General features: G+C 35.9%; 4 protein-coding genes across 15 annotated transcripts; 2 read left to right on the plus strand and 2 right to left on the minus strand.

Annotated features, from left to right (window-relative positions):
* Nucleotides 1–9807: 9807 nt before the first annotated feature.
* LOC129724496 (transcription factor BTF3 homolog 4-like) lies at nucleotides 9808–10977 on the plus strand. 2 transcript variants are annotated; one of them, XM_055679448.1, is made up of 3 exons: nucleotides 9808–9889; nucleotides 9964–10457; nucleotides 10614–10977. In XM_055679448.1, the coding sequence occupies exon 2, from the start codon at nucleotides 9986–9988 to the stop codon at nucleotides 10454–10456; it is 471 nt and encodes a 156-aa protein (XP_055535423.1). In that variant the 5' UTR covers nucleotides 9808–9889; nucleotides 9964–9985; the 3' UTR covers nucleotide 10457; nucleotides 10614–10977. The 2 variants fall into 2 exon arrangements, with proteins under 2 accessions (XP_055535423.1, XP_055535421.1); XM_055679446.1 differs by having other exon boundaries at nucleotides 9964–10977.
* A 7841-nt stretch (nucleotides 10978–18818) lies between these two features.
* On the plus strand, nucleotides 18819–20649 carry LOC129722761 (uncharacterized). 2 transcript variants are annotated; one of them, XR_008727635.1, is made up of 6 exons: nucleotides 18819–18942; nucleotides 18996–19111; nucleotides 19183–19370; nucleotides 19426–20075; nucleotides 20138–20524; nucleotides 20580–20649. XR_008727635.1 is itself a non-coding variant. In XM_055676474.1 (5 exons), exons 1-5 carry the CDS (start codon nucleotides 18890–18892, stop codon nucleotides 20358–20360), a joined length of 1230 nt encoding a protein of 409 aa, XP_055532449.1. In that variant the 5' UTR covers nucleotides 18819–18889; the 3' UTR covers nucleotides 20361–20539. The 2 variants fall into 2 exon arrangements, 1 of the variants encoding a protein (XP_055532449.1); XM_055676474.1 differs by lacking the exon at nucleotides 20580–20649 and having other exon boundaries at nucleotides 20138–20539.
* A 5366-nt stretch (nucleotides 20650–26015) lies between these two features.
* On the minus strand, nucleotides 26016–27664 carry LOC129721252 (uncharacterized). Its single transcript, XM_055673593.1, has one exon. It carries the CDS (start codon nucleotides 27662–27664, stop codon nucleotides 26915–26917), a length of 750 nt encoding a protein of 249 aa, XP_055529568.1. The 3' UTR covers nucleotides 26016–26914.
* A 190-nt stretch (nucleotides 27665–27854) lies between these two features.
* LOC129721250 (NAD(+) hydrolase sarm1) lies at nucleotides 27855–119398 on the minus strand. 10 transcript variants are annotated; one of them, XM_055673587.1, is made up of 10 exons: nucleotides 69371–69994; nucleotides 68675–68829; nucleotides 68440–68603; nucleotides 48783–48947; nucleotides 46041–46399; nucleotides 42158–42521; nucleotides 32410–32501; nucleotides 30335–32306; nucleotides 30101–30267; nucleotides 27855–28028 (listed from the first exon to the last, which is right to left on the minus strand). In XM_055673587.1, the coding sequence occupies exons 3-10, from the start codon at nucleotides 68485–68487 to the stop codon at nucleotides 27860–27862; spliced, it is 3336 nt and encodes a 1111-aa protein (XP_055529562.1). In that variant the 5' UTR covers nucleotides 68488–68603; nucleotides 68675–68829; nucleotides 69371–69994; the 3' UTR covers nucleotides 27855–27859. The 10 variants fall into 10 exon arrangements, with proteins under 10 accessions (XP_055529562.1, XP_055529558.1, XP_055529561.1 ...); XM_055673583.1 differs by lacking the exons at nucleotides 68440–68603; nucleotides 68675–68829; nucleotides 69371–69994 and adding exons at nucleotides 100344–100510; nucleotides 118969–119398; XM_055673586.1 differs by lacking the exons at nucleotides 68440–68603; nucleotides 68675–68829; nucleotides 69371–69994 and adding exons at nucleotides 76974–77274; nucleotides 78204–78760.
* Nucleotides 119399–121896: the final 2498 nt, after the last annotated feature.

The raw sequence follows: 121896 nt of genomic DNA on the forward strand, positions 1-121896 counted from the left end.
GTAAGTAAGGGTATCGACTCTATTATCGTCAGGTTTTACCTATTATCGTCCGGGGGGTTAATGCAGTCATAGAGAACTGTTATTTTGCAGAGAGGTACTCTGCATTATGAAGAACCATCCTGCAAGAAATTAACGATCTTGGACATCATTTACCCCCCTGGCGATAATTGGTAAGACCTGACGATAATAGAGCCGATACCCTAATTGATGTTTTATAAAGAAATACTTGTCTCTGGTGTAAAGATGCTTTACACCTGGGAGGGAGAAACGGATACGAAGCTGTGTGAGTGTCAAAATGAACGAGAATGAGCTGTCATTGACTGTCAACTTGAACCAAAAAACAAAAAGCATTTTTTGCGATGAGTATTGTTATAACTGAAAGGTATCGCGTTGCTCGAAAAAATATTCATCGCAAACAGTTTTTGTATTAATTGTCGTTTTAAAAAATATTTTGGTTTGTTTTTACGTAAAAAAATAAATTTCATAAGCTTTAAGTAATAATTATGCTACCGTACTTCGCTTATTAAACTTGCGCTTCCCATGATTTAAGTTTTGGTTACAATTTCGAACACACTCCATCACGGTCGAACTCAAAACTCTGATAAAAATTGCATACAACTAGAGGTGGGAAAAATGGTTCACTATAGTGAGCGGATCAGAGCGGTTCCGCTCACTAAGATGAACTTGTTCTTTTTAAGAGCTCACTCGCTCTTTTCGTTCCTACATAATTTTTGGTTTGTATCAGTGTAGCTAATTATCAGACACCGCAAGCGAGAGGCAGGTGAAAGCTTTACACCCGATTTGCCAAGCGCAAGGTCGCGCGCAAAATTTCAATAGAACTCCCAGAAACAAGCTGCCACCAAACGTCTGCCCTGATATGCATGACTTGCATTTCTCATCACCCAGCCACCAGCCAGCCGCAAGAGCATGCAAAAAAAACAACTTGCAACAGTCCATACACAGATACACGGGTTGACTAACCCCGAGTACGCACTAGTGATGGGAAACTTATCGATACTTATCGACAATATCGATAAATGCTGGTCATCGATATTATCGTTAATTTTTTGACGTTAACGATAATTATCGATATTATAAGGGTGAGCACAAGTCAGTGCGGCTGGTTACTGGAGGAGACCCAAAAGAAGGAGACCTCACCTACCCTACCACAGGAGTTGCTTTTGCCGCTAGGTATTTGTTGGGTGCTGCTATTCGACAAGATTTAGCATTGTTGGGGGTGGTGTAGCGGTTCGCCCCGGGTGTCACTGAGTTTCTGAGAAATATAGGTAACTAAAAAGGTATTGATAGTTTTTAGTTTCCTAAGAACAGTTGAATTCAACTACTTAGTACTGGAGAACTTTGAAAAAATATCCAAACTATTTGCACTATCTCATAAAAAGCAATGATACGAAATTGTAAGAAAATGCATTTTCTTTGGCTCGCCAACTCTTATAATATGATGGACATGCATAGCGGCAGTCTATTGGTAATTGTTTAGTTTAACTTGGAACTGTTTAAGTTTAAAGTATCTGTTACCCAACAAACAATTTTTAGTTCCACTAAAAGTCCAAATCAACGAAATTGTTGCGCCAAAAAAGTATCCTGATTTATACAGGAGGTAGACAAAATAATTGAGATAAATAGAATTCTCTCGGATTTTAAATGGCCAGAACTTTACGAAAAAGGAATCAATTTTGATAATTGGTTTCATTTCACTGAAAAACAGTATTACATTAGTATTACTTGGGAACTTGGTGTGACCAACCTACACCGAAAATGTTTCGGATTTCAAGAGTGTGTGTCAAAGTGTACATTTTTGCAACGCATAGAACGTTTTAGGCAACTAAATTGTCTATCTAAAACACTTTATTCAAAAAAATCTGAGATCACCGATATTTTCTAAAATCCTTTTTTGTTCTTAAAATTATATTTTTTTCAGAGTAGGATCTTAAACTCATTTTTTTATATTTTTGAAGGAAAGTTCAGATAATTTTTACTAAGATATATTGATTCATAAGAAAAAGGTTCAAATACAGTTAGGTTTTCTTACGCGGGGGATACATGCCTCGTGAAAAAACCATGTTAATTCAAAAATCCGCTTGATAAACCGCTTTAATTTAAAAATTCGCGTAAAAACCACGTTAATTTGAAAATCTGCATAAATAACCTTTTAGAGAAAATCCGTGTGAAAATAATCTGATCTATTTAAATGTTAATCCAGATAAATTGCTCTATGACCTACACACCCACAATGTTCGATTGAATTCTGCTAGAGTGCTGCAAGCTCAAAGAAAATTAGTACCCAACAGGGAAAAAACCGCCAAAATCAACACCCATACTTAATAACTTCATACCTCGATGATTCCTTGGCGAATTTCCAATCTTTGGCTACCAATGAACCCGAAATAAATTCTTATTTATTGACAACATATAAACCTAAGTGAAACAGAATATCATAAAAAGTTCTACGCGTTGCAAAAATGTACACTTTGGCACACACTCCGGAAATCCGAAACATTTCCAATGAACCTTGGTCATGTCCAGTTCTCAAGTAACACTAGGAAACTAGGACAGTTTTCCAGTAAAATAAAACCTGTTTTGTCAGAATTGATTCATTTTTCGTGAAGTTTTGGCCATTTAAAAATTGACAGAATTTTGCCTGCTTAAATTATTTCCCTTATTATACAACCTTCAAAATAAACTTCGGCTTGAAACTACTCCGTAGAAAGCCCTCTCGGCGTAAAACTCGAAGACTTTCCAAAACAAACTGTTTAACTCGTCCGGTTGTTTGAATTTTCATTTGCAGTATCGTAAGATTTGTCATTCAAGGCCTTAACACAATGGATACGTTGCGGCTGCGTTTGCGGCAATTTGACAGTTAGCCCATACATTCACTGTCACATTGACGTCAACGCAACGCAACGTATCCATTCTGTTTGGGCCATCACTGTCTCTGTTTTTAACAAATTTATATAGCAAAATTGCATTTGTCGAATAACGTTTGCGGTAAAAAAAAAATGGACAAAAATTGCCGATTTTTCATGGGTTTACCTTCGATCGCACTGACGAAACTACTCATGCATCATCAATCATAGTAACCCATGAGTTAGCAAAAAAAAATTGACAGCCCTATCAGTCAAACTCTAACTGTGATGGCGAAAAAAGTGAAGCTACTCCGTTCAGAAATGTGCGCGTTCAAAGAACGGTACTCCGCCGCGTCAAAAACGGACATCGTGCGGCACTTTGTGGACCCCGGGTATGTCGGTTTTGGCATCTACAACATCTTGACACTATTGGACAACGATCAGAGCATCGAAAGAAAGCCCGATTCCGGACGGCCAACGACCCTGAGCGACAAGAAGCTTTCAAGGAATGCTGAAGAGGAAGACCGAGGGAAAAGTGGCTAAATCGCTGCGTGCACTTGGCAGAGAGATTGGTGCGTGCTCTAAAACAGTGAAAAAGCATCTGGAGAACATGGACATACATGCAGGAAGCGGCAGTCCCGTCCACTGGTCTTGGAGCTGCAGGCAATGACGCAGCGACAGCGGTTGAAGATGGTCAAGTCAATTTTCCCGGCGAATCGCGACGTGGCAGTGGTATTGGACGACTAGACCTATCTCACCCTGGATGGCAACGACTAGCAGGGCTCTCCGTATTTTACACTCTAACTCTTTTACACTTACCTCCCCCACGAAGGAAGTGAGCATCGAGGTAAGGTTTATTTCACAGACCAAGTTCCCCAGGAAGGTGCGGCTGTTGCTGTCAATCAGCGAGAAAGGGATGTCAAAATTGCTCTTCTTTCGCTCCGGGCTGGCCGTGAACGGGGAAATTTATAGTACGAACAGGGTTGCCACATTTAAATCTGTGTTTTCCCTTGAAAAAATCTGAACATCTGTATCTGGAACAAAGATATCTGTAAAAAAAAATTTGTGTTGTTTAAACACAAAGAACTTTGTATTTTTTGAGTTTTACATAAACGTACATAAACGAAATTTTTAGCTTAAAACGTGTGAGGAGTTGAAAATATGTTCAATTTGCTCAATACTTAATGAAATAAAATTTGGATTGTTTTTAAAAATTAATGTCAATTTCGAAAAATCTGTAAATCTGTACTTTTCGACGAAAATCTGTATATCTGTATATACAGATTCTGTACCGTTACTTCGGCCAAAAATCTGTAAAATACAGATTAATCTGTACATGTGGCATCCCTGAGTACGAAGTGCCTGACAGAAGTTGCCATAAGCGCGAAGACACGGTGTTCTGGCCAGATTTGACGTCGGCCAACTATTCGAAGCGATCGTTGGAGAAGATGGAGCGGCTGAATATTGATGTGGTACCGAAGTCGGCGAATCCGCTCAATGTCCCTCAGCTGCTTCCCATCGAGAATTTCTGGGCAAATTTGAAGCGCAAGATCTATTCCAACAATTTTGTCTCGAAAACGGAGGAGGAATTAAAAAAACGAAGAAAGAGCTTAAAAACATGGCTACACGCATGTTTTCGTCCGCCATGGCGAATGTTCCGGTTAACTGCACGCAAGGACGTAATATTTTTTGTGAGGAAGCTAACATGACAACCTTTCGCTCTCAGAAGAACTGGTTCTTCCGATGGCTCTTTATTTGTTCAGCTCGCAGGCAATTCGCTCGCGATCAGAAGATTTCGATCTTTTAAAGAACTGATTTTCTGATCAGCTCGGGAGCGGGTTGTTTGCATAGATTCAAAAGATCAGTGAACCAGTTCTTTCGCTCTTTTCGTTCCACTTCTCGTTTGCGTCCCGGCGTTAGCCAGCCCGTGTGCTGTGTGTGAACTGTGGCAAGTAGATTTTATTTTTTATTCCCGCGGCGGGTGGATGGTTATGCATAGGAGAGCAGGCAGACGGCGGCAGCTATTTTCTGGGAGTTCTATTGCAGTGTCGCACGCCGCTTTGCGCTTGGCGTGTAAAACATTCATATGGCTCTCGCTTGCGGTGTCTGATCAACAAAATCGGCTTCAGCTTTTTGCTTGAAGTAAGGGGTGAGTTACCGCTCTTTAAAAAAGAGCGATAGATCACTCACTCACTTTGAAGAACCAGCTCTTTAGATCAGTTCGTGAGCGGATTGCCCACCTCTACATACAACGGTAAATTGAAAAAACACAGACTCGAAAAATTAGTCTGTAATATTTGCACATTCAGTATTCCTTCGTTTGAATCATGAATGCGTTACAGCAAGAAGATAGTTACACGCTATCAGAAAACGACGCATGTACGTTTTCTCTGTTTTGAGTGTAGTATTCGTAACACTCATCCGTATCATTTTATCAACCGTACTCATTCGTTGTTCCCGGGCCAGATAATGAAACTGCTGCTTAAAAGCTTTTTCGTTGTCCAATTCCAATTCCTCCAAATCATCACAATCGAGGCGCATGTGTTGTTAAGTTAAACGACCAGGCGTCCCTCATTTTGCGAGACAGTCCCGCTGCCTAACAAAATACAGGCATGTCTAAACCCACCACACCACCCGCGTGTGTGTTTCAAGCGATGCCACGGAGGGTATTTAGATTGCCCTTCAGTGCGTTGCGTATACAAAACGAAAAACCCGCAGTGTTCTAGATAAAACAGCCCTTCGATAGATTCGGCAAACACAAACCCGAGTGTACTCAACTTCGTGAGCCCGCATGCCTACACGTGTTTTCTCAAACGCTTCATTTTTTCAAAAGTACATATGAAAAAAATATTGCAGGTGGTTGTATGCGATGGCTAACATCCAACTATCCAATATTATTCCATTGTCAATCTCTCCGTGGCGACTAATGCTTGTGTGTTCCCCGAAACTGCAAGCCCTCGGTTGCCTCATGTGTCGAAGTTAAAAATCCTCGGTTGGCGTGTTTACGAATGGCTCTCCAGTGTTTTGTCTTGAGCTCGCGACGAAGGGTAATACGAAATGCCCTGCGTGGTGTGTTTGTTAGCAGATGGGCCACATGCGCTTTGGAGGGCTGTGGTTTTCCCATGCCTGACAAAATGTCCATTTATCAAAAGAATCACGCACGCCTTTGAAATGTCCCATGGTTTACAAATGTAACATTTTTTCAATGAAACATCGTGCCTTTCTGTTAAATAACATTTCACTTACTAATAAACTTCTTTACGTCAATAATAGCCAAATTGAACAAACGTAAGGGCGTAGAAAACTATTCAGTGAAAAAACGAACTTCTGAAATAATGTTCACCGTTAAATGCATCCGCCTCACTGTTTTCTCCGGTTGCATAAGCATTCACAGCTCTTGCTTCGAACCTTTGGAACGAGCCTGATCTTGGAATTCCAGCCTTTTTAGCCACTATCGAGTAATTATGGATGACCGATACAATATCTAATTAGAGTATGTACATGCAGAGGAAGTATATCGGTACTGGACACGAACAAGTATGGAAGGCTCAAAATCATCACTAACATTCGTGCCAGTTATATTGACCGCTACGATATGCTAAGCTATTTTGCCGTAGCCGAAAACGAATCGAGTTTGATATTATAGAGAAAAACATGTAAACCACTACTCGAAAAGCCAGAGGATAAAATTTAATGAAATAAACTATTCGTTAAAAAATTTATTTAAGTCTTCGTAATCACCGAAGCTGGCTGATTTATTGCAGCAGAACACTATAACTAATTCCACTATTTCCGAAAGTGCCATAACGTACGTAGCGATTCTTTGAGTCCGCCACCGTTGTTACGGTTGGAATCGCTTCCAAAAGCGACCAGCGGAAATATTTCCATTGCGAAAACACTGATTCCCTCTAATGTACCAATTCCCGTAGTTAAGTTGTTAGATACTGCTGCTGCTGCTCCTATTACTTGGTTAGCTGAAATCACAACATCTACATTTTACTAACTTGAGAGTTTTAGATAATCGTAAAATACTTACAATGTTTTCGAATTTCTTTATCCTTGCGGCTGCATTTCCTGCCGCGGGTGGGATCGAGGTTTATCCCACAGCTTTTCAAGGTATTTGTTTATTTTACCTGAATGAGATTATTTACATCGGCAAACAGCTGCCAGAAAATCGATGTCAACATTATCCAATGAGATATACATGAAGGTGCGGAAAAAAGGTAGTCAATCAAAGACAGTAAATCCTGAACAATGTCATGGTTGAAAAACAACGTGAATCGAGTTTATTATTGTCTTCATAAACACTATAATGGTATACTTGTAGCATCAGCATTCTTCTCCCGCTATCTCATCACCTTTATTTGTCTCATTGAATGAAATTTACCACTAACCTAACTAACCTAAAAAGTGTGTTCGACAGAATGGGGTAAAATGAGCATTTTTCGATTTTTTTTTCAATAGTTACAAGCCCCAAAGAAAAAAAATTTAAATAAGGATCGGTTTCAAAAATAGAAAGACATCGTTTGAGCGAATAAAAATTTATGACGGGAAACCTCTATTCACTCGAAAGGGATGTGGGAATCATACGTAAATGAAGTGCGGCTCATAGATGTAAGTTGATGTGTGCGACAACTTGAAACGAAAGTGAAAGTGAAAAATGATTGAATTTGATAAAAAAAATCCTTCAAATAGCAATGCAGAGTCATTTCCATATCCATTTGATGAAACACTTGAATGCAGCGTGTGCAGTTTTTTCAGTGGAAGCATATTCTGCTCTACGAGTAAGAAAAGATGACTATCTGTTATTTGCGAAATAGGCATCAGCGAACGCAGAATAAAGCTTCTAGTACATTGATTGCAAAATTTCAAAATATTTGTCGTTGGCAGACAGACGAACTAACCCAGACACTAGCAGCCCAGCCATCGCAGAACGAATCACAAGTAGATACTGAATTCACGACACTGAAACTTAAAGAACTGGATCAATTACTAGAAAACATTTATTAATGATCATGTGCAAACTTACATACATAACGGTATCAATAAAACACCGAGTAAAACACCACTATCTGGCATTTCACTTCGAGATGCACGCTCGTGAAAAGTAACACGGCGAATGAATTAGTTTTAATTCAATTTCATAAGTTGCATGGAAACGTCAAAAAATGAATACCGCATTTGGTGATTCTGTGTAATTTTTACACTGATTTTAGATTAATCTTGAATAACTCATTTTTGAATTTACCACTATAACTCAATTTTGAGTAGCAAGCATGAAAAAACGACACCATTATTTGACACGAGTGAAAAGGCGGCACCATGATTCAACATTTGTGCGCCATTATTTAGCTTTTGCGGCCGTGTTATCTATTCTTGTGGCTGTTTGAGTGATTCCAAAAAATGAGAAAATCGCTGGGAAGGTGGCCACGGACATTTTAAAAAGCTTTAAGGTACACATATAAACTTTTTTCATTATTCATTCTAAAGAACCAAAAGTTTTCAGGTTGTTCGTGTCATCAGGAAAATTGTGGGAGAGTAAAATATCAAGTGATTATGCATCACAAAAAAAGAGCAAAATATACTTAAAAAATAAATATAATTAGACACCGTTCAGATTTTGTTTGTTTTGTTCTGACTGTTACCGGCACAAACCTCCCTCTCTACGCTAACATCGCATTTCAAACTGAGTGGTTTTCAATTCTTAAACTGAGTACTTTTAAATTCTGAAAATGGTTAGTTTTAAATTCAAAAATGAATATTTTTCTATTCAAAAATTTGATAGTTTCAAAATCTAAATCTGTGTAGGTTTCAATTTTAAAACTGAGTAGTTTTAAATTCAATAAATGGATAATTTTGTACACATAAACTGATATTTTTTAAGAACTTAATGAGTTTTATTAAACACAAAAAATGAGTTCAATTGTATACATCATTCTGAATAATAAATACACAGTATTTGCCCATACTATGGTTACACAATTTTGAATAACAACAGAGTTACTCAATTTTCGTGTTGTTCCACTTTTTATGAAAATGAATTGTTTTCTAATCATTTTTGAATTCATTTTAGGGAGCGTGGATCGATGGAGGTTGACATTGACAGAATAGAACTGCTTAGATAGTGCACGCTAAAGACTGATTAGCAGAAAAAATAAAATTGGTATAATTGTTTCGATAAAAAACACGATGGAAAAAAACAAACAATTTTAATTAAAACAAATGTAGCGTTTCGAAATTATTTCAAACCATGTTGGTTTGTTTTTAAAAAAAAAAGAGTAAAAAAATCGTTCTTTCGATTGAAACAAACCAAATCGTTGAATTGATTAACAATAAAACATTTCTTGCGTATTTTTTCAAATCGGCCAATCTAACATTTGCGAAACAAATTCTTTACTTGTTTATTTATTTAAATGGGTACTTCTAAACAATACTCCTAGCTAATGTTTTTCATTACTGTGTTGAAGATTCTAATTATGTTTAAGAAAAAAAAAATGAGTTTTTAGCAAATAACGATAGAAAATTTTTGAAAATAACGTTTTTCTACGAAAATGTAACTCTTTCAGATGATATAAAAAACTGATATAGCTAAACAGCCCAAGTTAAGTAACCAACACAAATCGATTGGGATAAGGCGGGCCTGATCAAAAACATTAACATTGGTCTCATCAACGCCTGGGAATCAATGTATATTGCGACTTCCAAAATAACATTGGTAAACGACGACAACGCGCCTATCAACTCATCTCTAATACTTGAGAACGGGGAGGAACTAATATAAAAATATACAATACAATATCGCTCGTGGTTTCAACACTTTTCTATCAGATTTGAAGAACGGAAAAGTGAAATGTGTGATGTCAGTTTTTGATAGACCCCGGTGACTTAACTTTGCCATGTGGGTATTTTTGTAGCATCGACTTCAAACTTGTCTTATCGAGAACTCGTCTAATAAAGATCAGTGCTTGCAGCGCACTCTACATAAACTTGCTCTCTTTGACTAAAATTTGTCAGATTTTTCACATGTGCGTTTTCTTTGTAAAAGACGAGAAGTGCAAATTTTTTGATTATAATTCGCGTTTTCTTATCGTTTTTACAGCGGAAACATCAAACCAGTTACAATGAACGCGGAAAAGTTGAAGAAATTACAGGCTGAGGTGCGTATTGGTGGAAAAGGAATGCCCCGTCGCAAGAAGAAGATTGTGCATACAAATTCCGCAGTAGACGACAAGAAATTGCAGCTGTCGCTCAAAAAGCTCGGTGTGAATACCATTCCGGGAATCGAAGAAGTCAACATGATCAAAAACGATGGCACTGTTATCCACTTCAACAATCCCAAGACACAAGCCTCGCTAGCCACCAATACATTCGCCATCACCGGACACAGCGAAACGAAGCAGATTACAGACATGTTGCCAAGTATCATCTCGCAGTTGGGACCGGAAGGGCTTACCCAACTGAAGAAATTGGCCAGTGCTGCTGTTGCCGAAGACGATGATGATGTGCCCGAATTAACAGAAAACTTCGAAGAAGCGTCTAAGAAGGAGGTCGAAAACCTTACGCAGAAGGTGCAGGAGATTCCGGTTTCATAAGGTGACTGCATACTTCTGTCTATATACATTACTGTGCGTATTTCGATCCTTCGTTTGAATAAGAATAGTCGTTTCCTTCCCCAAACCGAACGTACGAAAATTGCGATTTTCTGTACTCGGCACTGGTTCAGCATTTCAATAAAAAGCCTATTTCTAGGTACATTTTTTCCGATCAATTCAATCATCGACAAGGAAGTGGAAGGTTAGTTTCGAGATCAATTCGATCGGTCGAAACATTGATTTTTGTGACTTGTTCACACACAGTTCTTTCGTGCCTCACATTTCCACTAGCTGTTTGGTAAACAATTTGTCAGCCAAGTGTAGTTCTCACAAATCGATGAATGCTGTTGAAAAATCAATAACTGCAAACTGTACTTGCCGATGACTTGTAAATAACAGTAAGAAGAAAAATCACCTAAGAAATTGATCTAACAACAGCAGAAAGCAAAGAATTCTTCGTTATAAAACACATTTTAATAATCAATAAAAGGAAAGAAGAATAGATTTAAGTGAACAGAAAATCCCGGACAAATCAAATGTTGTTTTGAATGTTCGAAATCCTTAGCTCTCTAAATAATAATTGTACCTATGAAGGTCGTCTTCATGTTTGTGAACATTAGTTACAGCTACTAAGTAACTAATTTATCAACATAGATTATCGTAGAGGTTAACAAGCTGAAGTCATTCAACGGTTCAAGAATATGCGTATTACGTCATTAATAAGGATAGGTTTGTGTGAAAGTATTAGCTGAATTATTCACGCAAACCCTGTTGATATTCTTGTTAAATTAGACATTTTAATTTGTGAACAGAGATGCCAGATGTTTTTGAAAAATGTCTGCAACTGCTCGAATAACCAGAAAAATGTGCTCGAAATCTGAAAAAAGTCTCCGTGATCCGAAAAAATTCTCTCGCGCAGGCAAAAGTCTGTAAAAATCTGCACACATTTCAAGAAAATCTGCGCAAATATAAGGAGATTCTGACAAAAATCTGCAGAAACGTGGAAAAACTGCAAATATCTGCAAATCAATAAATATCTGCACACGGACTCCAAAAATCTGCGTATTGCAGACAAATCTGCACATTTGGTATCACTGTTTGTGAATCACGAGAGTGGCTGCGAAATTGAAATATTTCGGATCCTGCTCACGCTCGCATAAAGTTTCGTAAAGAATTGTCAAAATATGCTAAAGCTGAGGAGCAAAAGAAAAAACGTTGCATTCTTTCTTGTACACAAGCTATACAAATCACAGGGTTGTTCAAAATATTTTTTCATGCCAAAGTAAGGTGAAAACCAGAGTCTATGTGTATATAGAGTCGCGCAAAGAGAAAATCTATCGTTTCGGCAACACAGTTTTTGTGCCGTTTGTTGCTAAGAACTATACAGTTCTGTCTTTCACCATGCATAAACGAATATCATTTTTAGAAATTTTTCACAAGGTACACAGTTTTGAAAGATTACACCGGTGATGTTTTGTTAAATTTAAGTGAACCAGTGTACAGGTTTAATGTTGGATTAAAATGTGTAAGTAAAACTTCGGAAAAACACATATTCTTTATTACGCTCAATTACAACACTTTTCATCCACTTCTAACATTATCACCTTGTTTATTTACAGTGCTCGATTGGTACCCTCGTTTGACACCACAATGCCAGTGGTACCGCTATAAAATTTGGTAACGCGACTTTTATATCGGATTTGACGTTTATAGCATACACGCTCCTTCAATTTTACCCTAAACTGAGTAACATCTACTTTGTTTTATATTTCAATGCTAAACGTCAAAAACTGAGTAACATTGATTGTTTGAACTGAGAAATATTTACTCAGATTCTCTCCATAGCCGTATTTACTCATTTTTGCGTAATATGTGCGAATGTCAAAACTTTTCAAGTAGTAAAAGCAGTTTATATTCTGATGCTAATATTCGACGTTTTATCAGTTATTTCTAAAGTGTTAACAAAAGTTTTGAATTGGTTCGAGCCCAGCAACGGCGTCGAAGATTTTATTATGTACCTGGCATCTCTCGAGAAAGAGCAACCTCACATTGCTTGTATTGGAAGGCCTTTCGCTTGTTAAGCTGTAAAACAACAAAACTGTTTGCTGGGCGTTGTCGTTACCAGGTAGATTTCCTTAAATGTACCAGATTCAAATCAATGTTAGGAATTAAAATTACAACAGAATTGCACATGATTACGGATTTCATGTCAAGTACCTTATATTGAAGATTAAACAACAGTTCCCGAGCAGCTGTTAACCGTATCGCTGCTGTTATAAAAGAAGCCGCTAGGGCAGGAGATGTTGAAGTTGTTTGAACTTTGTTCATTGGACTACTTTTTATCATTTATGAATAAACAGTTGGTGATTTGCGTTTAATTGGTGGTTTTTCATTTCAATTGATAACTGAAATAATTCCTTTAAAAATATTTGAATTACAAAAGTGGGTAACTTTCACTCAGTTTCGTTGATTTGTGATTAATGACAACAGAGTAAAATTTGCTCAGTTTCTGACAGATAGATATGTTACCCAAAATTGAGTAATAGTACAAGTCCAGCTTTTTACGCACCATAATTGCGGGTGCTATAATGCGCGTTCGTAATTTGTGAACCTCTTTTCTTACGTCAGATTCGTGATTTCTGCAGTTTTAGCAGCATTGATGTTGCCAGATTTATTGTTTTTCGTGTGAAATACATGGAGAGTCAATAAGGCAATCCATGAGACAGTTGCGATCAGCTGATTTCAGTCTGTTTTCAAATTATGACAGCTTTATGTATGTTCGATCGGTCTCAACTTGGATGCAATCCGGATCCAGAAGCGTGAAAAACAAATGTTATCCGATCGGTAGCTAGTATCGCGAGTGCCAATCCTAAATACAACAATAAAAAATCATTTTCGATATTATTGTCAAAAGATTTCTGTTTTGGTCATGTTTTGGTTTTGCAGCTTGAAAAACAGCAACAATAACAAACGTACAAGCAAAGAAACGTCACCCGTGGATTGCCCTATCTGACGTAAGCAGAATTGTCAAAAGGGTAGGTAACATATTACGAATTTTTCATTATAGCGTCCGCCATTATGGCGCGTAAAAAGCTGGATACTCTATTTAGAGTACGTCCACTTTTAACGAAACAGAGTGGTATTTAACTCAGTTTAGAGTAAAATTACATGAGCGTGTAGCCCTGTATTCTTCAGTGCACTAAAGCCTGTAGTACACTCTTTGTCTAATGGTCAAATATTTGACCTTCTGACATAATGGTCAAATTTATTTGGCATCATGGTTGTTGTTTGCCCGTGTTTGTCCCATGTTAAAACTCGAGAGTGACAAACAATTATCTTTGACCAAATTTTTATCTGTCAAAAAGAGCCAAATATTTGAATCTTGGTCAAAGAGTGTAATACAGGCCGTGACAAGTGGCTTCTAGTTATTCTTCTTTTCGTTCAAAATTGCCCTCATGAAACATTGTGATTTTTCGGCTCGGCGCTTGCCAGTGTTTCCAAAAAGTTTAATTAGCAAAATATAAATATCAAGGATTTTCCAAGTTCTGGATTTCAATTTTAATTAATTCATTTGATTATGCTAGCTCAATTCATTAGAAGATATATGTTAAATTCATGGGCGCAACTAAGGAAAATTTCTAGGGGGGGCTAGTTTTCATGTATGTCATTTTAAAAAAGAGAAAAAAGAGTTTGAATATGCTTATTTAATGACGCCTAAAATAGTATCGTAAAAGCAGAAAAAATCACTTCGGGATAGAATCTCCGAAGATGTACTGAATATCTTGAACACATCGTCAACGCCAAGCTCTTTCAGCAACAATGATTCGATATTGAGGAGAGCTAGATTTGGTAAACGGCTGGGCAGTGCTTTTAAACAGTTCACCCGTACTAGTTAGAATAAAATAGACCCCAGTGTGGTTCAAAGCATAATGCCCTATTCCTACCTCCACGTGGTACCGACTCAATAAGGTATATTACAAAGGAGTGGCAGATACGATTTCAATATACGATCAGAGGTGGCGAGTAAAAAGTTGTGACGTCACAACAATCGTTACGTTTGGCATTCAGTGCGAATATTCGCCAAATTGTTCTTTTTTCGAGTTTTTAACGTTCTACGGTTACCAAAAAACACGAATGCCATCGTGTTCAGTTAAACTTGGTGGTGTTTCGGTTTCGGGAGCCAAAAAGTTAGGCATAAGCATACATGCTTCTCCCAAAAATCCCGATGATGAGAAACACTGGCGTTTGTTCTGTCGGGTACCGGGTCTTCCCGCAAACTTTCATGTTTGCTCACAACATTTCCGCGCGATTCCCGGTGCATTTTAGCATCGGAAGGTAAAGTATCAATCTGTGCAAAAGTAATTGTTTACGTTTCAGCCGTTCCAACAATTTTTACACTTCCACCGGTGAATCTATCATCACGGAAGGTGCGAGCCAGATCCGCGCTGGTAGCAGAGCTACCACACGAGGCAGAGGCACGAGGGAGACACGAAGCAACACGAGGCAAATGCACCAGCTGTAGAATGCGCTCCTTCGGTCGAGCAGGTCAAAGCACCGGCGAGAACGTTTTTTCGACTGGGGCCGGCGGTGGCTTGTTGGATGAAGCGAGTCAACCAATGACTGAGCGCTCTACTTACGACGATATTCATCCACAGATCAATTGTCAAAAAGAAACTAAAAAACTCAAAGAACTACGATCCATCGTTGATCGCAAGAGGTTGAAAATACGAAATATTCAGGCATAAGCATTTAAAGTAATTTACAAGAGAATCAGTGGTGGGCACCGCTAACCGAAAATTTAGCGACGCTAATCGCTAAGTCGCTAACCGGAAAATTTAGCTCGATAATCGCTAAACGCTAAACGCTAAACCCACATTAGCGGAACTTTCGCTAATCGCTAATCGCTAACTTATTAATATGTAAATAGTCATATCGCTATATTTATGCTCATGTTTTGTAAGATTTGGACCAATTTGATCTGTTTTGGTTAAATAAACGAAAACAATTACTTTTTCACGAAACGGTATTCTATTTGATTTTGTAAAAACAAGAATAACAAAAGTTATTTAGCTTGCATTGAAAATAGATACTCTTAGGAATGTTTTCATGAAAATTCAATTATTATCTGAATCGAAAAAATAGAACCAAAGTTGTCATAACTTCAAGCGCATTGCAATTCATCAAAGTTCTTGGTGTGCCAAAAATTCAATCTAGACCTTGTGCTTGTTTTTCAAAATGCTCCTGTGGCTTGTACGATAACTGGAACTCCATTCTAGGGTAAAAAAACTGATAAGAGCCATCAGCAATTCACAGTTTTTCTAAATATTTCTATTGTCGCTTCTCCACAAAATTAAGCGAATTAGCGATTAGCGTTTCGAAGGCCAAAATTTTAGCGACGCTAACAGTTTCGCTAACCAGGTCAAAAATTAGCGAAATCGCTAAATCGCTAACTGAATTTAAGCGTCGCTAATTAGCGAATTAGCGAATTAGCGGAATGGTGCCCACCACTGAAGAAAATACGTTATCGTTTTCGTCAGTTAATTTTAAAAGATTTCGAAATCTATGGCAATATCTGGGAGACACATGTAGTTTCTAATATTATCATAGTACAAAAATATAATGCATTCCATACGATTTACGATCCATATTTCAAACAAAATTCATACATGTTCTTTCGCCCAACTGTGTATAATTGGTTGTTGTGACGTCACGATCTCAGCACGCGAAAAATGTTGCTATCTAACACTTGCAACCACGCTCATCTGCCGCTCCTTCGTATATACCTTATTGGTACCGACTGGGATAGCAACCAAGGAAAAACCGGCGAACCGGTGGTGTCGTTGTTCTCCTTAGAGAGCAGCTTGTCTGCGCGTCTACCCCACAGGCTAGGGGCGGCTCAAACAGCGACTGATCCGAACCGGACGGTTGAACTATGAAATGCGGTGACTCGCCAGCTACATCCATGGCGGCAGCTCCGACGCGAGACTAGGCATCGCAGCCCTAGTAAGGCAGCATACTAAAATAAACATACTACGGAGAATCAAGAATTCAAAACGAACCGGAACAATCGGCAATGACCCAGCCGACGAAATAAGGACGACGATTAGAAGCTCAGTACATGTAACAGTAGATCGCTTAACGACCCGGATGTCAACCGGATTCTGCTGGATCAGCTAGAACCCCGCCACTTCGACATCGTTGCGCTCCAGGAGCTTTGCCTGAAAGGAGAGAAGGTACGGTGGATTTGTGGCCGCAAGGCACAGTACCACCAAAGCGGCAGGCAATCAGCGACAGGTTGTGTTTGTTGAGAATAAAAGGCCGGTTCCACAACTACACTATTCCCAATGTGCACTGCCCTCAAGAAGGAAGACCTGATGCAGGGAAAGAAGCGTTCTACGCACAGCTGGAGAAACTCTACGATAGCTGCTCGCGTAGAGATATCAAAATCGTCGTTGGGGACATGAACGGAACAATAGACTTATATAAGCCGGTTATCGGCCCGCACAGCCTGCTATGCACCAACTTCGCAGCTTCCCGCGGATTAGCAGTCCAAAGTCCCTTCTTACCTCGACCAACGTACAGCAAAACAAATTGACCACGTTCTCAACGACGGCCCGTTCTTCTCAGACATTACAAACGTACGCACCAATCACGGTGATGATCGGACATGACCACTTCGATACAAAAAACTACAAAACCTCGATAACCGGTAGTCCTCTACGGAAGTCTTTTTGATATTTTCGAACAGAAGGAGCCTATTGGCGAACAGAAGGTGACTATCTACGGTGGAGCACAAACGGACGACGGATAATGGCTACAGCGCATGAACCATGAGCTACAAGCGCTGCTTGGAAAGAACCCCTGGCGAAAGACAATAGGTTGCGTTGGGCCGGTCACATCGTAAGAATGCCGGACGACAACCATGTGAAATCGCTTCTCTTCAGCAACCCTACCGGCACAAGAAATTAAGGGGCGCAGCATGCATGATGGCTCGACTAGATCGAAAGAGACTTGCGAGTGATGAGACGTCTGGGGAACTGGTGAAACACAGCCCAAAACCGAGTAAACTGGCGACTTCTTGATACAGCACGAGTTACTACAGCTCTCGTCTGACTGGTAAGGTGAGTAAGAGAGCAAGGGTTGAGAATCGATCCTGGGTGCAGAACTAGTTCTTAGCCAATGAATGACGACATCTCAATTTGTGTTGATTTTGATGCTCTGATAAGTAGTATGGAATGTATATATATTGAATACAATCATTCTCTGGGAAATTCTAGGGGGGGCTAAACACGTTCTAGGGGGGGCTTCAGTTTCAAAAAATTGTTGAACCAAAAGCTGTTCATTCACTTGGTAAGCAAAAACAGTGTGAACAAAAAATACCGATAGTTTTCGCAGCACGGCCAACCGTACCGACTAATAATAAAATTTAACAGTGCGCTAAGTGAAATCGACCAATCAGAGAGGGCTTTCGCTTTGACAGAACTTTGGGTGATTTTTGGTTTCACTTGTCACGTCCTGTCCTAGCTAATTGGCCCTGACACAAGTAAAAGAGATTTTTAGGGCTGTTCGCACCTACGCGAATTCTCATATACAATTGTCAATTTATGTGTGAAAAAAAAAAGCAAAAATATTTCCCTTCTTCACTTTCGCAAGTAAAAACCAAACCAATATCAACAGAGTCGTCAGGGCCAATTACTAGCAACCCCAAGTATGATGACAGTTCTACAAGGTATGCTACATTTTTGTCAATCCACGCACACAAACAAATCTCATTATGAAAAATTTCGCGTTTTGTATGGAACTCGGAACATTTTTGGAAATTTCTCGTTTTATGTTGTTTTATATTTGATTTTTTTGGTTGGAGAGTGAATCTTCAGTTGAAACACACTAGAAATTGATATTAATTTAGATTTAGTGTGAAAAATTGCGACAATATGTCGAAATAAAATATATAAAAATGCTATATTTCTAATAGTTGGAGCATAATCTTGGTCATTGTCATAGCTCATGACTTTTGTTACTGTATGAAACATAAGCGACTCTATTTAGAAGCGCTATTAGAGTACAAGAAAATAACGAAAAGTGCAAAAAGATTACCGGCAAATTGATGAAAAACAGCATATTTTACCTAAACCGCAGCATGTTTATGTATTCCCCACAAATAAAACATGTTTCAACATCATTTCTATAACTTTTCAGGAAAGTATGTTTTATAAGTTTAGTTTAAAATGCAAAATCATTTCAAATTACATACAAAATTGGAAAAAGTTCATAACGATCACTAATACTAATGCATCGACGTGAATAGCATACCTTGTAGAACTGTCATCATACTTGGCTAGCAACCTTAGAAACATTTATAGGTTTCCCAGACTCATGTTGTTTATACAAACATAAAATATGTAATTTGAATTGCCTCGTACGATTCGGATTATGGACAGTGAAAATAATCCAGAAACTCTTCAAAGCTGTAGATCATTACTCAGGTAAACATTTACAAATATTTTGTCGTCGCAGTAATCAAAACTTCATTATTTAGTGGGAACGATTTGCTGGCTCATTATGTTGCCACTTATGAACTGAACAGCTGTTTCGAACGGCTTGTCCTACCAGAAGAGGAATTGGCCCATCAGGATCAAATCATTCGGCTAAAAGGTAAACCACCCAGCTCTACGGTTCAATTCATTGTGATTGTGATCTGTCTGTTTGTGGGTTGGGATTTTCAGAGGAATTTCGCCAAATACTTGCACAACAACGAGTTGATAGAGAAGAAGCATTCTCAAAAGGAGAATGGGAGGCGGACAGGAAACGTGTAAGAGTCGTAAAGGCTTTTGGTAAATATAACGTTTTTGGCTATCAACAAGACAAACAGTTATATTTGCAAGGGTATGAAGCACTGCATCTCATGGAAATGGTAAATTGATGGTTTTGCTTTAAAAAACTTCAGTAAATATTCGAATCATTTACAGAAAAGGCTGATTGTTTACTGGGATACGGTGATCGTGTCAATGGAACAAGCATATGTGTTGTTTTTGGGATATCCAGATTCACTAGACTTAGAAGAGTACCTTGTCTACAGTATGTTAATGAGAACTGGATTTTATTTATTGAAATTCGACGCCAATAGAATCTATCAATCGCATGATGACTCTAGTAAAACGTTAGATGAATATTCGAAATGTGTCTGGCGGAATTTGTATGACATGTTGAACCAGCCTAATCCACTGCTAGAAGAAACTGAGAATTCGCTGGATCTAGAACAATACAATGATATAAGACGTTCTATGTTAAGTTTTGGAAACAAAATCATGTCACCTACAAAACCCGAAGTTTTTGAGCAGAGTAAATCAAAACGAAAACGTGTTAATTCTGATCACGAAACAAACGTTAGTCATGATATAAAGGACACAACAGAACAGAGTTATGAATGCAAACTTAAGCAATTCAGTGATCTTTTTGAAAGTTTTGATGTTATAAAAAGTTCACTAGTCAATTTACCGACTGATGAAAATGAAGAGAGTAGCCAGTTGAAACTTTCGTTCGACATGTTTACCGCTGATGGATCTGTTTTTCGCAAAAGTTTTCCACCGGCCCCTGAGCATAGGATATTGGTCAGCAGGTAGTGTTTTCAAAACAATTAAAAAAAATGTGAATCCAATTGACAACAATTATTTCCAATAGGTCGAACCAACCGTTGCCGACTGCTGGCGAAATTGGGCGTCTTTTTCAAGGCCAGCCTGAGCCACTGGTGCCTATTTTAATGTTTCGCGTATCTGACACGCTGTCCTTAAGCTGTTTTTTGTACTGTTTTACCAAGTTACCTTCAAATCTCGTGGCTGTACGCTACCCAGGGTGCTCCATACAACGGAAAAGTGTCGAGACAGAAGATGTGCATTTAAACTAAGCAGAATTGAGTTTGTTCAGCAAAAACAAATAGACAGCAAGCAAAAACATGTTTTGAATAATGAAGAGTGAACCTAAAATATATCATGCAAGAAAACTTATTGCTTCACCGACGAATCGCATCAACAGGATCAAAATTGTTTGAGTTAAAATAGTAATATAGAGGTAATTTCACCCATATTTGGTTCACTGTTGATTTCATAGTGTTTCGTTTGTCTAGATTTTATATGAATAACTCAATAAGACAAGAATGAGTAAAAATTGATCCGAATTCCGCTGCAATTTCTAAATGGAAAAATTCAGGTATTTTTTTAGATTTTTTTTTATTCAGGAGATTTTTAATACTGATTTAAGAAAAATTAAATGGAACTCAATCAAATGAATCAGTAGAATGAAAACAAAAATTAGAGCGCAATTTGCCAAACATTGATTATGATGACGATGATGAAATATTGGTGTAATTTTTTCCATTATCAGTCTATGCAAAGTAGTCTATTCAAATGAATTTTATCGAATCTAGAGCGTATATATATTACCTACTTGATAACCTGATTGTCGAAGTTTTATTTTTGTTTTAAATTTTGTTTCAGTTGTGCTAAATTTTATATCAGAGTGCTTGAATTCAAATTGATTTCCTTGAGTCCGATGATTAGCCTAATGGCAGGTGAATCAGAACGGATTCGAAATTTCTTTACAAATCGGCCATCTCGATTATGGTTAAAGGAATTAGCAATTATTGTCATTCCATCCTTTTGAGAATTGAGTTCCAAAAACATAGGTATGATTTAGTAATAGCTACCACAGCTGTTCAAGCTTTACCGCCTTCTCTTATAAATTCTCCTAATCTAGGCTCTATTTTATATGGATTTATACATGTTAAGAACAAATACGGGTAGGGCTGGATTTGGGTGTTGGTCATTTGCCCCGTTGCTCCCCCTTAAATGTGGGCCCGAATACGGGAACAAATTAAAAAAAAACTCGCGTATCGCAGCTTTTTGTTTTATTCATTTGTTTGTACAGTCAACTGGTAGAAACAACCCCAATGACTAAAACTAGAACTAAAGTTAACAAGTAAAGACTAAATTAAACAGACAACACTCAAAAAGTTATTTCTAATTACACGTCTAGACAAATTAAAATCGAAACATCCAAAACAATTGTCGAAAACGCGACACATACATTTCATCGGTTCGTGCATCCCGTAGTTCGTCCTGGATCTGCCTGTGCTAAGAAACGTATGGGACCGAAGAGCACGTCTACGGGTGTTTACGTCCAGACGACTGAGAAGCTCGGGGCAATCTATATTAGAAGTTAGCAAGTCGCTGATAAAGCAGGCTTTAGCGACATCTCATTCGACGTCGAGAGCATCCAGATGTATTAACCTGCAGCGCTCAGTATATCTAGGAAAGTTATTCCGGTCACGCCACGGCAATTGACGCAGCGCAAAACGTACGAACTTTCGTTGAACCGCCTCGATTCTATTGATTCCGTTTTGGTAATTCAGGGTTGATATTTGTTGACACTCTTGAGTGAAAGTAAAAAAAAGCATCCATAAACGTTATTTTTTTACAATCCTTTCAGAGTTCTCCCTTCCCGCTTTTTGCATGGAAGTGAACTGTTAAAACACCTCATTATATTTCATGCGATGGAAGCAAGACAACAAAATCATTTTATCAGTTAACGAAGATTGTCAAGGCGTTCTAGTGCCCATTTTATTTATTATTTACATTAATGACATGAAGCGAGTTTTACGGTTCTGTGATATTAATTTATTCGCTGATGACACTGTTCTGTTCATTGCAGCGAAGCATCCGCTTGATGTTGTAGTACTTCTAAACCAAGATTTACATTATCTAGCGAATTGGTTAAAATTCAAGCAACTAAAGTTAAACATTAGTAAGACAAAGTACTTGATAATTTCTTCAGCCAACTCCAGACTAGACGTAAATATTGAAATTGATGGTGAGACGATTGATCGCGTAAACGAAATAAAGTATCTTGGAGTAATTATTGATGACAGATTAACTTTTAAGTCTCACATTGATGATGTCATCAAAAAAATGGCCAGAAAATACGGTGTCTTGTGCCGGTTAAAGAATGAATTGACTGTTAGTAGTAAAATTCAATTGTACAAGTCAATTATTTCACCACATATAGATTTCTGCTCATCCATTTTATTCCTGGCAAACAATACACAAATATTGAGATTACAACGTTTACAAAATAGAGCAATTAATATTAAAATGTAATAGATACACTTCCTCGAGTTTTATGCTGGATGCATTGCGATGGCTTTCTGTGAAGCAAAGAGTATATTTTTTGACAATGGTGTTTCTATATAAAATTTTGAATAATATGTTGCCTCGATATTTGTGTGACCGGATTGATAGAGGAAGAGATTTGCACAGGTACAACACTAGAAACGCGGAAGATGCCAGAACACCAAATTTTCTTTTTGGAAGATCACAGAACTCTCTGTTGTACGAAGGAATAAACTTTTTCAATTCGATGCCCAGGCAAGTAAAACGTGCAGCAACAATGGCAGAGTTTAAACGGCTTTGTATTTCACACATAGACTGACATAGACAATCTTGATATTGAGTACATCAGGTTTAAACCCCTGAAATTCAAACAAAAAGCATATCGGGTTGACAAATTGCTTTTTTGGTTTGTAATATTTTTGAAATTATTTTACTTTCTTTTTAACAATTCATCTGTTTTTACGATTTAAAATAGGGTTTGGAGCGAAAACTGAAAAGGCTTGAGTTTGCCTGTGATCTGTAGAGCTCGTTATCGAGAACTGTAGTATCATTGGATCTCTCTCGTAGTTCTAGATCGTTATCTAGAACCAATTCTGATTAGTGAACGCTCTTAAACATTAGGTTCAATTCCTAATCAAGTCCAGATAATTTTCGGGTTGGAAACGTTCTGGATGAGCCTTGGATTGGATATTCGTCATATTTTTTTGTAAATTATTGGTGTTCATTTGAAGGGTTACTATGTCTGAAATTAATAACCAGTCCGTTATTTGTTTGCCAACTGGTTACATTGCATGTTTTTAAAAATATCTCATATAGATAAATCGTCCAGCTCAAACCGATGTAGGGGTATGAGGTGGGACCATCATCATCATCATCATCATCATCATCATCATCATCATCATCATCATCATCATCATCAGTGAAAAAGTGTTTCGGTGAGGTTCATTTTGGTTGAGTGGAATGTTTGTTTTTCTTTTTCGCTTTGGAGTGAAGATCATTTGGTTGGATTTGTCATCAAATTTTATTCCGTAACCGTGAACGATGCGCGCGATCTATTTCATCTGAGTATAACAGCACGTTACTAGGACGAAAATCTAGTGAATCTGAAAGAGTGCTGCGATCATTTGAAGTGAAAATGATGATTTCACGGTGCTCTCGCGTTTTATAACAGTGCCGCTTAAGACGTAGTCGGTGAAGGCTAGCTGTCGCTTACGCCCAAAGGATATCACAGGGCATTTGGAAGCAATGTGGACCATTCAGTTCGTCTTGCACCAAGCCGCAAAGACGTTTAGGTTATTTTGGAGAAAGAGGGCATCACTTGGTTTTTCAATAACATAGTAAAGTTTCAGATCATCAGCGTAAAGCCCTATTTAGAGTTCCAAGCGAAGTGAAAATCTCATACAAAATGTTCATTTTTTCACGCTCGTGAAAAATGCAACCTGCAAAAATTTCACTTCACTTGTAACTGTAATCAAATTCGATCCAGCGAAATCGAAGGTTGTGGATCTCAATTGTTTCACTTGGGTTTATTTTTTTCACGCATGCAAACGTTAGTGAAAAAAGGAGTATCGAGCGAAAACTTGCGTGCGTTTCTATTCTGTCAGTTGCAGCTAATTTTCACTTCGCTTGGAGTGTAAACTCGTGTATTTCGCTTCATTTAAACTGTAAACTGCAGGCTGGTGAAATACCTGCGTGTTCCACAAACGGGTTTTCACGACAGATTCCGCAAGCGAAAATTTACGCTTTTTCACTTGTCAAATTTTTCACTTCGCTTGGAACTGTAAACTATGCTTAAGATTTCTTCTGGCATTTTAGAACGTGGTTTACATCGTCCATGTACAACAGAAACAAGAATCGTCCGAGATGACTACCTTGTGGTACGCCGGATTTCACTTGGATTGGGAACGAAACATGATCACCTATTTTAACGGAAGTGTTTCTGTTAGTCAGGTACGAGCGCAGCCAAGAAAGAAGACTACCGCCAATGCCTAATCTTTCAAATTTAGCCAAAGCAATTTCATGATCCATTTTGTCGAATGCAGCAGAAAGATCTGTGTAAATTGCATCTACCTGCGACCCTTTTTTCATATGCCGTACGGTTTTGTATCTTAAACTGATTGCTTGTATGCAATAAAAATCGATATTTTCATTTTTAAATCATATTTAGGCATGAAATTAGCAAAAACTACATGCTTAGTAGTAAAAAAACAATGGTGCTTATTACGGGAGTCACTTCACGGTGAAATCAGAGTGAAGTGAACAAAATCCTATTACGGGACTCATGTAATCTGGGTTATTATGAGTGTCATATCAGTGAAGTGAGAACGGAAAAAGCGACGTTTCGCGTGGAATTATTTCACGACCATTTTGAACGGTGAAATGATTCCACGAAGATGCCATAAGTTTTAAAGTTGATTGATTTGTGATCTAATGGTAAATGTTGGATTTATTCTTCAGTAACGAAACGAATCAGAATTTGATCCGTGCCTTAAAGCGGTAAAATTTTCATTTTTTTGCCCGATGAAAAAAATGCTAACTAGTTCAGGAAATTTTCAAAACCGAAAAAAACATTTTTTTTGATGCCGAATGTTTTAGAAATGCAGAACACGTCAAGATCTATTGTTATCTAAAAAAAACGAAAAAAACGACTTTCTGGGACTTAGAGATTTTTGAGCTGGGAAACAATATCATTTTACTTGTCCTATTCTAAATTTCACTTCACTGTCAATCTCACTCCACGGAGGTGATTTTTGTCACCTCACTTGAGGTGGAATCGGGAATAGGTCTAAAAAAGTGAAGTGAGCGTGAGAGTGAAATATATTTCACCGTGAAGTGACTCCCGTAATAAGCACCAATATCGCACGCTTAGCCTTGGGGCTAATAGCGGTCTCGATCAACTAGATTAGTTGAGAGAATTCGTTATCGATATTGTTTTATAGGATAAGTACAACGATACACCGTGCCCCAGTGCTGAGTCGAGAAAATTTTAAGCTCGAAAAGATCCTTGACTCGATCGGGAATCGAACCTGACATCACAACCGTGTGGGAGAGCTAGCCGACCGACATCGCTAACCACAGAGCCACGGGGACCACACTAGTAGTGCTTAGTGCTTAGTAGTAATGTAGACATATTTTATGATAATCAGTGATGTTTACGACATAATCCCCAAACTGCGAGCGCTCAAATAGAAGAAAAAGGAGTACAGTGCTCAAAATCGACCCGGTTCACGACAGTAATATTGGAAAAATGATGTGTTTGTATACTGCAAGTTGATTTTTGATTCTTTTGTGATAGCAAGTTTGCGTTTTATATGTACAAACGAAAAACAGTTATCAAATTACAATAAAAAACAAAGTCAGCAAACTGGTTTCGGAAAATTATAAAACACCCTCTATGAGCTTTCGTAAAATTTATTCCATTTATTGTGGTCACATTCATAGAAACTATACTGTAGATCTGAAAGGCTTAGCAGCAAGAGCGTGCATTTTATCGCTAAGAAGAAAATTTACATCGAAAACAGCCCACTGTTTGCTTAGTTTAGAGAAACATATATGTGGCGTAAAACTACGTTTAGTTGTGCACATATTGTAACAAATGATTCTTGTGGTTATAAATATTGGAAATATGATGCTTCCTAAATTATCTTGTATCTGGACTGTAACGTATTGTAAGCTTATACATACTAGAGTGTTTTACTGGTTCTCGTCTTTTTGACGCTATGTGTTTCCGTCAAAAAGGTTCTATTGTTCTTCTCAAACACAAACATGAGTCTTTACTGCAAAGAAAAATATTCCGTGTTTTTCTGCCTTTGTAATATGAAAAATTAACAAAATGACAATCCCTTTCCCTGTGGCGGCGTTCACCGGCAATCTTATTGCATATTAACCAACTCTATTTGTGCGAAGAAAACAGTGTATAGTAAAATGAGAATATTTTACTGCTAACTAATGTCCGCGCTGGCGCGAATGCATCACATTTTCCTTTATTTCTCGTTTTTTATATGGTTAATACAGTCAACCAAGTGGTGCAAGTTCTGGTCAAGCTTAAATTCTAATGATATCTTTTTACTGATTCTGTACAGGTACAATAAAAAATTCAATTTTAAAGAATATACATGTATTCGTTGTTATTGCGCATTAATATTATTATTATTATCGAAGAATAGTTCTAGAAGATCACAATTGGTTCTTAATTGTTAAATATAGATGTTTCGTTTCGGATTTCTCTGCTCCTTGGTTATCACCACACAGATGATTATCCGGTCTATTCGAGAGACACCCGAATAAAAGGGGTTTATTTTTTCATCAGAGATTTGACCTTTTTCACGTACTTATTGATGAAGGGCGTGTTGGATTTTTTACTTCCGCTAGTAGCGTCACTAGAGGAAGCGAACGATTGAACCGACGAGGTAGTAGATAATACATCTTCCTCGGAAGGCGGTTTCAATTCGGATTTGCTATCGCTCGCCCGTATGGTGCTGTCAATGATGATAGTTTCATTTTCACAAGGTTGCTCATAGCACGACTCAGGGGACGCCGTATCGGCTGTTCGAACTGAAACGTCCTGCTCAACTGCCTCGGGTGATTCGACGAACCGTCGATTAAGACAGATGTTATTCATCAGTTTCACCGGCGATTCTGGTGTTTCGATCACAGGCGTTGATTCAGACTGTAGGTTTTCCATGCTTTGTGTATTTTCAAGAAATTTAGCTAAATCACGATCATCGTCAAAGAGATCATCCATGCTGCGCGACCGTCGGTTTTTCGTCTTAGTAGACTCTTCAGTTGATTTGGTTGTTTCCGGAGTGTTCTCGGCAGATTTGGATATAGGAACTTTACTATCCACTCGATCTTGTCCTTCAGTAGCTCGTTTTTTATCATCGTCCAGCAACCCATCGTAGCTGTGGCAGCGGGTTTCAATCTTTGGTGGCAGCGGGGGTCGTTGCGAAGCTGCACTAAAACCAGCTGCGGAACTTCTTCGAAGCTCTGAATTTTTGAGGCTCTTCACCAGATTGCTGCTCCCGGTACCTAACTTAGCGTTCATTATTCGAGAGGTTCTTCCCGTTGTAGCGTAGTTTCCAGCCCCTCCAAGACACTGTCGCGCAGGGCTGGAGGATTTACGGTAACGATTCGCCAAGCTCGAATAGTAGCGAGGGTTAGAGAGTACAGTGTTCGACCCAAAACCACTCGCCTGTTGGGAGGATGGGCTGCCACTTGAGCCTACTGAAGGGGTATCTAGTCATTCGTAATTTCGGTTGTCCTTATCGCTGCTCTTGCCGGAATCGTTGCTGTGCATGCGCTGGTAGATGATGGGTGTGGTGGGTGTTGAATCACCGGCCGGGCGATTCAGCAGATAGCGAAAGTGATCTGCCGAGGTTCCGCGGGTGTTGGTTTCGGCGCGCATGAACCTGTAGTCAGATAGACAAAGGAAGATAGGGAAAATCAGATCGGTGTTACCTCATAAACGCAAATTCCTGCCATTATGGAGAAACTGTGAAACGAATGTTATTCTCAAAAAATTCATATCATTAAATATTATTAGTGTTAGGTAAAGTGGTTGTTTTGTTTTGAGCCTAAAATAATCGAATTCGTTGTGAGTTTTTACACACGCCCTTGAACAATTCAAACCGGTGAAACCAGCTTGAAAAATCTTGTCTTGAGCATAGTTCCTAGACGGTTAAAATTTATAAACAGGTATTTGACATAAATATATGCACATGGACAGAAATGCAGCTTAAACAGCCTGGAAAGTAACGTGAAATTTGTTGGAAAAAATATAACTCGAAAACATTCTTAGTAAGTAGCAACGACTTTTCATTATTTTTAATGACAAAGTTAAAAAAATCGAACCTGATAGTTTTGAAAAAATCAATGTTTTATGATTTGAAATAATCATTCCTAGTTCAATTTTTTGCGAAATTTGGAGAGCGCATTTGAAAAAAAAGATTGAGAAAAGAATTTCTCGAAGCGAAATATTCAAATAATGATTATAGAAAAAAAATGGTTGATATCAATTCTGATGAGTAACTCTTTGCGTAATAAAGCTTTTAAGTTTATTCGGATACCGGGCACAAAACACTAAGCGAAGCTGACGCTAAGTTGAGCGTATGCGATGATTGATGATCACAATACATGACGAATATCACGTTACTAGAAAAAGTAAACTATAACTGTACAACATGTTTGGTAAGGATGTGATACTGCTGATTAGAGTTATTCATAGCGACAAGTGTAACAAATAATGTTGGTAATTATAATATGTATTACACTTCTTATTTTCTTTTTACTATCTGTCCATACAATACAATAAAAATATAAGCATGAACGCGTCAATAAATGGAACAACTGAATGTTTGAGTCAAAACGTAAATCTGAATAGTAAGTCTAGTTATCAAAACGGAAGCTTTTAAGAAGCTAAAACGCAACTTTGCTAACCGCTTTTCAGCACTTTGTTTATATACAATACTGCTTATTTTAGGTAGGTAAAATCACATTAATTTACATCCGAAACAATCGAAATACACTTCCCTAGGACAGGGTAACTAAACGTTTAATCCTATTAGATATTGGTGCTAAAAATAACCCAAACATTAAAAATCTATACATAACAGATAGATAACCTAGGTGTGTCGATTAGTAAAAAAGACACTCGCCTGTGTTGTTCAAGCGTCAAAGTATCAACAGGCATTCATCACTTTTTTCTGCTGGGCTCAGCTTATTGGGTCCAACGGTGGGCGAAGCGGTTTGCCAAGAGCCCATTATAGTAACCAGACTGAAACCGAACACTGTACCAAACACCACAATAGCCTATTTATTATTGCACGCACACTATAAAAGCCATGATTTACACCGCGAGTGTTGAGATCGAGATTTGGCGCGAGAGCTGACGGCAGTACAAGTGATGAGGAATATTTATGTTAGCACACGTGGACTGGTAGTGGGCAGCTAGTAGAAACAAGCACATACACACACAGTAGTGACGCTTTTTGCATTGTTTCATTCAGAGCTTTTTCTTATCTCTGCATAAGAGGAAAACACTCGAGCGTTTTCAATAACTCAATCTTTGTGATGCACTTGAGCGACCGTTTCGGTTAGCGGTATTCCTTATGTACCTGCGGGTGAGTGAGAGAAACACGGAAGAATCGGTTCAGAAGCTATGGTTCGCTTGGGGAAAGTTTATCTTTTGAAAACTGCTGTTCGTAATCAGACAAACGGCGCAATTGGCTTACAGAAACTAAAATCGATAAAAGCGTAACAGAAGTGCATAGAAAAGGCGTATATCTCTCAAAGCGAGGACAAGCCAGCTAGTGCATGCATTGGACTACTAGTGATAAGCTTATCGTAACTGACGGTGTTAGAAACACAATACAATGCAATGTTTGCATGAACTTCAAACAAAAAAAATGTATACCGGGAGCAAATCATATGAATTGCGATAAACAACCAAAGTGGTAACATAGCATATAAAACATCACCGTACCTTTCTAGTTTGTCCACGCACGCGTCCTGGTAGTCGTGAATCCATCGGACTCCATTGAAATGACACACACCGCGCATATCCTCTGGTAGACGTTCCGGTTCCGGCCATTGGAAGTTGTCGATGATGGGAATAATATTGCAGTCAGAGTTAAGTGCAGCAACGATTTCCTTAAATGATAATAGAACGAGTATAAGGAAAATGTGTTTTGGAAGGCATTTGTACACCCAAACCTACCCTGTGCACCCAGTCTTTGCCATCGACATCGTCAACGCAACGTTCCAGCGCATCTTGAGTCAGCACTAGTAAGAAGTGCTTCGCGTGGCGAATACTTTGAAGGAGGTTGTTATCAAATTTGCCTGCCTCGAGTCGTTCCACATCGATAAACACTGAAAAGCCACGCAGCTCGAGATGAACTTTGAGCAAACTGGCCAACTGCGATCCGTTGCTTCGTCGGTAGCTTACGAAAACGTCGAGATTTTTCTCCGTGTTCTTCTCCGACGTTAAGGATGAAATTGTTTCGTTGCTCTTGATTGCACCTAGAATGCGCGCCCTATGGATAGAATTCCGGATTCCACATTCCGCCACCAGTTGGTCATCGTCTAGGTTTTTAATCGATTCCAAATCTACTCCAGCGTTCAACATGGAGTAAGTGTAGATGGTATACTCGGGTGCTATTTTGTACAAAAACGAGTGTATATTGTCTGGATCCCGTGAGCTATAGTCGGCCATTCGCTTCAAGTTTTGAAGTTCGCGTTCGAACCGTTTTCTTCGAATACCATTGGTCATACCGATGTCTACCTGTAGGTTCTCTTCTGCCAGCTGTAGCAGCAAGTCTCCATCGACCTTCGAATCGAAGAAATGCTGCTCGTATTCGGAGAACCCTATCTGCTTGACCCATTCTCGGACATCCTCCGTATTCCACAGTGGAACCTGTTGCGATAGTTTGTGCGGAACTTCTTCACCGATAAGCCGTAAGGCCTGGGCTGCGAACTTCGATGCGATTGCATTTGGCGAGCTAGCCACCCGAATCAACGGTTCGATGGCCCCGATTTCTTTGAAAATATTTGTGTTTCCTTGCTCTTTCTTGATACCCGCCTCCATGCAGAAATGGAATGCCGCCAGGTTACGCGCTTCTTCCCGTTTCGAGCTTAGTACCGGTACAAGTCTCTCTAACCAATGTTTGCTCTGACCGTGAGCATGAGCCAAATTGGATTTGGCAAACTCGGACGGATTGTGAGAAGTGACAAACGGTTCCACAAGATTTAGCGTGCCGGATTTGATTACTTCGGCTTCTATTTCTTTGTTTGCTACGAGCACTACAATAGCTAGGCAAGCATAGTACTTAATGTTTTCGTCGTGGTGAAATGCTAGTGGGAATAACCACGATGGAACCTTACGGTTTATCATAGCTTCTTGGTTCTCCGCTCCACCGTATAGCGATAAATTTGCCAATGCTCCAGCACAATGCCTCAATGTTTCTACATCATTCTTTCTGCACTCGAACAATACCGCATCTAAACCACCCAGCCTAATCACATTTGAACAGGTATCTTCATTGTGCTTAAACAAGTGCTCCAGGATTCCCGTTCCAACCCGGGAATGGTCAGTTGCATTGTTTCTCGTGCACACACAGGCAACGTTAACCACTTTGTCGAGCCCATTTTTCACCACGTGGGAGCGATTCTCTGTGGTCAAACACTGTTCCAACAGTCGGGCCGAGGAAAACTGAACATCGGAGTCACTGTCGACGCAGTTTTTCATTAGGATATCGAGTCCTCCTGTTTTGCGCAAAGTTTCACACAGGCTAGCTCCCAATTCATGGCCATGAGTTGGTACAGCCCAGGCACGTCGTATGATCTCATTCATCGTGTTTAGTAAATTTGGTGCTTTTTTCATTTGCTCCGAATGCTGTAGGTTTTCAACGTATGTCGTAAGGTGATTCGAGTACTTGTGGATAGTACCTTCGATTTCGGCCGGATTGCTTCCCAGCCGCTCCAGATCTTCGAACGACGGAAATTCGTCACCAAGGCCCATAGTACCGTTCATCGACGTGGAATGGGTGCTCATTTGCGAAGACGACGTTACCATACTGTGGGACGTGAACTTGGACTGTGTAGCTGCTGATACGTGCTTCTCCTGATTGAATATTCCAGTCGATGACACTGTCTGCCGTTGCTGTGCCTGTGCTACGGCCTTCTTCTCCGCACTGAAAATAAAACGTAGTTAGCAGGCCGTATAAAACTTATGCGTTAGGCTTCCCGAGTGCTCGACGCCACTCCTAACCGAGCCGAGATAAAAATATTACTAACCTGAAGTGATCGCTCTGCACTTTGACGCTATGCGCTGCAATATTATTGGCTTCGGCTTGCTGAAAGTCACCCATTTTTAGAGATCGTGCTTCCTAGAATGATAACAAAGCATACGACAAGTATTAGTTTACGGACAAACAACAACTAACTCGCTAGTAAGGCTGTGGTTGGTGAAATCGTGACGAAATAGTTACACCATCGGCAACGGGCAAACGTTTGTCGTTGCCCATCATCGCTTCGGTCAGTCTGGAACACGAAAGACCACGCTCGAGTATGTGCATTTTCGTAACCACTCGAACTGGAGACGGCCACTTATCAATATACGTGAAACTCGGTGTCAAGTTGCGAGACTGTTTTAAGTAGCTATGAGGATTTAATTATACCTAGCGTGTAAGTTGCTGCAGGTAAACTATGTAAAACGGATTCGGGTGAAATGGTTTCTCATTTTGAGAGCATTTAAATACCGCGAACAGCTTCTACTAATTGTGAATAATTATATAATCGATAGAATTTATGGAAATTTAAGCTCGATGTGCAAGTACAATATCCTCTGAATACTGGCAACATTTGCCTTCTAAAGTGTAAGTCTATTTTAAAATAAATTGAATAAAATTTGTTGCGAAAACTGTGAAGTTACTGTATCACTAGCATTTTCATGTCAATCTTATACCTAGATTATAAATATTTGATCATTAATTGATAACGTATATTGATTGATAACGTATGTTTTCGTATGGTGATAGCAGGAAAATCGTTACTTAAGACAACACATATTTGGGGTTAAAAAAGGACGCTCACGAATCCAATGTGAGGAATCCTAGAGAATCTATGCGAATCGTATGTGTTCGTCCGGGTATAGTGGCGCAAATTGAAAAACCAAAAACATCGAGAGCATCGCGAAAATTGTCCCAGTTTTCAACGGATTTTCTTCATTCTTGCAGCGATCGACTGGAAACTTAGATTAGCGTCCAGCAGAATACGAAAAAAAAAGATTTTGTGATGGTAACTATTGTATTCTTAAAAAAAAAAAAATTAGAGCCTTATTGAATGCACGTTTAAACCAATCAGAGCTGAAAACGAGGTGAAACTCTCACAGCCAACACTAAAGTATACAAACGATATTTTCTATGCCATTTTCTAGTCTATAAGGCTCCTCTTCTACTGAAAGTTTCCCTCGAAAGACCTGGTATAAAAGGAAGCAAGCATATATTTCATCTTCATTTTCATTCCTAAGACGGTATCATACCGACGGTAACGTTTGGAAATTGCATTGGTGCTGAAGTATCAATCTATCTGTTTGCCGGTCTGAAATACTTCAGAGCTGCTTAAAGGCTGGTTACAGTAGACCTGATTTTTTTTCTCACCATCCGTAACTGGCTCTTGATAAAAAAAAACTCCTACCTGCTGTTAATTTCACTATTGAATATTTGGGTGGTTAGTACAAGCGACGATCGAAAGCTATTTTATTTCGAATATCTATCAAGTAGAAGCGGTAATATGAAAAGGAAATCAATACCTAATAATTTTGTCCATTTATACAATAAACTTTTGCGAACCTTTCGCTTCGAAATTGCATAGAAAACAAATCTAAAACTATTGTAATCCTATGTCGACCATGCGGTCGTGTCTTGGACACCACCCTTCTACTTTTGAAAATTTATTAGATTCATAAAAATTACTTAATCCCTTTTCAAATAGTAGGGTAAGGAAGGATGTTTTCGGCAGTGAATAAAATAGAATTTTCAGGGGTTATGAACAATCTACGAAACTATTTTTTCAGTATGGTAAACTGAGATGAGAAGAAGCATCTACATAAAATAAGCTTCGCAGGTTGTTCCTTGCCCGTGAGATTATATTTCAATCATTGCCAAAAACACCCTCGCTTACCCTAACATTTAGAAAGGGTTTAAGTTATCTTTATAAATCCATATTTCTGAACAAAGACAGGAGTGAGAAAAAGTTGTGTCTGAACTTTTATAGGAAAATATTGACAAAATTGAGTTAAAGATCTTACACTGAAAAAAAAATTATTCTAAAAATAAAAAGTGATTTTGAAAAATCAGTTATCTCAGTAGAGAAAATTTTTTTCTGACAAAAACTGTTTTATGACCTCCTGGAAGTACGGTTATGGCGAGAGTTAGAAAAAAGTTGACAAAACTTCTAAGAAATTGTCAGAACTTTCATTTAAAAATATTGAAGAAATTTAATTTAAGATTCCACATTGAAAAAAAAAAATAAAAACAAGAAGTAATTTTTAAAAAATCGATCATTATAGATTTTTTTCAAAATAAGCTTTTTCATAGACAATAAGTTGCCTAAAACTCCTCATTTTAATTTATTTTAATTTTATTCGATGGAATGAAAATTCATCAAATCTTAGAGTAAATGGGAAAGAGAAAGAGAAATTATGGTCATTTCATGTCTTTCTTATTTATACACATACCTAATGCACGTGTAGTGGATGTCCTCAATCACAATTCCACATGCAGATGTACTCTATTTCATACGAAATAATCGTTATATGAGTATGCTTTTTTGTCTGTAAATATCTGTGCAATCACAAGCCACAATACGCAACCGGCGCGACCGACGTAAACATGGCAAAATGAATGCAGTGTCATTTCGGAAATAGAAAAAATAGAATATCGGAAACAGAGCTTTAAAAACGTGCTTGAAAATAAGATTTTAATGGAGTCTCCTAATCAGTTGACTGGTTTTTCTTTTTGGTTCTCAGAAATTTATTTTATGTTTATTTTTGGACCTTTTCTGACAGAAGTAGATCAAGTCTGCAAGACCCTTCCGAATATAAAAATATTTTCCTTGTCTGTTGCTGGTAAAAAAGGCCAAAGTCGTACACCCTGTCTGAGTTGTTGGCGACAAATCGCCGTGCAAGATAAATAAGTCCGCCATTTTATTTTTTAATCAATTTTTGCCTTTCTCCTAGAAAGGTATAGCAATCACTGGAAAAACCGAAGGTATAAAAGTGGTCTCAATGGCCGAATGTCATATACCACTCGACTTCTTTCGACGAACTGAGCATTTTCTGTATGTATGTGTGTATGTGTGTGTGTGTATGTGCAACTTTTTTTTCTCACTCACTTTTTTCAGAGATGGCTGGACCAATTTTCATAAAATTAATTGCAAATGAAAGGTCTAGTTGCGCCATAGGTTGCTATTGAATTTCATTGTAATCGGATTTTTAGTTTAGAGGTTATGTATCAAAATGTTAAAATCACGAAACATCAATATCTCAGAAACCACACCACCGATTTTAATAAAACTGGTTTCAAATTATTGGGCTGTCTCCAAAACCCTTAACTTTTGAATTTCGTTATGATTGAACTTATGGTTCAAAAGTTATGTAAAGAAAAGTTATCCTGAGGTTGTTTGAACTCACTCATTTTTCTCAGTGATGGCTGAACCGATTTTCACAAAATTAGTATCAAATAAAAGGTCTAGTTGCCCCATAGGTTGGTATTAAATTTCATTGCAATCGGATTGTAACTGTGTCCGTTGTTCATAAAAATGTGAAATCACATAATGAAAGTAAACATATTGACTTTCTCCTAACGATCACTGGCTAATTAAAAGGTAGAAAAATGATTGAAATGGCCGAATGTCATATACTTCTCAACTCAGTTCGACGAATCGAGCATTTTTTGCATATATGCATGTATAGGTGTATATGTTTGTGTGTGAGTGTTTACGTGTGTATGTGCACCTTTCTTTCGCACCACTTTTCTCAGAGATGGTCTGACCGATTCTTTCTATCTTGGTGTCAAAAAAAAGGGTCTATTTGCCGCTTAGGTTGCTATTGAATTTCATTGTAATCAAACTTTTATTTTTGGCGCTGCGTTAGAATGTGAAAAACGCTCTTATATCTCAGAAGTTATGAACATAGTTGAATTCAAAGAAATGGGCTTTCAAACCCTCAAACAATGAATTTCATAATGTTCAAACATGTGGTTTAAAAGTTATAGAAAGAAACGAAAGGTATAAAAGTGCTCAAAAGGGCCGAATGTCGTATACCACTCGACTCAGTTCGCCGAGCTGAGTATTTTCTGCATGTGTGTGTAACGCTCTCCCAATCTCACTCAATTTTCTCAGTGGTGGCTGAATCGATTTCAATGAAATCAATTGCAAATGAAAGTTCTAGTTGCCCTATAAGACCCTATTGAATTTTATTTTAATCTGATTTCTAGTTTAGAGGTTATGTATCAAAATGTAAAAATCACGAAACATCAATATCTCAGAAACTACACAACCGATTTGAACAAAATTGGTTTCAAATGAACGGGCTACCTGAAAAACCCTTAACTTTTGAATTTCATAAAGATTGGACATATGATTCAAAAGTTATGAAAAGAAACGTGTTCTGAAGACTGTTCAATCTCACTCATGTTTCTCAGAGATGGCTGGACCGATTTTCATAAAATCAGTGACATATGGAAAGTCTTGTTGCCCCATAAGACCCTAATGATTTCTTTTGCGAACGGATTATTACTTTTCCTGTTATGTTTAAAAATGTGAAATCCAGCTGTGAAAAGAAACATATTCTGATGACTACTCGGGCTCACTCACTTTTCTCAGAGATGGTTGAGCCGCTTTCCACAGAAATAGTATCAAATGAAAGGTCTAGCTGCCTTATAACACCCTATTGAATTTTGCTGTAATCGGAATGTAACTTTGTCTGTAATGTATCGAAATGTGAAAATCACGAAACTTCATTATCTTAGAAACTACACAATAGATTTGAACAATATTGATATCGAATAAACGGGATAGTTAAGGTTTAACTGATGAATTATGATCGAACACGTGGTTTCAAAGTTTGGCTCCCCCATACGTTCCCTTTTCATTTGATTGTAATCAAACTTAAGCAACCGTTATGTTTTAAATTGTAAAACAACGAAAGTCTATTATCTCAAGTATTACACGACTTATTTGAACATAACTAGTGTCGTACAAACGAGTCATCTCTCAAACTTACAAATAACAAACTTCATAAAAATTTGATATACTTTTCAAAAGTTTTGTAAAGAAAAGAAATCCAAAGACTATTCAACACTATAGCTGCTTTGATCAATATATATGGCCTCAACATGATTTAAATGTGGTATCGTACTATTTGAACGTTCCCGATATCGCTCGTGATTAAATTGTTCGAAATTAAGAGTCTTTTCTTATATTTCGCTATTTCTGAAGCACTAACATTACGTCAAATTTCATATTTTATACTTTAATTACAACATCAATATTTTAGAACCCAAAGAGTGAATATACCTTTTTGGATTTAAGCATTCATGTAAATCTATTTTTACAAATAATAAGTTTGAATGAGAAAGGCTGAGTCTAATTTAGGTTAAAAATTAAAAAAAAAATTTAAAAAAAATAAGAAAATCCATATGGTTTTTAAGCCACTGATGAAGAGACCCCCTTAATGAATATTACCAACAGCCCCACTAACATTGTTGGTCACCTCTTCCTCTTATATGCAGTAAGTAAGTGATGAATCAAAGTAATTTAGCATTTCATAGTGTACATGATAGCTGGTGTAAAAATATGCCAAAAACTTTGAATGCAAACGTGAGCAAAATGTGTGAAGACCAATTTTTACTGGTAATGTATAGGGGAAACTACACCTACACCAACAATTTGTTTACGTTCGAGCTGAACCATCAAGAATCAAAAATCTTTTATCCGTTTTTGTGCGTAGAAGCTGTGATGATTTCAGAATCAATAAAGAACACGAAAAAGTAACTAACTGTGACTAGGTAAAGTTTCATCCCTCCAACACAGCAAAATTTGGTAACTCTAAGCTATTTCTCATCACTTTGTCCCATTATTTTTCCAGTTTCGTATGTATAATTGGTAGGACCCCAAATGAATTTATAAAATCGTTGTAGGATTTTAAATGTGAAAATAGATACTTTTAATGGCAGTTTCAAAAGAGTTAAAATCTGCTTGGAAGACTTTTCCTTGTCAGTTTAAATGTTCTTAAAAAACTACCTAGAAGCTTGAACGCTAAATCATCGCGGTTAAAGGTGTGAACTTTGAATGTTTTATGCAAATATTCAATAAATAATTAACACTTCTTCCAGCGGAATGTCACGTAATTTGAGTTCAATCGGCCTTTGAAACCCTTTGCGTTTGTTATTCATTACTCAATAGTATTTTTTCCCTCTCATCATGTCACTTAAGTTCACCCCAACAGGCGCCCCAGCTTGATCCAATCCTAGGAAAATGCCAAAGCATAACCTTGCTGTGGAACGCACCCAGATGCTAGGAACTCGTAACTCTAAGAAGCTATTTCGCCACTAACGACTAAATAGTTGAACCCATTTAAACATTAGGTTACTGGTTATGGTATTTTTCTTCGCGTTGGTCTTTGTGCGCGGGGTATTTTTAAAAACTGCCAATCTTAATACTGTCGGGGTTATTTTTGAGTAGTTAGTTTGAGTATCTAAAAACGTCCATAATTATTTTGACAGCCACAGGCTGACGTACATCAGCGGATGAGCGATTGTTGTGGGACTGCGACGACTTTTGAGCGACGTGTTCCAGAGAACCCTTACCTTGACCCTCTCGATCGGTATTTCGAATGTGGTGCGTACACTTTGCGGTGTTGTTGCAAGTGGGCTATCCGCAAGAACGATTCGCGGACTGGTGACGGGACTGCTGACGTGTAAAGAGATTCCATTCTTGTGCTGTGTGGGACTGGTGGCGGTTGGCGTTTGTGGGGGCGGAGGCGATAGCGGAAACTCTACGATTGGACTAGGCGTGCGGGTCGGAACAAAATCCGATTGGCCCGTTGAACGGAATATCCCCTTCCTGACAGGCCACGGCGCTTGACTACTCATAGTCTGCTGCGTGTTGTGTAATGCCACACCAATCAGTAAATCAGTTTATTCACCACTTGAACACTGTTATTATACTTTCCATATATTAGATTCGTTCTGACAAGGCACTGATAATCACCAGCTTCGCGCACATTTTAATTGCCATCACATCGCTAATATTACTTAATATGGGAAGCTCCCGGGATTTCTTCGGCCGGCAATTAAATGCAACTGCGTCACGTCGACGTGCTCCGCACAAATTCGCACACGGGCTTTAATTAATTCACTGCGAATGTGTTTTCGGAAGTACAAAATTGTTGCAAAATACAATTTTCGCCGAATAAGTGGCGACCACGGCGATGCTAGAGAAGAAACTGTGAATGTGGCACGTTGTGCTGTCGGTCCTTTCCCCCGATGCGCTGCTGTCCGAGAGCGAGCCAATACACACACCAGGTCTCCCACCGACTCGTGAGAATTTTCACTTCACAAGAGGACACGATCACGCACGATCAAAACAATTGACCGCTAGGAGACGGAGGACGCAGCAGGAGCGGAATGGGGGAAAACCGCTGCCAACGATATACATACAGTTTCTTACATATGGCCGATTTTCAATCATCTATTTTCTGGTGGTTTGTACGCGACAGAAAAGTCGTTGGAGTGTGGGTGGCAAGGAAAAACTGCTGCTTGTGTACTCACTCTGGCAGCGTGCTTCAGTGTTTGTAGAACGGTTTGAGCTAGAAGATAAGGTTAGCGTAATATGAAATTACTGATTGTTAGTGTATTTATTGACTACCGAATACAACTTCGCTGGCAGACGGAACGTGCTCTTTGCCAGTTTGGAGGTGCTCATCTTTTCACAAAAGAACATGTGAATTTTGTTGAAGTTAGTAAAACTTTGCATTTAAATACAAAAAACACATGTTTCACTTCGCAGCACGAGGCTCTTGTTGGAAACTACACTCGAACACGTTATCAACTATTCGATCGGAAATTTTCGCAAATATCGGCCACAAATAAAACATCACTCAATCAATTTGCGTCATTTGGTTGCCAACCATTGACCAAGCCTGGATATGTTTCCGGCTGTACACTAATCGACATTACGCAGATGGTAGACCAGGGCAGCAAATTATATAGAATCAATGATTAAATCTTTTCACTATTGGTTGATGTTTCAAGCAAATTTTTGTTAGCAAAACCTAGTCAAACCTATTCTCGCGCGTCTGTGGTTTTCCAAACTGTCTCGGCTGGTGAAAACCTTGAGAACTAAACACGGGATGAGAAATGCCAGGTGCACTTGAGTCGATACGGCTGACTGGTAGTAGATACGAGCACGACTGATTCAGAAAAGTGTGTTTCACTAAGTTCAGTGTTTTCTTTTCGGCGCTCTTGACATTGAAATAACGGTTTGCAAAAATCCGACGGAGAGGACATCGCTTCTATTTTTATGCGAATAAGTTAAATGATTAATCGCATTAATCATGCTTAAAGCTTCTGGGTGCATTTTTTTCGCATGATTGCAAAGCTTTGTACGTTGGAAAAAAAACTTAAACTGGGGCATTAAATAAAACTAAAATATTCCCTGCTCATGATGGTTTGCTTTTTGTTTTGTGCTAGCTATATTAGCCATCGTATTCAAGATGAAAAATAGCTTATTCGATCGAAACATCAATCGTTTCCACTGTTTACCAACCGCATACATACGCAAAGTAAAAGACAAATATTTCCGAAAACCAACACGTCACCTCGCTTGATTAGAACTCGTCTACAAACCGCATCGACTGCGTATAAATGCAAAAAACCTGCTACTCCGTTTATATTGACCAAACAAATAATACGAAATTGGACATTTTTGAAAAATCGCCCATACCCGTGTGCCATGGCTGCTGATGGTAACTGTTGGTATTGGTTGTAGGTTTTTTCTGAAGAGACCCCGCCTGGTTGCTGATAGGTTTGACCTTTGCAGTAACTGTAAAGTATGCTTCGCATGTACCGTAAAATGGTCACTACTGGTTCTAGGAATTAGTGTCGCGTAAATTACATAACGCCCAAGGATCATTGCGGTACGTCACGAGAAAATTAGCTAGCGAAGCAACTTGCCAATAGGAGTTTTTCACGCTTTATTTCCCGCACAACTTCTGTCATGTAGATTATTTTGCCAACATCACTTTAGTTTTGCGTACTCTTTTGCACTTGGTATGATAAAAGTAGTTTGTACAACGAATGCTCATATGTCACTAAAACGTCTTTCTCCAGAAGGACGTAACGGTCAATCAATCGAGTTCCTAGTGCGCAGGAACAGGATGTGTCAGCGAACTCAGTCTCCGGTGTAAAGTTGTTGTTCGATTTTTTTACCGGCTGGCGTAAGGAACCATAACCATATATTTTGTCACACAATAGTTTTAAAACTCCTCAGAGATTCTGGACAATAAATTATCCATAAAATTTAAGCGTATGCTTTGGCAAAAGAGGCATCATTAACATTGTGGCCTACCCTTTTGGAGCTTTGCGTTGTTGCTTTGCGGATGGGAAAACTGGCACGATAACATATTTGAAACATGAATGAGTCATCCACCAGCGTGGCATCGCGAGCATAACCACCAGACGACCTTGACAGGGAGGTGTGTTTAGACGAAATTCCTTAACATAAGCATATATGTACGGAGAGAGTATGAGCGGTGAATCATCTGCTGAAGTGCGCTTTGGAAATTCGCAAAGTGGATCGTTAATTGGTTACGAGAATGAGTCATGGCTGAAATGATTCTCTTCTGGGAGCTGTGTTTTTATGCTAGCATCCTGAATCATGCACAAATGAAAACTACTAATTTAAATTTTAGGGTAGAACAAAAATTGGTACCCATTTCGTCACGATAATATCTGGACTGTATAGTAATTTTTCTATATACCTTCAACAAAGCGCCCTTTTCCTCCGTTTTGAGTCCGTCCACTTCCATCTTATTGCTCATTGCCGCTAGAGCGGCTTCCTCCTGGTACTGCACGTCGCCTGCATGGAGCTTTTTCATTTGAGCCGAGTTCAGCGTCGCTTGTTCACTGCTGAAACCGTCCGTAACCACCTTGGTCTTCGATTCGGATGTCATCTGTTTCTGTTCGAACTTCACCGTGTCAACGGCTCCATTCATCACGTGACCATTCTGCAGACTTCCAGTTGGTTTCATCATCAGCATGGAGTTCATTTCTCCGTCCGAATCGGGATGCGTCACTTGGTAGTCTGAACTAGGGTCATCCAGGCTGTCCATCGAGGATCGGAGTCTGTTGAAGAATGAAAAGGTTGAGTTACTTTTCAGTAGGAGATAAACGTTGTTATGGTAGTTATATCGGACTGAATTCTAAATTTGTTATAGATACAGCAATTGAACTCTAAAGTTCGAGTTGAACGTGCCCATATAAAAATTCCATTTCAAAAAATAGTATGAACAATAATGATAGATCTAAAATCGGTCTTAATTTTAGGATTCTTAAGGAATTTGTACCGATAGCCAAAAACGTACTTAGATTGTATGTTTGGAAGCGGGATTTTCAAGCATAATTCCCTAATTTACTGAATTATTGTATCTTTGTGTTGTTCATTGAGAAAAAATTTCACTATCATTGATGATGTTTTGTTTGGAGATTCTCGTAGTCCTCCTAAACCAATCCCTTGGAGAAAAATCTTTTTTTTTTAATTCTTTAAAGCTGTCAAACCGAAAAACAATTATGACAACCAACGCTCGATCCAGTATTTTCAAAAGAGTAGAGAAAATCAGTCTTGGAATTTGAACATTTTTAGTGAGATTAGTGAGTCATATTAACTAGTTATCGTAGCCCTAGTAAGGTATATATCGAATATGAATTACTACGAATAATCGGTATGGACCTAAGCGAGCGAAAAAGGACAACGATTATTGGAAACACGGTACTGAGAATGTAAGGACGCTGTTCGGATTGGCATGTGTAGGTATCCTGGCCAGAGAAATGATGAAGGTGAATGTGGAGGTCGCAGCTATCTAGAAGGTGTGGTGGCTAGAAAGAGGAGAACATGAAATCCAGGCAATCCTATTGCGGACACTTCATTTTAGTACCACATCTACTACACAGTGGCGGCGTCAAAGCAGCAAGAGGAGACAGGTTCGTCATAATTGAGAAACAGATATTTTTCCTGTTTGGACTCATCACTGCGACCAGAGACATTTGATCTGTGGTGATAGTGCCCTGGTGTTTTCACCTGGGCTCACTGCTGACAACGATACCAGCAGAGAAATACACCGGCGCATTATGGCAGAAAATCGTGCATATTTTGGTCTTCGGAGGACGCTCCGGTCGTGTAGAATTCGTCGCCGCACCGAGTTAACCATCTATAAGACGCTGATCAGCCGGTAGTCCTCTCTACGGGCATGAGACATGGATAATGCTTGTGGAGGACCAACGTGCCCTTGCGCGGTCTTCGAGCGTAAGGTGTTGCGTATCCGCACAACAAAATGGCCTTATTCTACTAAGATTCGAAACTACGACCACCCGCTCGTCAAAGCGGACTCTGTAACCTTAGGGAGTGTCGTTAGGGGCTATCCACATTCAACGTGGACAGATTGGTGCCGCCCCTTAATTGGTAGAGAGTACACTCTACTACAAGCGATAATGGCCTAAGGCTTATCAATTTTGCTGCACCCACAGGCATGACTATCAGATAGATTCTGTAGCACTTATTTTGAACGCCGGAATATTCGAAAGCACACCTGAATGCGCCCAAATGCGGTGGCTTGCTCTCAGATCGACCATTTTCTGAGTGATGATCGGCAGCTTTCAGACTTTACAGATTTAAGGTCGTTTAGAAAAACAATCGTTGACTCAGATCATGCATGATCCGCGCCTGGTTGTCCAACGTATTTAAATCGAGGACAATTAGTAACATACAGCTGAACATTCAGGGTTTATCAATTGGAGGAGTGCCTTCAGAGTACTCTCAGAAAGTTGATGAGCAAGTTGGTGACATATTCACAGTACGATCAGCACCACAGCGCGAAAAGTGTTGGGTACAGGTTCGGAAATCATGTACAATAAGTGGTTTGACGCTGAGTGCCATCGAGTGACGGATAAGAAGAACCGCACCAGAGCTCACATGTTGCTTACAACTGTGACTCGTCAGAGCGGAGGGAGATATCGCACAACTGGAGCCATCGCCGGAAGAAACGTCAACATTTTAAGTGTGTTCTTGCGGAGACCGTGGGCTGCTTTTCCAGGTACGCTGTGAGGAGCTTTTACAAAAGGACTAACGGAATCAGGAATCGAAACGTGTCAGCCCCTGTCATGTGTCATGACAGGAAGAGGACAAATGATAAATCAGAGGTGGTCAGGCGTTGAAAACATTTTAGTGTACTGTTGAAGAAGAAGACAGAGGTGTCGAAAGGAGCTGAGGAGCTGCAAGGCAGCTTAGAAAGACGGTATTCCCGCCGAGCTTTTCAAAGCGATCAGCTGTGTTATCCATCGGACCATGCTGAAAGTAATGATGGTTTGGCACCATCATTACGAAGTCTCCATGCTCCTAGGTTAAGCGGACGATATCGTCATCATTTGCGTTAGCCGTAGAGTGGTGGAAGAGGCCTCTCAAGAGAGAAGCTGCGCTTGTCATAAACTCTGCCAAAACGAAGTACATGATGGCTAGAGGGTGCGTAGATAGTGTGGGAGTCCTTGAATCATTTGAAGTAGTCGACGATTTTTTTTACCTGAGTATGAGTGCGACAATGAGATTAGCCGTGAGTTAAAGAGGGCGTGTAGCGGTCGCAAATAGGACCTTCTATGGATTGCGTAACCAGCTGCGGCCTGCAGCCTGCAAACCCGTACAAGTACTCTATAAAACACTAATTCTCCCGGTGGCCCTCAATGGCAATGGAGCATGGATCCTGAAATAGGCTGATCGGCGAGCTCTAAGTTACCAATTACGGAGCGAAAGAAGTCTTTCTGCCCGACCTGCGTATTTGCATCCATCTCCAACTGGGAAATGACGTTTGGTGCAGACGCATTAACCATTAAGTCGGATATAGTCAAGCGGATAGTACACAGCAGGCTTCAGTGGACTGGGCATGTAGCTAGAATACCGAAAGAACGACCAGCAAAAAAGAATATTTAGCCGTTGACTTCGGGGTAGAACCCGCTCTTGTTAAATGGGCGCTGTCGACGAGGATGCCCACGTAACAGATGTTAGAGGCGACTGGAGGATAGCAGCCCAAGATCACACGACGGCATGACGTCGTATTCTGGATTCGGCACGTGATCGATAATCATTCTGTCGCCGCAAAAGTAAATTGGGTTAGTGAGTCTTATCAAAACAAAACGCCCAATTTGTTGTGTCGTTTACCGCGACGGATTGGTTCCATAACTTCAATCACACACAAAGGTAGTGTAATACAATAAGTCGAGTTATGGAGGAATCATTTCATAAAAGTGAGCTTTCGACAACGACGTATAAGTAAAAACATCTTCTTGTGGGTGTTTATAGTATCAAAATAAATAATCGAATAATTCTTGAGGACTGCTCAATAGATGACGATCTAGTTGTTACTATTTCTATGTGGAAACCTCTAACAACCTGCACCTTGTCTAGAAAAATGTTTTACGTCGATTGGATTTGATTGAATATTCAGTGAAAAAATAATGTTTAGTTTCAACCCAATGATTCACCAATATGGAATTTCCTCTGCATTTAACTGAACAAAATTAGACAACAAATTAGAATATGAGTATGATACATGTGATTAGTTTGCTATGCGGATATTCAGCAATTTGAAGATCGATTACCTTTTTTGCAGTTCGCCCAAATTGGACGAACTGTTGGTGATGGCCAGCTTCTTCATCTGGCTCGATGACGATGACGATGACATCATGGACGATGATGAGGTGGAAATCTGGGAGGCACTCGTGTGACCCATCATGTTCTTCATTTCGGCCATCGAGTTTTGCATTTCGCCGAGGCCCTGTTTGACCGCGGCCGCCGACGAAGTGGCCGACGACGACGACGTGGAGGACGACGATGTGAGGGAGGAAGACATGTGCTGCAGCCGCTGGGTCGAGGAGGTTTTGGCCATTCGTGACGTGGTAGTACTAGATGAGGAGGACACCTTTGAGCTTTTGCTGCTGGAGCTGCTGCTGTTCAGGAGCTGTAAGTGTAGAAAGCGAAGATCCTATGAACTTTCCGCAAAAACCAATTATTCGCGCTTAGAATGTTTATTTGGTACCCGATGACATCCAATCACTGAATGCATAAATTTAATTTTATGAATAATTAATAATGTATTTAGTTTTTTTTATAAATAATGGCATTTTCATTACCCACGAATAGTTACAGCTATTATTCTTTTTATTGGCAGGAGGCAAAAATGGCATTCATTAACTGCCTTCGGTAATACTCAACGAGCGCTGCATTCTTGCTTTTGACGTTAACGATCAACACCGGCACATTCAATATATAAAAACGATATTCATACCTAAAACTTAGCAATTGTTGATCATTCAAAGTTACTTTCATTGAGAATGTATCCAAAACATTCCAATTTATTGTGATCGATTACACAAATAAACCAAATTTTGTTTTACTACAACATTCAAATTTATCCTAAAATCAAGATAAACTCTTCTGCTGCAGAACAGAAAGATACATTTTATTGACCGACTTTGTGCCGTTGATTTTTATTACACAAACACTCCTCCAGTGCCGGACGCTGCAAAGCGGTCTGGTTTCTTCTACGCCCAAAGTGACAACACCCGGATGCTTGTTTTCCTGGCAACGGTCCGTGGGTGGACGACACTTTCGGTCAGTTCAAACCGTTCGTTCTCGCGCACATGCAATTAATATTTTTAAGCTTTTCGCGTTGCCTTTTATAAATAGTGTTTTCGTTAGTGAGATTTCTGCGAATTTACCTTTTCATTGTGTATATTTTTTCTCACTTAAAAAATTCGATTCGCTTTAAGTCTCTTCGAGTGCACACGATTTATAACGGTCTGGCAATTGCGGCGTAATTTTCGTTTAATTTCACTTATTCGAATGTAGCTTTGCTTCGTATCCTCATGTTAAAAAAAAGTTCGATTATTTCAAGTTCAAATTGCTCAAAGGTTTTGTGTGATGTCGGTCGTTCGGTCGTTGTACAAGTACTGGCTCCTAGATGAATAATATTCGCAAACCTACCAGGATTCAGCAGATAGTCTCTGTCCACCGCTGTGGAGCGGAGCGGAAAACGTGTCACGACCACGACACTATCGTGAGAGAAAGAATCAGTTGACAAATATCATTTCAACAGTTTCCCGCCGATGTTTTTCCCAGGCGCACAACAGCAATTGAGAGTTTTTACGAACTCGTGTGTTGAGTCGGCAACATCCTTTTATAATCCAGTTAAACTTGATGAGTTCGACGACATTCGTAATTTAAGTAATTTTGCATAATTTTGCATACTTGTTATCTCAAATATATCTAGATGTCTTCTTAAAAAAATCCGAAAGATTTTTTTATATTTTTTTGAATTTTTACTACGCAAAAAAACTAGATCTAGAGCATTTCTTAAAATCCGTCCATACGTTGTTATACCGGCACTTTTTTGCTTTGATTTTTGATTTTCACATTTTTGTACCGAAACCCAAGGTGGTACTGGCACTGGCTGTGTCAATTGGCATAAAATCCCTCAATTGGAACATTTTTTTCTTCGAAAGATCATGGTAATTTTTTTGAGACTTCTGGATTTTTTTTTGTTTAATTCAGTAAAACTGCAATTTTTAGTGCAATTAATGTTTCAATTGAAAAAATACTCTTACATCGCCTTATTGTTAAAACCTATTAAGTGTTGTTTTCTCTCAGCGAAACGAAATCACAACATCATCGCATATGTGTTATGAAATGGGCATTTTCATTTTTCTCCGAAATAAAAAACGCGATGAATATGATCTTGACAGTAGTTTTTCGTGGAAAAGAGCAACAAACGTTTCACAGAATACAGTTAAGTTCAGCAGAGTGTGTGAGTTCGGGAAAACCATACTGCTTGTGCCATACCGGGTGTCTCTGTTGTGGTACGGGTGAGGTGACGTATTTATTCTTAACTCTTTTCATTTTAGATACCCCAAAAACACATACCGAGCTGAAATGGGGAATTTCTTCAACACGTGCATGATTTTTAGATGTTCAACAAATGACTTATGTAATCGGCCTTGGACCATACGTCGAATGTCGTAATACGAACGATCCGAGCGTACTTGGCACTGTTAGTGATGCAAAAGTGTATACGTACTCTATTTATTTCGAATTTAATCATCTGTGAAACAGATCGACGTGAGTAATCGAGTGGATCTAATTATTTATAACAAAATGCAAGGAGTCTATTTGAATGCTACCTTACAATTGTTATGTGTATCCACTAGGAATAAACCGTTTGACTAAACATAAACATGTTTTGAAAATAGGTCCTATTGGCGGAGCTCACATACTCAGTTATTGCTGTGAATTTAAGTAGTGCAATTTATCCGCTAGTCGTAATTAAACGACGACGGGGAGCTTACCTCTTGCGCGGTGGCAGCCATCGTGGAAGTCGTTCCCGCGGTGACGGTGCCTGCCGTCGTTGATGATGCATTTACGTTGAACAGCGACTGGCCGACGCGTGTTGGAGGCGTAGGTGGACCGATAGTTGCAGCAACCGTGCTACCCGGTTCGGTCAGATCGGACATCTGTAAAAGGAAACCAGAGAGAACACAGATTCAAATATAAATCATTCGGTAACGATCGTAATGGGTGCTGCTGCGTTCAGCGGGAGGCGACGGTACGGAAACGTATGATTACCATTGTTTTGCGTGTGCCGAGGCGACGTTTTGCATATTGAAGGTGCTTAATTGGATAGGGTATATTAAATTGCGATTTACTTATGATCGTCCAAATGTGTTATTAGTGAAGTGGCGTGATAGTGATTGATCGATTTGGTTTATTTTATTTTGATTCGTGTGAGTGTCTGAACAGCAATAAACACATACCTTTTTCTTAAATTTTGAATTCTAAATAGCTCTTTTTTGGTAAGAATTGTGCTCTAAGTACATAATCTAAACTAAAAACAAGTCAAATTTTATTGACACCTTTCACAAAATCCTTCACGAAGATTTGGTATAGTTTTTGTGTCAGGTCAAATATAAAGTTGACTTCTTGTTGCTCTCTTTCTCTGAAAGTTCTGTTAAAAGCGTTTGTTTTACTACCTCCATTAAAATCCATTAAATAAATGATTTGTTAGCGAATTTCCTTGCTGGCATTCGAAGGCGTTTTCAAACAAATGTACCTTTAAAAAAAACTGTGAGCTTCTGGGGTACAGTGTTGCTTTCAGTTCGAGTTATTTCTCTTTCTTATTGTAGTAACACATAGTTCTTCGGAGTAGATAACATGCGTTTTAGGTTAGGCAGGATGCCAAAAAACAACGCGATAATCTCAAACAACTTTTCGTTTCCAATGCTTAAATAATATTCTACTTGTCCGTGAATATAGTGCATCCTCAATAACTGTTTCAGCCTATATGTGGACTGGAATATGTTCCTTGCTTAATTTTGCAAAAATAAAAAATAAAAAATAAAAAATAAAAAATAATTTATATTTATATTTATATTTATATTTATATTTATATTTATATTTATATTTATATTTATATTTATATTTATATTTATATTCATATTTATATTTATATTTATATTTATATTTATATTTATATTTATATTTATATTTATATTTATATTTATATTTATATTTATATTTATATTTATATTTATATTTATATTTATAATTATAATTATATTTATATTTATATTTATATTTATATTTATATTTATATTTATATTTATATTTATATTTATATTTATATTTATATTTATATTTATATTTATATTTATATTTATATTTATATTTATATTTATATTTATATTTATATTTATATTTATATTTATATTTATATTTATATTTATATTTATATTTATATTTATATTTATATTTATATTTATATTTATATTTATATTTATATTTATATTTATATTTATATTTATATTTATATTTATATTTATATTTATATTTATATTTATATTTATATTTATATTTATATTTATATTTATATTTATATTTATATTTATATTTATATTTATATTTATATTTATATTTATATTTATATTTATATTTATATTTATATTTATATTTATATTTATATTTATATTTATATTTATATTTATATTTATATTTATATTTATATTTATATTTATATTTATATTTATATTTATATTTATATTTATATTTATATTTATATTTATATTTATATTTATATTTATATTTATATTTATATTTATATTTATATTTATATTTATATTTATATTTATATTTATATTTATATTTATATTTATATTTATATTTATATTTATATTTATATTTATATTTATATTTATATTTATATTTATATTTATATTTATATTTATATTTATATTTATATTTATATTTATATTTATATTAATATTTATATTTATATTTATATTTATATTTATATTTATATTTATATTTATATTTATATTTATACTTATATTTATATTTATATTTATATTTATAATTATATTTATATTTATATTTATATTTATATTTATATTTATATTTATATTTATATTTATATTTATATTTATATTTATATTTATATTTATATTTATATTTATATTTATATTTATATTTATATTTATATTTATATTTATATTTATATTTATATTTATATTTATATTTATATTTATATTTATATTTATATTTATATTTATATTTATATTTATATTTATATTTATATTTATATTTATATTTATATTTATATTTATATTTATATTTATATTTATATTTATATTTATATTTATATTTATATTTATATTTATATTTATATTTATATTTATATTTATATTTAAATTTATATTTATATTTATATTTATATTTATATTTATATTTATATTTATATTTATATTTATATTTATATTTATATTTATATTTATATTTATATTTATATTTATATTTATATTTATATTTATATTTATATTTATATTTATATTTATATTTATATTTATATTTATATTTATATTTATATTTATATTTATATTTATATTTATATTTATATTTATATTTATATTTATATTTATATTTATATTTATATTTATATTTATATTTATATTTATATTTATATTTATATTTATATTTATATTTATATTTATATTTATATTTATATTTATATTTATATTTATATTTATATTTATATTTATATTTATATTTATATTTATATTTATATTTATATTTATATTTATATTTATATTTATATTTATATTTATATTTATATTTATATTTATATTTATATTTATATTTATATTTATATTTATATTTATATTTATATTTATATTTATATTTATATTTATATTTATATTTATATTTATATTTATATTTATATTTATATTTATATTTATATTTATATTTATATTTATATTTATATTTATATTTATATTTATATTTATATTTATATTTATATTTATATTTATATTTATATTTATATTTATATTTATATTTATATTTATATTTATATTTATATTTATATTTATATTTATATTTATATTTATATTTATATTTATATTTATATTTATATTTATATTTATATTTATATTTATATTTATATTTATATTTATATTTATATTTATATTTATATTTATATTTATATTTATATTTATATTTATATTTATATTTATATTTATATTTATATTTATATTTATATTTATATTTATATTTATATTTATATTTATATTTATATTTATATTTATATTTATATTTATATTTATATTTATATTTATATTTATATTTATATTTATATTTATATTTATATTTATATTTATATTTATATTTATATTTATATTTATATTTATATTTATATTTATATTTATATTTATATTTATATTTATATTTATATTTATATTTATATTTATATTTTTATTTTTATTTTTATTTATATTTATATTTATATTTATATTTATATTTATATTTATATTTATATTTATATTTATATTTATATATATATTTATATTTATATTTATATTTATATTTATATTTATATTTATATTTATATTTATATTTATATTTTTATTTATATTTATATTTATATTTATATTTATATTTATATTTATATTTATATTTATATTTATATTTATATTTATATTTATATTTATATTTATATTTATATTTATATTTATATTTATATTTATATTTATATTTATATTTATATTTATATTTATATTTATATTTATATTTATATTTATATTTATATTTATATTTATATTTATATTTATATTTATATTTATATTTATATTTATATTTATATTTATATTTAAATTTATATTTATATTTATATTTATATTTATATTTATATTTATATTTATATTTATATTTATATTTATATTTATATTTATATTTATATTTATATTTATATTTATATTTATATTTATATTTATATTTATATTTATATTTATATTTATATTTATATTTATATTTATATTTATATTTATATTTATATTTATATTTATATTTATATTTATATTTATATTTATATTTATATTTATATTTATATTTATATTTATATTTTTATTTATATTTATATTTATATTTATATTTATATTTATATTTATATTTATATTTATATTTATATTTATATTTATATTTATATTTATATTTATATTTATATTTATATTTATATTTATATTTATATTTATATTTATATTTATATTTATATTTATATTTATATTTATATTTATATTTAAATTTATATTTAAATTTATATTTATATTCATATTTATATTTATATTTATATTTATATTTATATTTATATTTATATTTATATTTATATTTATATTTATATTTATATTTATATTTATATTTATATTTATATTTATATTTATATTTATATTTATATTTATATTTATATTTATATTTATATTTATATTTATATTTATATTTATATTTATATTTATATTTATATTTATATTTATATTTATATTTATATTTATATTTATATTTATATTTATATTTATATTTATATTTATATTTATATTTATATTTATATTTATATTTATATTTATATTTATATTTATATTTATATTTATATTTATATTTATATTTATATTTATATTTATATTTATATTTATATTTATATTTATATTTATATTTATATTTATATTTATATTTATATTTATATTTATATTTATATTTATATTTATATTTATATTTATATTTATATTTATATTTATATTTATATTTATATTTATATTTATATTTATATTTATATTTATATTTATATTTATATTTATATTTATATTTATATTTATATTTATATTTATATTTATATTTATATTTATATTTATATTTATATTTATATTTATATTATATTTATATTTATATTTATATTTATATTTATATTTATATTTATATTTATATTTATATTTATATTTATATTTATATTTATATTTATATTTATATTTATATTTATATTTATATTTATATTTATATTTATATTTATATTTATATTTATATTTATATTTATATTTATATTTATATTTATATTTATATTTATATTTATATTTATATTTATATTTATATTTATATTTATATTTATATTTATATTTATATTTATATTTATATTTATATTTATATTTATATTTATATTTATATTTATATTTATATTTATATTTATATTTATATTTATATTTATATTTATATTTATATTTATATTTATATTTATATTTATATTTATATTTATATTTATATTTATATTTATATTTATATTTATATTTATATTTATATTTATATTTATATTTATATTTATATTTATATTTATATTTATATTTATATTTATATTTATATTTATATTTATATTTATATTTATATTTATATTTATATTTATATTTATATTTATATTTATATTTATATTTATATTTATATTTATATTTATATTTATATTTATATTTATATTTATATTTATATTTATATTTATATTTATATTTATATTTATATTTATATTTATATTTATATTTATATTTATATTTATATTTATATTTATATTTATATTTATATTTATATTTATATTTATATTTATATTTATATTTATATTTATATTTATATTTATATTTATATTTATATTTATATTTATATTTATATTTATGTTTATATTTATATTTATATTTATATTTATATTTATATTTATATTTATATTTATATTTATATTTATATTTATATTTATATTTATTTTTATATTTATATTTATATTTATATTTATATTTATATTTATATTTATATTTATATTTATATTTTCTAAAATGACTGTGAAATATACTTTTATCTAATTCATTCATTGGCAAATTATAATGAGGGAAATTTTCTCTTAAGCCTCAAAATTATTTGATTTTGTTGTAGTCTTAGTGTTTGTTTTTCGATTGCGACCAGAACAACTATTAACAACGATAATTAAACGTTTCGTTTTTACTCCCATTCTGTCGTCTTCGAGACTCCTCCTTCTCTGAAAGTTTGTCTCCAAAGTCTGGTATAAAAGGTAGCAAACAGAAATTTTAACTTCATTTCTATTCCTAAGCCAGCACGATAAGGTTTGGTCATGGTAAAGAAATTCATCTCGTGCTCCAATTCCCGGTAGGCGAAATTCATTCATTCATTCGAAGTTCTGAATTATGAGTTGAGCTAGTTTTGAACGAAAACGACAGTAGGTATGCCAATTTCGTGACAGTTCATTGTTTATTCGTTTTGTAAAGTGACTGCGAACCAATCAAAGATGCTGTATTTTCCTATTATGGCGCTAGCAGCTCCTAATAGTAAATAGCATCCCGTAGTAAACTAACAAGTGACATGTGGAAAACTCATTTCTACTACTAAAATTGAGAATATGTGGTCGAAACGACAACAATTGTTTACAATTTTCACATAGTTCGTAATGGGTGCTGCTGCGTTCAGCGGGAGGCGACGGTACGGAAACGTATGATTACCATTGTTTTGCGTGTGCCGCGGCGACGTTTTGCATATTGAAGGTGCTTAATTGGATAGGGTATATTAAATTGCGATTTACCTATGATCGTCCAAATGTGTTATTAGTGAAGTGGCGTGATAGTGATTGATCGATTTGGTTTATTTTATTTTGATTCGTGTGAGTGTCTGAACAGCAATAAACACATACCTTTTTCTTAAATTTTGAATTCTAAATAGCTCTTTTTTGGTAAGAATTGTGCTCTAAGTACATAATCTAAACTAAAAACAAGTCAAATTTTATTGACACCTTTCACAAAATCCTTCACGAAGATTTGGTATAGTTTTTGTGTCAGGTCAAATATAAAGTTGACTTCTTGTTGCTCTCTTTCTCTGAAAGTTCTGTTAAAAGCGTTTGTTTTACTACCTCCATTAAAATCCATTAAATAAATGATTTGTTAGCGAATTTCCTTGCTGGCATTCGAAGGCGTTTTCAAACAAATGTACCTTTAAAAAAACTGTGAGCTTCTGGGGTACAGTGTTGCTTTCAGTTCGAGTTATTTCTCTTTCTTATTGTAGTAACACATAGTTCTTCGGAGTAGATAACATGCGTTTTAGGTTAGGCAGGATGCCAAAAAACAACGCGATAATCTCAAACAACTTTTCGTTTCCAATGCTTAAATAGTATTCTACTTGTCCGTGAATATAGTGCATCCTCAATAACTGTTTCAGCCTATATGTGGACTGGAATATGTTCCTTGCTTAATTTTGCAAAAATAAAAAATAAAAAATAAAAAATAAAAAATAATTTATATTTATATTTATATTTATATTTATATTTATATTTATATTTATATTTATATTTATATTTATATTTATATTTATATTTATATTTATATTTATATTTATATTTATATTCATATTCATATTTATATTCATATTTATATTTATATTTATATTTATATTTATATTTATATTTATATTTATATTTATATTTATATTTATATTTATATTTATATTTATATTTATATTTATATTTATATTTATATTTATATTTATATTTATATTTATATTTATATTTATATTTATATTTATATTTATATTTATATTTATATTTATATTTATATTTATATTTATATTTATATTTATATTTATATTTATATTTATATTTATATTTATATTTATATTTATATTTATATTTATATTTATATTTATATTTATATTTATATTTATATTTATATTTATATTTATATTTATATTTATGTTTATATTTATATTTATATTTATATTTATATTTATATTTATATTTATATTTATATTTATATTTATATTCATATTTATATTTATATTTATATTTATATTTATATTTATTTTATATTTATATTTATATTTATATTTATATTTATATTTATATTTATATTTATATTTATATTTATATTTATATTTATATTTATATTTATATTTATATTTATATTTATATTTATATTTATATTTATATTTATATTTATATTTATATTTATATTTATATTTATATTTATATTTATATTTATATTTATATTTATATTTATATTTATATTTATATTTATATTTATATTTATATTTATATTTATATTTATATTTATATTTATATTTATATTTATATTTATATTTATATTTATATTTATATTTATATTTATATTTATATTTATATTTATATTTATATTTATATTTATATTTATATTTATATTTATATTTATATTTATATTTATATTTATATTTATATTTATATTTATATTTATATTTATATTTATATTTATATTTATATTTATATTTATATTTATATTTATATTTATATTTATATTTATATTTATATTTATATTTATATTTATATTTATACTTATATTTATATTTATGTTTATATTTATAATTATATTTATATTTATATTTATATTTATATTTATATTTATATTTAAATTTATATTTATATTTATATTTATATTTATATTTATATTTATATTTATATTTATATTTATATTTATATTTATATTTATATTTATATTTATATTTATATTTATATTTATATTTATATTTATATTTATATTTATATTTATATTTATATTTATATTTATATTTAAATTTATGTTTATATTTATATTTATATTTATATTTATATTTATATTTATATTTATATTTATATTTATATTTATATTTATATTTATATTTATATTTATATTTATATTTATATTTATATTTATATTTATATTTATATTTATATTTATATTTATATTTATATTTATATTTATATTTATATTTATATTTATATTTATATTTATATTTATATTTATATTTATATTTATATTTATATTTATATTTATATTTATATTTATATTTATATCTATATTTATACTTATATTTATATTTATATTTATATTTATATTTATATTTATATTTATATTTATATTTATATTTATATTTATATTTATATTTATATTTATATTTATATTTATATTTATATTTATATTTATATTTATATTTATATTTATATTTATATTTATATTTATATTTATATTTATATTTATATTTATATTTATATTTATATTTATATTTATATTTATTTTTATATTTATATTTATATTTATATTTATATTTATATTTATATTTATATTTATATTTATATTTATATTTATATTTATATTTATATTTATATTTATATTTATATTTATATTTATATTTATATTTATATTTATATTTATATTTATATTTATATTTATATTTATATTTATATTTATATTTATATTTATATTTATATTTATATTTATATTTATATTTATATTTATATTTTTATTTATATTTATATTCATATTTATATTTATATTTATATTTATATTTATATTTATATTTATATTTATATTTATATTTTCTAAAATGACTGTGAAATATACTTTTATCTAATTCATTCATTGGCAAATTATAATGAGGGAAATTTTCTCTTAAGCCTCAAAATTATTTGATTTTGTTGTAGTCTTAGTGTTTGTTTTTCGATTGCGACCAGAACAACTATTAACAACGATAATTAAACGTTTCGTTTTTACTCCCATTCTGTCGTCTTCGAGACTCCTCCTTCTCTGAAAGTTTGTCTCCAAAGTCTGGTATAAAAGGTAGCAAACAGAAATTTTAACTTCATTTCTATTCCTAAGCCAGCACGATAAGGTTTGGTCATGGTAAAGAAATTCATCTCGTGCTCCAATTCCCGGTAGGCGAAATTCATTCATTCATTCGAAGTTCTGAATTATGAGTTGAGCTAGTTTTGAACGAAAACGACAGTAGGTATGCCAATTTCGTGACAGTTCATTGTTTATTCGTTTTGTAAAGTGACTGCGAACCAATCAAAGATGCTGTATTTTCCTATTATGGCGCTAGCAGCTCCTAATAGTAAAAAGCATCCCGTAGTAAACTAACAAGTGACATGTGGAAAACTCATTTCTACTACTAAAATTGAGAATATGTGGTCGAAACGACAACAATTGTTTACAATTTTCACATAGTTGGAGACCTGCTTGTATTACGGTTCTCCCCCCATAGACGAAAGATCCAAAATCTAGTGCTGTGGAAGATGATTTACAACCACCAGTGCTGCTGGTCGATCCAGTTCCCAATAAGTCATCCTCTTGTCAATTACTTAACTGCGAAGGCAATTACAATCTATTAATGAAATAAAATATAAAATATATGTAATAGTGTTCATATGTCACCGTTTGTACCAGAACACACAAAATAAAATTTTAATAAATATTAGTAAATAATTACCCCTCACAAAACATCCCCCCATATAAAAGAAAAAAAATGTCCTTGTTAGAGCTACTTTCATTTACTTTTCTGGCATTAAAGGTCATTGGTCGATCGAGAATATTCAGGACAAGAAGCACCCGTTTTTCCATTCATCTCAACGTTCCTCATAGCAAAAGTCACAACATTTTCCGCTAAAAGCAATCCGAAACAAATTATTTTGCGTAGAGAAAAATAAATGAAAGCATTTTCTGCTCAATCGTCATCGATGTAAAATTGTCAGATTAATGAATAGTAAAATTCCAAATAATTTTTTAACTATAACCTGAAATTAACGAATATCACCCAGAAAAACAATCAGATTTTTGTGTCGTATTTGTAATATAATATTTTTATATCGAAAATTAAATCACTGGACAAAAGAAAAATTTTTTAGGGACTGGTAAAAATAATAAAAAGACATCGCGAAAATAGCCCGATATGCTGGCAGCCGAAACATTCAGCTGTGCCGGTGTGTGCATTTTGCTGCTGCCGGTATTTGCTCAAGCTTACTCGTAATCTTCATGCACTATACTAGTGACGCTGTACTCTTCTTTAATGGTTTTGTGCATTGAATAAAAAATAAATTGTTTTCGTCAACTTCTGCTGACGTGTCTAGCTCTAGCTAGTAGAACAACAACAACCCATCGCTTACAAAGTCAAATCTGTGGTGGAGAAGAAAGGTAGTGATTAGTTGTTTAGTTTGATTTAGGCTGACACTGAGAGTTGCGCCTGATATTTATAGGGTGGACAGTGGATTTCCAGTTTCAAATACCCGGTTATCAATTAACGTTTTTCCCGGTTTTCAAAATTGCAAAAATAAATAAGTACAACAACGTTAATTTATTGATGAAACACATTTTTGACTTTCAAAAATTAAGCACTGGTCCAAATAAACTGTTTAACTAAAGCGATTTGCTGTTTCTGACATTCTGCTCTTTCTGGTTAAGGTTTTCGGCATTTGGTAGAGTCAGTTTCTGCTTTTCCAAGCCTTCATAATATTTTCTCGTAAATGTTCAATTTTATTCAGAATCATTTTGGCTGCTTCTGAGCTTCGGAACAATTCCTTGAAATCATTTTCTATCATTTCAAACCTTGAGAAATTTTATTTATTATTATTAAGCTAAATTACGAATTTCAAGCATAATTAAATTTATAATATTAATCTAAATATTATTTAGAAATAAAATATAAAACATTTCCATTAAGGGGTTATATACCTTTTTGGTCGATAAAAATGAGGGAAGTTTGAATTTATTTTTAAGTGCATAGCACCATTTTCCTTGCATCAAAGTGGTATTTTTCTGAAAGTAAAGTTTATCAACAACAAGAAAATAAGTTTGATTTTGAGATATACCAATTATTATTTGAGTAATGGCCGTTTCCCCGAAACGCTATTTTTTTTTGCAGAGGCTTGCGGTGATCCTGATAGAGACTCAGCGGATCAACCGAAATCAAAAAACTCATATTATTTCATTAGTTTAGAAGTGTGCCGGGTCCTTGAACGATCGCTTGTATGAGTATTTTGTTTTCAGTGCAAACGGGAACGTTTTTCCCAAAAAATGCACGTTTTGTGCGCAAAAAATTGCATGAAAAATTTTTTTGCGGCAAAATGTAACGGCATGTTTCAAGAAGCGATCGTTCAAGGACCGGTAAATTTCATAACGAAAATTTAAAAAAAAGATGAAGGAAATCGGTTCAGTAGTTTTCCCGCAATCAGGATCACGGCAAAGTCATTTCCCAGAAAAAACTATTCCGAGATAATCGCGTGTAAAGTTTCAAGTTTAGCTTATGCGGCCGTGGCGAGGCGCGTTGCAAATCGCTCTAACTTACTTCCTATTGCTCAGATCTTCATGAAAATTTGTGGAAATGTTCTCAAGATGTTGTATTTAAAAATAATGTAATAAATTTTTTTCCGGTTTTTTTGCAAACTAGTAAGGTATATAATCCCTAAAGGGAGTATTCGAAAAGGACGTTTTTTTTGTTTGTTTCTAATTGAATTTTTAAAAAGAATTAGATCAGTTTTAAGGATAGGATTTAAATTTGTTTTTATTTTGTCTGTTATAGCCTCAAGATTTTTTAAGGAACTTTTTTAGGCTCAGTTCTAGATTGGCTTGATAATATTAATAGGTTTAATTTACTCTTTTCATCTTCCTTACGTTTCATGTTTCCAGGTTTATTTAAGAATATGTCTTGTTGGTTTGGAGGAGTAACAATTGAAAATAAAGCTTTTGCATTCTTAAGCCTGCAAATTAATATTTCATAAATTTGGAAGTAATTTACAATTATTTTCGTTACTTTTGGACTTTCGAAACACTAATTCTTTGAAATCTTTATATGACATGTCAGGCCGTAAGGTATTTTCTAAATTCATTTCAACGGACCGGCGCAACCAGCTTTACTTCTTCATGCGATGGAAGGCATGATTCCCAAGATTTGCCGCCTCAGATAATCTCCCGGTGTCAGCTAGGATTGAATCTAGACCAGTTTGGGGTTTGGGTTGGTTGTGAGTGGATCACGCAGCCCCACATCCATCGACTCCAATGCCGGCGTTAGGATTCAAACCCAGAGTACCAGCGTGGTTGACGTAGACGTTACCAAGTACGCTAGGCCGACGCCTTTGTTGCAATTTTAAGTTTAGGATATTTTTTCATAGTTAAGTTTTTCGTCCCTCTTGAGGTCAATATATATTTTTTAGCAATTTAATGCCAAAGTATTATATTAACTACTAGCTGAATGTACCCGGCCTTGCTCATGTACAAATTTCTGCTTTTTCTATAATTTTCTATATTTTCATATATTTTTTCCAACTCATCATTTCAAATAATATTTCTATTTTTGTTACAAACTTGCTTATATACCACCTTTTTCGTTTCTTCATCAGGAACTGAAGTGAATGAATTTGCAGGTGAGCCAACCCTCGAGCAAGCGACATGTAATGAACCGCGGGAAAACACGGCGGTCTATAATCTACCTCACATTGTTCAATGGATCGTCCCTGTGACGCCTTGTTTCGTTGCAAAGTTTCGGGGGGTTGATATTTCTTTGCAATATGATTGAAGATCCTTTTTTGCAATCGATGCGGAGACATTCCAGCTGGGTCGAGTGAGTTCAAAATTCCGTTGGAAAACTTGATGGCCTTATCAGCATCTTCGACGGTATCGATTATTACACTGAAATTACATAATCAATAGCCTGAGCTCAACACTGATAGCGAAAATTATTGCTTGCTTTGTCTTCTCGTTTTACTTTTTTGTGTGAACAATATCAATATCATCTCTATAGTTAAACATCAGTCTTCATGAATTAATTAACAATTTGAAGATAAGGGGACTATCTCCACATTTTTCTCAAGTTTTGAATCACTCCCAATGCAGAAAAACAACCCTTACTATACCAAACGAATATTTTTTTTTTCTTGAATTTGAAAATAGCATTGGACACCCGTTGTCATTTTCTCAACATAGTTATCTTTCTAGAGATTTCGTCATGATTTAACCATTTTACTCAGTTTCACACAGTTTGACAGAAAGCAGAAATCGTGAAATTGATTTCAAAACAACGTTTCAATATAACGTCCAAGCATTCTTCTGTATTTTAGTAACCTTTCAAGAAAATGTAATCCGCCATGTACGATTTAAAAATTTGCGCCGGACATGAATATTTGGATTCTGGACGTCATCTTGATATCGAAAATATACATATTAGCATATATTCAAGGAGGGCATGAAAGTTATCGTACTTTTTCAAAAAGTTCCCATAGGGCACTAAAAGAGCTGACTTTCTTATAAATTCCCTTGTTGATTGTTGCGCCTTCCTCTTTTCGACATCATGTTCCGGTTCCTGGATATCAACCTCTGGCCATGACCGCCTGAGGGCATGAAAGTTATCGTACACTTTCACAAAGTTCCCATAATGCACTAAAAGACCAAACTTTCTTATAAACTAAGACCCCCTCCTTCTTTTTAACATCATGTCTCGGTCTCTGGAAATCAATTTCCGGCCTCCAGACATGACCAAAGGCCTAAAAACTATCGTATTCATTCAGAAAGTTCACATAATGCATGAAAACTGATTTTTTGATCAATTAAGACCCCCTCCTTCTTTGGGGGTTGCACCTCCCTCTTCCCAATATTTCAATGACCACTTCCTCTGTTCAAAGACGCATGCCAAGTTTGGTTGAAATCGGTACAGTCATTCGAGAGTTATGCTGGAACATACATACACACAAAACTTTTTTTCAAATGAATAGCTGGATTTCAAAAGCTCTTATCAAATTTTTATTGATTAATTTTTTTGACCATCGGCAACTTTTCCAAGCATATTTTTCATCTGAAACGCTAGATTGGGCTCTCCGTTATCAAATCATGCATGAAATATGTCAAGAAATCGATCCAAAAACGGATCAAAGTAGGTGGAATGTTTTGAAACACTTCTCTAGAACCATTTGCAAGAAAGCCGATTTTCGGCTGCAAACAGACGTCACTACGTTTCAAAAAAGAGCCAATATTTAGAAATACATGATCGATTCTCGTATGACAACGTCGTTCCAATTCCGAAAATACCCGTATTGCCAAGTAGGTATATAATTCAATTATTAATTTTCGCAGATTTCCAGAAACCGGAATCCAAGTTTCAAAGTATCGTCAGACACCGATAACCGGTGCTTAAGAGTCATTTTTGCTTCGAAAATACCAATATGGGGGGGTTTGTGAACGTTTTCCACAGTTTTAAATGGCTTCTCAGAAACCGGAAGTTGTCATCTTGGATTGAAAATGGCATCGAACATCATGTTTCGGTCTCTGGACATCAACTTCCGGCCTCCAAATATGACCAAGAACCCGAAAATCATCGAATTTTGATGAAAGGTTTCCATTATGTATGAAAATTTATTACTTTTGACCCCCTCTTTCTTTATGGGTGACCCCTCCCTCTATTTAATATTTCTATGACCACTTCCTTTGTACAAAGAATACGTGTGCAAAGTATGGTGGAAATTGGTTTAGGCATTCAAGAGTTATGCTGGAACATACATACATACAAAACGTGTCTTTTATATAAATAGAAGATTGTTTAAATCCAACATAATGGTTTGGTATTGAAATTCCCGGTTTTTCTAAATTCATTTTCAAATTCCCACGTTTTTCCCGGTTCACTGGCCAGCCTCTCTATGATAGCTTTGATTAGTCGAAATGCGGTTTCACAAAGCTCTACATTTTGCAGTAGCACAACAGTTAAAGTCACGCAATCAAAATTTTCCGCATTTTGGTGTACGCACAGTTAATATGCTAATGGATCACTGTAATAATGAAGGAAACCGGTTGGAAAGTGACTGTATTTTAAGCATTTGCAAGTAGACAATTTTCGTGACGCTGTCGATGTTTTCGTTTCTTTTTATTTCGCATCCCTATGTTGCCGACAGCCGTTATTCTACGTCAAAAATGTCAAATTCTGTAATCCGAGTGAAAAAATGATGATGAATTTAATGAATATTACACGTCATTTCGGCAATTAGCATAGTTCGTAACATTTCCGCTCCCCAGCATCATGTCGCGTGTTGGGGTTTATCGCTGGAGGCAAGGTTTTACTAACTTAGCATTCTATAATTTATAATAAAAATTCATTAAGTTTTTTTTATCTTTCAATGTATTTTTTCCTGAAAACACGTTTGAATTCTTATTTTGTTGTTTTCGACGTTTTTTGTGTCGGATGTGTTGTTTTCGATTTATCATAAAAAGTTACTATTGATAAAAAGTGCAACCTTAAGTGGCGAATATTTGGGTGAAATTATAAAGGACAAAATATTAATATCATTTATTAAGAAGATTATTACATTATTTTTCACGAAAATTATTAAATTACTAATAACGATTTAAGCAGCAGTGTTGAAATTGTTTTTTTAATACATCTTTACATGACACACTGATTAATCAGGCATGTGTCTTTCACTCAACACTTTACGAGATGCATTAGGACAAACACTTAACTATGGAACAAGAATGTAGATGATGAAATCAACGAGCATTGCATCGTTTTTTTCTGTTGCATGCTAAAAAATCCAAACGGCACTACAACGGTTTTGTCGATTGCTTTTTGCAGCAAACGAGTCTTTTTGATAAGAATCAGCCGCCGCTCGTTGAAGATGTTGAGTCAATTAACAAAAAATGTCGACGTCTGAAATATACGAGTCGCATTCATAAAGTTTTCTATACTTTTGTTAAAATATAATAGAGAATGAATTCACTATCTAAGAAAGGAAATTCCATGCCATTCCTGAGCAAAGAAAAAGCCATTAGAAGTGCCTCTACAACCTTTATTTTTCATGTTTAGTTTTCAATCAGAATTTTAGATGTCTGAGTCTTCGACGAGGTGACACATCTCAATAGAATGTTGGGAATAAATAAATAAGGTTGTATATCACGGCAATGAGGCCATACCTTTTTTTCTCTTGAAAAATTTAACATCACACTGAGCAAAACAACAAAGTGTTTCCTAAAAAAAAAAACAACGGAGCGCCAACCAGAATGCCCGCTTGTTTGCATTCAAGAGTTTGCCCGGTATGTTTGAGGCTTATTTTAATAACACAATTGAAATCGATGTTCCCAGCTGAGCAGACTGGTCGCTCGTTGAGAACTAGTTGCAATATGTAGATTTTTTTTCCTCAAAAGAGCTTGTTTAAAATTCTTGCTGTGTGGGCGCAAGAACAAACCGATGCGGTTGGCATTTGTTGACGCTGTTGTTGATGGACACGTTTTCAAGTGCCAGCAACTGGCAGAATATGGAATTAGTTTTACACCATTCCAAAATTCAGTGTCAACTGTTCGGCTTACCAACACATTCGAATAATGATTTCACAACGGTCGGTTGAGGAGTTAAATGGATTAAAAATTTTGTTCAGGGATTTTTGTCAGTCAATGAAATTATCGAAATCTATCAATAAACAAACCGCATCGGAAATAGAAACAAGTGGACGTAAACCAGTATTGAAATTCTTGAAAATCGTAATTGTTTCTAAATGACGAATAATGAGTGCTGATAGAAAATAAGCGTTATCAAAACGCTGTTGTTATCAGCTGATATCGGTAATTACGAAGTGATTGCTACGAAAAATCAGCGTAAATGTTTACTTTCAGGTTTTAATCTCGAGGGCGCGTGAAGTATGTCCATAATATAAAACCGACAATCATCAATGTTTTGCTTTATTGTTGTGTTGAATGTTTGTGATTGCAAATTGTTTAAGTGCTATATTTGTTTAGCGGTATATGCAGGTGTTCTTCTCCTGTAGAATTTCAGAAGTAAGGACGGCTGAATTTTTTGCAATTCCTAATAATAACAATGCACTCTATAATTACATGTGATGGAGGCGCTCTGTATAAAGTGCAAATTTAAATTGATGGAGCCGCACGATCAGTTTTCTTCTGCATAGTACTAAAAGTTGAAATGGCACTTCTGGCATATGATTACCGATTATTTTTTTGCGGTTAGGACGGAAAAACCTATCGGTTATGGATGCTATTCAGTTTTACGTATTTTCGCTGATTAATTAATTTAGAAGGTTTCCGTTAAGAATAATAAGCTAAAATACAGGAACGATTTACTTCACTACACAAAAACACGTAAACTTGATATTTCTAAACTGCTGGTAAAGTAGGTAAGGCAAGCAAAATATTTTTATTTCAACTCGTGTTTGACTGTTCCTTTCCACACATTACAAGTCAGTAGGGTTTCCTACATAACCTTTTTGACATGCCCGTTGATAACAACCTGTCTGTGAGCACGTCAGCGCGAGTAGAAGACTTTGTTATTAGTTTCATTTGTATTTTCTCGCAGAAATTAATTTCTTTGGACATAATAGCTGAACAACAAATAACATGGATGTTTTAGTTAGACGATAGACCCTGTGGCCATACTTTTTCCCGGCAGAGAAGGTGCCGTTATTGGAGCACAGTAATGGCTCATTAATTGTCCATTTAACTCTTTAACACTGTACCGGAAATGCCATACGTGCCTGTACTTGTTTCAGACTCTTTTTGCTCTGCTGATAGCCTCAACCGCGTGCATGGGTATTTTTGCATATATATGGAGCACGCCTGCTGTCGCCTGCGCTCAATTTCACGGTGAATATCAGTACACTGTATAATGGTCAGTTGAACTAATAAAAATTATATCATTCATTCAATGAGGATAGTTTCTCCGGAATTGCAACTGATGCGCGGCGCGTGATCAATGATTGCGCAACTGTAAGCCACTCATAAAAAGAAGCTCCTTTTTTGCATTTCGGGCTCCCGAAACTCATGTATAGTGAGTCATGCAGGTCAGCATCCCACTCGATGATTCTAAGTACTACGGATGTGTGAGGCGCTAGAGCTTTAGTTGGATAACAACTATCGTGAGTCATTCAGGGATTGCTGATTGCTAAATAATTTTTCTCGTCAAATTTGTTTCACTAGGAGAAAGTTGATTAATATTACGACAATATGAATTTTTAGCGTAATAACGCATTTGCCTCAACAAGTTATGATGAGTATAAGGACTTTTATTTCGATGCTCAAAATAAAACAATGAGATTAGAAGTTTTTTATTACATTGTGCATCTAGAGAGCAGAGAACATTTTTTAAATAAAAAAATTGAAATTTTAATCGACGTTTTCTTTTAATCCTGATGATATACCAAAAGGGCTGCAAATTGCTAAAGGCGGAGTTACAGCAAAACACTTTACCATGTAATAAAATTTGTAAACAGCGTTGTGCACTTTGAAAAAAAAAAAAACTCCCTCAGAGGTTACTTGCAAATTGAGCTAACGAGTTCAAATATTTCTTGTTAGAAATATTGTAGGGATGCATTTTACAACGATTAGGTATAACGGATAGTGTTCAATAACATGAAGTAATGCTCTACATTATTGGTTATAGTCAAGCAATGATAAAAAGTATTGTCATTTAAATATAGTACAAGTTAAAATAAAAAAAAAAGTGCGATGAATTCATAAAAGCGTATGACTGGGTTAAAATGGTAGTCCAAAGTCAATTACGAGTGAATTAATAACATTCCATTAGTTGGTCTAGATGTGATATATAAGAACAATCAATTACATTACACAAAAACACGCTCTAACGGCAGCGATTATCAGCTGTTCGAACAAAAATGAATAAATACCATAAAACATACGGGGTTAAGCTACGTGAGCAACGGAACATAAGGCATGATGAGAATGGTCGCCGTTTATCACTGTGGCGTGTTAGTTACAGACCATTTGACAATAATTCAACATCAAAACGCGAACAAAGTTGTTCACTTTTTTTTTTATTTTGCGCATAAGCTATTGTTTGGTTCCCACAAAACAAAGGAAAAAATAAATATTCACGAACCGATTTGAAAAAGTCCTTCCGCGCACTCTTCAGGGAACTCCTTCTCATTATTCAGATTTGGGGCAATAATTCAGCCTCTTTGTCGTTGCTTCCAACGCGTAATCCGTAACAATTCTACTGCTTTACTTGTGTCAGGTTCTAATTGTTAGTCTACTCAGTGCGGTCTAAATTGAAAAAATTATCGTGGTTCGAAGCGTCAATTTTTGTTTAGTATTTAAGTGATGAGAGTTCTTACGTTCAGCTGCTAAATTCCTTTCGAACACTTGTACACTTTACAACGAAAATGCATTGGATACTTTGTCACAGCTTTCGCAGCAGGTAGTACATAACTTTCCAATTTATTTCGACACGGCGTGCGGTTAACTCTGCACAACATTCACAAACGGTTCTCTTTAGTACACGCACAAAAACGAACGAGAAACATACATTGAATTATTTTTCATACGAAAAATTTGCTATCTTATCACGTAGCGGTCAGTGGGACAAGCTAATGTATGATTGGGGAACACACCGCGGCATGTCAGTAATTGCGCAAAAAATGTCGCTTTTGTCTACAAGTCAGGACCACAGGCGGCGATAAGCTTCCTTTTCGTAGTTACTAACCGTAGTCAAATTATGCCAAATTTCCGCTAAGTTTCATTTGAACTACAAGAAACTTTTTGTACATCATATTCTAGATTAAAATGTTTATACAAATTTTGCGGAATATGAATAAAACTAAAGAAAGCTTTTTAATTCGCATACCATATTTAGCGATTCGCTTGGATTGATTTGTATTTCGAATCTCCATATTGGATAGCACACAAATATTGAACCGAGCTGAGTTGTTTGGAATTACCCCTACAACTATAACGTCACGCCACCGGTGGCCCAACAACATTAGCTTCTATCCCGTTCAACTTGCACCACCGTCGCAACAGTAAATACGCACCACACGAAATCGACTGACGTTCTTTCAGCGCTGAAGTTACCACCTTCGCAAGCCTGTTTTTTCATTCATACGTTGTGCGAGGCAGAGTCTAACTTGCAGCTCTCCTATTTTTACTTCCCCTACGTATGCGGCTTTATCTGGATTAACCCATTCGTAAATCAACAACTCACTCAATGATTGAAAAACGAAATAAGGTATATACACACAATGTCAATTCATTTTTCTTGGCACAAACTTCTTTTGTATAGTTTTAGCTATGAAATCAATAAAACAAAGGAGCAAGCATAGACTTCCTCCCAATTCCAGTTTTCATGCTGTTAATGCAAGTATCTGCACTGGAGCCGTGATTTCTGGCCTTTGATTTTAATTTACGTTTAAAACAATGCGATACTTAGTGGTACCACGTTAAATCGCGGTTCGACGCGGCGGTAGCTCTATTCTTCCTGGTCGTCAAGCAAACCGCTACCAAAACACACACGGAAGCTAGCTAGGCTGGTCGTTATTTTCACACGATACAGCACGGACGGAACGGTCGATTTGAGCACGAACTTTAGATTCGAAACGCAATCTAGAGGCTTCTATCGTCACACAAACGATGGTACCTGTTGGCCGCTTCGAGCAATACTAAGTGGCTACGCGATGCTGTCCTATGAACAACGCTTCTCGCGGTTTGACAATGGTATTATAAAGTGTGCGCCACACTGTAGGTGCTTATTGCTGTTCGTCGCCGCGATGTGTTGTGGCGTAAAGTGCGACGCTTTTTATGTGCTCGTGTGGGACAAGGTACAATGGGTTGTGTAATGCTGTAGAGATAGTAATACAACCACATTGATACAGTGTACCCCCCCCCCCCCCGTTAACGGCGTCGGTCGACGGAAGCTGCACTGTCAGAATGTGATTTATGCTAAAATTGTACCTGGAACAACAACCCAATTGTTTGACATAAAAAGCCCAATACACCGGGGGTTACTGTAATTGCAAGAGATCTGTGGATGGTCGCAGGTATTTAGTTTCACACCCATTCGATTCTGAATTCCTTAGAAAGGGGAATAGCAACACTCTGATGGGAAGGAAGTAGACGACGTAGTAGCCTGCTCCCCATGCACACTGCGATGCGCGGATAGATGGTAACAGTCTTCAGCTTGCTTGGTGAGATTGGGTGCAAAAAACTGTCTAGTTCTGTTGGTGCCCACCCAGACTAAAAAAACTGGTTATACCCGGTATATGTGTCGCGTCGTCAACATACCGGCAAGCATGTTGGTGCATCAAACATCTACTGATAAACTTGTGGTAAAATGTATTCAATACTATTACAATTTAGTTTGTGTGTTTATTATTTATTTCAAATGCTTTTGTTTACTAGAAAAATACGCATATTGAATCGAATATCCACTTAGTTTTCTCTTTAAAAATTCAAAGACAATTCATTATTGTTGTCCGCAAGCTAATGAGTTTCATTTGAAATCAATGCGATCAGCTGGGATGTAGCTTTGCACACGCTTGGTACTTTTCAACGGCGGAGAAATTTTGTTCACTATTGTCGATTGTGTTTGAATTTATCTCGAAGGGGGCATGAAAACCGTTGTGGAAGTGCGCGGGTATATCCAATCATGTTAGTGTCCTCTACAAAAACGCACCCACGCACTTCAACAAGGATTTTTCGCGAGAATAATGCAATCAACAATATCTTATTTATAAAAGAGCGCATGTTATTAACATCAACTTTTCTAATAGTAACACTGGTCGTCATGAGCGAAAACAATACTGCCCTTATTAAACTTAAAACAGTTACCCTATAAAGATTATAGTTTTGACCATTCCTGTGGAATTTAGTGCCTCTAACCAGTGCAGAAATGCGTCAACTTACGTCAAAGTGTCGCATAGTTATTGCTCACCAAGTTCGTCGCTTCAACGTTATGTTTACGAGAAAACTCATTCAAGTCTATGAAAAAATGTCGATGGCTAGGGGCACCAAAACTCATAGGAATAGTTGAAAAGCAATAATCTCTCATTTTTCCAGTTTGATCTTTAGGGCTACACCTGTTTTTTCCACTGTAATTCATATAACTAATAGTTGAATAAATTATAAATAACTAAAAACAACTTTTGTTTGAAAATTAAAATAAATTGTAGTTGCAAAAGGATTTAACCGTGCTTTTGAAGAGTAAAAGTGTAGGGAAAATTGAACCGAACAAATCTCACATTGTCTTACAGAATTATCAGGGGCAACTCGTCCATAGGTGCAACCTGTGCAATGCACATGCGGACGTCAGGCAGAAAATGAATCTTAAATCCAAATTCCTGATCTTATTTTCTTATTTTGTAGTTTTATTTTTAAATAGTAACAAAGGGAATTACTTGCTTTTATTCGCGAATAAAATTGTAGTTACTTCCCCAAACTCTGATTTTTAGAACTTCTAGTTGAACAGGTAGGTTGAACAGCCACGAGTCGCCCCTGAGAATTATTTAGCCAACTCTCCTCAATCCCTGAACCGCATGTTGCAAAATGTTTTCAGGCATTTCATTCCAGAAATTCTTAAACTTATTCTTATAAAAACGCATACTTTGACATCAAAGAGATTATATGAATAATTTAGAAGTTATTAGTAAGTTATAATTAGAAGTTATTAACCCATGGAAATAAATCTACGTGAATGTGAACATGACCTGAATTTTTGAATTATCGCTGGCTAACACAAGTGCACTCCAGAAGCTCAAACCGGAAAAAAAATGAAAGATGATGGCTATTCAACCATTCTTGTGAATTTTAGTGTTCCTAGCCGCTAACTTTTTTTCCAGAGACTTAAATGAGTTTTCTCGTAAACATAACGTTAAAGCGATGAACCCGGCGAGCAATTACTATGCGACACTGTCACACTCTATCGCGTTTTGGTAATGGCTAGGGGCACTACAATTCATAGGATTGGTTGAATAGCTATTATCTTTCGTTTTTTCCGGTTTGAGCTTTTGGAATGCACTTTTTTTTATTTCATCGATCAATTTTATTCATCCAATTTCTTTGATGTCAAAGAATGAGTTATGTATATCGATAGTATATTTTAATTAATCTATGTTTGTTGCTGGAACACACATATCTAAAAAAACATATTTTCAAAAAAAAAAAAAACAAATCTTACAAACTTACTATTGAAATATCTCTAGAGGGATGCATTTTGAATGTTAGTCGCCAAGAGATTCGAAATTACTATTGAAATCATATTGCATCATTGGAATTAAATTTTTCTCGAGAATGTTGAAATTCAAGACACATCAGAATATCAGAAAAAAAAATTTAAAAAATTAAAATAATGCGGTGGAGTTTCAATCTAAAATATATTGACATTCTTTGAGGCTTTTCATATACTTCTGTCAATAAAACCAGTATTTGCAGAGTAATTGTAAAAGTTCACGATTTTGAGCTCTCGTACCACTGTGCAATATTTCAAATAATATGATAAATAGGATAGTAAATGTTAATGTAATGACTGATTGTCTGTACTTTATCTATTTGCATGATTCTGAGAATCCTACATTACTTTGTGTAGCTATTTTCAATCATTAAGTTCATTATGGTAATCTTTCTTAAAGCATCAATATCTGAGATTTGTCATGAATTTTTGTATCAAAATCTAATTATTCAAGGGAGTAAAATAACCTTTTTAGGAGTTTTTGTGTCTGTCTTGCGTAAAAGGATGAAATTATTTTATTGTGTTCGGAGAAAAAAAAACATCTTTATACTGTTATAGATGGTAGCTTATGTCTTGCTTAGATAAGTTTTGATGTTAGTAATAGCTTTTCTCCGAAACCTATTAATAAAAAGAATGGCATCAAGAATTCGGTTTTGTTATTAAATCTCACTGCCCTCAAGGTAATTTTAAAATTGTTCAACTTGGATAAATTACTATGCAACATGGGCTAAAAAGTGTTTGGTCTACCAAAGAAAAAACTATATTTTTTATGTAAGAACTGATTTTATTCTTCGCTATACTCTCAATTTGATGCCCATTACGTAGTGCTGCGCGTCAAATCCATTAGAATAGTCGCTTGTTTTCAAATCTACCTCTCCATTAGGGGTTGTCAAAGAGCAACGATTTAAATCAAGGAAACAGGCAATAATCGCTTGGGGTCAATTTGGTGATTACGGAGGGCGATAAACCAGTTCGTAGTGCAATTCCTTAAATTTATCTGTCGTTTCGCGAGGATAAAGAGCGGGAGCGTTGTCTTGGTGAAATTGTACTTTTTTTGTTCGCCATATGCTTTGACTTCCTATCGATCGATTAGAAAAAATACTGGCCAATACTTTACAGGCTAATTGTTGAGTTACAAGCGCGGCTGTCGACTGCTGATTGCACACCGGAGTGTATTAGTAGATCCTTCCTATTGCGCGTAATCAATATCAGATTCTCCTTCGAAGGCTGACACTCTTTGAAAGTTTGATACAATTGTTAAGAAATGCGGCACCCATCGCGCACACTATTTCTTTAGGTGTACGCATTCATAAATGATATGATCAACGTGTTCCTCTGAGATCCCTATGATCTTGACTTGACCGCTCGATTTCGGTTTGCGGTCATTTAGCACGATTTCTTGATTTTTTTCTGGGTAGTTTCCGACGTTACTGCCTCATTTAGCCTTCCTGAGAATGGTTCATGGTACAGGACGACGAAATTAAGCAAACCAAAACTTTACGGTTGAATTAGCTGGAGCAGGTGTTCCATTGCTTCGCTTGACGAGTTTTAAAACACGAAATTCACTTTTTACCATGTAACCAGAATAACAGAAGTAGCGGCACTTGAGAAATTCCGACAGCATTCTAGTTAATGTTGTGGCAATCGGGCATCCTCAAAGATTTTCGATTCACAACGCTATCTTTGTGACATGCCGAGAACTTTTTATTCCATGTAGTATTAATCGTCATTTTCACTTTTAAGTACTATGTTTTAAATTTATTAGTTTTTTTCCGGTTTTAGTGGTAAGAGCACAGTTACGAGTTGTAATAAGTTTTGATTAGAAATGAATGGTATAAAATCATAAGTAGGTACATACATTGGCAAATGATATAAAACGATAAATATTTCAGGCAAATATCTTTCGCACAAGTTATTTATACAACTTTGTGAAGATATAAAATTAGGGATTTATTTTATGCTTTTAGCATTAAACAATTTTTTATCTCAACTTTTCTGAGTACAGTATTTCTGCCGGATCGAAAAACCCATTGAGGTATTTGCAGCTTTTCCATAAACAATGTTGTATACGCACCAGGGTTGATATTTGTTGACACTCTTGAGTGAAAGTGAAAAAAGCATTCATAAACGTTATTTTTTTACAATCCTTTCAGAGTTCTCCCTTCCCGCTTCTTGCATGGAAGTGAACTGTCAAAACACCTCATTATATTTCATGCGATGAAAGCAAGACAACAAAATCAGTTTATCAGTTAACGAAGATTGTCAAGGCATCGGTCAGTGACAGTGAAAAAGTGTTTCGGTGAGGTTAATTTGGTTGAGTGGACTATTTGTTTTTCTTTTTCGCTTTGAAGTGAAGATCATTTGGTTGGATTTGTCGTCAAATTTTATTCCGTAATCGTGAACGATGTGCGCGATCTATTTCATCTGAGTATACAAGGACGAAAATCTAGTGTATCTGAAAGAGTGCTGCGATCATTGTAGGTGAAAATTGAAATTGATTGGCTGTAATTTTCGAAGAATTTTGCTGGGGAAAATGACTTTTATCAGCACTGATACGCACACAGTCATTCAAAATGACAACGAGACAATGGAAACTAACTTATTTCGCAATAGTGTAAGATTTCGATTGATACTACCCAATTCGCGAGCTCAAATTAAATTAATATGCATCCGGTTTGCGTTTGCCACGCTACAGCCAATTGTGACGACAATACGTAAATGAATAGACAGAACAAAACAAATCGCTTGAACGCAACCAATACAACCTCCGCTTGTCAAATGCCATGAATGAAATCCAACTTTGGCCGCGTGTTCTCACTTCGCCGTTTAATAGACACCCTTGTTTGGGTAACACATTAATACGGTTTTTTCGTGGAAGTCCTTGACAAGCTTTTGCGCGTTGCGTGGACCGGCGGATGCGTTGAAAAATGGAATGGAAGTGAAAACCCAAAAAAAACCGCTAATGAAGTTCGAAACTGTTTTGCTTGTTTCCAAGCCACGACGTCTTATGCGGTGTGGGCTGAAGCTAGAGAAGTGAATATGTTTCATTTTTTTGTAAACATATTTGCTCGGGAATTGTTTTTATGTAGCACTTTTGCACTAAAATTGTGAACCAATGCAACCAAACTGAAAACGGTAAAGAACCACTGTAAAAACAAATTCGACATTATCTTCACAGGTAAATATACAACCAAATTGTACGTCATTGGTTGTATCAATAATGTTTGGCACACCTGTGCCAACTCAAAACTGAGATTAGAAATTCATTTTTTAAATCACCGCAAATTCCGCCCATATTGTTGCCGAAATGAAAGCATAAACATAGGAGGCAGACGGCTTCCGTCAGACCATCCTTTGTTTAGTGTTTGTTTTGGTTCATCATCACGGCAAGCAACTCACAACACAGGCCAAATGTCCTCAACACACTCATACGGGTGCAGTATAAATTCACTGACCTGTTCTGTGTTGGTTGTATTTTTTATGGCAACCAACACTCTCAAACCAGCTGTTTCTTGCTTCTAGGTACGGCAGCAAAAGCCCGGCATCACACGATCGCGTGACTCTTTTAGATTTGAAATGATAGGTTACTTATTTCCCCCTTTATTTTGTTCGAAGGTAATTCTCAGTAGAGAAAAACAAAAAAGTCATTTGTTAGAGCGTATGAATATTTATTCTCGAAAGTAACTCAAAATCATCTGTCGAACACAATAATATTCTCATCCTAAGAAACGTTAACCTTTTTTATAGCATAGTCGATAAGGAAGAAAAGTTATTTTTAACTTGACTAGGCTGACGATGTACGGGTGCGTTATTTAAAAAGAATTACTCTTGCTGCCCGCCCGCCTGTGGATATAATTATTATATTCGTTCTTTCTACTAATCAGTCTCAGTATAACAGTTTTTGCGATTATCATCGGGAGAAGTTACCCCCTCACGCTAGATTTGGTTGTTCATCATTGTAGAAAAGAAGATAATAATTTATACACAGGATATTCAACACACAAAAGTTGAGTTTCGAACCATTGACAGACAGTTAATGGCCAAGAAAAATCCAGACACGTACCAATCGGCTCTATAAGCTTTGTTAATCGAAACATTAAAAAGGTTTGGGAGACTATGTGATACATAAAAGTAATCATAAAAATTACTACTGTCAGATCAAGGAAAATCATGGAACCACGGGCGCGCGATCCCTTCATAGTTAATAGAGATATTTTATAAAATGTTCTCTTATTAGTCTTGATTCATCATTCAGTAGTAGTAGAAAAACCCTCGTGCGAATAATAGATCAACGAGTTACGAACTCACGACATGGCACATTCCAATCGGAATGCTTTGTCGAAGTGACTAACAGTGGTGAAGATTTTAACAGACATGTTAGGCTACATAAAATACGAAAGTTGATCACAACTCACCTTACGCCGGGGAAACAGGAACTGCGACCTGAGCGTCGCTACCGATGGTCCGGAACGGTTGATGACCATTTTAGATTGCGTTTAGTGATGCAATTGCGAGAGCAAAATTGGTAATCTGCCTTCACTGATGATAAATACTGGTGTGTGCTTTCTTTTTAGCTTTGCTGCGAGAACCTTTTCTTCACTTGCAATGTGATAACGGTTGACACTAAAGGGCACTAGGCGGAAATTGGTAATGAACCTTTTCCTTGGGTTTTACCTGCTGTTTGTAGAAGGTATTTCGAAGGAGTTGTAAACGGAACTGCAATTTGTATAGATAAAAACGACCGACAGGCCGGAAGAACAGGTAAGAAAATAACAGTTTTACGTCAATCGAATTCAAACGGTGCACAATTAATAACCTTTTTTCTGCTGAGTGAATTTTTTATATGGCCTAGGTTTGGCTCAGTCTGCTGATAGTATGAGCAAACCAAATTTCAAACAAGAATTGGCGCCATGAAACATGAACACGCGATACATTCGTCAAATTTCACAAGATATTACAAGTAAATAGCGGAACATTTTATCGCCAAAACTCTGAAAATAAGCTTCGAACGCCATTAAAATGCTGCTCGTGCGTCATTACTAATGGAGCGGGGTGCTGTGCGGGGCCAGTTTCGAGCAGCAGATGTTGATTTTGGAGTAAATTTTCCCGGTCCTCTTGACCGGTTTAGAATCGGCAAAAAAAAACAACATTACCGATGGAATATGTGCCGCTGGCTGACGAACCTAAACACGTAAATGTAGATTCGCTTGGACTTTGGAAATCGCAGAGCAGCACACAGTAAGCAGTACGATTGATGATTTCCGAGAAAAAAATCAGCAATCAGTTTGTGGGTGTGTAGAGATGTTTTTACGTAATCTTGTTGTTGTTTGGCATAGAAGTGAATGGAACATGCTTCATGTATTTGAATTTCAAAAATACAGTTTTGCACAATGGAAATAAATAATAACAAAAGTGAGATGCTGACTAGCAAAGTAAACTATTTGCAATTGTGATAAGCAATTATTTGAAAGGCTTCAGTCTTTGAATGGCCTAAGTCACAAACGAAGGTCCTGTAAATGGTTTTCGAAATTTTCAAGGTAGACTCAATGTGTTGCGAAGTACTGTTATAAAAAGTTGCGATAACTTAATCAATATTCCCGTAGTCATATCGCAGTTTGTATACGCAATATGGGTAACCAACTCACTTTATTTTGATTCACCTTCTGAACTTGGCAACTTTAAATACTTTTCATTTCACACAAATTACAGTTTCACAAAACCTTTTGCCAGGCTACTTTCTCCACCGTGAATACAGCCGTTCACATTTTGGCAACGAATCTCGTATAAGTACTTCCAGAGCTTCTCGCTCGTTCACTTTCGCTGCAGTTAATTTTCTTCAATATTGAGAATCCGTATTCTCGTGTCCACAGCGCACAACTTCACTAAATCCGTTCACTTTCAACGAGCGTCGTCGACAGGGCGATATAAATCATGCAACTTTGCGATGAAAATAACCGCTTGTTTCTACACTGAGATGTCACACAAATTGGCCGCCACAGACTTTATGGTTTGGTAATTAAAAAATTAACACGTCGTTTTTTATCGTTTCAATAATAATACAATTATTTTCTCGAGTATATTGAACTCGGTACGCATGCGGTTTTTGAAAGAAAACACTACTAACCGGGCTGACATGTAATAAAGATTGACAGAATAACCCCTTGAGTTTCGCTGGGTTATCAATTTCGTGTAGTTCCCTGCGTTGCGCGCACTGGACTGCGCCAGAGGCTCCGGTTATAAGACGATAGATCGTTTCAAGTTGTCTACATACAACTACAGTTTCATGATTTACCGCGTCGGGGCATCCGGTTGTGTGCGAAACAAAATAGCTGAAACTGTTGCGCTGATTACACTCGGATGAATGAGGCACTCAATTCACACTCAAACGCGAGTAGGGATTTCATTCATGTCATAGTCGGGTGCACGGGGGTGGTGGTTTTTGGGGTTTGGGCAAACCTTCAAAAGGGGGAAGATGAACCCTTTTCACAAGAGAGTTTGTAAAAAACCTTTATATAAAATTTATAATTATTGCAAAGTTTACAACAACGGGCTTACAGGAAAGAATTAAATTAATATATTGTGAGCTTTGTCAGGAATGATAACAATAGTTAAATACGCTAGGAAATATGAAGCTTTGTTTTTATTCAAATCATGAATTTTCCAGTGCACTGGTGATCGCATGCTAGTAACGATCATAAATTCATACATTATTAGAGTCGAATATTTTTAGTATATTTTAGGCACTCGCTTAAAAATATTTAGAAGTTCAAAAAGTTTAAAAATTGGCTTACGTCAGAAATCTTTGACGCATAACTCAGATGTTAAAACATTGTAGAGTTTATAAAACCCAACCTTCCCCACCAACGAAAATCCTGCGCACGACTATGATTTAAGTACCTACCTGTTGTTACTGTAGGTTTGCAAATAAAATGGGGTTTATTTTGCTGAATCAATTACTATTAGGGATAGATACCAGGTAATAGTTTTCTTTGTGACTTAAATCGCTCCTCACTTGAACCCCACTAATTAGGTAATCTGAAGCTCATAGTTCTGTTGATATTGGTTGTTAGTCAGTATGAGTTTCAATTGGCATCACTGCAATTCAAGATCGGCACTCAGCTGTAGCGGATGCCGGCTATGTTTGTATGTTTATTTTTCCTGACAGAGAGAACGATCGAGGGTGTGTTGGAGGATCGCTCAGACACATAAATATCCGAGGGTAGACATGCTGCACACACTCATATTGTTCATTCACCCAAAGAAATCTACTCCTTCCTTCTACCACATACAAGATCATATGCTGAAGGTTAAGGTGCGGTTGCATTGAGGTTCTTTACATGCTGAACAGCGAAATGTGTGATCTTGGAGCAGTTGACCGGTTTTTGTATACATTACATGTAAAGTTTAATTTTTTCGAGCGGTCTTGGGTCCGGCCGTTGGTGCGTAGGATTGGTTTCGCCCACATTCTGGCTCGACATCGCTAGAGTGGAATACTACACGTTAATTATGGACTTTGCACATGAAAACAGAGAATAAAGTACTGATGGTGTTAACCAATTTTGTCGTAATATCAACTAAGTATTAGCACTATGTTGTAATCTTTTGATTTCTAGCGTTCAACTTTATTTATGTCATAATATCTAGCCAAATGGAGTGCAGAGGGCTTAACAAAATAAATTCAATTTTTTCGTTGAAGTAAAATATCTTTTCTCAAATTCCAGAGAGAATGATATGGTTTGAGTCTCTCACTGGCTTTGTTACCCAAGCCAGCACACGTACCTGCAGCACCTCTCAATCACAACAAGTATCGTGCTGAATCATCTTTCGCTGGCTGGCGAACCCTCAATTCGTTTCACCGGTACGATTCGCGGAAAGCGACGTTACTCATCCACTATCGTGCAAAAGTTGAGCCACGCGACTTACAGACAGGTCACTTGATAGCACTCTGTTATGATCCAGATTAGAGTGGAACGGTGTTGTCATGCGTAGTTGAATTTTGCAGTGTGACGTAAGAGGAAATTCGCTTTCTTTTTACCGAGAACTGAACGTTGAATTCACTGGAAAGTGCTGACAACATCTGGTTGATTTGAAATGTTTGTAACTTATGGAGAAGTTTTGTTTACACTTAGCACTTATTACTCTGTCAATTCTTTAACAATAACCCGTCATGTAAAAATAACAGTGGATGATATAAGCGAAAAAAATGTTGCATTTAATATCAAAATAGTTTTAAGTCTATGAAAAGTTATCTATGCTAGAGGCATCAGAATTCACAGGAATGGTTAAAAAGCTATAATCTTTATTTTTCCAGGTTGAGTTTTAACGCAAAACCTTTGTTTACCAGTGTAATCATTTATGTTATTTTTCAGTATTTCGATTAAAATCGAATATTTTTTTCTGTTGGGATTCGAACCACTGTGGCTATTATTTTGGTCTAAAATCGAACATTACAAAACAACTAATTTTAGATTGATGTATCGTGTATTCAATATCATAACTCTTGTACCAAACCAAATTTTGAGTTTCCTTTAACTTCCAGCAATTTTTCAAATCAGCAATTTAATAAAAAATAAAATCACGCATGAATGTCGCTTCAAAGTTAACAAGACGAGAACACTTTTATGACTTATGTTAACAATACCAAGGACGAGAATGCTTAAAAGGGTTTAATGAACAATTTTACTGTTGTTGTGTCAGTTTTATCGATGACTTCTTTTTCGGCAATTAGTTGAAAAGGTTGTTAATAAGACACGATCGCACGGTTAACGTAGAATTACGACAGACTGTCTTATGTCAATGTACTTCTTACAATAGGTTTAGGAATGCACTCGACTGGGGTTAATCAACTTGATGCTGTGAAGCAGTTGATTTCAGCAATAATTTTCTTTCAATTCTCTCTATCAACAAATGATTCGTATCCTTGACGAGAAACGCTGTTTAATTCAATTGAAGTCATTCGAAAATAATGTTGAAGGTTGCTGAAACCAGTGCAGCAAATTTTCGACACTGTAAACGAAAATGACAAAAACCGCATATTCACTGAAAGTCCAGTCATTAAAAGAAATGAGACGTCTGATTTATTATCGAAATTATTTGATTTGAGCCAATTCATTGCATGAAGTCGATGAACTTCATAAGCATCTACATTCTCAATCGCATAAACATCGCTAAAGCAACACAGAGTTGTGCGAAATCACAGAAATGCTGCTCCCACTGTCAACTGATTGGAGCTGAAAGTCTCTTTCATTGAAAATTGAAATTCAAAGATTTCAATTTCAACTGAAAATCCTTTCATGACAGTGAAAGTTTGCAGCGCTAGCTGAAACACAGTTGTAGGTAGAGTACCCACTTCGTCGTCAAAAGAAAAAAAAGCTAGGGTGGAACTGAGTGACACTCGATGAAATTGTTATGCCTAATATCAATTTTTTTATTAGAGGTGAAAACGCATTTTTATTATATATGTGGCCGTTCTTAAAAGGAATCGATGCTATCTTTCCTGTTTCCATCGCGAGCAGAACAGCTTTAGTAATCGGCAGAACACATCTCTGAACAATAGTGACCATTACGCATCAGACGATGAATGCGACATGCCGGAATGAACGGGACATTGTCTGTTCGTAGATTTTGCCTAATTTATTTAGTAACTTGCAAACTTGCTTGAACGGAATAGCGATGTGACGGTGAGCAAACGGAATAGCGATGGGATGATGAAAACCCCGAGTGATGCCTACGGAGAGAACTTACTTATATTTCTGCATACTAGCTTCTATATGTAACTACTGAGAGTTATACTTCCGGTGGGCGAGCAATTGTGCACTCGAGCGAGCAAAACAACAACAACAACAAATCGTTTGTATACTTTAGTCAAATCGTTTGTATACTTTAGTGTCGGCTGTGTTGGGGAATAAAAAGTGGAAAAATATGCTTACGTAATTATTGAACGGCCCCATAGTCATAAACGAAACACGGGAAAACACTTTCCGTTTTCTAACAGTCTTCTAGATATCATCGATTTTGAAACTGGCTATTTAACTTTGAAACCATAAAAATATTAACCATTTGAACTCTTTAAAAGTACCTGTGAATACTGAAGAGTACATTCGTCTGTAAAGTTTAAAGTTCCCAGTATAGTTATAAAAAAGTGTAATTGATAATTTAGTTTGGATACCAATTACGAAGTTTCGAAGAATATATTGTTGTGGTATTAAACTGTTTCCAACCACCGCCATCTTGAAAAATAAATCTATTTCTGTAGTAATTATTTGAAACTGCTATTTTTGCCATCCCATCTGACGGGACACAGTTGCTTTTTAGACAGGGAAATCCACGATTGTACAGCAATAGTAAAAGAGTTGTTTTTATGTTACTTACAACCAAACTAACGATAACCTTTGTTGTATTTCAAGTTTGGCAAGGAATGGTCAGTAATAAATAATTTCATTTAATGTTTCACTATTTGATCGTTGCCGGCCTTTCTGACAACGATTCCCAAGAACACTGACCTGATTACAAATTAGGTTGTACATTTGCAAATGTAAACAAATCGAATGAGCACTTTATTTTTCTATGCCAACCCCACACACGATTTGTTTGTTTATATATGCAGATAGAACCTTTTACTCAGTTCCACTTAACAGCAGTCGATTAAACAGAAAAGGTCTGTCAATAAACACTCAGTGATGTTTTATTGTTTCAAGAGATATTCTATAAATAGAACACTCCCTAAGACTGCGATGGGAACTTGTCTCAGTTCCCAGAAGTGTACTCTGATAACATTTGTCATGCAACCATGATTCTTATCAGCGGTGAGGTGATATAATAAAGAATTTAAAGTACATTATATGACATGATCAAAAAGCATCCGATAGCCATTCCATTATATAGTGATATCACTCATTTTATCGTGAATCTAGCTTTTTACTACCTGTGCATTTCTCCTTACTTAGTCACTTTGGTGGAAAACTACTGAATTTGGTTGTTTTTCTGGCAATTGTTGCAAAATCGTTCGGTAATAACTATTTGATTTAATTTTATTTGCGCTATCGTTATAGAAAGTGGAAAAAAACGCCGACAAAACATTATTATCAACAGTGTGCAACAAAGTTCATGTTATTCGCTTCAGACACGGCGATATTTCTATGAATCATCAACTTCGAATGTTTGGATTATTCCTAGATCGATGTAGTGGTATGGAATTCCCAGCCGGTTCGTTTACATTCCACTATATTCGTGTCCCCATTGGCAACAAGTAAACATTGGCCGGTTAAGTTTGCATACACGACGGATTCATTCACGACCGTGGCAAACGCGACGGCGACAACGACGACGCACGATTTCAGGAGCTCCGCGCAACAATACTTCAGGCTCGACAATCGCAACCGGTATACACCTTTCGTTCGGACGAGTTCTCGAATTGTACCGGCGTGCATACAAATATCTACCAGATGACAAATTAAATTAATTGTGGCAAATTTACCGCATGAATGATCGTGGTTGGGTTTGCTCTCTAGAAGAGTACCATGTAATAGTTATCATTCAGCGACACGTTCAGCGACGATCGTTGGCTCTTCGCATCGCACTGGATGAGTGTTTTGCATTCATATCGCACGCGGAATCAATGAACCCTGTTTGTGTTTTTCAACGGAGCAGTGCTAATAAGTGATAGTCGCTTATCGAGGATTACGATAGTGAGCTTGATGAAACATTGCATTTAAAGAGGTTTTTCACTTGATATTCTGTGAAAAACGTTTTGCAACACCATGTCGAAATCATCTCTCGTACTTCAATTATTGGCTTAATATTAAGTATACGGAAACATTACGCCAAGGTTATAGGTTTGAATTTATTGAAAGGAATCAATGTCCACGGTTATGTGGTAATCGAAGGGACTGTACATTTTGCAAGTTTCACATGACGTCCAGTTGTCGAATTCCGTTCCGTTTATTAACCCTCTAGTGCCCAGTGCCGCTTTTAGACGGTCTTCAGTTGAACCTCTAAAATTAACTTGGGCACTAGAGGGTTAATGTACTTCGGGATAGTGCTGTCTTTCTCGCTTTGCAACCATTGTTTAGTTAACCCATCTGTGTTAAATCGTTATTAGAATGATTATCTCTACTTAATTGATTTTTTGCTAGAGACTCAGTACAAACCTCAGGGTAATAATGTGTTTTAAGAAATAAAACATCATTCAACGTACTCAATTTTATTGTCAACGGTTTGATCAGTTAAAACGTTTGATTTTGCATTTGAAAGGTTCTGTTGAGTACTCATTATAGTAAATTAGTATTGAGGTTAACTTGTGAAATTCACTTTTTAAAGTCGACCGGTTTCGAGCATTATTATGCTCATCTACAAGACGAGACCCGATGTCTAAATCATAGTTGCCTTCCTGCAGTCGTACGCGACTGCATGCCGGCGTACAACAGCGTCTGACCTGGAGCTGATGGCTGAATCATGAAATGCTGTATCCCGCCAAGCGCGGATAAAATTCTTCCGTCCGCTCATTGGAAGGCATAGCCTCCATTCGTCAACCATCGAAAACGGTCTGAGACTGACAAACTTCGCCGTGGCCAGAAGAATGGCCATATGTAGCTGTAAATCGACGATTGCAACCAGGTGGAGTAGTCAGCCTATACACCAGAGAGACGCCGAGACACTCACCGTTAAGGCAACTGTCAACATCAAAACGGGCGATCTGTATAATTTTGCATTGCCGTTATCCGTTTTGATGTTGACAGTTGCCTTAACGGTGAGTGTCTTGTCATTTCTCATATCTATAGGTTCACTAAGGTGGAGGGAGCACTTTCAGGCGCTATTAAACAGTGAAGAGCCAGAGGAGCAACACATGAGAAGGTTAAAAGGGGATAAGTGAGCTGAAAAACGGCAAGGCTACTGGGAAGAATGTCCTGAGATCGATATTTGACGGTAAATTAGAAGATGGAGTGTGGCGCAGGCGCATGAATCACGTGCTGTACCTGTTATACAAAAATGCTGATATAGTGAAGGCTTCAGTGGGCTGAACATGTAGCCAGAATGCCTGACGAGAGAGTCGCCAAAAGTATCTTCAGCAGAGAACGAGGAGAAGCCGACGACTCCGTGGTAGGCCTCGTACACGGTAGATGTGCGCGATGGATGAAGATGCACGATCTGCTGGTGTACGAGGTGACTGGAGAACGGTTGCCGAAGACAAAAGAAACTGGTTATCTTTAATTTGTTCGGCTCTAGACCGGTAAACGGTCCGTTGGCCAACAAAGTAAAGTACAGGGAAGTAACCATACCCGAGATACTACAAATGTTATGTTTCAAGATTCTAAACGAACCAAGCTCAGTTGATACTTTATATGTTGTCTTTTACAATGTTATCACGAAAATACGATTAAAAGTTCGAGCAGTTTTATACCATTAAATTAGGGTTAGAGTAGTAGTACAATTTTGCAACGCAAATTTTTAATACATAAATTTATTGACTTAAAAGCAATTTTAATCCAATTAATTTTTGCGTATTACTTGGAACGTGGATCAGAAATTTCTCAAAAGTGGAAGAGTAAATCAATGTTGATGGGTTCCTGTCCTGTAAACATTTATGAAAAGTAGATGAGTTCTTTGAAATTAAATGCGTATACGAAACTTGGCACTGCTTTTTCTTCTGTAAAAAATCCATCAACAGATTTGGTACTTACAGACCAAAGTCATGTATGTAGTGAATTGATCTCACATGCTTTGACTTTGATTCTGCCTATCTTCCAATACCTTTTTCTTTATCACATGAATCAGTTTTAAACCCTATGAGCTCTGTTTTTGATTATCACAAGGCCAATTGGTCGGCGTGCGACCAGACCGAGCCAAGCGCCATTTTCTCAAAAATTGAGTTATTGGCACCAGTGGATGTGCAAACTGATGATCTATGTTCCATTAAAGAATGAAATCATTTGAACAGTTCATAACCGTGTTATAGTAAAAAATCTCTGTTGCACTTTGTAAAAAGAACGAAATTGTGTTCGACCAGAGTGAACCATAAACACAGACATGGTATCTAAATGAAGCAATTGTTTGTGATAAAAAAGTTAACTTCGCGCTTTATTTCAATCAGTAACTGATTTCTCCGCTTCGGACAGCTCGTTTATACGACTGTCATCAGAATTAGAGAAATAAACAGCCAGGTGGTTTTTGTAGAGCCGAATTTCGTTTCAATGGGCATATCACTTTTTTTCAAGATCTTGTTGAGCCAGACCGAACCAAGTGAATTTTATTTCCATTTGATATTTTTCAAATAATATTAATTTTTTTCTTGTAACAAACGTCAGGACTGGGTCAATATACGTTAAATCAATAAAATTAGACAATGCCCGCTTCAAAATACCAGAGCATTTCATATTGATACTATCTTAACATTTAGCACTTGGTGCGCTTTGGCGCCAGGAAATAGAGCAACAGAAATAAAGCTTTGCTTGTCTATCAGCTGTATAATTTCTGATACAGATTGGACTAAGAGACAAAGCAGCGTTGATATCTATGTATTACGTTTGACTAGTGAGAAAAATTAGCTTGTTTAATAGACAAGTTGATATGTTGTAGTAAATACGTTTGACCAGACCGAACTGAAGACCAACTTTTAAAATTTTTTTTCGACCAGAGTGAACTGAGTGCATAAGTGTCAACAATAAAAACCAAATATTTAATCAATTATTGCTATTTTTCGTGTATTAATGATTTAAGGACAATCATTAAGCTCTGTTTATTACATGTTTGCATTGAAATCACGATAAGTTCAAACACGATTAATTTATGGGTGGTCAAACTTCAAATGCTTATTACTCAAAACAATGTGTTTGGCGCTTGGCTCGGTCTGGTCGCACGCCGACCAATTGGGAAAGTTATAAAACTCATATTGAGAGTAATTTCAACAATGAGCTGGATTTGCAAAACGAAGTGAATATTGATTCCGCTTTAGAAGCCCCAAAATGTGCAATTATTGATGCCAGGAGTTACTCGGTCCCAAAGGCTCAAGTGAAATTTGATTCACCAATAATTGACGAAAATCTTCAACGTTTGAAAAATGTCCGCAGACGTCAATATCAACGTTCTCGTGTCCCTGATTAAACACAGATTTACTCTTCTGAGAAATCAAAATTTTGAGACTAAAGTTGAAAAATTGAAATCATATTCAACACCCTTTTGGAAGCTGTCGAAGATTATTAAGAAACCTTCAAAGCCTATTCCAGTTTTAAAAGATGCTGAACGTTTTCTTGTATCCAATGAACAAAAGGCTCAAAGACATGCTCAGCAGTTTGAGAGTGTTCAAAATTCAAATTTGAATTTTGTGAGTCCAATTGAAAATGAAATCACATGTCAATTTGGTTTAATTTCTTCCCAGGATTTTTTACCCGCAGAAATAATTCAAACTAACTTGAATGAAATTAAATCAATTATTAAAAATTTCAAAAATTTGAAAGCACCTGGTGACGATGGAATCTTTAACATATTATTCAAACATCTCCCTGAGAGCACAATGGAATTTTTAGTAAAATTTTTCAATAGTTGCTTCTAAATTGCATATTTTCCCAAATTATGGAGAAATGCAAAAATAACTCTAATTTTAAAGCCGGATAAAAATCCAGTTGAGGTTTCAAGTTATTCAATTTTTGCAGATGAACAGTTTGAATTTCGTCATGGGCATTACTATTACAGAGTTACTTCTACGATACGAGCTAACAAATCTGAAGGTTAATCCACTGGAGCTGCTCTTTTAGATTTAGAAAAAGCATTCGACAGTGTTTGGCATAAAGGTTTGATTGCGAAATTGTAAACTTTCAATTTTCCAATTTTCCTAATCAAAAAAATTATCTTAATGATCGAACTCTGCAGATTGTCTAACAGAAACCAAAATCGGATAGATTACCTGTCAGAGCAGGTGTGCCTCAAGGTTAAGTCTCGGGTCCAGTCCTATGCAACATTTTTACCTCAGATCTTCCTGATTTGCCTCCAGGATGCACAAAGTCATTGTTCTGCGATGACTCAAGCATTTCCGTAAAAGGAAAAGGTCTTAGTGTCATATGCAGTCGATTGCAGAAAAGTTTAGATATTTTTTCTTCCTACTTGCGAAAGTGGAAAATTTCTCTCAATGCTTCTAAAACTCAAATGATAATTTTTCCCCAAAAGACTAGGGCTTCTTTTCTGAAGCCAAACAATAATCATGTTATCAAGATGAATGGGGTTATTTTAAGTTGGTCTGACAAGGTCAAGTACTTGAGACCAGTGCTTGAGAAGGGATCGAAATTTGATTGTGACTGCGATGAATGCACATGCTTTTTTCGTTTGAATTGAACGGCAGAAACGATCGGGCGAACGAAAAAAAGTTTTTCTCTTTCTCTCGTGTGACGATTTTTTTTTCTAACGATAGCGACCGCAGTTTCGGAGAAGTCGATTTTAAAACTCTCTCGCTCGATCATTTGAATTTATGTTGAACGGAGCAAACTAGAGTATGATCGGCAGCATGTGGCGTGTTTTATTTTCGTTTCTCTCGTTCTCGACTGGTTCTTGACTGGCTGTCTGAACGGTCAAAAAACGGTCGATGAATGCTTTTTCGCTGCATCGGATGGGATTGGGGCACTGCTTACAGATGCACGTTATTTTTTGGTGGAGAAGTTTGTTGTTGTTGTTGTTGTTGATGTTTAGCGATAATTGCTCGAGGACAAATGAGGTGGAGATATAGTTTGAATATTTCTTCATGCGAAATGCTGAAGTCCGTCGTTGTTATGCGTCGCAAAGCGCCGACAGGCACAAGTAGTGTTTTTACTTCTGCCTACGCGGCTAGCATTATACCATATGTTGCGTTGCGCGCGGCTGTAATTTATATTTTTCCGAAGCTTATTCAGATTCTTGCTTCGCTTATATCATTGGCCCAACAGATAAGCCGATATATACTCTATTCTTTTTATATCCATCGTTATCAGTAGGCTAATTTTTCAGTCAATTTTTTTTTCTGATTCGTTATGCATAAATAGTGGAAAAAGACAATCCTTATGCCCTGACAAATCACGTTCTACAATTGAGTTGATAGTTTTGTGATGTATTGGTTGATAACCGTCTTACAAACTGTGTTTTTTTAGATGCAAAAAATTAAAGGTAGATTGCAAATTAGCAGAAACATTAGAGGCCACCTAAATTGAATTGTTGAAACTAGCTCAATTTTAGTTGTGAGTTGTTAGTTGTTTCTGGTACCCAGGAGCGGATTAAGGCGAAGGCGAAGCAGGCGGACTTCAAAATTGATGTTTGATGCATGAATAGGATCATCAACAATGCATGGAGAACACTATCAATGTATAACGAAAAAGAATTTCCCGCATACAAATTGACCTGAAAAATTAGCCTCCTGATAACTATTGAATTCAAAAGTATCTATCTGTTAGGCCGATGATATAAAGGTCGGATTCGATTATATAGAGACTCGATTTTATGTTGACTCGATTATATGTATATGATTCTATTATATATAATTTCAAACTCGATTATACTGCCGTTCCAAGCATAGTTGTCCCAGCGTGCATAAGAACGGCAGTATATATTGTAGCAAAAAAATTTTTTTTAAATTTCAAATGTGATCTAGAGCGAACGTTTCGTAAGAGAACATCCAGAAAATACGTTACGCTCGATAGAAAGGGAAAAAAATAAAAAATAATTAAAAACAATGAAAAATTTTGGTTTTTTGGTTTTTGGAATTTAAAAATTAAAAGAAATTGAAAAACCCTAAATAAAATTACCTTAATAAAAAAATTTCAAAAATAAAAAAAAAAGAAATTAAAAAAATTTAGGAACAAACGAATAATTTGAAAATTTTAAAAAATTTGAGAAATTAAAAACAAACGAGTTGACAAATCAATATATACTGATCTAACTTTTTCTTTCCATTTGACACCAGGAAAAACTACAAGAATAACTACAAGATATATGTATAATTTTCATAAGAACTGTGTTTTCTGACTTTTAGGGGGATGAGTCAAAAATAAAATTCTTCCTATTTATTCGAAAATAATAAAACATTCATGTAAAATGAATAAAATACATTTTTTCTCTGATTAGATTATATATAAAATTCGATTATATATAGTGGAAAAAAATCAGAGACTATATATAATCGAGTGTGACCTGTACTTAGCGACGCGAAAATCTAAATTAGCTTCGGACAAAGTACATCACCGCACAGTGGGGAATCGCTGGCCATCGACCCAAAATTGAATATGTGAATTTCATTTCAATTATATTCTTCCTATAGTTGTATACTATTGAAGTGACAGGATCCAAATTTTTAGAGCATTACGACAAAATTTGAATTTTCTATGATTTTTCAAAGTGTACTGAGTCAGCGTTTTTCTTGAAAAAAAAAAATGCAATGTTGCGAAATTTGCTGGAGCCCCAAGAGTAACTTGAATCTTGATGACGTCTAAGTAAAAGTTGTCTATAAAATAGTGGAGAATAAATCCTAATCATTGGATAATGTATAATCCTCATCATTGGAGAATGTATATATGTATAAATTGACGGAATCAAAAAATTACGTATTTTTTTTTAAAACAGCGTTTAAAGTTTGAACGGCAGGGTTTGGCACTATTGGCACTAGTTTTAAAAGATAGCTTGGAAAAAATGCCTTCAAATGCATCTAGTCCGATCTTGCGCAGAGTACCTTTCTTTCGAAGAGAAACAACGAGTGTTCGGCACATGTCGGATTTCAAAAATGTAAATGTGAATTGTACACTGCAAACCGTCTACATAATAACAAATGGCTCATATTAGTCTGATAAAAACAACGTTTTCGAACAAGTTTCAGTATAATTAATCACACTATTTGCATATTTACAAGTTTAACTGATCTATATTTCGATAATTTACGAAGTATCAAAAACTAGTCATTGTTTATGTTTTGGATCACCAGCACTGACTACCAAAATCATGTTTTAAGTTTATATCATACCAGTCACATGTAATAAACCATGACATAATACATCACCTGCTAATTTCTACAGAGCAAATAGTGAATAGTTATTTTGACGTTAGAAACTGCATTTTGAAAACCCTTCTTGAAGATATTAAAACTGTATTGAAAATGAACACAAAAATAAAGATGAAGGTGAAAGTGAATGGAAAAAAATGCAAATGGAAAAAAATGCGAATGCGATAAAAAGTCTTAAGTAATTTTCAACACGAAGCATATTTTTCATTTTTTTTTCTTTTTCTTGATAACTGATTAATATTTAATGTTTTTTATGGCATATGGAAGTCTTTCAAGCATCATGCATTTTTTTCCAAAAGATTGAAGCCGACGTAAAATTTTCCTCATATAATATATATATATATATATATATATATATATATATATATATATATATATATATATATATATATATATATATATATATAAAACATGAAATTCTCCCTGGCGTCAAAAATACGCATTTTCATGCAAAAATAATATCAAATTCGTACTCAGCGTCCCAAAATTATATAAAAACCATGTATTTTCCATGATTTGAAGATAATTTTTCGCTTGGCCAGCATTTGTATGGAGCCGCCCCACTGTGCACCGCCGCGACGCGAGCTGCGCAACATAAAGTGCTAGCCGCGTTGGCAGATGTAACTACACTACTCATGTCCAAACGCGATGCTTTGATTTCCATGGATGCTTTGAGAGATGTATGAAGAATTAATGAAACAGCTTCAACACCTTACTTTTCCATAATCGCTAAACATTAACAACAACAACAACAAAAACAAGCGCCTCCAGCCACCAAAACGCTGTAACAGAACATACGCATCAGAAGCATACAGCGACTGCCGGTCAAATGAATTTTTTTCCGGTCGTTCATTGCCACTAAAAATCAATGGATATTGAACAAAAGGAAAATGCGAAAAAAATCGTCATAAAGTAGTGCGAACAGGATTGCGAGGATTCTACACTAGAGATGAAAAGAGATGATCGTAATGCCCGTTCGTTTTATTTTGCAATCGGAAAACGAAATTGAACGCGACAGCTCGGAGAGACGAACGGTGTACGAAGTCTCGCACAAAACGGATAAGATGAAATTGAATGACTGATATTTTTGTGTTCGGTAGAAAAAAGGATTGATCAGAGCACTGCTTGAGACTAATTTACGATAAAAAACTTATTTTCAAAGAGCACATTGAGAGTATACAAGCAAAGTGCATCAAATATACGAGATGTTTATATCCTCTCATTAATAGAAATTCCAAACTTTGTTTGAAGAATAAACTTTTTATTTACAAATAAATTTTTAGACCAGAAGAAAACGCTTCAAAGGATTCAGAATAAAATTCTGAAAACGATTTTGAAGCGTCCTCCTTGGTTTGGTACACTCGAAATACATAGACTTACTGGTGTTTAAACATTAGAAGCTATGTCAAATAAAATTATTAACAATTTCCGACAAAAACCATTGCAATCCTCAATTGCTACGATAAGCTACGATATAGCCAATAAGTTAGCTAATTAGCAATTAAGTTAGTGGTAAGTTTACTTCCCTTTTTTGACAAGTAGGTTCAAATCCCTATGATTAATAAGTCCTAATTGCGAAAGCAAACAAATCCTAATAATTAAAATTACGATTTTTCTAACAGTGTTGAGAAGTAACCATTTGTGATTGGACACACATACTCATTATTTACTAATATTTATCATAAATACTTAAACTACTAACAACCCCCCTTATTTAAAAAAAAAAACATTAGAAACATATAAAAAATAGAGCAGATTGGAGAACATCTTGTACCTACTTCTAAGCCATTTTGCCGTAAGATGACAAGTAAATTTGGAATTCAATAAAAAATGAATATGAAATTATTACAATTTTGTCTGTACTAAGATGTACCTGTACTAAGATGTAGATGTAAGATGAAGGGACTCCTTCACAATTTTGGGTCTGCTACAATTATGGGTCACTTTTACGAAAATATGTCTATTCTCATGAAACTGAGCAATCTTCATTAGCCATGGTTGTAACCTTATTTGTACGAACGGCACAAAAAATAATAATTTTCCCGGTACATGAAGTGTAATAATGTTACATTTCGCGGTGCACAATTGTGGGTCAGTCCATTTTGACTATTTTTATTACTTTTGCATGGTAATGCATCAAGATTGAATAAAATAACTTATCATCAAGTTTTTACAACAATAAAATACCTTTTGTGATGTATTTTGACGATTCTATCGACTTAATGATTCTGAAAGCCAAAAGTGACTCAGAATTGTGTCTTTTGCTATGTAAGTAATATCTTTCTTCCCAACCGATTTACACACATCAGCTGCAGTGAAACTAATTGTTGATCGAAAGTCTGATGTGTACTTCCGATACAGGGATAGATAGTAAAACATAAGTCCTAGTTGATAACTTCTCGATTTTATATTTATTTTTGTACCTTCAGACGACACGTTGACTAACCCACTTAACTATCCAGGTACAATTAAATTAACTTCATTATAAGGATATTAAGAATCCGCTCCTTTGAATGAATGTACAAATGACTTACCATTCGTGGAAGTCGACGAACTTCTCGGGCTCCTCCTTCCGAAGATCTTCTCAATTTGCACCGGGTAGGAGCAATTTGTATGTGATTTTCCATATTTCAACACTCTCTCGGCTGGGTCGCGTAAAATATCAGAAAACAAATTTAGGACTCACTCATCAATTCAACCTTTTTTGGTTGAGTGATCCGCATCCCAAACATTGTGTTAAAAAACTGGATCGAAGTTTTGTTTACTCAGATGAAATAACTGTTTGTTTCTATCAACTGACTGTGCGTAGTTTATTCTGCTGAAACGTGCGTGGTTTATTCTGCTGATACGTCCAGAGCTCTACCAAATGCTGCTTCGAGTGCATGTTCGTACGCACAAAAGGATCCTTTCATCGTGCAGTTAGATTTCCGCGTCATAACATGAGAACCAACAATACCAAAGTAATAAAATTGCTCGTTTCCCTTCTGGAAAACCAAGCATCACTAAACCATGTTATGCACGTGTAGTAAACTATGGAGCAGCTTCTAATAAATGAACAATGATTTTTCAAAACTAATCACGACCGTTGAATTGAACGACGAATTCCTACACGCTGTGTAAAATTTGTGAATAGTTTCGCTTTGTCTCAGTGTTCCCTCTGTAGGAAATAATCACTTCGTATAGAGAAACGAACCGGTTTGTTCCATTTGTTTCGTGTGCGGCTGAAGAGTACGTCGCGATCGCGAAGCAACTTACTCAAGCGCGGCTCGAACCGGGACTAAACCTGCAGTAGCCGCAAATCATTATATGAATAGTGTTGTTTTTTCTCGCTCCATACTGACTTAACGGCCAAGTGCTCTGCGTTCCCTGGTGGCCGGTCAGAACAACCCGCTCACGGCACACCGCCATCACAACTTTCCCTTACCGGTTTTAAGCCTGTATCAGACTAACCGTTGCAGCGGTCAACCGCTACCGTTCCGTTCTTTTTCGACCAATCAGAACACAGCGGTCGACCGTCGCTTGTTGTTGTTGCAAAAAATAGAATCTTTTCTATTTTTGCCGCTGACCGTTCCCAACGGTTGCCGGCTGCTGTCATTGACATGGCGAAGGCAAACGAATCTCTTCACACCTACACAAGATCACATACAGCGACTTGACAAATGAAAATGTGTGCTTCTCTTTTTGGCACACACGACAGCCAGTCAAAACATTGATAGCACCGGCAACGCCGTTCCGTTTCTTTTTCGACCAATCAGAACACAGCGGTCGACCGTCGCTTGTTGTTGTTGCAAAAAATAGAATCTTTTCTATTTTTGCCGCCGACCGTTCCCAACGGTTGCCGGCTGCTGTCATTGACATGGCGAAGGCAAACGAATCTCACATACAGAGACTTGACAAATGAAAATGTGTGCTTCTCTTTTTGGCACACACGACAGCCAGTCAAAACATTGATAGCACCGGCAACGCTGGTTGGCGATGTCAATTTTCGACCAACGCACACTGGCAAAAATGAATCCAAATTCCCACTAATTAAAAGCCGCTGGGCTGGATACCTTAAATATAGCATTTCTTATGTAAAATTGGCCAATAAATCGATAGGTGATATTTTCATTCTGTGCAGGGCACGGGAAAGGGTCTATATTTCCAAAAATACGCAAAAATATGATGAAAAGAGGCGAAAAAGACCATTTCCCGTGCCCTGTCCAAAATGAAACCATCGCCAATCAATTTGTTGATCAATTTTACATAAGAAATGCTGTATTTAAGGTATCCAGCCCAGCGGTTTTTAATTAGTGGGAATTTGGATTCATTTTTGCCAGTGTGCGTTGGTCGAAAATTGACATCGCCAACCAGCGTTGCCGGTGCTATCAATGTTTTGACTGGCTGTCGTGTGTGCCAAAAAGAGAAGCACACATTTTCATTTGTCAAGTCTCTGTATGTGATCTTGTGTTGGTGTGAAGAGATTCGTTTGCCTTCGCCATGTCAATGACAGCAGCCGGCAACCGTTGGGAACGGTCGGCGGCAAAAATAGAAAAGATTCTATTTTTTGCAACAACAACAAGCGACGGTCGACCGCTGTGTTCTAATTGGTCGAAAAAGAACGGAACGGTAGCGGTTGACCGCTGCAACGGTTAGTCTGATACAGGCTTTAGGCAGATGCGAATAACCGGGCGGCCCAGACAATCCGGACTGTTAGTGGAAGAGGCAATATTTGTGTACACTGGTTCGATTCAAATAATAGAGGAATTATCCTAGAAGCAGATCAGCAAGTCTGTACTGCTCCCACCATCTGAACCCAAGTTATTGGTGAAATTCGTATAGCTCTAGATGTTAGTACGTGAAATGAAAATACATACCACGTTACTTCTAGTGTACATGGCTTCTTCTGCTAAATTTTCAAAAGAGTAGCGCCAAGATATACCATGAATTTTATTGACGGTGCGAGAAAAAAGTTAGTATGTACCTTGCCTTCTGAGTGAACTTTGGCTCTATCAAGTCAACTAAAGGTTGAACGATTTTTCTCACCGTTACTTGTACTGAAGTTGAATGCATAAATGAATAAAAAGATTATGTTCGCAAAAAAAAAATAATCAAGTGCACGATTGGATTACTTTAGATATGAAATGTTTGGTGTCAACCATCCAAAGTTGTCTAAAGAAGTTGTTCCAACAAATAATTCCAAAAGTGAGAACTTGACATGTGCAACAAATATTTAGTTAATATTGCATTACTTTTTCTACTGATGTAAAAATCAACAACTCTTTCGCTGTTCCTGGTTTTCATTGCTTTGCCATTCATCTTCCAGCTGCGTATTGAGCTTTTGTTTTCGTTTCGAAAACCCCTCTCGAGTTTTACGCTTTCCCGTTGAAGTTGTTACTTTACCACGCAAATTTTTCGCCCGCACAGACCTGAGATGAGCATGGTTTTTAAGCGGAATATTAGCTGCAAGGTTTATACTAACCTTGCTTGTTTGGCAGGTGGGCGATTCCCTTGAAGTAAACGAAACAGACACTGGCTTTTTTGTCGGTCTGGTCGGCCGTGTTTTGTCCCAAGCATTCAGTGTTTCGTTGGGTCAAACTGCGTTAATTGCAATAATTTAAATACAGATTTTGTAGTGAAATGTGTTGAGTGTGGCGAGCTACACATCAGAGGAATGCATTACGTTTATTATATTGAGAAAGAACTCCGTTCTGTCTGGATTGTCCATGTTATCAGAGTATATTTTTAATTTTTCAACTATTCAGCTGATATTTTGTTTCATATCAATAAAATACTGCGCATTCCTTGTCTGTTTTTACCGGTTAATTTTTTTCGTCTGTCGCGTTTCACACGGAAAGAGTAATTTTTTATCTCTGTACGATTATACATTATATTCCTAGAACTTGTGATGGTTCTTTGCCATCTCTGCCATTGTGGTATACTCGAAAAGTTAATCGGACTTCCAAAAAACCATGATGATATAAAAATTCAACCTTCTGCAGTAATCAACACATCGGTAGGATGTGACATGCAAATCTCATTAATTAGGAGTTTTGTTATCTAAAAACAATTTGCGCATAAATCCGATTATTTCCAAATTGAATGCATTCAATAAATTTTACGAATTTTTACATACGAAATTCTATTGTATTGTATTTATATTATAGATAGATATGTTCAATTCGAAAAATATAAAAATATATCAATATATTATAAACCCAGATTTCCAGTTAACGTTTTGCAGAAAGATTTAATCCTGCGTCAAAATACCGTTTTTCATTACTTTCCAAGTAACACGGTTATTCTTTAATAAGTATATGTAACTGATTTATGACTTAAAAATAACGCAAACAGCGCAAGGGGCGGAGCCAATATAAAACATATATTTTACTTTGAATGAATTGTTCACACAACTTATATAAAAGAACTTTATATCGATAATAATATTTTTGATCTGCGCTGTATTTGATGAAGAACAGATAGTTCACACCACCAAACACACTTACAACTGTTTTCATCATATTTGCTACCGTTGTCCGTCTAATATAATATATACTCAAGAAAAAAGTCGGTTATAATCCTATTATTAAACAGTTTTAACTACAATTTGTAACGTATATACAACTTCAAGCTATAATTATGATGTATAACATCAATTCGAGTGGGCTAAAACCTAATGTTTTTCTTGCAATTTATTTATAACTTGTTTATAACTTGATGTCGAAGGTGTTACTTGGGTTATTACTAATATTATGGAAACGAAGTCGCTGGTTAGCTATGCCGTGTAACATTAGTCTAAAGAAATAAAATCGAGAGAGTGAGGTGAGGTATTATCTTCTTTTCAAGTTTTTCCAACGTGTGGCGAAGCATTGTCATGCTGCAGAATATGTTTTGTCATGACCCAGCCAGTGACCGATGCAGAATTCAAAACAGTTGATAAAAGCTTACTGAGGGGCATTGTTGAGCTACATATTTCGATTGTAGAGTCGTACAACTGAAACAGCCCAGGTAATGTAGAAAAGTATAGCTACAATGCCTTGAATTGTTCTTTAAAATATTTTGAAGGCTATTACAACTTTCCAATTTGGTTCAGTTTTATTCTAGAAAACTGAGTCACATCAGGTTTTATATTTTACAAACAACTTTCAAACGCAAACGTTCGATCAAGAACTTTCCTGAAACAGTGACAAACTTCATAACGTTGTTACTATCCCACCTCACAAATTAAATGAACAGCTTTACTTAATTAAAAAAATATAGAACTAATTCTTCGTCCAATTGCTCTGCATTTCCATAACATAAATCACACGTGCTAACTAGAACTAACTATTGATTCCAAGGAATTCAATTCATTTGAAAAATCGACTTTCCATACACACCACAACAGTATGTTATTCGATGGAAAACCATCAGAGCCGTACGCCGCGAGCGCAAGTGGCACACTAGCTGACACAGACACCGCAACGACATTTGGCATATTGGCAATAAATCATCCGATTTACTTTGTCGGGTTCGCAACCGTGCTGGGACGCGGCATTGGCGGCTCTACCATACTCCTGTTGAATGCAATATATTCTGCTTCAATCATTTTAAGCATTCATCAAAATCAGTTTATGTGAAGTGCAGTAAAATATATGGGTTTTGCCACTATCTGCGTTCGTTTCCTGGGACGTTCAATTCACAGGCAATAATCGATGCATCATAAAGCGCGAGAAGGTTTAACTGTATGACTTGGACCACTTGAAAAGTTTATTACTATTAATACAACATGCTTAATGATTCAAATTAGGTGACTATGATGGTGCATTTTGTAGGACAACCCTTAATTGTCAGAGATACTAAAGCAGGAAATACCTATGCTGTTTGAGAGAAACTGGATACAACGAGAGCTATTGAAAATTCATTCAGATGCTTAAAAATTATGTGTGTCAACCAAACAATCATAAAATATTATCTATGAGTAAAGAAATGAACAACAATTCAATACGTTACTCATACGATACTAAAAGAAATGAGGTAAAGTAATACGTAAAACTTTATTAGTTCAATTCTTCTTGCGAGATGTGGGTGTTGTTTCTGGCTGCAGCTAAGCGGAGGACAACAACGCTCCATAATGCTGGCCCTTACGATTGGCCGCGAGTTATCTTGGTTTCTCTAAAGCTTTAAAATGTAAGCCAACCTTGACATACAAAAACCACCTATAATCATCGTCTCCTTTTGCCTTCGAACTCTGTATGGTTTAAACTAGTCGAAGGGTCTGCGTTGTGGTGCAGTATTGACACTAGTAATAGCAACAACAGCACCAACAGCAAAAAACAACAATCAATTCATTTTGTTCAATATTACTCTCACGTCTTTTATAGACACCGTCTTTCTGCGCCTTTTAAGTAACATTACGAGAACGTTTCGCGGGACATTGGCATATGGGCAAATCATAGAGTATGACACAAATTTAGAATGTTTAAGTACACTTTACTTTGCCTGCAGTCGCAGAGTCTTGAGGACCATATAATTAGAATGGCATTTAGTGCGGTATAATTGAATAATTAAGTAAACAATAATTAAATTCAAATCAGCATTAACCTTCTCCATCGACCGGAATTTCCTCTATGGTGGTCCGCCTCTAAGTGAGCAGTACGTGACCGTTGTCAATATACATACATTGTTCGTTAACCGAAGTGAATTTGAACTAATCTTCTATACAATATTGGAATCAGTCGTCGGGCAATAGCTTGATTTTAAATAGTTTATTTGACACCGATCGTGTAATAGTTGTCAAGAAGTGTTTAAGGAAACATACCTCCTCGCACGCCTGAGGTTGGTAAAAGCCGTGTTGCAGTTGGGCTGGGCTAAGCCTCATTAAGCGTGCCATTGGCGAAATGCTTCCGGTACCGGGGCTGGATGTAGTATCACCTGGTGAATTACCGCCTGTAACCTCCATTAGCTGAGCCATCAGTGGGGAATGCTCTGGAAATGTGTAAACAAAGTTATAACGCTACGTTAGTATAAAAAAATTTACTTGAAGTTAATGCTGTAAATTCTGTACACTTTTGCTCTCTTAGCTATTTTTTTAATTACCAGGTAGACCCAAATAAGTTCGGTGATACTTACCTACTAGGATTCTAGGTAATCAGAATAAAGCTGAGCAATTCCGTAAAAAATGTCTCGATTTCAATATATTTTCAAATTGTCATTTTTGATTTGGCTGACACTTTGCACAGATGTTTCAGGGGTCGAAGATGTTATTTTTTGCTGTTAGTATTTTTTTAATCATGACTAATTTGTTAAAAAGGGTATTGGTAATTACAAACATTTCGAGAGCCAGAACGGTTGAGGTTTAGAGCCGACTTGATTTTTTTTTTCACGACTAATTTGTTGAAAAAAGTTTTTTTGTAAAAAGGGTACTGTTAATTACAAATATTTTTAAAGCAAAAACGGTTTGTTTGATCGGTGTGAAGTCTTCGCAAAAGTTGTAGATAATAATTTTTTATTTCTGAAATAATATACAAAAGAAGCTTTTTTCACAATGTATATTTTGTCAGAAAGAGAAAATTATTATCTACAGCTCCGCCAAAGACGTCACACCGATCAAACAAACTGTTCTGGTTCTAAAAATATTTGTAACTAGTTGGCCCGTAGTGGCTAGCCAATTTTGAAATGTATGTTGAACTAATAAATTTACTATAAATGCTGGAATTTATTCTAAAATGATTAACCTTCTTCAAAAAATCTAGCTTGGAATCAAGATTCAACTATGACAATTCGACAGTTCGATGTAGATGGTCAACGCTAATTTTAACTTAACTATTAACCTTAACTGTGAGAAACATCCTTCTGTCAGTATATCATGAAAACGCTTGGATTGGTTTTCATTTGAAAACGAATCAACAACTTCCCTCTCATACGGAGCCACTGCACAGAACTTTGTTTTTTAATAATTTATAAATTTAAACTGTATAACTTAAATAAGAGTCCAATTTTTGAACTGTATGATGTTAGGTTTCAAGTAAAACTTACAAAACAAATGTAATTGCGAAAAAAGTAACGGGTCGCAAAATAGTTGTCCATGAGAAAATACCGAACTCCAGAAAACATTCACACGTGCAAAAATTTGTCTCTGTACTTTTTGATAGTCATAGCAAAGCCTAGAATAACATGATACTGACGTCTCCTATTCATTATTGAATAGATAAAATCACTCTGAGATACTCCGATATAACCTCACACATGATCAATTTCGCGCATGAAAACTCTGTCCCCCATGTTCCATCATAGAGACCTTGTTCCTGGTGTTAAACCTGAAATGTGTGGTGCAAGCCTTAAATCTGTATGAGGGTGCCAACGGGAAATACACTAAAAACTTTTTTAGGCGGATTTCAACATTTACGCGTTTTTATACGCGAATTTCAGATTTTACGCAGATGGTTTAGAAAAGTCTTTTTTACGCGGTATGTTTTTAATAGTTTTCCATTTCCAAATTGCTTATTTAGAGTGTCCGATGAGTTTACTTAATCCAATTAGGCTGATACAAATTTCGAATTCTTTTTATGTCCAAGGTTATCAAAGCTAGCAGAGGGGGTGACAAAAAATAAATAACACAGAGACGAAAAAAAAAAGAAATATCTTTGATCAAAGTTTGTGTGCAAGTTATGACGTTTGTAACTTGCACTCAAATAAATGTTGAAAAATAACACTTTATTATTATTATTATTTATTTCGCTTGCCTCTAGACGACACTCTCGCTGTCACCTGACTTGTTTGTTGCTTAATTAAGCATTTATGCTGTCGAAAAACCAATGAAATGAACAAAACGGTTTGAGCTTTTTTTACCCTTCCAATATTCAAAATTTTTAAAGGGAAAGGTGACATAAACTGAAAATAAAATTTGTAACGGCCTTACTGAATATTCACTGATTTGGCCTAATCGTTTTATATTTTTTCTTGATATTGAGTTCGATTCGTAGGTGGAAATAATACTGCTGTTTATTGTTTTTCGATTTTATTTTCTAGCAGAAATGGTTAAAAAACTTTTAGCAAATGAAGTATATTTTGAACGCGAACTTCGGAATTTACGCGGTTTTTTACGCCGATTTCGGAATTTGTTTTGTTCTTCTTTTAGCACAAATCAACAAATGCATGGTTAATGAAAGGGTTTGCCTACTGTTAAATATATTCAGCGAATTTGAAGGACAGCAACTATGTTTGATTTTAGAAAAAAACCGAAAACTACATGGCGTTCAAACATCTAAAATAAAAACCGGTGATCTAATTTGACATCATGTTTCAAAAACAATGACAAATAGTGTCATCTTATTCTGTGTCTGTATTTATTAGGCAATGACGTAATATCTTATGATTTAATGTCGTTATGACTGGTGATATTTTCATATATCGGCAAGTGAATTATCACTTTTTCCGTACAGTTTAAATGTCGGGGTATAGTTGAAGGATCACGTTGGAGCACACAGTATTTTGGTCTTGTTTTGAATATCCTATGTTGTACTTGACTTTTTCATAGTCGGGTACTGTCTTGTGCCGGCACTCAATAACCTAATTTTGATGAAGCTGTATGATATTACAGGACTAATTGCATATGTAACTATAGATTGACGTTCATAATCAACAAATAGTGGTTTGGTTAATTTCAAATCTCTCTGACATGCTGAATATTTATGACACTACGTTCCTTTCACACCCCGAAATCATCTTCCTCTGTCTATACTGCCCATTATTCAAAAATTGGCTAATATGCCATTTTTACCAAAATCGAAAAAAAAAACAGTTTCTCGTGATGGTACACACCCTAAACAAGGTCCCTACGGAAGCCGATTGTCAAAAAATGCATTTGGGAGGGCAGCACACGTGAAACAATTTTGGCTAATATCCAAAATAATTGAGAAGTTGGCTAATTTCCAATATCCAATATGAACCTGTGGCATGTTCACGAACCAGTGTATTATTACTGAACTGTGTTTCTTCTAACTTTCGAAAGTGTATTGTAGCTTGGTGGTTACTGGCGACAGGTGAGCGATCGTAAGGCCCTTGTATCAAATTTGACTTTTTTCACGAACCCCATGATCAAAACGTGTGACTGTTTCCTTCTGTCATAAATTTTTACATTTAAAAAAATGATATTTAGCTCTTTGACTAGGAGTAATATTAATAAAGAGAAGATTCAGATTTCATTTTGGATTTGATGAGACAAAATAAGAAAGTGGATTGTGAGATTACCATGAATAATAATATTTTCGTTATATTATTACATTGCTGCACGTTACAATTGTCTCGTCGTCCTTTTCATCCTCACTTGTGCTTCCGTGATGTTTTATTAAATTTAAAACCATTTTCATCACCAACGAGTACGATATAATTCACATCGTATGGATATTAGCCAAATTGCATACCGTTTTGTCAACTGACCTTTCGTTTATAATTGGAGAAACGGCTACTGTGTTTAAAATACGTGGCGGAAGGAATTTTTCTACAGATTTCTCTGTTTCAACTCAACGGCAAGGTTCCAGCATATATGAAGGGTGATATACTCAATAAATAAGTTGTCATGAACAGTCAAAATATGTTGTACTGACAAAAAACTTTCAAATGCGTTTTTCTTGATTTGATGCCTATGGCATATCAGCCAATTTTTGAATTATGGGCAGTATAGCGAAACATTATATTCTTGGCGGTTTTTGTCGATGCAACTGGATCAGAATATTTACCCATGTGCGAATAATAACACGTGGGCCTAAAAAAGTTAAGACTCAGTTCACTCTGATTTCCTCACGCTTCAATGGGTCCGTCCCAGGCGAGAGGAGGTGTGTAGAGGACTAAACGCAATTAATGGTAACTTGTCGTCACGCTAGTAGTGTTTGCGTTTCCACACACAAAAAAATAACAAACTTTGGTGTACTTCAGGCTCATAGTTTGCTAGGAAAGAAGTCAATTTTAGTAACTTGCGTTTGGCGTGTGCGTGACCACTGACAGGTTACAAAACTTTATATATTCCGATTAACAAGACCCTTTTTACATAAACCCCCTTTTCACAAATTAGTCGTGATTAAAAAAATCAAGTTGTCGGAGAAAAGAATGCAAATAAGAAATGATATATTGCCTCTAACGTCACACCGTAAAGGTCCATGTGACGGTATCAGTAGTGGTAGCGTAAATCGAATGGTTGGAGGTGGATGCCTGAAAACGATTGCAGATTTAAAAGCACCTTTGCCTGAACGACACCACGAAAAGACAAACAACAATTTCAAAATACTGTGAATTCATTCCTGCAAGTCTTGAAAAATTCTATATTATTTTAGCAAAAATATAAAATCAAGAGAATTTGATAATAAAGCAAGAAACTTTACAGCTGAAATTTGTACGACACTGAAAAATAACCCTGAATGAATCATCCAAACCAAATCGATAAGCGAGTGAACTCCGCAAGTATTTTAATGTGGAAACCGATTAAGACTAGTACAGGTATCATGCAATTCACAAAGATTTATGACAATTGATTCCTACGTTTTATAGCACGTGATTAGAGCGCGAGCAACGATTATGAATTACTCCAAGAACTATTTTTTTTTTTCGATAAAACAAAAATTTCACTCGCGTGAATGAAAATCAGTGATTTGCATCTCGTTTCTAAGCGAAATGAAAGGCAATTCAATTTATAAATTTTATGTTTCCATTTCGCTTGATGAGCTCAAGATTACACACGTATTTTGAATGATAATTATAGTATATTGACATTATTGATCTTAAAACCACGTAAATAATGACATTAATATATTTTTCATTATAGCAAAATATTAGTACACACAATAGATTATTCAGATAATATCAAACAGTTATATGTGATGCGATGATATACAAGGGATTAACAATGTTTGATGTTTGATGAAGCAGTTTTCTTGTCTTAGCGCATTGCCCATTGCTTTTCTGGAAAAAAATCGAATATTGAATACCGTGTATATTGGCAAACAGTGTCATTTGCATATTAGAAGTTTTTCCATCCTTTGAATTCAACCCATGAGTATAATTTTTTTTTCGAACTGAATTTCTATTTTTAACAACGGCTTTTTCTCGTTAACACGCAAATTCATTAAGCAGACAGTATGTAAAGTAGAAAAAGAACGAAAAATAAGCGAACTGGAAATATGATACAGATTTGGAAAAATATACCGCATCCCGACGGGACTGCGGTATATTTTTCCAAATCTGTATTATATTTCCAGTTCGCTTATTTTTCGTTCTTTCTCTACTTTACATACTGTCTGCTTAATGAACTTGCGTGTTAACGGGAAAAAGCCGTTGTTAAAAATAGAAATTCAGTTCGAAAAATCCAGCCGTACGGAGCACCTTCCGTAGTTGTGTCGCACTTGCAAGCACGACGCAGACTGAATTTGGTCTCGATCACACAGGTCTATAAGAGTTATCAGCATCAACTGACTCTGCTGTGTGTGATGAGACATTCCTTTCAGTCTATAAATGCTTGCACAGCAGTGTGTGTAGTTAGGGATGAGCAATAGAATAAGTCGACAGCGGAATGTGATACGATATAGATTGTGGAACAGTACCACCGTCCCCCGTAGTTAAATTGGTCAAAACACCATGCCGGAGACAGGGAGATTGCGGGTTCATGTCCCTTCGGGATGCGGTATATTTTTCCAAATCTGTATCATATTTCCAGTTCGCTTATTTTTCGTTCTTTCTCTACTTTACATACTGTCTGCTTAATGAACCCATGAGTATAAATCTCCATGAATCTACACCAATAACTTAACGTAACCATTACATCTGAAACATTCATCCAAACTGTTTAAGGACAAAGAAAGAATTGTATTATATCGATCGTATATTTCAATAAATCTATGTTTGTTGCTGGAGAACTACAACTCACTTACTTCAGCAGCCCAGATCTGGTGTGGCTCGGAGAGTATCAAAAGTTTTCTTCCACTCTCCTCGGTCCTGGGCTGCTCCCTGTGCCAATTTCCTAGGCGTATCGACACTCGCAGATCCATTTCAACCTGGTCAAGCTACCTAGCACGTTAGACGTCTCTGTTTCTGGCGCCGCACAGTGTTTTATTTTGCTGATTTCGTGCGAAAAATTAATAGCGTTTTCAAATTTGATTTTAGTGATATACTTTATTCGGAAAAGTTTTTATGTATTTTATTGTGCATCTTTTAAAATGTACGATTTAGTGATTAATTCACCTAGAAGTGATATGGAAAATTTATTTTTTCAGGACAGCGAGATAGACAGCTAGTGTCTTCAGAAAAGTTGTGGCAAATGGTTTCACTAGCAACTTTGTCGAAGGTGTCGGATTTCTATTGTGTTAAAAAAGATATTAAAAGTTTTATATGCAATGTTCACCCAAATCATAATTTTAAATATAACTTTTTTCCTGGATTATCTACATATTTTATAACTTCTGCAAAATTATTAACCAAACAGAAATACACCTTTTTGCTGAACATTTGATCTAGCTATGGTTCAAAATAAAAAAGTTACTCAACCTTCAACGGTTTTTCAAGGGTTGGTTTAACTTCAAATTACTCAGCCGTACGCAAAAATACGCAGATAACTTTATGATTTTCTGAAAGCATGTCTATTCTACTTCCAAAAGAATATAAAAGCATTTGTCTAATAGAGTCTTTTCGATTGTTTCAATGAAAAAAATCTTTTGCATGAAAATTCTGGCTTTGTCAAATGACTTTTTTATTTCTAAATATAGCGTTTTGCAATATTCAGCAAAAATATAAATCCAATAAAATCGCGTAATTTTCTAGAAGGTCATAAAAATATAGAAAATCATGGGAAAGAGTTATAACAAAGAATATGAATTTTTGGTCAAAGTTCAACGCATGACATCATCTAAAGTGAATCAAAAATCGTATTTTTTCAGTTTATTCTTCGTTTTCTTCTCCACTGTCTTGTTCGAATTGAACGAGAAGATTTTTAGCATCTTCTGACAATTCTTTCGTATTAAGTTTTGGCCAACCTCGAGCTTCCGTCACCATTGGATCCGAAGAAACCAGCAACCAGTGCATGAGATCCTCATTCGCATTCTTTCTAGATATTTTTCGGGTGTGGTAATCTCGATATCTGTTACTTAAAAAATAAATCACCGAATGGATTAAGAACTTGAGTGAATGTTTACCGTTTCCACTCTTCGTTTTTTGCCTCTTGTGCTTCCTCCAACAGCTGTCCAATAGGGACCAAAAAGTGTTCGATAACCGCCGATCCGTGCATAAGTACTTTATGCACGCTCGACGGTAGCTAGTACCAAGGATACAATTGTGTTAATAAACGGGCTGTGTCTACACAGTAGCAGCCGAAAGCTTCAATATTAATTTCGCGACCTGATGCCATAACCTGCAATATAGCACTGCAGCGTTGGATGGCAACTTAGTTCAACCTGGTTATGTTGGCTACTTCTTCACTGCCGGTAACCGCAAGTCAGTCCCATCTGTAAAAATGTTAAAACGAGAAAACAGCTTCGAAAAATATTTCATTCACGCTTAGTTATCACTTATTTAAGATGAATTATTTTGACAATATTCAAGCTAAAATATAGCTTGCATACTAGCCTGCACTAATTACGTTTTAAAAACCATTGAAATAATTGATTTTATGATAAAAACCTTGAGTGTGACTGACTTGCCGTTACATTCTACACCGAAGAGAATAATAACCGCAAGTCAGTCACATTGCCATGCTGAAACTATAGTGCGTGTTGACGTGTTGTTATTCGTTGCAGTGGAAAACTGTCAATCCTTCGCTGTTAGGAAGTGTATGTCCATGAGAACCTTTTAAGAAATGTCGACGTTGGAAAATCTCATGATGTACGAAACCGATTAAAGCTTATCCGGTGAGGAAGCCGGGACTGCAGTTGGTTCATCCGACAACAAATGTCAAGATAATCCAAATCCATTTGAGGTTCGAGCATCACCTTTGGCGATTTCTTGGAACGATTCCCTGGATTCTGATGGAAGTTTTTTCGATACTCAAGATTTTGCGGATAGATCCACAAAGAAGCGAACCAAGAAAAAAAAAATGACTTGAATTCGTATTAGCAGAAAATTGCTCCACATAAATTCATCATCAATTCAAACTAAACAATAATCCCAATAATTGATAATTATTACTAGACAACTTATTTTCATCTAAACGGTCGTATCGAACTCTTTTTTACTCCCCATTCATTTTACTGTTGTATTATGCATGTTTTTTTTTTGTAAATCGGGACTGACTTTCGGTTATTTTTCTTCTGGGACTGACTTGCGGTTACTTTGCCTAATGTGACGATTCGACTTGGTATTGATTTCTACTTTTGTTGAACAAACCACTATTTTTTATCGGTACATCTGGAAATATACTCAAAGCTAGGCCAAAATACGATGCTAACTCAAAATTGACAAAACTACAGATGGGACTGACTTGCGGTTACCGGCAGTTCAGCTTTCTCAAAGAACCTGCGTGCTACGTTGCCTGTGTTGGATGTACCGCTTCCGCCTGCACGTGGTTTGTCTACGTGCAAGCCGAGCTCCACTTTGAACCTTTTCTTTGAATCGACTTTTTTCTTTTAAGCAATAATTCCTTGCTTTCGCCACGCGGAGACCACTTTTTAATTTCCAGCCGATACGCAACATTTAGGAAATATTCCAAAAATCTTATCCAAGCGTGAAGAGTACTTAGACCAAACTGGAACGTGCTTTCGTTTCCGAGTTATTTAAACTTTGTTTGTCTTTTTTCTCTCGCGACTAAACCAAGCATTTTTTGATAATTATCAACAGTTTATTTATAAAAACAGCCGCTCATAAGAATTCCGTAAGCTTCATAAACTCTGCAACGAAATTTAAAACAATCGATGAAGAAGACAGTAAAGACGAAAGTCAACTGTGACTAAAAATTCATATTTTTTCATTATAACTCTTTTCCATGATTTTCTATATTTTTATGACCCTCTAGAAAATTACGCGATTTTATTGGATTTATATTTTTGCTGAATATTGTAAAACGCTATATTTAGAAATAAAAAAGTTATTTGATAAAGTCAGAATTTTCATGCAAAAGACTTTTTTCATTGAAACAATCAAAAAGACTCTTTTAGACAAATGATTTTATATTCTTTTGGAAGTAGAATAGACATGCTTTCAGAAAATCATAAAGTTATCTGCGTATTTTTGCGTACGGCTGAGTAATTTGAAGTTAAACTAACCCTTGAAAAACCGTTAAAGGTTGAGTAACTTTTTTATTTTGAACCATAGCTAGATCAAATGTTCAGCAAAAAGGTGTATTTCTGTTTGGTTAATAATTCTGCAGAAGTTATAAAATATGTAGAAAATCCAGGAAAAAAGTTATATTTAAAATTATGATTTGGGTGAACATTGCATATAAAACTTTTTTTATCTTTTTTAACATAAGAGATAGAAATCCGACAACTTCGACAAAGTTGCTAGTGAAACCATTTTCCACAACTTTTCTGAAGACACTAGCTGTCTATCTCACTGTCTTGAAAAAATAAATTTTACATATCACTTCTAGGTGAATTAATCACTAAATCGTACATTTTCAAAGAAGCACAATAAAAAACATAAAAACTTTTCATGATAAAGTATATCACTCAAATCAAATTTGAAGACGCTATTAATTTTTCGCACGAAATCAGCAAAATAAAACACCGTGCGCCGGTGGGGTTTTTGAAGAGAACCAATTTTACCGCACTGTCGTCTGGCATGCTCGCGGCATGTCCGGTCCAACACAGCCTCCCGACCTTGCTCTAAATGGGTCTGCAGCTCGTGATTTATATGCCTGAGCCACTCTCCACTTTTGCGTGCACTCCACCAACTATTGTCCGCAACACTTTACGTTCAAATACGGCCAGTACGCGTATGTCCACCGTGAGCAGCGTCACGGTTTCAAGTCCACAGAAAACTTATGTTCCAATTAGGATTAATACAAACTCATCTAACACTTCGAGTTCATCGCCGTTCATGATCATCGTCCGTGAGAGGCGAATGTTGGGTTAACGTTTGCGGTAAAAAAAAATGGACAAAAATTGCCGATTTTTCATGGGTTTACCTCCAATCGCACTGACGAAACTACTCATGCATCATCAATCATAGTAACCCATGAGTTAGCAAAAAAAAAATTGACAGCTCTATCAGTCAAACTCTAACTGTGATGGCGAAAAAAGTGAAGCCACTCCGTTCAGAAGTGTGCGCGTTCAATGAACGGTACCCCGCCGCGTCAAAAACGGACATCGCGCGGCACTTTGTGGACGCCAGGTATGCCCGTTCCGGCATCTACAACATCTTGACACTATTGGACAACGATCATAGCATCGAAAAAAAGCCCGGTTCCGGACGGCCAACGACCCTGAGCGACAAGAAGCTTCAAAGGATGCTGAAGAGGAAGACCGAGGAAAAAGTGGCTGAATCGCTGCGTGCACTTGGCCGGGAGGTTGGTGCATGCGGTAAAACAGTGAAAAAGTATCTGGAAAACATGGCATTAGACTGGGACACGGTTATATGGGAAAAAAGCGATGGTGTTATATTTTCGCTCCCATGCACTTTTCGTGTTCCTTATGGATCCTATAACAACTGTGTAATTTTTCAGATCGATCGGTGAAACGCCCGATTTGCGCCCGATTTGCGCCCGATTTTTAAAGTTTCCATACGATTTTATATGGGAAAATTCACTTTTTCAAAACTTATTCTCTAGAAATTCCCAGTTGGGTCCTAAAAACATATCGATACATGATAGTTGTAGGAAATTTTCCTGGGAAAAACACTTCTGAAGACAGTAAGGCGCTACGATGCTTGTAGAAACAGCTATTCACCCCAAACTGATTGAATGTCTGACGGACGGCTCACCATTGAATTTTACTAGCAATACTGCTGCAGCATGCTGCTGTTGCAAATTCAACCATGTGATGAGAAATGATATCGCTTAAATTTATCTTGGAGGCTTCCCCAAAGATACTATGAGCAAAAATCACACTTTGAAAATTAATTCCACGCGAAATTATTTCTCATACTTAAGCAAGTCTACAATAGCAGCATGCAGTAGCAGTGTTGCTGGAAAATTTCAATTGTGAGCCGTCCGTCAGACATTCAATTAGTTTGGGTGAATAGCTGTTTCTACAAGCATCGTAGCGCCTTACGGTCTTCAGAAGAGTTTTTCCCAGGAAAATTTCCTACAACTATCATGTATCGATATATTTTTAGGACCTAACTGGGAATTTATAGAGAATAAGTTTTGAAAAAGTGAATTTTCCATATAAAATCGTATGGAAACTTCAAAAATCGGGCGTTTCACCGACCGATTTGAAAAGTTACACAGTTGTTATGGGACCCATAAGGAACACGAAAAGTGCATGGGAGCTAACATTTATTTTTTGTCCCACCCTAATGGACATACATGTCAGGGAGCGGCAGTCCCGTCCACTGGTCTCGGAGCTGCAGGCAACGACGCAGCGACAGCGGTCCTGAATCGCGATGTGGCAGTGGTGATGGACGACGAGACCTATCTCACCCTGGATGGCAACGACTGGCAGGGTATCTCGTATTTCACTTCTCCCACGAAGGAAGTGAGCTCCAAGGTGAAAGTTCCCCAAGAAGGTGCTGCTGTGGCTGACAATCAGCGAGAAGGTCAAAGTCGCTCTTCTTTCGCTCCGGGCTGGCCGTGGACGGGGAAATTTATAGTACGAAGTGCCTGCCAGAAGTTGTGCGTTCATCAAGAAATACCATAAGGGCGAAGACACGGTGTTCTGGCCAGATTTGGCGTCGGCTCACTACACGAAGCGATCGTTGGAGGAAATAGAGCAGCTGAATATCGATGTGGTACCGAAGTCGGCGAATCCACCCAACGTCCCCCAGCTGCATCCCATCGAGAATTCCTGGGCAAAATTGAAGCGCATGATCTATTCCAACAATTTTGTCGCGAAAACGGAGGAGGAATTAATAAAAAAATGAAGAAAGAGCTTAAAAACATGCCTACACGCATGTTTTCGTCCGCCATGGCGAATGTCCAGTTAACTGCCGGAAGGCCGCTCGCAAATAGGTTGATATAATTACCATAAATGGGAAATTTATCCAACTCAATTATCTGTCTTAGTTTTTTTTTCATCACCATCTGAAAAAAGTCAATTTTTCACCGCAAACGTTATCTCGACCCTCTACCTTTCATCTAGGTCCCTGGTTTTCGACGCGTCTTAATTTATAGTCCAACTCTCCTAGCCTCTGCACACTTTAAAGGGATTCGAGAGTGTCCCCGATAAGCACACGTGACATATCACTCGATCCAAGGTAGCTGTTCGAAACAAGAAACCAGCCGTGAATCCACTTTTAGTTCTAAGTAGATCAAAGCTACAATTTTATTAATAATTTTAGTAACTTAACCAAAAAAAAAAAATTTTACAAACTCACATTTAGTTTCTTCCTCCCTCCTGCGGATTTATTCGCCTTATTTTTCCCTAGCCGGCTCTCTTTCTCAAATCGACTCCAGATTTTCTATATTTTAAATTTTAAGATTTCAATGTTTTATTTTACTTTAGGTTAACGTTTTAGCTATCGACCTACTTTCACTCGTCAATCCTATAAATTCTCCCCCGCAAGGTTTTTAACTCGGTTTGTCCTGTCGTGCTGTTTTTATGTAACGTTATTTTAGTATTATATTTTAATTTGTTTTAATTTTAATACCTGATTAAGTTCCACTTAATTTTCGCAACTACCACCGATCCGAAATCCAAGAACTTGTAGGAAAACTATTTTAACTTTATTTGACTTTCACCTTTTTAACCTCTAACTAATAACTTCCTTCGTGATTAAGCAATTTTATCTAAATGATGTTTTTGATTGCCATCTCACTTGCTATCTGTCTGATCCCGTGACGCTTTGCTACCGTTTCCTGATCCCGTGACGCTTCGCTACCAACCCGTGACGCTATCATCCCTGTGGTAAACCCTACGGGTGGTCCAACGGTGTTGTCCCGAACATCCCCCGGCCCGTAACTCTGGTCCGGTCTATATTCGGCCCAGTGTTGCTGTCACTAATTTCCAACACCGCCAATGTTGTGGTTTCTCTTTTTATCAATCCCGTCTTGGTGCGAACCCACGCTTGTCGAATCCTTTCATCACTCAAGACAATTGGCTCCTCTACAATCCCCCTAACCCATGATTTCCTTGCGTTGCCGTCGGTAACATATACCAAATCTCCTGCCTTGAGAGGTCGGGATTCTTCGAACCATTTCGTTCTCTGATTTACTGATGGGATATATTCTTTTATCCAACGTGTCCACATTTCGTCCGCTATTTGTTGCGTTCGTTTATATGAGTCGCGCAGAGCTTCTGCTGGACGCGGGGGAGGGGGAACGCTACATGGTTCGTTGGGTGAAACCCCTCGCAAAAAGTGATTCGGTGTCAACGCATACGTTTCTCCAGATTGTTGAGACACATACGTGAGCGGGCGGGAGTTTATTATATCTTCTGCCTCAACGATACTGGTCTGCAAAATTTCGTCCGTGAGCCGCTTCCCTTCGTCAAGCACCGTCAACGCCTCCTTGACCGAACGCACCAGCCGCTCCCAAACACCACCCATATGTGGGGTCGCGGGTGGATTGAATGACCATCTGGTTTGTGCGTTCGTTAGCTCCTCTGCGCAATCTTTTGCGACATCATGGATGGTCTTTACCACTTCCTTACTAGCTCCTCGTAGATTTGTCCCGTTGTCCGAAAAGAACTCGGTTGGTGGACCTCGTCTACCCATAAACCGCCTAATCACCATCAAGCAAGACTGGGTCGTCAGCCCGTACGTGACTTCCACGTGTACAGCCCGCATCACTAGGCAAGTGAACAACGCGATCCATCTTTTTTCCACATGGCGATTCACTGTCACCTCGAATGGACCCAGATAGTCGACGCCGACGTGGCTAAACGGCCGAAGATACGGCGCAAGTCTCTGCACCGGTAGCGGTGCCATTCTGGGACATTGTGGTTTGTTCCGCTGAACTTTACACCACATGCATGACGAAGACACTCTTCGGACCAATGCATCAACCTTCGGTATTAAAAATTTTTGCTTCAACTCATTTTTTACCGTTTCGCGGTATCCATGGCCAAATTTTGAGTGATAATGATGGGCCAGCAATTTCGTTACTGCATTTTCAGCCGGCAAAATTATTGGGAACCGCAAATCGAATGGTAGATATTCCGCTCGTTCTGTTCGTCCCTCTATTCGGACCACATTGGTTTCATCCAAAAACGGCGATAACTTTTATAGACAGCTCGATTTTTCCAGGGAAAGCCACTCGGTGACTGGGCGGTCTTTGTTATGCATTAGCACCTTTAATTCAGGTCCGTATGAGTGCGCCCGTGCCATTCTAAGCAAGAGCGCTTCAGCTCTCTCGTACTCTTCTTGCTGGAAAGGAACACGTACACTCAAAACGTTTGCCATCCGTTCCAATATTTTTTTCTGACGGTCTGTGGCTCTTAAAGTCTCGATCGGCCGCTTTCTCACCTTTCGTCTACAATTAGACACAAATCTAATAACTGAAGCTACGGTTCGTACCAGCACGGTCCATTTCGAGAAGCGTAAAGGATCTATAATCTGGCCTGGCAAACATATGTCATGTAACAAAAGATGAACGCGTAGCTCCTCCGTAGTATTCGCTGGTGGCATGCATTTTTGTGGCCACTTTTCTTCCGATTGATACAGAAATGCGGGCCCTCGAACCCACGAGCTGTTTGAGCTTAAATCCAACTCATTTCCCCACTTTGTCAATTGATCCGCTATATTAAGCTTTGTCGGTACCCAATACCAATCGGTCAGCTTGGTTAAGCTGAGAATTTCTCCAATCCGAAATCCGACATATTGCTTATAGTTCCGCTGATCGGATCGAATCCAGGACAAAACTGTTTGCGCATCTGTCCAAATACATCGCTTGCCGATTGTGAGACTGTGATTTTCGCGTACTGTGCGTGTTAAACGTGCTCCCAGAACTGCTGCCTGGAGTTCCAATCGAGGAATAGATACCAGCTTCAAAGGTGCAACTTTAGCTCTACTCATTATTAGTGTGCACATAATTTCGCCTCGAACTACCGCACATAAAAAAGCCACGCATCCATAAGCCGTTTCGCTAGCATCCGTGAACACGTGGAGCTGGATATCATGTACCTCATCAGACCGCGCGTTTCCAAAGTAACTCCGGGAGATACGGAACGTCTCAATTTCTGGCAGCAGCTTTGTCCATTTTATCCATTTTCTGAAACATTCCCTATCTATCTTCTCATCCCAATCACAGCCCATCCGCCATATATCTTGGAGTAACATCCGCCCAAGAACTGTAAACGGTGACAAGAGACCCAGTGGATCAAATAACGACATGACAAAGCTAAGAACCATTCTTTTTGTCGGGCATAATTCATCTTGAAGAATCTTGCGAAACTCTGCTCTCGACGAGGTGGAAAATGAAAATTGATCCCGAAGAGGTTCCCAAACTATTCCCAAAACACGCTCAAACTCTGTGTTTTTATTTTTGTTGAAATGCACTGCTGCATTCTCACTTCGCTCTCCCATTTCCTCCAAGACGGTGTTAGAATTCGACACCCAGTTTCTAATGTTGAATCCTCCCTTAGAATGAATAAATTTCACAGCCTTAGCCCGATCGATCGCTTCAGCTACGGTGTCCGCACTATCATAATAGTCATCAACATAATGTCGATCGGCAATAGCTGCTGCTGCTTCCGGAAACTGTTCTGCGAACCGCCCTGCGTTCAAATTTTTGACGTATTGCGCTGAGCTCGGGGAGCACGTTGCGCCGAACGTGAGCACGTCCATCACGTACACTTGCAGCTCGTCATCGCTTGTCGAACGAAAAAGAAAACGTTGTGCAGATTTATCTTCATTTCTAACGCGAACCTGGTGATACATCTCCTCGATGTCTCCTCCGAACGCAACCGGCTTCTCTCTAAAGCGGCAAATTTCTTTCGGGAGGGATACAAGCATGTCTGGCCCTTTAAGTAGCTGTGTATTCAATGACACTCCCCGTACGCACGCTGCAGCATCCCAAACTAGGCGTACCTTTCCCGGTTTTCGCGGATTAACTACCACATTTAGTGGCAAATACCAAACTGCTGACGGTGGCGTTCCGGACAGTTCTTCCTTTGTGGCTTTGTGGGCATACCCCTTCGCCTGATAATCGTCTATCTGCTTACATACAATGTTTTTTGCACCTCATCTCGCTCTAACTTTTTTTCAAGAGCCTTTGCCCTTCGTACAGCCATTGGATAGTTGTCTGGAAACTGTCGTTCGCCCTTTCACCAAAGTAACCCCGTTACGAAACGATCTCCCACTTGTTTCGTAGTTTGTAGTTGTATCGCTTTTGCTCTTTGGTCTTCCAGTGATTCTGGAACAGCGAAGGTTGCAACTCCCGCCTCATCAAGGACATATTGCGCTCGCATCATATCGTGCAGTTCCTGATTGCTAACCGATTCTGTGACATGTAAATTGAGGAAAGTGGCCGCATTTTCCCTTTGCCTTATTTCTGGTCCGTAGACCGTCCATCCCAGTCTGGACTGGACTGCGATTGGTTCACCAAGTTGACCAATCCTTGACTCCTGCGGCGCGAACAAATGCAGATTATCCAGACCTATTAAAATGGCTGGTTCTTCTCCTACGTGGTCGGCTACTGGCAAACCTGCTAAATGCGGTAATCGTGTCGCTATTTCAGCAAACCGGAGACTCTGTTTCGGCAAAACCAGCTTGGATACTGTGCGGACATTTTCTAAAGCAAACTTATCGCTCGATCCCTGTGCAGAGAGCATTAAAGTAATTCTGCGCGAATCGTTCTCATACCGCTTAATGTCTCCCGTCCAGGTGACGATCAATGGTTCTGGTGCACCTCTTACCTTCAACTGATTGGCTACTGATTGTTCTATCAGCGTACTAGAGGATCCTTCATCCAAGAAAGCCAATGTTTTGACAACTATATTTCCTGCGTAGAGGGTCACAGGAACCATCCGAAAAATCAATGATCGACGACAATTTTCGTGTGCGTTACAGTTGACTTCCATTAGTCGAACCGATTCTTCCCTTCGATGCAGCAGCGTGTGGTTATTACCGTTGCACCCGCCGACTGTACAGCGTAGCTTAAATTTGCATCGACTGGTTCCATGATTATTTAAACAGAGAACGCAGAGCTTCAGCCTTTCTACAGCCCTCATCCGGTCTGTCAAGTTCATTCGTTTGAATTCATCACAAAACCTGAGTTTATGGTCGGTTCGTTTGCAAATCCAACACGGCTTGCCACCACCATCCGTTTGTGGTTGAGCCAGTGCCTTCTGCGCCGCCCCATGCATATGCACGAATTCTTTTCTCTTTGCACCCGCGCTCCCGCTGAGTTTAACTGGTTGAGCTTGTGGTAAATCCATGCAGTCGGAAACCTCTGATACATCCGATACCACCTCAGTCATAAAGTCGGTGAACAACCTTAACGGAGTACCGTTTCGTCCCCGCTTATACCGGACCCAATCCAGTTTGTAGTTAGTCGGTAGTTTTTCTACCAATTCCTGCACTAACATGGGGTTGTTTAAATGATCCGTTAATTGAGCAGCTTCTAAATGATCGCAAAGTTGCTTAACATTGATTCCAAAATGGATAAATGTTTTCAAATTGTCCGAGTCAGGGGCTTGTGTTTTTCGTACTTTCAATAACAATGCCCTCAGCAACTTTTCCGGCCTTCCGAAAAGTTTACGAAGGTCTTCTACGACATCTGGGACCGAGTCCGGGAGCACTAATCTACTTCTAACCGCTTCTAACGCATCCCCTTGCAGGCTGTCCTGCAACCTTATAAGGTTATCTAAATTTGTAAACCCGCACGCTAATGAACAAGGGCCAAACTTCAGGCTCACCCCTAAATGTTGGCAAATGTTTCGACACCACCTGCCGTGCCGCTAACTGATCTTTTGTTACTCTCGACTGCCTCGGCCCGTCTTGATTTAAAAGTTCGTCTTGCATTTCTAAAACACTAATTTGTATTATGTGAACACAAAAAGACATGTAGGCGCCCTGAAATAAATTGAAATACGAGTATGATGTTATGTGACGGTGTGTAACTAATCATGTTACTTTACCTATCAATCGTATAATAAATTATTAAGGATCATTCAGATAATGGTTATAGAGATAGTGATATAGGTACAAGTTCGCAAGTTGTGAAGATCGTGATCGATCGTTAATTGATTTTTGAAGGGATTTTTTCATCTTAGTAGAGAAGAAGAAAACATAAAGAACAAAACAATATCAAAATTCCAGATTGATAAAAACAGTAAAACAGGATGAAATCCAACTTTTCTTATTCAGTTTCAATTATTCTGGGATAAACATCTTCACTATCATTACAATGCTTGGTCACAATCTAAACTTACCTGGGCTTGCTGTTAAGCTGCTCATCGGTAATGATCCGCTACTGTCGAAACGCGAAATCAACTGCATACCGTCATCCATCTCGTCAAACTCACCGATCGCCTCGGGTAGAGTCATGCCAAAGCGGCCACCATTCGGCAGAGGACTTCCAACCACGAATTCTGGCGTGTGGATAAACGTCGACCCGCCAAACGGTTTGCTCATGGAGCTTACCGGTGCAGTGTTCGCTTGGCTTGAGCCCGAAATCTGATATCGCGCACTCGGTATGGATAACTTTAGTGGGATGCGCTTTGTTGGAGCACTCAAGCCATTATTATTGGCTCTTTGAGGAGTAGCAGAACCCAGCGGAGAAATATTTTCGTTCTGGTTGGCGGACATCTTTCCGACCACGCTACCGCGAAACGCAGTATCCGACATTTTCAACCCGTCGAAGGCACGCAGATATCCAACGCGATCCGATGTTAAATGTTTACATTTATTTTATCACCTTCGATCTGTTTTTGTTGAATATTCACGTTCGCAGAATCGCGATTGAAGAAGAAAAAAAAAGTCCGATGGTTCGTTTTGGCAATGTTGTGGTAGGAAAAAAAAAGTTTACGTTATCAACTCAGATACTTCTCGTCGCACAAGTAGATGCTAGACCAATTACTTTGTCTCACCGACGAATAACGATGTATATACTAAATGCATCCCAACATTGACAAAGCGTTTAGATAATGTAACTAATTTGAATATGAAATTTCCTCGGCCTGTTGCAGAATTCATTCCGGTCGACTACCTCGCAACAATATTTACAAACACCTTTCCACATGTACGAGAGTCGTTTTTACTATACCGGCTTGCTTGGTTTTCCGGTTTACTAAATATAGAATATCCGCGAAAAGTTCCGTGTGCCTCGTCGTCTCAAGTGTATGTGTGTTTTACTGCTTCAAACGTTAACTAAGGTTTCACTGTTTCAACTCTTTACTGCTCGTTATTGTGTGAATATTTTGAATAAATCGATCGTATTAGAAATTGTAAATCTTTTATTGAGTTTCTATTTAAATCTTAATTTGGGGGCAGGAATTTGTTCCTTCTCCTGTACATCATGAAGTGAAACTCAGTTCGCATTTTAAGAACAACTCTGACAAATCTGGCTTATATCGAATAGGTAATCTAATAGAGAGCTGCGTGAAAAATGTCACCGTGAACGCTACCGGGTTAATTACAATCAGCTGGGCCGCTACTTCGTTTTCAATGGTTTGGCATTCATCGTTGGGGATTTTTATTTAAAGTAAATATTTTCCAGACAGCCAAATATTTATCCATCTCCTATGCATGGGCCATAAATATTTTCCTTTACCAGAGGAATTGAAACGAATCAAACAAATGAAATGTGCTGAAAAAAATTGCGTCGAAAATACTGCGGCAGTCTGTCCAACTCTGTAATGCAGGAGTGAAAAAAACTCTAACATACGTCGAGACAATTCGACTTGATTTTTTGTTCTGCCACCAACAGAGATTTGATCATAAAAGCATTGTGGTGAGTTTGTTTGTATAATTTTAGAATGCTTTATTTATCTTCGCTGGTGAAGCTCCCAGTATCATTGGGTAATTCGGTTTGTATATTCTATATTGTAACAAAAAGCAACATGTTGTCAAAAATATATTCCTAGTGGAAACATTTCATTTGATACTCGGCAAACAAAGTAAGTATTATTTTTTTATGTTAAAATTTTTAGGCAAACACAAATGAAATATTATTTATTTCCAAATATTGTTAACCAAATAGTTAACAATAGAGATCTCGAAGATATTCGAAACGTTAAAAATGTGTAATGTTGAGAATGTAAACTATGTCAAGAAGGTCAAAAACATATGAGAACGTTTATATATATCAAAAATACCAAAACGTCAAACAACAAAAGTTAAAAAAAATAATGCCAGTTTTGGATATCCATGAAAAATATGAATTAGGAAATCAAACCATTGACATTTTTCTTATTACTAATTTCTCAGAGAATGAAGTCTGAAAAATACAGAAATGCGTTAAAAATCCATTGATGAATTGTGAATACAAAAGAATTAAGAGATTCGATTAACAGTATCATAACAATAATAAGTAGCAGAAAATTTTACATGACAACTCCTGACAATCTTTAATCTCCGGAATTTCCTATTAAAAATTTGAATATAATATGTGAAAAACAGTATTTTTTTCATTCTGTAAACTATTTAAAATTAATATAAAAGACAAACACAACACGCACTAATTGAACAGTTTCAGTCAGCATGTGAAAGTGGGACAATTAATGACAATAATGAAAGCAGACACTTATCTCCCAGTACGTATTTTCAAAGGAATCAATGCGATCACTCAGATGTAATTTATGCGTAAAAATATCTACATTGAATAATGGCTTGTTTGTTACCTTCAGCTTTAGTCTCGTGGGCAGTGACGTGAGTTGAAGCAAGCAGCCATGTGCTTGATGCTAACCCAAGTACTTTTAAGCTGTTTTATAGGTATACTAGCTGAATGTACCCGGCTTTGCTCGTGTAAAAAGTTCTGCTTTATCTATAAATTTCTATATTTCCATATATTTTTTCCAACCCATCATTTCAAATAATATTTCTATTTTAGTTATAAACTTGCTTATATACCACCTTTTTCGTTGATTAACAATTGATGCGGAGGTATTCCAGCTGGGTCGAATGAGTTCAAAAATTCCGTTGGAAAATGCATTGCCTTATCAGCATTTTCGACGGTATCGATTAACTTACAATAAACTCAAATTACACTGAAATTACATAATCAATAGCCTAAGCTGACCTCTGATAGTTAAAATTATTGCTTGCTATGTCTTCTCGTTTTACTTTTTTTGTGTAAACAATATCAATATCATCCTTATAGTTGAACATCAATATTCATGAATTAATAAACAATTTGAAGA

This window comes from Wyeomyia smithii, chromosome 2 (genome assembly GCF_029784165.1).
Source record: "Wyeomyia smithii strain HCP4-BCI-WySm-NY-G18 chromosome 2, ASM2978416v1, whole genome shotgun sequence".
Lineage (NCBI taxonomy): Eukaryota > Metazoa > Arthropoda > Insecta > Diptera > Culicidae > Wyeomyia > Wyeomyia smithii.

Coding starts and splice junctions, on each gene's coding strand:
- LOC129724496 (XM_055679446.1), top strand. CDS start 9,986: ATGAACGCGGAAAAGTTGAAGAAATTACAGGCTGAGGTGCGTATTGGT.
- LOC129722761 (XM_055676474.1), top strand. CDS start 18,890: ATGGACAGTGAAAATAATCCAGAAACTCTTCAAAGCTGTAGATCATTA. Junction 18,943..18,995: donor AGCTGTAGATCATTACTCAG/GTAAACATTTAC, acceptor TTCATTATTTAG/TGGGAACGATTTGCTGGCTC. Junction 19,112..19,182: donor TCAAATCATTCGGCTAAAAG/GTAAACCACCCA, acceptor TGGGATTTTCAG/AGGAATTTCGCCAAATACTT.
- LOC129721252 (XM_055673593.1), bottom strand. CDS start 27,664: ATGAACGCTAAGTTAGGTACCGGGAGCAGCAATCTGGTGAAGAGCCTC.
- LOC129721250 (XM_055673583.1), bottom strand. CDS start 119,383: ATGTCGGATACTGCGTTTCGCGGTAGCGTGGTCGGAAAGATGTCCGCC. Junction 42,522..46,040: donor TTGGGCGAACTGCAAAAAAG/GTAATCGATCTT, acceptor ATTCTTCAACAG/ACTCCGATCCTCGATGGACA. Junction 28,029..30,100: donor TGCGTGGACAAACTAGAAAG/GTACGGTGATGT, acceptor ATCTGACTACAG/GTTCATGCGCGCCGAAACCA.